General features: G+C 38.0%; 1 protein-coding gene and 1 pseudogene across 4 annotated transcripts; one reads left to right on the top strand and one right to left on the bottom strand.

Moving 5' to 3' along the window:
• SPOPL (speckle type BTB/POZ protein like) lies at positions 55,616 to 129,132 on the top strand. Of its 4 annotated transcripts, XM_021075289.1 has the most exons (12): positions 55,771 to 55,851; positions 106,315 to 106,450; positions 106,632 to 106,753; positions 107,027 to 107,178; positions 109,353 to 109,480; positions 111,358 to 111,454; positions 116,651 to 116,828; positions 116,909 to 116,964; positions 118,953 to 119,075; positions 121,154 to 121,296; positions 121,387 to 121,440; positions 124,947 to 129,005. In XM_021075289.1, the coding sequence occupies exons 4-12, from the start codon at positions 107,149 to 107,151 to the stop codon at positions 125,089 to 125,091; spliced, it is 954 nt and encodes a 317-aa protein (XP_020930948.1). In that variant the 5' UTR covers positions 55,771 to 55,851; positions 106,315 to 106,450; positions 106,632 to 106,753; positions 107,027 to 107,148; the 3' UTR covers positions 125,092 to 129,005. The 4 variants fall into 4 exon arrangements, with proteins under 4 accessions (XP_013839395.1, XP_001924723.1, XP_020930948.1 ...); XM_001924688.6 differs by lacking the exon at positions 111,358 to 111,454 and having other exon boundaries at positions 55,686 to 55,851; positions 124,947 to 129,132; XM_013983941.2 differs by lacking the exons at positions 111,358 to 111,454; positions 121,387 to 121,440 and having other exon boundaries at positions 55,616 to 55,851.
• On the bottom strand, positions 91,561 to 92,788 carry LOC102166074 (annotated as a pseudogene).

The raw sequence follows: 144,179 nt of genomic DNA, 5'->3' as shown, positions 1-144,179 counted from the left end.
GCTTTCTATGTGTCAGGCATTACAAAAAAGTATGAGAATTTATTATCTCTGTTTTGCTCAGTGCTATATCCACAGCACCTAGAATAGTGCCTTGAACATGTGAGGCATTCAACAAATATCAGTAGATGAAACCATCCTCACCAAAACTCTTTGAAGTAGGCAAACATGCACATATATATATAACATATATGTTGGATTACATATATGATTTTATATACACATGTAGGCATTTTGACTACAAAACTGTATATATGCATATGCACTTAACCATTGTGTTTTATGCTTACAAATGCTTTTTTCTTGCATAGTAATGCAGCTGTGACCAGAGATTTCATGTATTAGCTATTATATGCAAAGATTCTGCATCTGGAATTAGACTATAGCATTTTAAGAGTTCTGTCCACGGAGGTTGATTGTTGATTCCTATGACATACAAATAAGCCACCGATTCACTATCCTTAACAAAAAAATAATAATAATACATCTCTTACCTCTAACCCCTGCAAACCACCATTCCATTTCTTTTACTTTTCAGAGCAACTGCTCTTTTTTTTTTTTTTTTTTTTTTTTTTTTTTTTGTCTGTCTTGTCTTTTCTGGGTCTACACCCGTGGCAGGTTCCCAGGCTAGGGGTCTAATCAGAGCTGTAGCCACCAGCCTACACCAGAGCCACAGCAACATCAAATCTGAACCTCATCTGTCACCTACACCACAGCTCACGGCAATGCCGGATCCTTAACCCACTGAGCAAGGCCAGGGATCGAACCTGCAACCTCATGGTTCCTAGTCGGATTCATTAACATCTAAGCCATAACGGGAACTTCCGGAGCAATTCCTTTAGAGTTATCTACCTGGCTGTCTCCAATTTCTCTCCTTCTGTTATAATTTAAAACCACCTCATTTACTTTTTCTAAATCCCCATGAGAATTACTCTTGTCATCGTCAATGACTCTCACTGTTTGCATCCAATAGTCAATTCACAGTCTTACTTATCAGCCACATTGAACATGGATAATCCTCACTTCTCTTCTAACCACTTTCTTCATTTGCCCTCCAGGACACCAAGTCCTTTGGATTCCTCACACTTCCCTAAGCACCCTTCTCAGCCTCCAGTCCTCTTCCTCATCCTGAGCTCTTGATGGAGTGCCCTACAGCTCAGTCCCTGGTACTCAATTTATACACAATGCATTGTTGGTCTAATCCCTTCTCATGTCTTTAAACGCAATCTCTATAGAAGACTCTCAAACTTAAAATTCTTGCCCACAACTCTTTATCTAGATGTCAAACAGAAAACTTGGATGGACCTAGAGATAATCATACTAAATGAAGTTAGTCAGACAGTGAAAAACAAACATCATAAGATAGCCCTTATATGTGGAATCTAAAAAACAAATATAGGCGTTCCCATGGTGGCTCAGTGGAAACGAATCTGACTAACATCCATGAGGACCCAGGTTCAATCCCTGCTCTCGTTCAGTGGATTAAGGATCTGGTGTTGCCGTGAGCTGTGGCATAGGTCATAGATGAGGCTCAGATCTGGCATTGCTGTGCCTGTGGTATATGCCAGTGGCTACAGCTCTGATTCAACTCCTACCTTGGGAACCTCCATACGCCAGAGATGTTGCCCTAAAAAGACAAAAAAATAAAAAATAAAGACTAGATACAAATGAACTTATTTGCAGAACAGAAACAGAATCTCTCTTTGACAATCTTATGGTTACCAAAAAGGACAGGTCGGGGCGGGGTCGGGGGAGGAAGGGGGATGGACTGGGCATTTGAGAATGGCATATTCACTCTGAGGTATATGGAATGATTGGCCAATGGAAATCTGCTGGATAGCACAGGGAACTCTACCCAATATCTTGTGATAATCTACATGGGAAAAGAATCTGAAAGAGAATCTATGTGTACATGTATAACTGAATCACTTTGTAGTACAGCAGAAATGATCACAATATTGTAAATCAACTATACTTCAAACTTTTAGAAATAGGGGGGAAAAAAGGCCATTGAATGGCATACATGATGTGCACTCAAGTAACTGTACTCTTCAGCATTATTCCATCTGCCTAACTAGGAGGCAACTTGACGTTGACTGCAGAACTCGAGGAGTTTCAGAAAACTCGTGGTACTGGGTATCTCTAAACATGGAAGCTAAGTGTGGGGCTGAAAACAGATGACTGTACAGACAGACAATGGTTTTTGCCAACCTTGGAAGAGAAATAAAGGTTTTCGTGACGGCGACAGTGAGCCAGAAGGATACTGGACCGGAAGCCAGTGGGCATCAGAGAGAGCACAGGGGCCGCACCACTCCCCAGACTAAAAATGAGAAATATTCTTCCTTATGTAGCTCATCACTATTCCTATGAACATTTCAAAAACAATTTTTAGAATATTGGCACAGAAGAGTACAGACCTGGCTAAACAGCTTAGTCAAAAAAATTAATGAAAATGACAAGCCTGCATTCAAAGACGAACTATTTAATGACTAATTTTTTTAATTGGTTCTAGGCTGAGACCTTGTATAACAAGTTTCAGCCTGGAGAAAATTTTTTATGCTGCAGTTATGAACCTCCGATAATAGAAGATTTAATGGAATTTCAAATAGGACATTAATTGTACCATGCCAATATAATAACAAGAAGATTAAAATATGCCCAAACTAACAAGTTCAACACAGTTTAAGTACTTTGTTTGAAATTAAATGTTCCCGAGTATATATTTTGATATCAAATCTTGAAAAGTTAAATACTGAAACAGATAGCAAAAGCTTTTTGTGGCAAATTTCCATAAAATATGCCTGAATAGCTTACTCCAAATATATGAATTAAAAATTAGATGAGGTGTACATAAGTTGAGGATGAAATAGTTGTAGTGTGTGTATATTTATCATTTCTTATGGCTTTTTTTTTTTTTTGGCAGAACTTGAGGCATATGGAAGTTCCCAGGCTAGGGTTAGGGGTTGAATCAGAGCTGCAGCCAATGGCACAAGCCACAGCCACAGCAGCGCTGGATCAGAGGTGCATCTGTGACTTACACAAGACCTCACTGCAAAGCAGGATCCTTAATCTACTGATGACGACCAGGGATCAAACCCATATCCTCATGGATCCTAGTTGGGATTGCTAACTGCTGAGCCACAAAGGGAACTCGGTCTTTTTTTTCTTTTTAGGGCCACACCTGGGGCATATGGAGGTTCCCAAGCTAGGGGTCTAATTGGAGCTGTAGCTGCCAGCCTATGCCACAGCCACAGCAATGCCAGATCTGAGCCACATCTTCGACCTACAGCAATGCCGAACTCCTAATCCACTGAGTGAGGCCAGGGATCCAACCCACATCCTCATGGATACCAGTCGGGTTCGTACCCACTAAGCCACAACCAGAACTCTCATTTCTTATTTTTTCTGAAAGAAATGTTTGGGAATTGTGGCTTTTCAGGGTAAATTTTGAGATGTTTGTGACTTTTAATTTATTTCCCACAAAATGATATTACAAAACAGAAAAAGGATTGGATAAAGTGTTGTTGTTGAGTGTACTGAAGTCTAAACCTTTGGAAAAACAGAAGGCGTACAGAGGGGTTCATTCTGTAGAGAGAAAGGAAAGGATATGAGTGGTAATATCTACGGCATTGTTTTTCTTAGTGGGGTGCAGCAGTGTTGGAGGAACTTACAAATATTCCAGCTGTAGCTGGGGTTGGTATCAAAAAGACTCACTGGTAGGTTGGATGTGGGAGGTGGGAAGAGAGAGGAATTAAAGATAGCGAACAAGTTTCTGGTCTGAGTAAATGACAAAAAACGATGATGCTATTTCCTGAAAGCAGATGGGGGCAGGGCAAACAGGTTTGTGGGGTGTGGCATCACCAGTTCTGTTTGGGATTTCCTAAGTTGGAGAAGCTTTGTGAGTCATCCAACTGGTAAAGTCAAATGGGATGTTGAATATCCAAGTCCAGAGTCATCTCCACTCAGCAGCAGTGAGCACAGTGTCAGTCAGCATCACACATGCACAGAATGAGTGGCCACCCTGAAAAGTGCTGTGGTGGAGCAAGAAAAGTCAAGTAGGAAATCAGGGAAGTATAGGTTCTTTTTCCCCTCTTCCAGTATTTAGATATGGGATTCATTCTAACTCATAGAATGAAGTTAGAGTTCATAGTGGTACAACTCACAGTGGTGCAATCATTTATAATATACACTCCAAATTCAATATACTGGGGTCAAATTCCAGCTGTACCTCTTTTTAGCTGTAAAACTTTAGAAGAAGTATTTAATTATCTGTGCCTCATTCTTATCTATAAAAGAGGGATAATATAACCATTTCACCAGGTTGTTTTGAAAAATAAATTAATATGTTTGTACACACACCCACACACCATTTAATGTTGTACCTGGCATAAAAGTGCTATTTAAGTATTTGCTATTACTATTTTTATAAGGAGGATTACTCTACAATAATATTTCTCAAATTCTGTCTACTGACAAGATCTTTGTTTAAAATAGTATTATGCAAAAACCCAATATGTAAAAGAAGTAAAGACCAAATGGCTGTGACTGGCAGGTAGCACCTGCAGCCCCTCCGTACCACCCCAGCTGAGCACTTTTCCTTGCCTTTCCCACCACAGTATCCACTAAGGAAGATCTGTGGAACTTCTGAAAACCACCAAACTAGATCATCTTTAAAAAGTGAGAAAAATAAAGATGTTTTCAGACATAACAAGTAAAAAAGACTCCATCATCCAAAAATCCTCACTAAAAGAGCTCTGTGCTTTGGCAATAAGAAAAGTGAAGCGGGAAGGTCAGTCCATCTTACTGGAGTGATGCTTCTCTACTTATTTTGTTTCACACTGTATGGAGAGTCCTCCATGTATATCACAATCCTGGCCTTCCTCACCCCACCCCACCTCAGCTCATATTTCTCCACGGAAGAGTGAATTAACATGATTGGAAAATTTGAAAGAAGGTACTGGGCTTAAGTAGACCAGCCCCTTCTTCTTCCCATCTGCTTGGGACCTAGGCTGCCTGCAGGGAAGTATCCTATGGGGCACAAATGGACCAAGTACCCTCATCCAGGGCTGCCTATGACTTGGTTAGGATAAGTGTCTACTGGGGTGGCAGCTCTGGTAGAAGCCCATTTGTCCACCAATGGGATTTTTCTAACTTCAGCTCTATGGGTAACAAAGGTAATATTTTTGTCCCCAAATGCCTTACACTTCTGTCTGAGTCCTCCAATGATTCTGAACTTGGATGAGGAAGAAGTGTGCTATTTAGAAAACCTCCTTGGCCTTTAATAATGTGGGACAAAAGAAACAACAGTGAACTCAGACAGGATCAAATACACTGGCAAATTCCTGAAATAAGAAAGGTCCAGATGACAAAAACAAAATTTGTTTATCCTGACAAAGCAGTTGGATTTTATCCTACCAGGAGCCAAAGGCCATTAGAACACTTTCAATCAAAGGTGACATGACCAGATTAGTATTTTGATTATTTTCTTAAATAGGGTCAGTGTGGAAGGAAGAAGAGGGCACTGAAAAATAGGATCAAGTTAGAAAGAGAAGGTGGCATTTCCTGAAGGCCAAATTCACCTGCTTTATAACTTTGTCTAAAGCTGTCACAAATGGTGATGTCATGTTTTTCCAAACTATTGCCTAATTTTGAACAGCTGGTTGGCTGGCTCAGTAAGATTACATTAAGCCAAGCAATCAGATAAGCAAATCTTAAACTAAGTTTGAGGTCTTTATCACAGCATTTTGAAAGATGCTTTACAACCTTTCATTTAAGAATGAAGTAATGTTGTTTCTGTTCTGGCTTCCAAAGTTTAAATTTTCATAAAGTATCCATTATTTGACTTTTAATAGGGAAAATATTGAGAGTCACAAAGTGATGGCTTAAAATTTTGTGGCCATAAAATAGAACATTTGCTATTTACAAAATCAGCAAAGTATTAAATTTTGATATAAAACAGATGTATATTACATTGCTGCAGTTTTTTTCTCTCTGAGGATAATTTTTTTTTAGCAACGTCCAAGTAGGTAAGATGCCCAATGATACATTTAGCCATAAGCTGACCCTTGGTCCCTTACCTTTCTGAGTCTCCTATTTTTGTGCCATTCCTCTGAGCAAGATACTTTCATCAGATCCAAGGCAACTGTTTTTGATCCTGAGATAAAGTTACTGATCTCTGCCACAAACATGTATTATGTTCCATGATTGTCTAGCACTGTACCAAGAATTGGGTGTCCTGGAATAAGCAAGATAAGACAGAATTGATGTTTCCAAAGAACTTTCAGTCTCCTGGGTAAATCAAAAACATGAACAAACAGGAGTTCCTGTCATGGCACAGTGGAAACAAATACAACTAGGAACCATGAGGTTGCAGGTTCGATCCCTAGCCTTGCTCAATGGGTTAAGGATCCGGCGTTGCCATAAGCTGTAGTGTAGCTAACAGACTCAGCTCGGATCTGGCATTGCTGTGTTTGTGGCACAGGCTGGCAGCTGTAGCTCCAATTAGACCCCTAGGTTGGGAATCTTCATATGCTATAGGTGCGGCACTAAAAAGCAAAAAACAAACAAACAAAATGAACAACAACAGCAGTAATAATAACACCCCATTCTCATTTCCTAATGGTTCCCCCCTCCAACAGAAAATCCCCTGACTCTGTCCTCTCTACCTGATAAACTTTTCTGGGAAAACACAAGAAACAAGCTAAGATACTCACCTAGCTAGGCAAATCAGACAAATCAACTGGGACAATAAATGTCACCATCAGATTGCCCTAGCTCCAAGGGGGGTCAACCTGGGGACTTATGTTCTTCACCTGTTTCATTGTTATTGTTTGTTTAGGTGGGTTTTTTCCCCCAGTTGTTAAGTGCTCCCTTTCTTTATTGACTACATTCATCCCCCCTCAACAGGGTCCTCTTTTCCAAAGTACAGACCTAGTTATTTCCAAAGTCCAACAATTTCCCTCTCCGTTGCTTCCCTAAGAAACATAATATATTAATAAAGGAACTCTTTCAGCAACAGATCTCTTACCCAAAGTAGTTGAAACAAAGATTTGTCTAGATTTTTAACTGGGAAGTTCATACAATGAACCAAAATGATGCTCAAATTACGTTTCCAAGGGTTTGACTTTCTCTGTTTTGCTCTAGGCTGATTCTCCGACTCAAAGTGATAGTCAACAGTAGCTCTAAGACTGCATCATTATTATAGCTAATAATTTCATCTTATTCCCCCACTGCCTTCTATCCTCTTTTTCCTTTAAACTACAGCAAAAGTTCCAGGGAATGCTCACCAGAGAGGTGTTATGAAAAAACAAATGTATATTTACACACAACTCCTTTAACATTTTCTAAGGACTTTTTAATAATGGAGAACAAAACATTATCAAATTATAGTGGCAAAAAAACTGTGGAGCTTAATAATTTTTTTGGACTTCTTTCTGGAGTTTGTGGAAATATGAATGGATTTAAACCAGCTATTTCTTAGCTCCTTTCACTGACACATTTCTTGCCAGATCCAAGCTGCATCTGCGACCTACACCACAGTTCATGGTATTGTTTAGAAACATCTCACTCAACTCCTTTATTCGGGTTTTTGTCTCCACAATGATGCTCATGGGCTTTCCCAACTTCTTGGTCAGCATCCTTTCTTTCTAACTTATAAGGCCAGTATAAGAATGGAATTATGTAGCTGCTCGTTATCAATAAAAATTTTAAAGAGAGTCAATAAGATTTATTTTCTCAGAGAAATACTCTAAGTTGTCTCTAGAGCTAACATCTTCTGACTGCACATAGGAAAGTCAGCTAATTTAATTCCGTGATACTTGACCTGTTCTTCATGCCAACGGCCTTTAAAAGCGGTTGCTAAACACAAAGCTAGAAGGTCATCTTCTTAGGCTGGAACACAGCGAGCTGGTGCCAAGCTTTGAGAAACCCTCAAGAGGGAGGACAGAGTTCAAGCACTCTGAAGGAAAAATGCAGATTGCACACATTCCCCTCTGTTGATTTGGCCCCTTGCCCCTGTCATTTCCTCAGGCTACAGAAAAGTAGATATAATGTAAAATACTCAGCCCACCAGAAGGTGTGAGGAAAACAAATCTTCCTCACATGGTAGGAAGAAGACTTCAACACTGTGTCAATGGAGTATTACCTCAGCACAATCAAGATGAAAATAATAGCATGATAAGAATAAATATTTCACATGAAATAAAAAAGCCCCACTTAGAAGGAATTATGGCTTAAAATGAGAAGGAAATATCTCACAATTACTTCAGGCTACAGAAGGAATTTTTTTTTTTGGCACCCTAGGCACATGGAGGTTCCCAGGCTAGGGGAATGGAGCTACAGCTGCTGGCCTGTGACAGAGCCACAGCAATGCCAGATCCAAGCTGCATCTGTGACCTACACCACAGTTCATGGCAATGCCAGATCCTCCTTAACCCACTGAGCAAGGCCAGGGATTGAAACTTCATCCTCATGGATACAAACCACATCCTCATGGACACTAGTCGTTTCCGCTGCACTACGACAGGAACTCCAAACTCCAAAAGGTGAATTTTTTTTAATAGCTCAAAAACGAATCAATAAAGCAACCGTATGAGATGCAAAGGAAATTTGCCAATCTGAGAAAAATAAATGAGAATGGATTACATTGTTCTCTGGCTATAAAATTATTTGGCTTATTTTGCTTTCTTTAAATACAATAGAGCTGATGAACTCAGGAAATGAAGTGGACTCATTGTTTGAAGAGAGTCCCTAAAATGCTACCTATTTCCTGCTTTGAAGACTATGCCTTCCTTCAAATTTGGAAAGATCAAGGCTTCACAAAGACACTGGTGGAAACTTGGCAAATGCACACATGTGCATGCAGGTACACATAGGCATGTGTACATGTGTGTGCAAATGCACATGCATGCATACCCAACTGAGCACTTGTCTGTCTATACCTCAATGCAAAGAGACATAAACATAGAGTCTAAATCTTTGACATAGAGTTAAAATCTTTGTGATCCTTTAAGAAAGTAACATAAGTTGACAAGAACGTATATGGTTATTCTCATTGGCAAACCCCCCCACCTACAACTGTCACCATCACTATCCTCTGCCCCTCTCTGCCTTGCTCTGGTCCACAGAAAGCTGACCCCTGAGATCCAGTATCTTTGTTGGTTCCTTTTTATTTATCTTTGTCATTAGCTTCTCTCTAATATCTTAGATCTTTCTTCCTTTTTTCCTTTCTTCTTCTTTTTGCATTCATTATTATTTCTAGCCTTTTCTCTGTGAGAGCAATCCCAGAGCCTTTTTTCTTTACTTTGCTCTAGTTTGTTTATTTTGTCTCAATTTGGCCAAAATCAGTTTCTGTTGTTACAACACAGGATCATAACAGAAAATAGAATTCACCCATGCTTAAAATTTAGAGATAATTAAGAAAAGGATTACTGTTAGGGTGGGGACCAGGTTAAGAGAGAGAAAAAACAAACAAGGAGTAGTAAGATCCTAGATAGTAACAACTGCTTGAAGATGCTACCATCCCTGGTAACTTAATTTCTCTGCATTTCAGTTTCCCCTTCTGTAAACCTGGTTCACATTACTTGGGGTTGATTAAATGAGACAATAAAAATATAACTAACAGGAGTTCCTGTTGTGGCTCAGTGGTAATGAACCTGACTAGTATCCATGAGGACGTGGGTTCAATCCCTGGGTCTCATTCAGTGGGTTAAGGATCTGCTGTTGCCACGAGCCGCAGCGTGGGTGGCAGACAGGGCTCGGATTTGGCGTTGCTATGGCTGTGGTGTAGGCCAGCAGCTACAGCTCTGATTTGACCCCTACCCTGGGAACCTCCATATGCCATGGGTGTGGCCCTAAAAAGACAAAATATATATATACATATATATATATAAACTAACAGAAGTTCTAAGAGATAGTAGGTAGTGGATGGCTACTAAATTCCACCTGCCACACATCTGCTAAAGGTGTTTCTTGTTAAGAAGAAACTGCTTGCTTACTTCACAAAATTGGCTTTTGAATAAGCCTCACATTTTTGTACAGTTGTGATGAGTATTGTTTTAAATCTGCTTTTCAATGTTTTTGTTTATTTTGGTTCCCTATGCAAACTGTGTGATTCCTTAGATGCAGTGATTATTACTTTCTATTTCTTTTGTCATCTTTTATTTTGGGGAGCTTTTAATTTAAAGAATATTTCCCTTGAACTACTTGAAGGGTATCTCACTCTTTTCTAGCTTTATTGAGATATAACTGATATACAAGCACATCTCATTTCATTGTGCTTCACTTTGTTTTGATTCACAGATACTGCATTTTTTTACAAATTGAAGGTTTGTGAGAACCCTGTGCTGAGCAAGCCTATTGGCATAATTATTCCAACCGTATTTGCTCACTTTCTGTCTCTGTGTCACATTATGGTAATTCTCATAATGTTTCAAACTTTTTATTATTATTATATTTGTTATGGTGATCTGTGCTTAGTGATCTTTGAGGTTGCCACTGTAATTGTAATAGGATGCCATGAATTTCACTAATATAAGATGATGAATTTAATAAATGTTGTGTGTTCTGACTGCTCCAACAATCTACCATTACCCTCTCTCCTCTCTTCTAGCCTCCTTATTCCCGGATACATTATATTGAAATTAAGCCAGTTAATAAACACACAATGTACTGTAACTATTCAAGCAAAAAGAAGAGTCCCACATCTCTCACTTAAAATCAAAAGCTAGAAGTGATTAAGCTTAGTGAGAAGGCATGTCAAAAGCTGAGAGAGGCTGAAAGCTGGGCCTCTTGTACCAGTTAGCAAAGTTGTGAATGCACAGGAAAAGTTCTTGAAGGAAATTATACGTGCTACTCCAGTGAACACATAAATGATAAGAAAGTCAAACAGCCTCATTGCTGACATGGAAAAAATTTTAATGGTCTGGAGAGAAAATCAAACCAGCCACAACATACCCTTAATCCAAAGCCTAATCCAGAGCAAGGCCCTCTCTTCAATCATATGAAGACTGAGAGAGGTGAAGAAGCTACAGAAGAAAAGTCTGAAGCTAGAAGTTGGTTCATGAAGTTTGAGGTAAGAAGCCATCTCCAAATCATAAAAGTCCAAGGTGAAGCAGCAAGTGCTGCTGCAGAAGCTACAGCAAGTTATCTGGAAGATCTAGCTAAGGTAATTAATGCATTAATTAATTAATAATTTTACACTATGCAAAAGTCTTTCAATGTAGATGAAACAGGCTTCTATTGGAAGAAAATGTCATCCAGGACTTCTACAGCTGGAGAGGAGAAGTCAATGACTGGCTTCAAAGAAGAGGCTAACTCCTTATTAGGGGCTAATGCTCATTTACCATTCTGACAATCCTAGAGCCCTTAAGAATTATACTAAATCTACCCTGCCTGTGCTCTATAAATGGAACAGCAAAGCCTGGATGACAGACATCTGATTACAACATGGTTTACTGAATGCTTTAAGCCTACTTCTCAGAAGATTCCTTTTAAAGTATTACTGCTGGAGTTCCCACCGTGGCTCAGCGGGTTAAGAACCTGACACAGTGTCTGTGAGGATGTGGGTTCAATCCCTGGTCTTACTCAGTGGGTTAAGGATCCAGTGTTGCCACAGGCTGCTACATAAGCTGATGCATTAGCTGATGCATAAGTCCAGTGTTAGATCCTATGTCTGAGGTATGGGCCCCAGCTGCAGCTCCAATTCAACCCTAATCTGGAACTTTCATATGTCACAGGTGTGGCCATAAAAAAAGAAAAAATAAATAAAAATAAAATAAAATATTACTACTTATTGACAATGCACCAGGTCACCCAAGAGCTCTAATGGAAATATACAATGAGATTCATGTTGTTTTCATACCTGCTAACACAACATCCATTCTGCAGCCCATGGATCAAGGAGTAATTTCAACTTTCAAATCTTATTACCTAAGATAAACATTTTGTAAGGCTGTAGCTGCTATAGATGCTGATTCCTCTGATGGATCTGGGCAAAGTAAATTGAAAACCTACTGGAAAGGACTCACCATTCTAGTTGCCATGAAGAACATTCATGATTCATGGGAAGAGGTCAAAATATCAACATTAACAGGCGTTTGAAAGAAGTTGATTCTAACCCTCATAGATGACTTTGAGGGGCTCAAGATTTCAGTGGAGGAAGTCACTGCTGATGTGACAGAAATAAGAGAATGAGAACTAAAAGTGAAGCCTGGAGATGTGACTGAATTGCTGCATCTCGTAAAACTTGAGCAGATGAGGCCTTCTTCTTAAATATGAGCAAAGAAAGTGGTTTCTCAAGATGGAATCTACTCCTGGTGAAGATACCTCAAAGACCACTGAAATGACAACATAGGATTTAGAATATTATGTAAATTTAGTTGACTCCAATTTGAAAGAATTTCTACTGTGAGTAAAATGCTATCAAACAGCACTACATGCAACAGAGAAATTTTTTAGGAAACGAAGAGTCAATCAAAGTAGCACATTTCATTGTTGTTTTAAGAAGCTGCCATAGCCACCCCAACCTTCAGCAACTACCACTTTGATCAGTCAGCAGGCAAAACACCAAGGCAAGACCCTCCATCAGCAAAAAGATTACAAATTTTGAAGGCTTAGGCGATGGTTAGCATTTTTAGCAATAGAGTATTTTTTTTAATTAAGGTATACACATTGCTTTTTTAGACAATGATATTGCACAATTAATAGACTAAAATTGTGTACACTTAACTTTTATATGTACTGAGAAGCCAAAGAAATGGTGTAATTAACTTTATTGAAATAGTCACTTTATTGTTGTGGCCTGGAACAAAACCCACAATATTTTCTCTGAGATATGCCCGTATAACATGGAGTAAGTTTAAGGTATATAATGTGATAATGTGATATATGTATATATTACAAAATGATTACCACTAATATTAGTTAACACATTCTTCACCCCACATAATTGCCGTTTTGTTGTTGTTGCAGTGAGAATATTAAAGCTCTTCTCTTACTGCAACTTTCAAGTACACAATAGAATATTGATAACTAAAGTCATCATGTTGTATATTAGAGCTCCAGAATTTTGTTCATCTTATAATTGAAAGTTTGTACCCTTTGATCAACACCTCCCAATTTTCCTTACCCCTCAACTTCTGCCAACCACCACTTTACTCTCTGTTTTTATGAGTGCTATGTTTTTAGATTCCACATATAAGTGAGGTTATACAGTATTTGTTTTTCTCTGACTTATTCCATGTAGCATAATGGGAGAACATCTTCTTTGATCTTCATACAATCTTGTGAGATAGATAAAGAAACTTTACTGTTAGGAGAACTACAACCATGAAAGATGAAATAAATATCAAAGGTCACCCAACAACAGAGGCAAAACTAAGCCCCAAATCTCAGTCCTCCCACGCCTCAGATCTTTGGACCAAAACACCTTTTTCTAGATTCTCCTGAACCTCTTGAGGAATCTGTGTTGACATTCCAGAATTGTATTATTGCCAATCTTATACAAGCTTTTGACATTCCCTTGAAGAAAATTCATGGTAGTTAATAGAACTTAGTTAAGTCCTTTCTCCAGATACTAAGTACAAACTTGTTACGTGATTAGTATGTGCATAGCATTGGGCAACAGAATTAAAAGAATTTTCTCTTTTCCCTTGACAAAAATAGGGCTTGCAATTTCACTAGTGAACTGGAGAGAGTACCTAAAGGAGCTCCTTAGAATACACCGGTATTCTGCTTTGAGTCCAGCAACTCCCCTGAATTAGGAAAGATCAAGTTCTCCTAAAGATGCTGATAGAATCTGGGTATTTGTATATGTGTCTCTCATACCAACATATATTCATGCAAGCACACACACATACACACTAATGGAAAGAAGTAAATTATTCATACTATATACTAATATGAAGTATTAAATTTTGTGTAATCCTTTAGAAGGACTACACGGATTGAGGAGTACAAGTTCCTGTGCATCAATCAGGGATCTTTAGTTGCAACAACAAAGTCCAGCTCTGGAAGACATGAATAATAATAAAAAGGACTTAATAGAAGGCTATAGGGTGACTCACAGACCAAAGGAATAAGTGCAGAAGTATGCTTGGCAAGGAGCTGCAGTGATACAGGTAGCAAGAACCAGGTGTGGGGAACCAGTCAGGGGTTTTACCAGGTTCATTCTGGGGATGAATCGGCTCTATCTTTTCTTTTTTTCATTCATTCTTTCTTTTTTTTCTTTTTAGGGCTGCACTTGTGGCATATGAAAGTTCCCAGGCTAGGGGTCGAATCAGAGTTGCAGCTGTCAGCCTATGCCACAGCCACAGCAATGCCAGATCCGAGTCATGTCTGCAACCCACACCACAGCTCAAGGCAATGCTGGATCCTTAACCCATTGAGTGAGGCCAGGCATCGAACCCACATCCTCATGGATCCTAGTCAGGTTCATTAACCTCTGAGCCAGAAAAGGAACTCCTCTGTTTTTCTCTATCACTCTTTAAGAGCCAAATCTTGGGAGGGAATACTTTTTTTGGCTTTTTGCCTTTTCTAGGGGGAAGGAATACTTGATTGGCTCATGGACTTATCCCTTAACCAGCTGAGGGTGGGCATCATGGTTGACAGTTAACAAGACTGCAAACATTGAATAAGAAGTAATTCCAAAAGGGAAACCATAGTGCTATAATCAAAAGGGCTGTGCTAAAAATAAAATGAAACTCTAAAATACCAAATGTCTTTTTTATTTATTTTTAATCAAAGCATCCATGGCAAATGGATGTCCCCAGGCCAGGGATCGAATCCAAGCTGCAGCTGTGACCTATGCCACAGCTTCAGCAATGCCTGATCCTTTAACCCACTGCACGGGGCTGGGGATTGAACCTGAGCCTCTTCAGTGACCTGAGCTGCTGCAGATTCTTAACCCACTGAGCCACAGCGGGAATTCTGAATGTCTTACTTTTCTTTTTTCTTTCTTTCTTTTTTTTTTTTTTTTTCGGTCTTTTTGGGGGCCATACCAGCAGCATATGGAGGTTCCCAGGCTAGGGGCTGAATCAGAGCCACAGCAATGCCAGATCTGAACTGCATCTGCAACCTACACCATAGCTCATGGCAATGCTGATCCTTAACACACTGAGTGAGGCCAGGGATCAAACTCGAGTCCTCATGGATATCAGTCAGGTTTGTTTACCGCTGAGCCATGACAGAAACTACCTTGAATGTCTTATTTAGAGTATTGGAGTATTGGAGTTCCCGTCGTGGCTCAGTGGTTAACGAATCCAACTAGGAACCATGAGGTTGCGGGTTCAATCCTTGGCCTTGCTCAGTGGATTAAGGATCTGGCGTTGCCGTGAGCTGTGGTGTAAGCCAGTGGCTATGGCTCCAATTCAACTCCTAGCCTGGGAACCTCCATATGCCGCAAGGGAGCGGCCCTAGAAAAGGCAAAAAGACAACAACAACAACAACAACAACAACAAAAATAGATTTACTGTATTTCCCAGGGGAAAAACTTGCCTCAGGTAAAGCCAATGAATTAAGCTAATTTAAGATTATCCCATTTAATCACTACAGAGACTTATTCTAGGAAGTCTTTAGTAACTCACAGTTAGGTGAGGTTTTGTATTATTCTTAGAATGTTACTTATAGTTACCTGTTTTATTGTTATTAAACCTGTTATTTAAAAACATAGGCAATAAAATACAGTTCACTCTAAACTCCACTTTTTTTCATCACACAATTACATTAGAAAACAAGAAGCCTTCTGCTACAATGAGATAATACAACCCCTAGGTGTTCAAAGACACATGGCAAACAATGCCTGAAATGGGAATGTTATCTTACAGTAAAATATGCCTACCTCTGAGGGTTTTGTTTTACCACTGCTAATGTGCTTTTAGAATTATGACAGAGATGTACCTATAGGAATGCCATTGACTGACAAATCATTACATACAGAACAGCCAGAGGGGAAAAAATGACACTAAGAATTCAAAACAAGACAGTGAGTGCATTTTGAAATGAATTTTGAAAGGCATATTACATGCAAATTAAAACCTTCTTTTTTGAAAACTGCCATAACTGTTTTCCTTGATTGTAATGAGGCATTTGGTAGAATTAAGTATTTGATATCTATAAATCATTTAAAACAGAGAATGAAGAGCTGAGGTTATTGGTGTGTGATGAGTTGCCTCTGAACTTACTCAGGGAATGAGGTTTTAAAGATGTGATTCTGTGAGTTCTCCACGGAACAGGACACAGTTTTTCATAAGGGAAGATAAGCATTCTGTCTGAACTGAGAGTTTTAGAATGCAGAGAACTTATAATTAAAGAGAGAGCTTAGAAATCATACAGAACAAATCCTTCACATAACAGTTTCTCCTTTCATTCATGTGCTTTATGTCTTGCTCAAAGTTATCAGCAGTCCTAGTCATACCAACTCTGATTCACTCTTGTATTACCCCCAGTAAGAAACATCTACTAGAATATCCGGAAAGGGCTTCAAACTGCTCTACCTCACCAGGAAGTCCCTGGGGTGAAGAATGTAGAGAAAGATCATGATGAAAATATGGGCTAGTTCTCTGTATTTAAGTACATTAAAAACATTCAAGAGTTCCTGTTGTGGCTCAGCAGAAACAAATCTGACCAGTATCCATGAGGATGCAGGCTCAATCTCTGGCCTCGCTCAGTGGGTTAAGGATCCAGTGTTGCCATGAACTGTAGTACAGGTCACAGACATGGCTTGGATTTGGAACTCCTGTGGCTGTGGCATAGGCTGGCGGCTACAGCTCCATTTCGACCCCTAGCCTGAGAATCTCCATATGCCACAGATGCAGCCCTAAAATAAAAAATAAAAATAAAAATAAAAATAAAGGAAAAACACTCGAAGAATCTGCGAGTTGTTAGGAACCAAGAAGTTACCTCTTTATACATTTCCTGCTTTGTTTTTTAAAAGTAATGTATGGTGGCTTTAGATATCAACTAACGAAATCTTTTTACCTTTAATTTTATTGAAATATAATTCATTTACTATATTGTATTAATTTCTATTATACATTAAAGTGACTCAGTTATACATATATATATATTCTCCTTCATATTCTTTTCCATTATGGTTTATTACTGGATATTGAGTATATTTCCCTGTGCTATAAAGTAGGACCTTGTTGTTTATCCATCCTATATATACTGGTTTGCACCTGCTAAATCCAAATTCCCAGTCCTTCCCTACTCCATTCTCCTATGCCACAAGTCTTGGTAACCACAAATCTGTTCTCTATGTCTGTGAGTCTGTTCCTATTTCATAAATACGTTCAATTGTGTCATATTTTAGATTGCACATATTAATGGTATGGTATTTGCCTTTCTTTTTCTGACTTACTTCAGTTAGGATGATAATTTCTAGGTCCATCTGTGTAGCGCAAATGGCATTATTTTATTCTTTTATACAGCTGAGTAATGTTCCATTTTTTATATATACACCATACCATATCTTCTTTATCCAGATATGATATCCAATGTCATCTGTTGATAGACATTTAGGTTGCTTTCATGTCTTGGCTACTGTAAATGGTGTGGCTATGAACACAGAGGTGTACCTTTCAAATTATAGTTTTGTCCAGATGTATGCCCAGGAGTGGGGTTGCTGGATCATACGGCAACTCTGATTTTAGATTTTTGAGGACCTTCATACTGTTTTCCACAGTGTCTGCGCTAATTTACATTCCCATCAACAGTACAAGGTTTCCTTTTCTCCACACCCTCTCCAACATTTATTACTTATAGACTTTTTAATGATGGCCATTCTGACCAGTGTCAGGTGGTACCTCATTATAGTTTTCATTTGCATTTCTCCAGTAATTAGCAATGATGAGCATCTTTTCATGTGTGCTTCTTTGGAGAAATGTCCATATAGGCCTTCTGCCCATTTTTTGATTGGGTTGTTTCCTTTTTTTATTGAATCATATGAGCTATTTGTATATTTTGGAAATTAAGATCCTATTGGTTGCAGCATTTGCAAATATTTTCTCCCAATCCATAGGCTCTCTTTTCATTTTGGTTATGGTTTCCTTTGCTTTGCAAAATCTTGTAAGTCTGATTAGGTCTTATTTGTTTATTTTTGTTTTTATTCCTATGCCTTGGAAGACTAACCCAAGAAAACATTGTGTGACTTATCTCCAATAATGTTTTGCCTTTGTTCTCTTCTAGGAGTTTTATGCTGTCATGTCTTATATTTACATCTTTTAAGTCATTTTGAATTTATTTTTGTGTATGGTGTGAAGGTTTGTTCTAACTTCTCTGATTTACATGCAGCTCTCCAACTTCTCCAATTCCACTTGCTAAAGAAACTCTTTTCCTCATTGTATATTCTTTTCTTTTTGTTTTTCTTTTTTGGTCATCCTGCAGCATATGGAGTTCCAGGGCAAGGGATCAGATCTGAGCCTAAGTTATCACCTACACAACAGCTGTCACAATGCTAGCATTAACTCACTGTGCCAGGCCAGGGATTGAACCTGTGTCTATGCAGCAGCAGGATGCTGATCCCATTATACTACAGCTATAACTCCTATATATTTTGCTTAAAATTTTTTTTATTAAAGTACAGTTGATTTACAATATTATTTCAATTTCTGCTGTATAGCAAAGTGACTCAGTCATACATATACATAAATTCATTTTTTAAATATTATTTTCCATCATGGTTTATCCCTGGATATAATTCCCTATGCTATACAATAGAACCTTACTATCTATCCAATCTAAATATAATAGTTTGCATCTACTAATCCCAAACTCCCAGTCCATCCATTCCCTCTCCCCTTCCCCTTGGCAACCACAAGTCTATACTCTATGTCTGTGAGTCTCTTTCTGTTTCATAGATAGCTTCATTTGTGCCATATTTTAGATTCCACATATAAGTGATGCCATACAGTATTTGTCTTTCTCTTCCTGATTTACCTCACTTACTATGATAACCTCTAGTAGCACCCATGTTGCTGCAAATAGCCTTATTTCATTCTTCTTTATAGCTGAGTAGTATCCTACTGTATATATGTACTACATCTTCTAAATCCATTGATCTGTCAATGAACATTTTGTTTTGTTTCTATGTCCTTGCTATTGTGAATAGTACTGCTATGAACACAGAGGTGCCTGTATCTTTCTGAATTATAGTTATGTCCAGATATATACCCAGGAGTGGGATTGCTTTCTTTTTTTTTTTTTTTGTCTTTTGTCTTTTTGTTGTTGTTGTTGTTGCTATTTCTTGGGCCGCTCCTGCGGCATATGGAGGTTCCCAGGCTAGGGGTCCAATCGGAGCTGTAGCCACCGGCCTACGCCAGAGCCACAGCAACGCGGGATCCAAGCCGCGTCTGCAACCTACACCACAGCTCACGGCAACGCCGGATCGTTAACCCACTGAGGAAGGGCAGGGACCGAACCCGCAACCTCATGGTTCCTAGTCGGATTCGTTAACCACTGCGCCACGACGGGAACTCCAGGATTGCTAGATGATATGGTAGTTCTATGTTTAGTTTTCTGAGACTTCATACTATTTTCTTGGTGGTTATAACCATTTACATTTCCACTAACAGCATAGGAGAGTTCTCTTTTTTCCACTCCCTCTCCAGCATTTGTTATTCATAGATTTTTTAATGATGGCCATTCTGACCAGTGTAATGTGGTAAGTAACCCATTGCAGTTTTGGTTTGCATTTCTCTAATAATTAGTGATGTTGAGCATCTTTTCATGTGCCTATTGGCCATCTGCATGTCTTCTTTAGAGAAATGTCTATTTAGGTCTTCTGCCCATTTTTAAATTTGGTTGTTCATTTTTTTCGTTCTTGAGTTGTATAAGTTGTTTCTATATAAATATATATATATTTTAGGGCCACACCCGCAGCATATGGAGGTTCCCAAGATAGGGGTCTAATCGGAGTTATTGCTGCCAGCCTATGCCACAGCAATATAGGATCCGAGCTTCATCTGAGGCCTACACCACAGCTCGCGGCAACGCCTTATCCTCAACCCACTGAGCAAGGCCAGGGATCAAACCCGCAACCTCATGGTTCCTAGTCAGATTCCTTTCCACTGCGCCACAACAGGAACTCCTATTTCTCTATTTTGAAGATGAAGATGAAGTCCTTGTCACTCGCCTCATTTGCAACTATTTTCTCCCATTCTGTATGTTGTCTTTTCATTGTTTTGTTTTGTTTTGTTTTTCATGGTTTCCTTTGCTGTGTTAAAGCTTGTAAGTTTGATTAGGTATCATTTGTTTATTTTTATTTTTATTGCCTTGGGAGACTGACATAATAAAACATTTGTTTGGTTTGTGTCAGAGAATGTTTTGCCTATATTCTCTTCCAGGAGGTTTATGGTGTCATGTATTATGTTTAAGTCTTTAAGCCATTTTGAGTTTATTTTTGTGCATAGTGTGACGGTGTGTTCTAGTTTCATTGATTTACATGCAGTTGTCCAGTTTTCCCAGAACCACTGCTAAAGAGACTATCTTTTTCCCATTTTATATTCTTGCCTCCTTTGTTGAATATTAATCGTAGGTGTGTGGGTTTATTTCTGGGCTCTATATTCTGTTCCATTGATCTATATGTCTGTTCTTGTGCCAATATTATGCTATTTTGATTACTATAGCTTTGTAGTACTGTCTAAGTTTGGGAAGGTTATGACTCCTGCTTTGTTCTTTTTCCTTAGGATTGCTTTGTCAATTCTGGGTCTTTCACGGTTCCATATAAATTTTAGGATTATTTCTAAATGTCATGGTAATTTAATAGGAATCTGTAGATTGCTTTGGACAGTATGGCAATTTTAACAATATGAATTCTTCTAATCCAAGAGCATGAGATATTTTTCCATTACTTTGAGTTATCTTCAATTTCCTTTATTAATGTTTGGTAGTTCTCAGCATGTAAGTCTTCTACCTCCTTTGTGAGGTTAATTCCTAAGTATTTTTTGATGCAATTTTGAAACGGATTATTTATTAACATTCCCTTTCTGATATTTCACTTTTAGTGTAAAGAAATACAACCAATTTCTTCATGTTAATCTTGTATCCTGCTACCTTGCTGAATTCTTTTATCAGTTCTAGTAAGTTTTGCATGGAGTCTTTAGGCTTTTCTATATATAGTATCATGTCATCTGAATATAATGACAATTTCACCACTCCCCTACCAACTTAAATACCTTTTATTTCTTCTTCTTGTCTGATTTCTGTGGCTAGGACTTCAAATACTATGTTAAAGAGAAGTGGCGAGAGTGGCATCCTTTCTTATTCCAGATTTTAGCAAGAAGGCTTTCAGCTTTTCACCACTGAGTAGTATATTGGCCGTGGGTGTGTCATAGATAGATTTAATTATGCTGAAATATTTTTCCTCTATACTCTCTTTTATAAGAGTTTTTTCTTTATCATGAATGGATGTTGAATTTTATCTAATGCTTTTTCTGCACCTATTGAAATGATCATGTGGTTTTTGTCTTTTTCAGCTAGCAAAATTATATTTTCAGTGAAAAAGTACACACCATCTCAAACTGATGTTTTCTTTTTTATTTCAATGACAAAACCCACATGTATTCACGTGCCACTTTCCCATGACTTAATAAATCTAGTTATCAGTAAAACCTGCCTTTTTTGGGCTCACATCTTGTTTTCCATAATATTCATTTTGTTTGACTTAATACAATCCACTTTGAGGGTTTCTTTCAAGATAATAATCTATCCATAAACTTTCCACTAACATACAAATTCTTCTTGAATCAAAAAGACTAGCAGAATCATTCACCTACTGTTAAAAGTAAGTGCCTCTTCTGAGCCTGAATCAACATAAGAACCACCTACTATGCAAATTCAAAAGCTCCACTCCAAATTGAATGAATCTTAATCTTTGAAGATAAAATCAGAGAAGCTATATTTTAAATAAGTTCCTTCTGATTCTTATATACACTTAAATGTGAGATCCAGTGCCTGGGAAGTATCAATTGCAGATGTGGATTCAATCACCCTTTAAACTCAAAGAAAACCTCGTTTTACAAGGAAAAAAGTCATCTGAAAGCTCTTTAGTCGCACAAAGTACTAGATATACATGGGTGTAGGAATCCAGTACTTAGTACCTACCCAGTCTGTTGGGGGCTAATTGTTCAAAAGGTTGTAGTCTGTGTGGAGAATGCATGAAAATAATGAGGGGCAAGATAGCATCAGATCTGAGTACTTGGGGGTGAAGACAGCCCTGTGAAATATTGTGTTCATCTTTTCTCATGAATAGGAACAAGATCCCACACATCTGAAATTTAAGGCAAGCTTTTTTTTTTTTTTTAAGGACTATACCTGAGGCATATGGAAGTTTCCCAGGCTAGGAGTCGAATCAGAGTTACAGCCTCTGGCCTACACCACAGCCACAGCAACTCGGGATCCCAGCTGCGTCTGAAAATTACACCACAGCCCACAGCAACACCTGATCTTTAACCCACTGAGCAAGGCCAGGGATCAAACCTGTATCCTCATGGATACTAGTCAGATTCATTTCCGCTGAGCCACGACAGGAACTCCCAAGGCAAGCTTGTTTTATAATAAACTTTGGATCCTTGAGATACCTTTGTATGAATGAGATGGCTTTATAAAATGATGGCTTTGGTAGCCCACATTAGATTAAACCAATCAGATTAGCTTTAAACCACTATCCCAGTAAGTATGAATGAATGTATGATATAGGGACATCAGAAGACTGAGTTCTAGACCAAAACACTGAATTTATCAGAGAGCTTAATCCTTGGAGCGCTCTTCTTTCTCCATCTGCATTCATTCTCTTGGCATTCTCATGCCTTTAAATATCATCAATACTGTGATTACTGCTCAATCGTCTGGTCCAATCTCCTATCTAAATTTTCAATTTGTATTTAACTGTCCACTTGACATCACTGCTTGGATATCTAGTAGACGTCTCAAAGAGGAATTTCTAAAACTAAATTCTTCATCTCCCCTCCAAACCTGCTCCTCTTGCAACCTTTGACATCTTAGTTAAATGCAACTCTATCATTCCAATTGCTCAGGCTAAAAACCTTAGAATCATCTTTAATTTTTCTCTTTTTCACCCTAAATCCAATCCTTCAATAAATTCCCTTGGCTCCACCTTCAAAATATATGCACAATTCAATCTCTTTTGACCAAATCTACCACTCCCACATGGTCTGAGCCACCATATTCTCCTGTCTGAAATATTGCAACAACCGGTTTCCATGGTTCTACCCTAGACCCATTCTAATCAATTCTCAACACAAGAATTCTAGAGTGATCCACTTAAAACTAGACCCAAAGATATCACTTCACTGCTCAAAATCATATCCCATCTCACTCATCTGGAGTAAAAACCAAAGTTCTTGCCATGGGCCTAGACATAGATCTGTTTCCCCAATACCTCTGAGACTTCATTTCCACTACTCAGTACCCTACTCACTGGGCCCCAGACACCTGGCTCTGGTCTCCAGATATCATCACACTCCTGCCTCCAGGCTTCATACAGACTTTTCCACATCCTCTCATTACTTACTTGTTCACTTCCTTTAGGTTATTGCTCAAAAACATCACCTTGTTGCTCAATATCTTCCTGATGACCCCATTCTAAATGTGCCCAGTACTCCTAGAACTCCTTACTCTCCCTTCCTGATGCTATAGTTTGAATGTTTGTGTCCTCCCTTCTTCACCAATCCCCAAGTTCAAATGTTGAAATTTTAATGTTCAATGTGATGGTATTAGGACGAGAAGCTCAGGAGGTGCTTCTTAGGTCATGAGGGTGAAGCCCTCACCAATGGGATTAATGCTATTGTAAAAAAAGATCCCACAGGAGTTTCTGTTGTAGCTCAGCAGGTTGAGAATATGACTAGTATCCATGAGGATGCAGGTTCAATCCCTGGCCTTGTACAGGGGGGTAAGGATATGGCATTGCTGCAAGCTGTGGCATCAATCATAGATGCAGCTCAGATTTGGCATTGCTATGTCTGTGGCATAAGCTGGCAGCTATAGCTCCGATTCAACCCCTAGCCTGGGAACTTCCATATGCCACAGGTAAGGCCCTAAAAAGTTAAAAAAAAAAAAAAAAAAAATTCCACAGAGCTGTCCTAGCCTCTTCTAGCATGTGTGGAGGACACAGTAAGAGGGAGCTGACTATGAACTAGGAAGAGGGACTTCACTAGAATGCAACCATACTGTTATTTTGAATTGGACTTCCCGCCTCCAGAATGTAAGAAATACATTTCTGTTATTTTTAAGCTACCTAGTCTATGGTATTTTGTCATAGAAGCCCAAACAGACTAAGACATCTGCTTTATTTTTCTTTCATTTGTTACCCAATTTAATATACTCTAGAATTTAGTTTTTTTTAATTCATGGTTTGCCTTCCTCCACTAGGATATAAACACTATTGAAACAGTAATTTTGGTCTTTGTTTTTTTCCTACTGCTGTATTTCCAGTAGGAAAATAGGTTTTCAAATAAATGTTTTCTGAGTGAATCAGTTAATTCAGAAGACTGCCCAGCTCCATGGCCCTGATAAAACAGGTCACTTAAGTTCACATCCTCTATACTCATTTGTAAAATGTGATTCATGATCCTTATTAAGATCCTTCCCATGCTCTAAAATTAAAGTCATGATCACAGATCCATAGATATGGCAGAAAGCCCAATGAAGCTCTGGTACAGAGTCTCACTATTTGAACATTGTTGGAAAACCAAGCTGGAGTGGCTGTGAGAAAGGCACCCAGTGGTACCATGATAAAGACACTTTCAACATAACTTGCTGTCAAGGTGGATCTGACATTGCACTATCCCAATCTCAAAGAATCATAAAGAAAATTCATCTGGTGGCTTTTTACATCTTTTAGCTACTTTTGGCAATCCAGGCAGTATTCACTGCCTCCACCCAGCATGGTTTTGTAAATGCTAGCCACAGTTCAGAGTTTCTAAGGATGACATACCTAATTAAAATGAGATTTCTGGTGGGAATAGCTTTCAGAGAGTAATGATGTGATTAGACAATATTTAGCCAAAAATATCTGAGACTAGAGGTCAGGGGAACTAAACCCTAAATCTAGTACCATCACTATCTGGTGATTTCAGTGAAGCCACCTAACCTTTATGCCTCAGTTACCTCATTTGTCAAAGAGGGATTTCCCATCTCTCAGGATAGTTACAGAAATTGCAGCAGATAATCAATACATCTTGATTATCTATTTGAGTATCTAAGTACTTTTTTTTTTTTTTTTTTTTGCCACACCTGCAGCATATGGACGTTCCCAAGCTAGGGATCAGATCTGGGCCACAACTGCAACCTATGCCACAGCTGCAGCAACACTAGATCCTAAACCCACTGTGCCAGGCCAGGGATGAAAACTGCAACACCACAGAGACAACACAGGATCCTTAACCCACTGTGGCCACAGTGGGAACCTCTAAAAGTACTTTTCAAGTTTATAAATACCCTACACCTACATAGTTGAGGAAATGTTTTACCCTTTTAAAGCACTAACAATGTGTTAAGTGCCAAAAATGACAGAGAATTAAATGAGATCTTTGCTCCATAAAACTATGAGACGCAATCCTATAGGCTCAAAATTTCAACCTAACAGGATATGACATGCACACTGGGAGACAGCCCAGGGAAGAGGCTGTTGATCGAGTTGAAAAGTCAGGCATATGCAATTACAAGGTTGAATTCAATTGAATTCATGAGTTCAGGGTAGATATTTATGGATCATCATGGGGATCCGGAGAAACCTGACATTCTGGGTGGGTAGTAGGAGATGATTCTCTTGAGGAAGGAGATGTTATCAAAGACAAAGTCACTTCCAACTCAAGAATTGGATGCTTTACAAGTTGTACAGCTCAACTATTTAACGGGCTCTAGCATTTGCTGCGTGCAGAAACTGAATTTGGTTGCCTTGAGACCGCAGTGGATATTCTGAGTGCTACACTCGGTAGCAGCACAGCTGTAATAAGGACAGACTGCAATCGGGACCCTTATCTCTGGCCCCATAGATACTGACAAAAATCCATGTTTTATTCTTCCAGGACCCAGCTCAAAAGTCATTGCTGATCAAACAAAGCACACATCCCCTCTGGCACTGAACTTGATTCTGCAGAGTCAGTATGGAGATCCTGGCAAGCAAGAGACTCATTTTTCTAAGCCATGGACAGTCCCTGGAAGCAAATCTAACCCTAGTACAATGTTCCAAGAAGAAAAGTGAGAAATTTTTAGAGACGGGAGGAAGGGAAGATATAAGAATAACCTTAACAAGATCCTTGGAGGGGAGAGCCCATACTGGATTAAAGTTTATATGCCCTATAACAGCTATGCATCACCTAAGTAAGTGCCTATAAAAACTAACTACATATGTTAATTAATGAAAAGATGAAAACCTAGTTAAGATAGGCTAAGTATCTATGATTGTATTCATTTGGTTGCAGAATCAAAACATTCAGCCTTTAGAATCACCAAGCCTGGCTCATTACCCCATGGACATACAACTGTCATTTCTGAAAGCCATCCATGTGGCACAGCCACCAAATTGAAGCACCAATCCAAAGAAGCAAATGTGTGCTCTATACTATGCCTGGTCAGATTTGACTAAGGTTAGATAGGTTAGAACCTAACAGATAGGTTCTACAAAGGAAATATTATTGCCATTGTCACTGAAACACAAATCTACTTTTGGAAGACAAATGGCTTATAAACACACCAATTGAAAAACAAAATGAATTTCAGCCTGAAATTCATTTTGTTTTTCAATTGGTGTGTTTATAAGCAAGAAGAGATTCTTCTTTTTTTAATTTAAATTTAATTTTTCTATCTTTATTGAGATATAATGGACAAAGAACATTGCGTAAATTCAAAGTGTACAATGGGATGATTTGATATTCATATATATTTGTGAAAAGATTACCACAGTAAGGTTAGACACATCCTTCACAACCCCTAATTAGCATTTTGTGTGTATATATGGTAAAGACACTTAAGATATATTCTTTTAGCAAATGTCAAATATACAGTACAGTATTGTTAATTGCAGTCACTACACTGCACATTAGATCTCCAGAATTTATTCATCATATAATTAATGTCTACTTCTACTCCTCTCTGCCAAACCTTTCAGCCTCTGAAGTTCTCATTCCTCTTTCACATCTTTGTTTTCAGTGTCTTCAATAACTTGTGCACAAGAACTTCTCTTATGTGATATGGACAGCTAATGCAATATGCAGGCTCTACAAATATGCTAACAAGTTAGCTTCTGACATGCCATATAAATTTTCCAACATATATCCAGCAATAATACATAATTATATTATATATTATGTTTATTATTAATTTTATCATAATCATATAACTATACCTATGCTGGATATAAAATAATCTTCTCTCAGTGACTCATAAAACACTTTAAGATCCTGGTGTGTCTCAATTATATCTGTGCTCTCAGCAAGCAAAACAACTGTGCCAAAGTGCTGGTGAGTAGAGCATTTTGTTTACTAAATTCCTGGTAAGCACAACTACATCTTTACTCCAAAACTATTTGGTGTATAGATGGCTCATATTAACGCTAGGCATTTTCTATCTACTTACTTATCGAGATTAGTTCTACTTAGTTCCCCAGATCAAACAAGATCAGGTGTGTTCTATCTAGTATATTTTAAAATATTTGTTTATGATTACATTCATTTGCACTCCAAGTGTTTTTCCTTCTTATGTTTTTATTTCAGATTCTCTCCAGGCCCCAAGATTTCATTTTCCATGGCAATTTCTTCCCCTGGATATTTATTTTAAGACTATATACAATGAGTCCTTCAAAAAGTTGGCTCACTGACTGGTGCCTACTGGCTGCATCTTATACAGCAAAAATAACCAACGTATTATTCAGAAAATAACCAAAGTATTCTTGGAAATAATATATATTTTTAAGGTTTTCCTAGCATGATCTGCAGAACTCTGGGCATCTACAGATGTACTATGCTGGCCACCAGGATATGAAGAAAAAGGTAAACTCACTTCTCTTTGTGCACCTCATACTCCTCAACTTGAGCTATGCTTTTCTTACCTGTTTTAGATATGGGAATTCCACATAAGGTTGTTTGTGAAATGAATTTCATAGACTAAAAATAATCTGACAGTAAGTAATATTGCCCGAACTACTGACTGACTGTGAATTTTTCATTTTGGTTGATCTAGTCACTTGTTGACAAAGCTACTATTGTGAAGTAGCACTGATGCTGACAAGTCCTTTCTTGGGTGTAGAAATATTTTTAAATTCTTACCAAGGATTCACTGCTGAATAAAGTTCATGTACTTCCAGTGCTTACTGTCCAAACTGTTATTATGTGCAATACTCAACTGAGCTTCCGTTCTATAATTCTAAAATCTAAGCAAGAAGGTAGTTGTTGCTTTGAATATTTGGATTAGAAATTATTGGAGGAGCATGTTCACAAGCAGTTTGACTTTTCTCCACAGTGGAGTAATTATCCCACGTTGCAGCTGGACTCAAGGGATTCCGAACGTAGTAATGAATTGTTGAAACCTTCCAAGAAATACAGGACCATATGTCTCAGGGACTTGGTTGGAGGCTGAAGCTATAGATAAGGACGTGGAAAAGGAATGTTAGTACTTCTAAAGCCAACTGGTTATGAATTGAAATTCACTGCTAATGTAAATGAAGCTGGAATGCTTTTCTCCCATGCTGTTTGGGGGGAATTTGTCATAGTAGTAGAAAATTGGAGGCTAAACTTTGTAATTTGCTTTCTAATGATTAAAGAACAGAATGTCTGTATTTTTAGACTTTTCATACCAGAAGTTCACATTTATATATGGCTTATGTTATCTGCCTGGCTACAATGAGAAACCCTCAAAAGCTTAGGCAAGATTGGAAAAAGGCCAAAATATGAGACTGAAAGTAATGAGAGTTAAAACACAGTAGATGAAAACAGTCATCTGTAGAAGTTTCATGTTTAAGAGATTTTTTTCTTTTTCCAAGGAGATCCAAACCTAGGCAAGATATAAAATGTACACGAGCACTAATTTAATCAATTATATCCATTTATTACCTCTAGAAAGGGTGGGATGTGTTTATAGAAGTGCAGTATTTCAAACTGAGGCTAAAAAAAGAGGAACCAAAAATAAAGATTCAAAACACTCTAAGAGATACTATATTTAAGTCACCTTAGATAAACTCTCATTGAATAAAGATGGATCAGCAAGCTTTTCTTACAGACTTTAGACAACTTTTAGACTTTCAACAAATAGAGAAAAGAAACATCTCTAATTAACTGACTTTAAGTTAAAAGAGATTATTCTAGATATACCAGGTGGGCCTGATTTAATCAGCAGAAAGGCTTTAGGAGCAGATCTGAGGTTTTCTGCAAGAAAAAAAGAATTCCTCCTGTGGACTCCAACTCAGCCTGTGTCTGAGACTTCAGGCCTACCTTTCCTGACAGCCTGCTCTATGGATCTTGGACTTGCCTAACCAGCTCCCACAATCACTTAAGCCAGTTCCTTAAAACAAATCCCTTTCCTACTGGTTCTATTTTTTTCTGGCTGAACCCTGACTGACATACTCCCACACAACCTTTCTCAGGCAACTAACAGAGAACGCACTTTATCCAAAAAAAAGTCAATAAAGAAAGAGGAAGACAAGGATCAAGTAAACAGGGAATTCGATTCAAGAGAGAGTTAAAGGGAATCCCAGGATGATAGTGACTAACCATTCCCAGGATAACAGCTATCTGTGGACCAGGTTGGACAGGATAGCTAACATCCCTAAGGGAAACTAAGGGATATAGTAGTTGCCCCTTATCCATATTTTCATTTTCCATGGTTTGCTACCCATGGTCAATTGCGGTCTGAAAATATTAAATGGAAAATTCCAGAAATAAATAAAGTTTTAAATCACATACCTTTCTGAGTGATGTGTTGAAATCTCGTACCATCCTGCCCAGGACTAGAATCATCCCTTTGTCCAGCACATCCTGGCCCTTAGTCTCTTAGCTACCATCTCAGTTATCAGAACGACTGTCACAGTACCACAGTGCTTGTGTTCAAGTCACTCTTATTTTACTTAATAACTGCCCAAAGCACAAGATTGGTGATTCAGGGGAGTTCCCGTTGTTGCTCAGCAGTTAACGAATGTGCCTAGCACCCATGAGGAGGCAGGTTTGATCCCTGGCCTCAGTCAGTGGGTTAAGGATCCAGCATTGCCTTGAGTTGTGGTCTAGATCGAAGACTTGGCTCAGATTCTGCGTTGCTGTGACTGTAGTGTAGGCCGGCAACTACAGCTCTGATTTGACCCCTAGCCTGGGAACTTCCATATGCTGCAGGTGTGGCCCTAAAAAAAAAAAAGAAACAAAACAAAACAAAAAACCCAACTAGTATCCATGAGGATGCGGGTTCGATGCCTGGCCTCACTCGGTTAAGGATCTAGGTGTTGCCACGAGCTGGGGTATAGGTCACAGACTTGGCTTGGATGCCACATTGCTATGACTGTGGCGTAGGCCGGCAGCTGTAGCTCTGATTCAATCCCTAGTCCAGGAACTTCCATATGTCACAGGTACAGCCCTAAAAAAGTCAAAAAAAAAAAAAAAAAAGGAGAATGGTGATTCAGATACACCAAAAGAGTGCTTCCTTTAAGAGAAAAGGTGAAACTTCTCAATACTTAAAGGAAAAACAAAATGTATGCTGAAGTTGCTAAGATCTATGGTAAGAACAAATCTTCCATCCATGAAACTGTGAAGAAAAAAACAATGTGCTAGTTTTGCACATTCGAAAAGTTATAGCCCATGTGTGATACATCCTTAGATAAGATGGAGAAGGCATTAAATTTGTACAATAAGATATTTTGAGGGACAGAGACCAATTCACATACCTTTTATTACAGTATATTGTTATAATTGTTTTACTTTATTATTAGTTATTATTGTTAATTTCATTGTACATAATTTATAAATTAAACTTTATCGTAGAAACATGAGAAAAAAAATATAGCAAATAGATGACCCTTGAACAACAAGGGTATAAAGTGCATAGGGCCACTTACACATGAATTTTTTTTCAGTAGTAAATCCAACAGTACTACACAATCCAAGGTTGATTGAATCTGCAGATTTGGAACCTCCAGTACAAAGGAAACATGGATAAATTGGAGCTGAAGATATGGAGAAATTATGGATACAGAGGGTGGGCAGACTATAAGTAATACTCAGAGTTTCTACTGGCTAAGAGTCAGCAGCCCTAACCCCTGTTGTTCAAGGGTCAACTGTGTATACGGTTTGGTACTATCCAGTTTCAGGCATCCACTGGGGTAACAGGGAATTACTGTCCTTGCAAGGTGAAAATCAGTAATATGTGTCAGATTAACAGATTAGCAGTTGAGAGGAATACAAAAGCCAGACTTTTTTTTTTTTTTTTTTTCATCTTCTTAGGGCCGTACCTGCGGCATATGGAGGTTCCCAGGCTAGGGGTCAAATCTGAGCTGTAGCTGCCAGCCTTCGCCACAGCAATGCCAGATCCAAACCCTGTCTGCAACCTACATCACAGCTCATGGCAACACCAGATCCTTAACCCACCGAGCAAGGCCAGGGATCGAATCCTTGTCCTTATGGATACCGGTTGGGTCCTTTAACCACTGAGCCATGACAGGAACTCCAGCCGTAATTATTCTTTCGACTGAAATTATTATCAATTTTGTGTTCTGTGTTCTGAAGAAAAGTCTAATCTCCATTACAAAAGAACAAGGTTAGAAAAAAAAAGTCTCAGCAGTGAATGCTTCTCTATGATTTGGTATAGAAAAAATGAAGGTTTCTAAATAGGGTTGAAGAAGTGATTTAGGAAAGACGCCAGGAAGGAAACGATTTCTAGGCGTCAAAAGAGAACTAAAACTTTTGTTGACAGAAAAATGCTTTCAGTAGATGAGAAGAAACTTGGTACTACTAAAGTTGCACTGTGGGGATTAAAACTCCAGTGCCAGAATAACCACTCTGATAGCTCTCAGCTGCTAGAGACTATAAAATAAAATCAACTTATTCAGCATCATGTTTTTTGTTAACCTGGGTCAAAGCTAAATTTAAAACAATTTTAGGTATAAATTGGGTTGTTAGGAGAAGGAATGCCTTCTGAAATTCTGGGGAGTGCAATAACTATCAAGTAATAGAATTATGAGAGTGATTTCTATTAGATTCAGGTAGATACAGGAAGGGCCATTTATTTATGTCATAGATCCAGAAGTGGTTGGATAGGTTATCAATAGTAAGGACAGTACCCTAGGGCCAACTGAGTAGTGGCTTCAAGGGTGTCAAAGGGCTTTAAGAGTACTTTCTTTCACATCAGCATCTGAGGATTCTAGAGAAAGTTGAAGATACAATGCCAAAATCTTTAGTGAGTTTATCTTAAAGTGATAAAAACAAATGCATTCCTATATGCACACAGGAGTAAATGCCATATATCATCAATTAGGCAGGCTAAGACATGAGGCATGCTAGTACCTTAGCTGAGATTGTGAAGAACAGGGCATGAGGGTACCAACCAGTCTTGAGCAGCTAGCTTCTGGGATAGCCAGGAAGGCAAATGTCCAAAAGCTAAAGGATATGGCAGCCTCAACACTAGGTAACTAAGGTCCCCATCAGTTAGGCAGAGAACAGCATCAAGAATCCATCTAATGTTGATTATAACTCTCTTCACAGCAAACCTCTTGCCAGAAGCTAGAGTCCACAGGGAAGAGGCTTGGTGTGAGGCAAACAGGTAGTGAGAGTCATAGCCAAGTAAGCTCCAGCTCAGGGACTATCTTCACTCTAGCAAGAAAAGCAGAGCAAAGTCATGATCTGAATTAATATGGTGGGGAACAGCGGGGGAAAAAAATCCTGCAACAAAATGTGCTCCAATCCAAAAGCTTCCTAAAGCCATGCCAATCACAAACCAGGAAGAATAGTTCTAGATTCTATCCATAGGTGGTGCTAACAAAACCTCTTTAACCTTCTGACCTGGTCAGGATGTGCTAAGGAACCGGCATCAGCCTGGTCCAGCATGAGAAGGATATTACTGACTCCAGCTGAGAGGAACTAGAGACAACAAAAGAGGGAAAAGATGAGATCATTAAGGACAACAGGTATATATATATATATATATATATATATATATATCTGTAGCTACATAAAATGAAATGACACTCGAGTTTCATTTCAAAGCTGTTATATCTGCTGAGAGTCCAAGGAACCCTTGTTAGTCCCAAATCAGAGATTTTAATGAATAGGGTTATAGGAGTTCTATACTGTATATTTCTAAGAACTCTGCTCCAAGCAGGCCAATGAAAAGAAACTTTGCACATTTACTCAGGCAGATACTCATTCAGAGTGATAACAAGAATTGTTGTTTTGATCTCAGTAATAGTTTATGAAGCTGACTGGAGAGTCATGGAAAGAATGATCAAAGCAAGGACAAAAATAATCCATACTTTCTTTTTCCAGTAGAGCCTAAAAAATCTTTTTTACCCACCTTTCATTATCTTTTGAAATAACTTGTAGGGAAATAAAAGCAGGTGTCTAGAGAAGTCATCAAGAAAAGCCACAAATCAAAAAGAGATTTGAAACAGATATGTTTTTAATGAACTGGCTGAAAGTTTTGGGTTATGTTCACCCTCTCCATCCCAACTGATCCCAGAGTGTTGATGGCTGGGTATTCTATCAATGAGCACTTTTCTAAATCTAAATGTGCTATAATTTTACTTCTCTTTAAGAAAGTGAATAAAAGTATGCTTCAGGGTACCAAAAAGGCTTTCCTCTGCAATCCAGTCACTTTAGTCCACAGATAAAGCCACCTGGATCTGGAAAACTTGGAATAAATTCCTTGCCCATCCTTCTATCATACTTGCAAGGAGAAATATGATGTCATTTCTTCTGAGAGCTGTCTGTATTCACAGAACATTCATTCATTCATTCAGCCAGTCATTGGCCTTTTTTCTTTCTTTCTTTCCCAGAGTCATAGTATTTAACAACAAAATTTATAAGATCTTTTGGTAGCTTGGGTATTTTTTACTTTACTTTTAAAAGGACAGATAATTTTTTTTCTATCTAGCTAGGGGTTTTGGATAGACATTATTTCTAGATAAACAGAACTCCACTCAAAATAGTCAAGTAATTTCTACAACTTTCAATTTTTTTTGGGGGGGTGGGTATTTTTAGGGCTGTACCTGAGGCATATGGAGGTTCCCAGGGTATGGGTCAAATCGGAGCTGTAGCTGCTGGCCTCCACCACAGCCACAGCAACACCAGAACCGAGCCTCGCCTGCGACCTACACCACAGCTCATGGCAATGTCTGATCCTTAATCCACTGAGCAAGGCCAGGGATCAAATCTGAGTCCTCATGGATGCTAGTCATGTTCGTTTGCGCTGAGCCACAGTAGGAACTCCTAACTTTCAATTCTTAAAATGGCGCTAATTTTAAGTCAACCAATGGTTTCAGGGTCAGAAGAGGCCAGAAGAGATGATCTTGCCTTATCCCCTGTTTCTTGGTGTTCTAACCACTAAGAAGTGATTATGTCCATGTCCTCATTTTATGGAGTGAAATTCCATGTTATGCTGGGGTCTCAATGCAAACTCAGCCTGAGAATCCAGAACAAATGCCTCTTGTGGAAGGCTTTGATCTACCACTAAACCATGCTGCTCCACTCCAGGAATAGTAGCCGATTTAAGTCATATTATTATAAACCAGGCCATAGATATTAACTTAGTAATTGAGTTCTGTGAAGTTTCCCAGTTAGATGACAATGATTCAAGAGGGTCTTCACAATAATAGCTTCATAATTAACACAAAACAAGGCTCTCTAGAATATTGTGAGCAATAAAATACATTTCTCCTTTTTTATATAAAGTGGTAGATGATAATAGGAGGCATTTTTGACAATTATTTTGATTTTCATACCAATGCATATAATCATAGAATTTATACATATCATAGCGACTATTTTCTGGTCTGAGACAAGATTCTAGAGTTAAGACCTGCAATCGAAGAAAGAAATAAAAAAACTGCTATACAGAAAGATGTGGTAGCACATGCTGATATAATATGGTAAGAAATTTGCTGTGAGCCCCTGTGTCCTTTGGTGGATGGATCTCTGGAATAAAAAAGGATATGGGAAACCTAGGATTAAACATTGCTAAATAGGAATGATGAGCTTTACACTATCCTACCCTTGCTCCAGAGAATGCCCTTACTCTCCAAGCTTAGCTCATTCAATACCCTAATTTTCCAAAGGAAGCAGATTACCATGCAATAAGCACCTAGAAGAGGGAAGTAGTATTTCCACAGATGGTCTCAAGAAGCTTGTGTAGTATCTCAAACCAGACTTTGAGAAATCCTCATAACCTGTGAAAAATGGTGACATGGAGAATACAGTTTACTATTAAAAATGCATCTTGTGGAGTTTCCATTGTGGCTCAGCCTGACAGGTAACCATGAGGATGTGGGTTCAATCCCTGGTCTCGCTCAGTGGCTTAAGGATCCGGCATTGCCATGAGCTGTGGTGTGTCTTGCAGATGTGGCTTAGACACCAAGTTGCTGTGGCTGTGGCAGAGGCCGGCAGCTGTAGCTCTGACTCAACCCTGAGCCCAGGAACTTCCATATGCCATAGGTGTGGCCCTAAAAAAGCAAAAACAACAACACAACACCAAATCTTAGCAGCTTAATAAAATCAAAACTTTCTTTTCTTGTTTACTGTAAGTCTATTGTGAGTCAAGGTAGCCCTTCCTGTTGTGGCTCAGTGGGTTAAGAACCCAACACAGTGTCTATGAGGATGCGCTTTAGATCCATGCTATTGCTCAGTGAGTTAAGAATCCAATGTTGCCACAAGCTGCAGCATAGGTTACAGGTGAGGCTCGGATCGGGTGTTGCTCTGGCTGTGGTGTAGTTCTGAAGCTACAGCTCCAATTTGACCCTGGCCCTGGAACTTTCATATGCCACAGGTAAGGCCCTAATAAGAAAAAACAATCAAACAAAAAAGGGAGCTTTTCAGGCAAATATCCCTCATACGGCGACTCAAGATACTGAGGCTGCTTTTACCATCTTCTAATGGTTTTCAGAGCATATCATTTTTACTTTCATCAAAATTATTTGAGTGAAGCATTCTTTAAGTGTTGTATGTTACTACCAACTGTAATTTTTATTCTAAGCTATAAGTATTTGTCATCTATTTTCACAGGATTTATACTTGCTACATTGGTTTTTAAGTGATACTTGAAAGGTATGTTTACATGATTATCTTCGCAAGGTCACACCCTCTCCACCCCCCACTCCTGCTAGAAAAACTACAGCTGTTTACATTATTGTGCCTCACCACCACCCCCCACCCCTCCCCGCTTAAAACATTAAAACAGCTCAGTCAATTGACTTATATAAGCATTTAAAACCAGCATTGATTTTGGCCATCTCAGTTTAACCATTTTCCCCAAACAGTATTTGTTAAAGTAACTTAGAAAATACCCTAATATATGAAAGACTTAACAGTATCTGAATATAAGACAGTATCTTTTTATTCTGTGGCATACTATTGGGTAAAATATTAAGTCTATTAAATTCTAGGCATCATGTTAAGTACTAAAGCAAAGATATAACACAGAGGCAAAGACAGACTTGAGAAGTGGAGGTGTGGCAATGGGTGCATGTGCCACCTGGACTCTGACTGGGAGAGGAAGTCTCTCTCAGGGGTGCTACACATGCTGAAAGCCAAGTGAGCTAGAGAGAGAACTATGTGAAGTTTAAAGAAAGGACATTCCTGGAGTTCCCGTCGTGGTGCAGTGGTTAACGAATCCAACTAGGAACCATGAGGTTGCGGGTTCGGTCCCTGCCCTTGCTCAGTGGGTTAACGATCCGGCGTTGCCGTGAGCTGTGGTGTAGGTTGCAGACGCGGCTCGGATCCTGCGTTGCTGTGGCTCTGGCGTAGGCCAGTGGCTAGCTATGGCTCCGATTGGACCCCTAGCCTGGGAACCTCCATATGCCGCGGGAGCGGCCCAAGAAACAGCAAAAAGACCAAAAAAAAAAAAAAAAAAAAGAAAGGACATTCCTGACAGCGTAAAGCACAAAGCATAAAAGCCATAAGGTATGAACAAATTCAGTTTGTTCAAGAGTCTGAAAGAAGGTCATTTTCTGGACAGAAAGCTGAAGATTAGTTGAGAGGAGTAGGTAAGGTGTGACTCATGCCAAGTCATATTGGCTGTGGAGTTTAGATTTAAGTGTGGTAGAAGTAGCCCTTGGGGTATTTTAGGGATGTAGTATGATCTCATTCCTGTTTGACAAAGTCCACTCTGTCTTGTACAGAGAGAAAAGTATCCAGGAAGGAGGAATAGAAGCAGTAATTCCCAAAAGGAAACAATGGTGCTAACCAGAAAGGAGGTAAGAACGTTGGAGTGCAAAAAGTAAAATGAAACAAAATAAAATACCAAGTGTGTTTTTTTTTTTTTTTTTAAACAGCCACACTTGCAGCCTATGGAAGTTGCCAGCCAGGGAATGAATCTGAGCTGCAGTTGTGACCTATGCCATAGCTGCGGTAACATCAGATCCTTTAACCCAATGTGCCAGGCCAAGCAACCCAAGAACTTCTGTAGCAACCCAAGATGCTCCAGTCAGATTCTTTTTTTTTTTTTTTTTTTTTTTAAGGGCTGCACCCGCAGCATATAGAGGTTCTCAGGCTAGGGGCAGAATCAGAGTTGTAGCCACTGGCCTACACCATAGCCATAGCAACACCAGATCCGAGCTCCACCTGCAACCTACATCACAGCTCACGGCAATGCCAGATCCTTTTCTCACTTTGCGAGGTCAGGGATCAAACCTTCATCCTCATGGATACTAGTCAAATTCGTTTCTGCTGAGCCACAACAGAACTCTTCTCCAGTCAAATTCTTAACCCACTGCACCACAGTGGGAATGCCTGAACAGAGAATGTTAACATGCAGTTTGCATATTTAAAAAATGAAGTAAATAAAAGAGTTCCCACTGCAGCTCAGCGGTTAACGAATCTGACTAGCATCCATGAGGACACAGGTTTGATCTCTGGCCTTGCTCAGTGGGTTAAGAAGCCAGCGTTGCCATGAGCTATGGTGTCGGTTGGAGACACGGCTCAGATCCTGCATTATTGTGGCAGAGGTGTAGGCCAGCAGCTACAGTTCAGATTCGATCCCTAGCCGGGGAACCTCCATATGCCTCGGGGGCAGCCCTAAAAAGCAAAAAATTAATTAATTAATTAATTAATAATTAAAAAAACAAAAAAGGCTTCTAAATATAGTTAAGCTGCTTAACTTCACTCCTAATAAGATACAAGAAAATTAAAATTACACTAAAATACTTGTTTAACGGAGTTCCCGTGTGGCTCAGTGGTTAACGAATCTGACTAGGAACCATGAGGTTGTGGATTCGATCCCTGTCCTTGCTCAGTGGGTTAAGGATCCAGTGTTGCCATGAGCTGTGGTGTAGGTTGCAGACTCGGCTTGCATCCCGCATTGCTGTGGCTTTGGCATAGGCTGGAGGCTACAGCTCCTATTTGACTCCTAGCCTGGGAATCTCCATATGACGTGGGAGCAGCCCAAGAAATGGCAAAAAGACCAAAAATATATATAAAATAAAATACTTGTTTAACTAGAAGATTATCAAAAAGCAAAATGATTAATAGAACATAGACTCGGGGAGGGTATGAGGAAATAGATACTCATTTAAATACTCATAACATTTCTGGTATGCAGGGAAATTAGTGGTGTTCTGTGTGATGGACAAGTTAGAGATGTCTATCAAAATTACAAATGTACTTATCCTTTGATCTTGCAATCCTGCTTATTTTAATTTATCCTACAGATAAACCTTCATTCTACATCCTTTTTTTTTTTTTTTTTTTTTTTTTTTTTTGGTCTTTTTGTCCTTTTAGGTCCGTACCCGTGGCATATGGAGGAGGTTAAAGGCTAGGGGTCTAATCAGAGCTATAGCTGCCAGCCTACGCCAGAGCCGCAGCAATGCCAGATCCAAGCCACATCTGTTATCTACACCACAGCTCGCAGCAACGCCGGATCCTTAACCCACTGAGTGAGGCCAGGGATCAAACCTGCAACCTCATGGTTCCTAGTTGGATTTGTTTCCACTGTGCCGTGACGGGAACTCTTACATCTTTATTTAACATATGCTGTCAGTGCTCTGCCCACATCCCTGAGCAGCCCTCAGTCAGTGACTCTCGGATGTTGGTATGTATTTACTTCCTCTTGCTCACCCTCAAGATGGAGTAATTGGGAGAAGAGTATTTTGCTTCTTAGATTTCCCCACTTTTAACTTCCTATGAGGTTAAGCTCTAGTTACCCACTGAAGTACCTGGCTTAACAGTGCACTATTGGTTGCCTCCTTTTCCCTGGGTCACCTTCCTATGTCTTTACTAATCTTTCTAGCACCTCCAAATAAACTGCTTACAGTCAATGTTTCTTTCTGGAGGAAACAAACTAAGAGTCCTCAGTCTCTTACCTGAATGTGCTTTCTAACTTTAAATTCCCAATGGGAGTGCTCTTGGCATTTAGGAAGGATAAGTAAGTCTATGTTGTACAGGCTTGCCCCTACCTTTGGGAATTTTTAACATCTCTCTTCCCTGGACACTAAATTTTCTTTCTTCATTTTTTAAAAATGTATTAAAATATAGTTGATTTACAAGATATGATAATTTCTGCTGTACGACAAAGTTATTCAGTTATACATATTCACACATCCATTCTTTTTCAGATTCTGGAATTTTTTTTTTTTTTTTTTGGCCTTCCCACAGTATATTGAGTTCCCAGCCAGGGATCATGTTTGAGCTCCAGTTATGACCTAAGCAGCTGCTGCAGCAATGCCAGATCCTTAACTCACTGTGCCAGGCCAGTGATAGAACCCTTGTCTCAGTGCTCCAAAACACCACCAATCCCATTGCACACAGCAGGAACTCCCAGATTCTTTTGCCATATAGATTATGGCAGAATATTGGGTAGAGTTCCCTGCAGGTCCCCCTCCTGGACACTAGGCACTCCAGTTACTAGTCACTGTGACAACTAAAAACTTAATCCATGATTTCCACATAAGGGAAAAGAGCTTCCCCATAGCCCTCACAAGAAGTACCAATTTCTTCTCTCATGTGCCTCTTACCACTGGGCCTGGCGGTGGGCTAAAAACCCCCCTACTGCTTTTCACTACTTCTAGATCCTTTTCTCTTGCTCCTTCCCCCAAACTCCAGCTTTGATTTCATTTCTTCCCACCATAATATGTACTGATTTCCTTTATCACAGGGGTATCCCTTGAAGACTCCTCGTAATTCCTTGAAGATCTTAGCCCTCACTCATCATCATTCAAGCCAACACTACTCTATCCTAATTCTTGGTGAGTGTAGTATTTACCATGGCTCCTCAGTTCCCTGACTTTCTCTCTTCTCTTTTCCGGTGACCTCATCTGTCCTTCAAAAGAGAACCTCAGAGCTTCCCACTATAACATCCACCTACTTCTTTGTTTCTGTGCCACATACAGCTTTCCTTTTTACTACAAAGGAACTGCCCCTGCGCCTATCTGGACCAACACATTCTCTAGCATCCTAACCCCATATTCTCTTGCCTACTCAAGGACATGGCTCGAGCAAATCACTTCTCTCACCTGTATCACCAATTTTTCCCTTTCCACTGGGTTATTACTTTCAACATTCAAGTACACTGCAATTCCACCCATCTTGAAATGTTAATATACTCACCTTGTTTTTACCCTACTTTACTGGCCACTTTGCCATAGCCTTCCTTGCTGGTTCTGCCTTATCCTCCTGACTTCTAACAATCGGAGGGCCCCAGGGCTCAGTTCACGGTCTTTTTCACTTCCTATGCTAGTGATTCCATCTAGTTTAATGGCTTTAAATGCCACACACATGAACAACTCCAGAAGTTATTTCTCCAGCCCTCTCCTCTGAATTCTAGACTCATATATCTAAAACCCTACTTGATATATCTACCTGGAAACCTGATAAATGCTCTTTAGTTTTTTAGGTTTTTTTTGACCACGCCCAGGGCATGTGGAAGTTCCCCGGCCAGAGATGAACTCAAACTGCAGTTGTGACCTGCCCCACAGCTGCAGTAAGCCCGATTCTTAACCAGCTGACAAGGTAACTTTCCCTGATAAATGCTTTTAACTGCAAATGTTCAAAGTCAAACTTCTTATCTTTTCTGATACAAAAACATTCCTTCAGTTGGGAAACGGCACACCCATTCTTCAGTTGCTCAGACCATACTCCTGGTATTGTTTGATTTCTCTCTCATGCTCTACATATACTTTATTAGCAAAATTTTTTGGCTTACCATTAAAATCATACCCCAAATTCAATCAGCACTTATATAGCTCCATTACCAACATTCCAGTCCAAACCATCGCTTTTTAAAAACTGTAGTAACAGCTTTCTAATTCAGTTTCTTATATTCATTTTTACCCTCCTAGAGTCTAATTTCAACACAGAAATCACAGTGATCTCTAGAGACTTCAGATCATGTTAGTATGTTGCTCAAAATCCTGCATTCATTTGGAGTAAATGTGAAAGTCCTTACAATGGCCCACAAGACCACATGGAATCTAATCCCCCTGGCACTATTCTACATGTCCCCTCTTTTATGTCTTAGAATAAATAACTGGAGAGTAGGATAGATTCAACATACATTTGGAGGTTAGAACTATTAAAACCTGCCAATGGATTGGATGTGTTAAGACCAGGGAAAGAGGAGTTCCCATCGTGGCGCAGTGATTAATGAATCCGACTAGGAGCCATGAGGTTGTGGGTTCGATCCTTGCCCTTGCTCAGTGGGTTAAGGATCTGGCATTGCCATGAGCAGTGGTGTAGGTTGCAGCTCAGATCCCACATTGCCGTGGCTGTGGGTAGGCCTGCGGCTACAGCTCCAATTACAGCCCTAGCCTTGGAACCTCCATATACCATGGAAGCAGCCCTAGAAAAGGCAAAAAGACCAAAAAAAAAAAAAGACAAGGGAAAGAGGAACAATTACACATGGTAAATGACTCCTTAGTTTTCAGTCTGAGCATTTGGGTACATAGTTTTCTGTTAACTTCCATAAGAAAGATAAGGGAAGAGTAGAATGGGCTTGATTTGTATATGGATGGGGTTATATGAATAGGTAAGAAACCTTTCATGTACATTTTAGGTTTTAGGTCCTACTACACATGTAAGTGAAGATTATGCATATGTAACTGGTTATACAAATCTGGTAAGAGAAAACTAAGTGTGATTTCATTGAGCAATAGAAACTAAAATGCTGTTTTGAAAAGGATGCAGTGGTAAACTATATTTGATGTGCTAAGAGTGAATAAAATCAGGTCAGAGGTTGACAATGAATTAGACAAATGTAGGTCATTGATGACCTTGGGAAGATTGAGTCAGTGGAGTTGTAGGATGAATGAAGGAAAGAATAAGGGGAGTTAAATGGAGGAGAGTTTATATAACCAATTTGACAGCAGGAAGGTAAGTTGGTTCTTTTCTGATTATAATCATTTTTTTTAATTACTCAATGAATTTTATTATATTTATAGTTGTACAACAATTAACACAACTCAATTTTATAGCATTTCCATCCCAAACCCCCTACTCATCCCCCCATGCCCCAATCTGTCTCATTTGGAAACCATAAGTTTTTCAAAGTCTGTGCGTCAGTATCGGTTCTGCAAAGAAGTTTATTGTATCCTTTTTTGAGATTCCACATGTGATAGCACATGATGTTGGTATCTCACTGTCTAACTTCACTTAGCATGATAATCTCTAGGTGTATCCATGTTGCTACAAATGCCATTATTTCCTACCTTTTAATGGCTGAGTAACATTCCATTGTGTATATGTACCACATCTTCTTGATCCACTCCTCCGTCCATGGACATTTAGGTTGTTTCCATGTCTTGGCTATTGTATATAGTGCTGCAATGAACACTGGAGTACATGTATCTTTTTGAGTCATGGTTTTCTGTGGATAGATGCCCAGGAATTGGATTGCTGGATCAAATGGTAATTCTATTTTTAGTTTTCTGAAGAATATCCATACTGCTTTCCACAGTGGTTGCATCAATTTACATTCCCACCAAGTGTGTAAGAGGGTTCCCTTTTCTCCATACCCTCTCCAGCATTTATGTTTGTAGACTTCTGGGTTTTTTGTTTGTTTGTTTGTTTTGTTTTGTTGTTTTGTCTTTTAAGGCTACATCCGTGGCTTATGGAGGTTCCCAGGCTGGGGTCTAATTGGAGCTGTAGCCACTGGCCTATGCCACAGCCACAGCAACATGGGATCGAGCTGTATCTGCAACCTACACCACAATTCACAGCAACGCCAGATTCTTAACCCAATGAGTAAGGCCAGGGATAGAACCAACATCCTCACGCATACTAGTCGAGTTCACTAACCACTGAGCCACCACAGGAACTCCCTGTCTGTAGACTTCTTGATGATGGCCATTCTGGCCAGTGTAATGTGGTACCTCATAGCAGTTTTGACTTACATTTCTCTAATAATTAGGGATGTTGAGCATCTTTTCATGTGCTTTTTGGCCATCTGTATGTCTTCTTCAGAGAATTAATTGTCTATTTAGATTTTCTGCCCATTTTTTGCCCATTTTTTCTGCTCATTTTTTGAGAGGTTTTTGGTTTTTTTTTTTTTTTTTTGGTATTGAGCTAGAGGAAGTGTTTGGCCTGTTTTCCTCTAAGTTTTATAGTATCTGGTCTTATATTTAGGTCTTTAATCCATTTTGAGTTTATTTCTGTGTATAGAGTTAGGAAGCATTCTAATTTCATTCTTTTACATGTGGCTGTCCAGTGATTATCACTTTTGAAACATCTTTATTGTGATATAATTAGCAAACCATAAATTTTAAATTGAATTATTCATCTTTTAATTTTTGAGTTGTAAAACTTCTTTATATATTCTGTACACAAGTTCCTTATAATTTGCAAATATTTTCTCCCATACTTTTATCTGTCTTTTCATTTTTTTTTTTTTTTTAAGGGCCACACCCTCAGCATATGGAAGTTCCCAGGCTAGGGGTCGAATCAGAGCAACAGCTGCTGACCTACGCCATAGCCATAGCAATGCAGGATCCTGACCATGTCTGCAACCTACGCCACAGCTCAAGGCATTGTCAGATCCTTAACCCACTGAGCGAGGCCAGGAATCAAATATGCAACTTCATGGATACTAGTCAGGTTCATTACTGTTGAGCCACAATGGGAACTCTTAAAAATATCTTTACTTCGCCATTGTTTCTGAAAGATATTTTAGAAGGACATATAATTCTAAGCTGACAAATTTTTTCCTTTCATTACTTTAAAGATGTTGCTCCACTGTTTTCATTTGGATTGTTTCCAATAAAAAAAAATCTCTTGTCACTCTTGTCTTTATTGCTTGTAGTAACATGTCTTTTATCTCTAGATACTTTTAGGTTCTTCTTCCTTATCCCTATTTTTTTGGGACAATTCTGTGATGATAGACCTAGGTGTAGTTTCCTTCATGTTTCTTGTGACTGAGTTTTATTGAGCTGCTTAGATGTGTAGCCTTATAGCTTTTATTAAGTTTAAGAACATATTTTCCCAAATATTTTCTTGTTCCTACCTTCTTTTCACCTGTGGGGACTCTAAGTTGAAGTCCATACATTAGGCTGCTTAAAGTTGTCCTGCAACTTACTGATGCTTTTTTAATTTTTTTGGATTCTTTTTCCTCCCTGTGTTTCATTTCGGATAGTTCCCATTGCTATGCTTTCAAATTCACTAATCTCATCCCCTGCTATATGTAACTTGCTGTTAATCCCATCTAGTGTATTTCTCATCTTGGATATTATACTTTTCATCTCTAGAATTATGATTGGGATTTTTTTTTCTTTTTAAGGCTGCACCCAAGGCATATGGAGGTTCCCAGGCTAGGGGTCTAATTGGAGCTACAGCTGTCAGCCTATGCCACTGCCACAGCCACAACAATGCAGGATCCAAGCTGCATCTGGGATCTACACCACAGCTCACAACAATGCCAGATCCTTAGCCCACTGAGCAAGGCCAGGAATCAAACCCACATCCTCATGGATACTAGTTGGGTTCATTAACCCCTGAGCCATGATAAGAACTCCTGGGATCTTTTTTTAATGTCTGTTTAACTTTTTGAATATGTAGACTATAGTTACGTTAATTGTTTTAATGTTCTTCTGTGCTAATAATATCTATCAATTTGGGGTCAGTTTTGATTTATTGGTTATTCTCCTCATTATGGTTGTAGTTTCCTATCTGTTTGTGTGCCTGGTTATCTTTGGTTACATGCACATTTTTTAGATTTTATTTTGTTGGGTGTTGGATACTTCTGAACTCTAGCAGAATTTCTAGAGCTTTGTTCACGAATAATAAGGTACTTGGAATCAGTTTGATCCCTTCAAGTTTTGCTTTAATGGTCTGTTTGACATACTGGAAGCAATTCTCAGTCTAGGGCTAATTTTTCTCCACTAACGAGGCAGTACCTCCTTGAATAATCTACACAGTGCCTTATGAGTTTTCCCAGCCTTGCGGGTGAGAACAGGCACTATTCCTGCCCATGTGTGTGCTCCAGCATGGGTTCTCTCTATTGCTTTCAGATGATTCTTTCCTGGGACCCATGCAGTTTTCTCATGGCACATAGTGATCAGAACTCTGCTGAGTATCTGACAGGGGTCCTTCTGCAAACTGCCACTGTTCCCTCTGTGCAGCTCTGTCCTCTTTGTCTCTTGTCCTATCAACTCTGTCTTCAACTCCTTGGACTCTCACCTCTGTTTCGTCAATCCATGGTCCTAACTGGGTTTTACCTCAGTTCCTTTTCCATAGGTCACGGCCAGAAAACTCTCTCAAATGAATACACTAGGGCAATGGTTGGTCTCATCTCATGTTTCCTTTCTTTCAAGAATCACTGTCATGGAGTTCCCTGTGGTTCAGTGGTAACAAACCTGACTAGTATTCATAAGGGCGTGAGTCCGATCCCTAGCCCTGCTCAGTGGGTTAAACGATCCAGTGTCGCTGTGAGCTGACATGGCTTGGATCTGGTGTTGCTGTGGCTGTGGTGTAGGCTGGCAGCTGCAGCTCTGATTGGACCCCTAGCCTGGGAACCTCCATATGCTGCAGGTGTGGCCCTAAAAAAAAAAAAAAAAAAATCACTTGTCATTCATTGCCTGATAGCCTGTGTCTTAAAAACCACTGTTTCATGTGTTTTGTCTGTTTTGGCTTTGTTTTCAGTGTTTGTTTTGTGTTTGTTTTAGTTGCTACAGGTGTGAGGGTAGATACAGTCCCTGCAACTCCATCTTGGCCATATAGCTTTTCTTAATCAGAGGCAGCAGGAAGGAATCTGAAATGGCCCGTCATCAATGTCTTTCCTTCCTTATTTATGATGAGAATGAGAAATGTGGCTCAGATCATTTCTATATATATTTACAGTTTTTTTGTTTATCACATCTCAAAAAACAGATTAGGCAAACACTGATCCTTCAAATGGATTCCTTCTCCAGACACAAGAGACTTCCACTGGGGAATATTCCTTTATAGTGTAGGATGCTAGCCCAAGCTTTGTTCTTGCAGTATGCAGATTCAAATGTGTGCTCAGGTGTCTGACAGATGAGAAGTTGCAGGTCCCAAGTAATATGTTATAAACTGGGGAAATGGCAGTAAACGTAGGCTGGGTCCAAAGTCATTCAAATTCAATAGTACGATGGCAAATAAGAGACTTTTCAGGCCCAGTTTAATGGCACTGTCTAATCCTAAATTCCCACCACTTATCTCAATTGTAAGACTTTTTATTGAATTATTCCATGAAAAAAAAAAAACCTTTAAGAACAACATATGGCATTAATAATTGTAGTGATACTATTATTGACGCTGATAAATCCTTCAAAGAGGGCCCACAGTCTCCCAAGAGGATTAACCAGGAGAATACAAAATCATAGATGAGGAAATGAATCTAATTCTCCCAAAGCAGTAAGTATCTTTTTTACCACTCTTGGAGCTGTGTGACCACAAAGCTTAGCAATGTATTTGTGTTAAGGATAGTACATCTTTTCTGTCTTCCCAGCAAAAGTAGCCCTATTGCTGCAACCTGTTTCTCCTGTTTTACATCTACTTCGGTCAATATTTTCTTAAGCTTGTAAGAAAGCTAAGTGATACAGTTGGATGTGGGAAACTGGTTTTAGAATATAAGCTAGAAGAGACAGTCTTTGGAGACCTGAGATCAATTCTTTTCATAGTAATAATTTTTGGATTTTTAAATAGCTACGGTATGGTTTCCAGTGTCCTAGAAATCCAATGGCAAATAAGAGTATCATATCAAGAATCATAAACATATGACAAATTATACAGATTAAGCTTATAAAATTCTAACTCCTGCTGTTACTCAAGCTAGTCTCTATAAGTACAGACCCAGAATATTTGAGTCATATAATGACTAAAATATATATTCCTACTAATACTCAATTTGAGTTTCCTTGCCTTAAAGGACATCAAAAGATATCAACGTATGATAGTCAGATATAAAGTATTAGTGTGTTTTTTAACACCTAGTAAAAATAACAAAAGATATTAATTGAATGAAGAAAGTCCATCTTGATTAGATTTAGTCTAACCACAATATTCAGCAGCAAGATTAGTCTCTCTAACATAAATACTAAGACACGTGACTGCTGTGATAATGATGACTGACTTTCACTGCAGGGTTTATGCATCTCTAAAACTGGTTATGTTTCATGACTGAACTGCATTTTTCAAAGTCCTTTTCCAAAATCTTCTTGAAAGCCAAACTCTTTTATTTTTTTAACAGCTTAAATTAAAAAGAGGTGATACTTTCCCAAGAAAGGTTTGGTTAGATGAGGGATTCTCAACCTGGAGGATTTTTTTTTTGTTTGTTTTGTTTTTTCCACTCCTCCTTTTCTCCCTGGGAAATTTTGCAATGTTTAGAGATGTTTTGTTTGTCAAAACTGAGGAGGAAGCATTACTGGCATCTAGCAAATAGAGGCAAGGATTCCACGAAACATTTTACAATGTATGAGCAGCCTCCTAGAACAAAGAACTATCTAGTCCCAAATGTCAATAGAACTGGGATTGAGAAATCCTGTGTTAGATGAAGGCTGTGGGATTCTAATACACTTCAGTATAAATTCCAACTGAGAAATACCTTTGTGCTAACTTTCAAAATTACATTTGTTTAAAAAAATAGTTTCATTTATTATTTTAAAATAAAAACTCCTTACATTTTATCATTTACAAAATCTTTTCCCTGTTTTCATCTCATTTGCTCTCCATAGCTCTGATGAAGAAGTCATCTTTTTCCCTGTTTTGATACCAAGGGCGCTGTTGCGCAGGGGGAAGAAGAGGCAAAGGGATTCAAGCAAGGTCACAGAGATTCAAATTCTTGATGGTCAATCTAGTGCTTACCTATAGCTGTGACACTCTTGTTAAGAACACTACATAAAAAGGGATTTAAAGTTTTTAAAAGCAAATTGTGCAGATATCATATGCTTTAAGGATGGAGGGTGGGAGAAGACTGGGCATGGTTTGGATATTATCAGAAATGGGAAGCAAGAATGGGAGGTAAAGAGCAAAAAGAACAATGACATTAGTCAAGTCACATGGAGAAGCACAGACAGATCCCTAATTCAAATGACGACTTCTCTGTGAAAAATCATTCCTTTCCGTATAAACAGGATAAGACCCTTATGAAAACATAAAATTGACAAATGTGCTGAGTCCAACCAGAAAAAAAGAAACCATACTCATTACTTCCAACAGATATTTGATGCAAGGAATACATTGCACAAGTGAGGGAAATACTAGGAATTCAGGCGTTGGCAACCGTATAGGAAGCCATTACACTTTTAAACAGGTCAGAGGGGGAGTTCCCATTGTGGTTTAGCAGGTTAAGAAACTGATTAGTATCCATGAAGATGCAGGTTCAATCCCTGGCTTCACTCAGTGGGTTAAAGGATCTGGTGTTGCCACGAGCTGCAGTGTAGATCTCAGATCCCCTGTCACTGTGGCTGTGGCACAGGCCAGCAGCTGCAGCTATTTGACCCCTTCTGGGAACTTCCATATGCTCCAGGTGTGGCCCTAAAAAAAAAAAAAACAAAAATTAAACAGGCCAGAGAGAGGAAGCAGTATTGCAGGGATGATTCAGCGGGAGGCTAGACTAGCAGGAGTTGGAGCCTGTGAGAAAACATAGTTGCTGCAGGGGACGGTGCCTAAGGCTGAAAATGAGGGGGAATAACACACTGACTTCGACCTTTCTCCTACCATCCTGGGTCTTGACAGTGCTTCCTATCAGCCTAACCCAGCAGGAAGCCAGCTGACACAGGAGCCTGAGAAACCGTCTGCAGGAGCTGATTGAGATGTGGAGCAAAGAGAAAAAGCAAAGGATGAATGGGAAGGCAAAGAGGTTCAGAATCACAGCATGTCCTGTGGGCATTATGCCAATGGCAGGGCACCACAAATTACTATAAGCCATTAAGTGAATATTCCAGGACCTAAATCATGTTTTCCTTCAAGTCAAGGAAAACATCTTAAGCCTATCCTGGACCAAACAAATAAATAAGTCAAACAAAACTCAAACTCAGAAGAGAAAAGGAATTTGACAAACAAAGCACCATAACGCTCTCTATAAATACAGAGACTTTATGGTTAAGTGATTACAACCGAGTGAAACAAAAAAAATTAGAACAAAAGAAAGAAAACAGCTTTAATAGGTATTCAGAAAGGAAGCTGGGGTTTTGTTACACCTGTTTTGCACACAGTAGGCTTCACATTCAAAACAGAAGCAAATTCTTGCTGAGCTCTTGACAATAAGAAAATAAAAACAATCATCACCTTTCCTCTCAAAAGTAGATTGCAGCAGAACACAATTTTTAAAAAGCTAGGCTAATTTTCTTTCTAGACAAAAAAAAAAAGAAGACTAAAGAAGCAATAATGCATTGCTGCAGGCTCTAGCTCTTAACTGGTTCACTGTGTGCACTAAATATTCATGTCAATTTTTATTTATTTATTTATTTATTTTGTCTTTTGAGGGCCACACCGGCGGCATATGGAGGTTCCCAGGCTAGGGATCTAATCAGAGCTGTAGCTGCCAGCCTGCGCCAGAACCACAGCAACTCAGGATCCGAGCCGCGTCTGCAACCTACACCACAGCTCATGGCAATGCGGGATCCTTAACCCACTGAGAGAGGCCAGGGATGGAATCCACAACCTCATGATTCCTAGTCGGATTCGTTAACCACTGAGCCACGATGGGAACTCCGCATAAGTCAATTTTAAGAAGTATATTGAAATTAGAGGATCACTAGTATAAAATCCATAAATCCTAGAAAGTAAAAGCCAAACTTCTAATAGCTATTTCAACTAAATAACACTTAATATTTAGAAGAGATATAATCTGAGGTAATCTGGGGACATTTTGGTTTCTTGCATATAAACTCAATCTGCAATAATGAGTAATCAGGAAAACCTCCAAAGTATAGCAGTGAGGCTGTATGTTTAACAGAGGCATACAGAGACAGCACCTTCTTTAGGGCCAGAAACACTCAAAACAGAGAAATGTGAGCAGGTACTAAAGCAGAAGAGCGTAAAATAGGATTTCTGGTAGCTATTCTGCTTCAGACACAAGTGGGTTCACTGGTCAGTCTTAGCAGACAGGGCAAGACTTAAACATCCAAAATGTGGTAGGGACATGTCTCAAGCAGCAGAGAGTGGAGTGGGGTGGGAGATGTCTGAGAGCTGGATCTAGCTGTAGATTTATAAGGGCTCAGTCTGAGAATATTGTCATATCTACAGGGTCAAGCAAACAAATGCCATGGTGGAAAGCTGCAGTTTCGGGGCAGAGGGGGCTTTGAGACAATACCCCAGGGCCCTCAGTGGTGGAAGAAATGCTATGAAAGGGAATCTAGGGGCTGGTGACACTGTGAAATCAGACTGGCCAGCTGGCATTGGGAATAGGAGGTGTGTCACGTGTAAGAAGCATGGGTAAAGGGTGAGTGACTAAAGTAGGAATCCAACAGAGAATCCCATTATTAAAAAGTGGGGGAAAAAATAAAAAATAAAAATAAAAATAAAATTAAAAATAAAAACTGGGGACAGGTTCCCATTGTGGTGCAGCAGAAATGAATCCGACTAGGAACCATGAGACTGTGGGCTCGATCCCTGGCCTCGCTCAGTGGGTTAAGGATACAGCGTTGCCATGAGCTGTAGTGTAGCTTGCAGACATGGCTTGGCTTCTGGGTTGCTGTGACTGTGGCGTAGGCCAGCAGCTGCAGCTTCGATTTGACTCCTAGCCTGGGAACTTCCATATGCCGCACCTGTGGCCCTAAAAAAATAACATAACACAAAATATAAAATAAAAACTGGAGAAGAGAAATTTAAGTGATGATGGGGTTGAGGGGAGAAGCCCTGAGATAGATCAAGTGTGGAAGGGCTTACTTCCCTCCCTCCCAGAGCCATTTTATTTATCCTTTTAAGGCTCAGGTTCTCACTATAGGCACAGTGCCCAGGGCCCATAAGCTTTTCCAGGTTTTATGAAATTGTTTGAGACCTAGAAAAGAAAACATCTTGGCTTTAAATACAAAGAAAACTGCAAAATGAAGTTAATATTTCAAAAAGGAAAAGTAGATGGATCTTTTATTTTGCATAACAAAGCATTGCATTTTTCATATAAGATACAGCTACATTTTACCAGCATTTCATAGTATGTGGGATGAGGCCTCTAAGACACCTATAGCATCCAGGGTTTATATGGCCCTTAAAGTGGCCCTTCTCTAGCCTGGAAAAGATCAGGTAGAAAAGGTCAAGGGTGCTAAAACCTTGGCAAAGATGGACAGGAAGGCGAAGGAAAAAAACAAATCATCTAGGCCAGAAATTCGGGGGGAGGGGGAGGGAGGCTTGCAAGGAGGCTGTCTGGACAGCCACAGAGCTTGGGCTTGACAGGGTGCTGGGAGGTGCAGGCGCAGTGTCCCTGGAGATGGCACAGTCTGGTTTCTAATTTTGGAAAGGGCCATACCAGGATTTCCAATCCAGCAGGCAGGTTGGCAGCAAAGGGCTCTGAATAGCAGAGAGAACCATCTGGAGGCAGGTGGCCACTCAGTGTTATGTAGGGGTATGAATGCAGATTTGGCAACAGCCAGACTGCAGGGCTTAGTTTCTAAAGCAGGGAGGAGGCAGAAAGGAAGGGAAGAGAACTCAGTGCTTCTAAAGGCTGCAGAGCAGGAAAAAGCAGCAAGGCAAAGAACATCAAGGCTTGGAGGTTCTAAGGCTCCTGGGTTCACCTAGCGTCCCATTGGCTGCAGGGCAGTCCCAGGAACATTGCTGGAGCTCACCCAATGGGCCCTCTAGGACTTCTAGATTGCTGGTCTGGGAGCAGGACCCAATTCTACATGCTTCCCTTGGAAAAGGAGTGCCTGGTCTTGGTGAAACAGGAGGTTGGAGGCAGGGCCCCTTTATAGTGTCCAGAGAAACAGCCATGGAACTGCCATTTCTTGAGTCAGGATCAGAAGGGAGTGGAGTGAAGTGACCCCAATTTTCCAGAAGGAGGCTGAAGAGGCAGGAACCCACCCAGTGGGCATTGCAGGGGCAGAGGATTAAGTAAACACCTATAGCCAGAAATTGCCCTGATAGGCAGTAGGGTGTATCTTTCTGGGAGGGGACTAAAGACCCAGAGACATTGTGGTAACTTAGCAGAGATAAAAGAGGAGACTAAGCAGCTGTGCCACTAGAGCCATTTGGGGCTGCTGCCGAGGCTGGTGACCCAGCTGGAGAGCACAGAGACGAACTCCAGGATTCTCCTGGGACTATCTCCAGGGTCCAGAATCAACCGCAACTTCTCAGGTTACCTGAAAAGCAGAGAAGGGGTAGGGCCAGGGCACTAGCAGAGGAGGGAGATCTTAGCTGGTCAAGCTGAAGAAGGGAGAGGTCATTGGGGACTACTAGATCATGGCAGCAGCAATGGTCTGGATTCTGGCAGAGTAAAAATATCTCCAACAACTGTAAGTGACCTTGGATGAGAATTCTCAGGGCTCGCCTGGAGTGATACTGTAGGTGCTTTGGATAATTTTGTAGGATAGAACATTTTTGTTGTTTTTCTCCTATTACGAGTAGAGGGTTTGCAAGTAGGGTGATCGAGATTTTTCCAAGATGATATATTGTGTAGGTAGAGGTATTACTATTTCTCATTCACTGGGCACTCCTGATCCAGAATCTAGGGAGTACTGATGTTTTAAGAGCCTCAAAAGTGTTTCAAATTTGGTTAGATTAATTTCTAGAAAATTTAACAGTATGCCAACTAGTGAACTGCCACTCAACCCTTACTCTTCACCTGGTGATAGAAGAACAACAAAAATCCTCTCTCCTATAGATCTCCTGACAAATTATCCAAAGAACCAAAGCATGAAATATACGAATGTGTTTGAAACAAGGGAACATCTAGAAATATTTGATATAATGTGGCTTGGGACATGAAAATCAGGGTGTCAATGAAGGACTTATAAGATCTTGTTCTCAAAGTTCTGGGTGGGTCCTGTTCTCAGTTTCTGGTCCTCATCTGTGTGCATTAAGCTCAGAAAATGGCTCTTCTGATCTTTACTAACTACCCACCTATTATCTACACAAAGTAGAACTTCCAAGGCACCCTCATCCGTTAAGGAATCCGAATGGTTTCCTATAGAAATTTGACAATGAGCAGCAAAATGAGTATAATAAAGTTTCTTTCCTGGCATCTAAGAAGTTGGTCAGTCATAGTGGCTAATGCCTTAAGCAATGCAAACCTGATATATGATCGGAAGCACACTATGCTTCACACCAATAATAAAACTGTTATTTTTTTCTATTTTTTGAAAGTCATTTACAGCAGCAATAAACTAAAACCTATTGCAGTAGTCTAGTTTTCCTAAAGGTATCTAGCAAGAAGGAAATCAAGTCAAGAAAAGAAGTTCTTTAGGGGATTGGTAATACAGCACCAAACTGTAATCCAAGTTTAAGACCACAGAGCCGTCTTTTACTTTGCCAAACTGCAATCTTTTTATTAGCATTATTTACAAGTCGTATTTACTAGTACTATTTACTTTTTTTTTTTTTTTTTTTTTTGGCTCTTTAGGGCTGCACCTGCAGCATATGGAGGTTCCCCAGGCTAGAGGTCAAATCAGAACCATAAGTGCGGGCCTATGCCACAGCCACAGCAACATGAGATCCAAGCAGAGTCTGTGACCTACACCAAAGCTCATAGCAATGCTGGATCCTTAACCCACCGAGCAAGGCCAGGGATCAAACCGGAGATCTCATGGACACTAGTCAGGTTCGTAACCACTGAGCCACGACAGGAACTGCTATTTACTATTATTTTATCAGTGGATAGTCACCTAACACTGCAAGGAAAAAAATGATATATCCTAACACAGTAAAGAGATCAAGCGTAGGGGAAAGACTCTTATGAGAATACTCCAACCAGCAATTTGACATCCTTGTGGTGGAAGTTTATCGAACCACTCCCCAGCTAGAAGTCAGTCAAGTACCACTCACTTCTTAACTCCCAACTGGAAATCTACTTAATTATAGCAATTTGATTCCTTCAACATATTACATTAGTGCCTAATAATGGCTGATTAGTAAAAGACAAGGCGTGAGTGAGTGATAAGGGGTTGACATAGCTAAAAGGTCTGGGCAAAAATTACATGTAATTTTCACCGTTTAACTGGTTTTTGTTTAACCGGGGTTTTGTTTTGGAGAACGTGAAATTCTGCACTAACATTTCCTCTCCCCACAATCCTCAACACGTCAAAGCTCACTTCTGCTTTTTAACTCTTGGCCTAAGGCAGCTCTGAACTCTGATCTTGCTGGTCTTACTTATCCTTTCTAAAAATCTGTCTGGCGTTGATTGTATTCCACGCACGTTTTTTGTGAATAAGACTGCCCATTTAGCACCGATGTCACCTTTCTCTGAACTCCAGGAGGCAGTCCCCTCATCTCTGAAGGCATTTGCTTAGACAGAGCTCTATTTACCAACTCACAGCCTCAGGATGCCGCCAAATCTGTGCTTCGTAAGCATCCTCAGAAGCCCTTCGGCGGACCTCTCCCCTCCCTAGTCCGAGACTGCAGGCTCATCTCCTCCAACCGAAAACCGTTCGACCGTGGCACTTCATTAGTCTACCAGACTATATACTGCTGTTTTTGTTTTAGCAGTTTATACAGTTCTTGGCTCAGCACAAGTTAAACCTTGGCTTTCTAACTTGGTACGGCCCTAAGGAAACCGTGCGCAGAAACGGCAGCCGCCCTCACCCGACCCGGATCAATTAGACCTGTTAAAAGGCGCTGTCACTGGGCTTTTTAGGTAAGGAAAGTTTTAAGCTAGGCCAAAGTTGGGGAGACGAGAGGAGCTCGCCCGACTGGGAGCCCAGGGCTCAGCGCAAACCGCGGCGACTACATTCAAAACCCGGCGGCGGATCCGGCCCGGCCCGGAAATGCCCGGCGCGGGAGGGAGGGAGGAAGAGCTTCGCCAGCCGACGCCGCCGCCGCGCGCACGCGCCCTCGCGGGCTGGGGCTGAGGCTGGAGTCGCAACTCGGAAGCTGGAGCCCGGACGGGCCCGGGGCGGGGGGGGCGGTGCGCGGGGGCGGGAGCGGCGGAGGCGGCCGCCCCTGGCGGCGGATTTGTTTATCCCGAGGAAGAAGTTTAGAAGCGGGAGACAGGGAGGAGGGCGGGCCGGGGAGAAGGGATGCGGTTCGGCGGAGGCGGCCGCCACAGGGACTCGCCGCCATCACCTCCGCCGCCTCTGCGGGAGAGGAGCCTCCGCCGGGACTGCCCGCCGCCGCCCCGCACGTCTGGGTAGGTGCCCCTCCCCCCTCCGGGGTCCCCGCCGCAGCCTTGGCCTCTTGCTACCCCTTGTTCCCCAGGACTCACCTGCACTGCAGCCTAGCGGCCTCCCCTTCCCTCATCTCGGCGCCCCCATCGCTCCGGGTCCAGGACCCCCGGTCCTGAGGCGTACCTCACGCTCCCGTCTCTCAGCCTCACCCCCGCCCCCGGACCTACCAAACCTCGCGAGTCTCTACTTCCCCTGGGAATCACCCCCCCATTTATTTCCCAGCTTCCGCGTACCTGGGTCCCCCCGACTTTCCCCCCACAAGCCCTGCCTCCTTTCCTTTCCCAGTCTCCCCCCTTTATACCTGTAGACCTCCACGCCCGCCCCTTTATACCACGTCTCTTCCCACCCGGGGCACTGCCCAAAGCGAGAAACTGCCCCCCCACCCCCTATTCTTTTCCATACCTCTTGTCCCAAACGTCCACCGTCGAAACTATCCATCTTAGCCCATTTTAGGATGAATCCTCTGCCCTCCAGCCAGACCACTCGGTACCTCCACCCCAGTGGTCATGCCCTTAACCTCCCTACCTCCAGGCGCACGTTGCTGTCTCATAAATTCTCTCTCACCAGGGACATCAAGCTAACTCTGGTTCAGGGTCCAAGTCCTGACTTCCCCCTTTTCTACTCTCTTTTGCTAGCCTTATCCCTTCACTACTCCTCTTCAATCTATGCAGTTGTGTATTGAATCACAGACAGGGATGGGCATGGTAGAATTTTCTCCCTCAAAGCAGTAGATCCAGTAGAAATAGGATTCACCTTCTGCTTATCCCAACTTTTGGCTTCTTTCTCTGTGAATAGTGTCATTCAGCCATACTTTTGATGATTTGTCTGTATTTGAATACTCCTGGCCTAGATTGTTTCATGATAATATTCATCTTACCAGTTTTTCCTTGTAGCTGAATCTCCTGTTTCTTACACTAGAAACTTAAGTAATAAAAGATTCATACCTTGGGAAATTATATTTCTCTTGCCATAACGATCAAGCTGGACTATTTCAAATTATCATTGTGTTATTCTTGAGAGAACTGGTGCCCTTTGGTTAAAAGTTCAGACTTGTAGCCTAACTGCCAGGATCTAAACCCCTGCCTTTCCATCTACCAGCTCTGGCCTTGGGCAAGTTATTTAATCTTAATCTCTCTGTGCCTCAGTACTGTTACAGCTGTAGAATGGGGATAGTGATGTACTCCATAAGATGGTGGCGATAATTGCATAACTTAAGGCAGGTAAAATACAGCAGTGCCAGGTACATGGTAAGAGTTCAATAAATGTTCTCTATCATCATCTCTTAGCTTGCTTTAGTGTGGCTATTGGTAGATTAATTTTGAGGGAGGAAGGTGGAAATGGAAAGCTATCTTTTTGTGCTTTTTTATTTAACACCCTTTGTGATTTAGCTATGATTTGTATTTTATTACTGTATAAATTAATTCCTTTTGATGTAAAAAGTACAGAGTTTTAGCTCCCTATTTTAAGGTGAAGTTAACCAGGCTACAAGCAGGTCAGGACTATTTTCAGGTACCTGTTTAAAAGTATAAAAATTTTATCTTTGTTTTGAGAATAACTGACATTGAATTATGTAGCAGATTTATCATAGTGAAAAATAAAGATTTTACCAATAAGAATTTTAGTACTACAATTAAATATGCAAAACTGGTTGGATACTTCACTCCTACCTGTCCTTTATTTTGGAAGGCAGCTATGCTCACCACTATACCACCAACACACACAGTGTCCTTTATTTTAAATTGATTTAAGATAGAGCTTTGGCCTCATTCAGAAGACTGGTGGGTTTTCTCTTATTAACATGTTATGTCTTATTCACTTGACCATGCTTTGATGTTTCCCAGATTTTACTCTTTAAAATCCTGTCATATTTACTCAGTCTCCTGTACATTATTATTTTCTTGATATTTTTTTGAACAATTCACTTTAAAAAATCCAAAAAGGTACTGTTAACTTTAATGTTGTTATAAGCAGTAGAAGTTTGAAATCACAATTTTCTGTCCTAGTTACACATAAAAATGTGTGCATATAGAATTATCAAAAAAAACAGATGTTTGTCTGTGTATAGTTTAATATCTCTTTTTATGTCACCAATGGAATATACCTTAAACTTTGGGTAACATTGCCTTTGCTTATGCTAATCCCTGGCCTAGAATAACCTTTGCTCTTTCCCCTGCATATCCGAATTCTGCCTATCTTCTACCTCTTACTATTTCCACATAGGCCCTGCCAGCATTGGCTTTCCCACTGTCTGTATTCTGCATTTGGGGCTTTGAAAAGACTTTCACAGACTTCCCCAGTTCAAGAAAAATGACTCCCTCCTTTCAAATCATTTTTTCAAAGTTTGTAAAAAGGAGTGGAGTAAAATTGACGATTAGTGTCAATGCTGTGCTGAGCACTATCTTTTTTTGTTTTGTAAATATTCATTCTTCCCCAAAACATTTAATGAGCACCTACTTCATACACCTTAATGCTCTAAAGCATCCAAGGTATGTAATGAATTAACTACTCTCCTGAGCACCTAACTTATCCTTGAGAGGGAGAGAGAACTGAGGAAATGGTCACTTAACTCAGTTTCTGTAAGGTTTAAGTCTTTGAGAAAAGCTTCATCAGAGAACACAGACTCTGCTTTTTTTTTGTAATTTGTATTTAGAGTGGCACTGAAAAAGCACTGTGCCAGCCACAGTTTCAGATGGTTTATATGTATTAACTTGTTTAAACTTCACAACAGTCCTTTGACGACTCCATTTCACAAATGAGGAACCTGAGAAACAGATTACTTAACTTCCACAAAATCGCACAGCAATGCGAGCCAGGCAATAAGATTGTAGAGTCTATTACCCTTTGTTGCCTCTTAGACCATCCAACCTTCCAATTTTTTTTGTTACTTTAGACAAGATTCTTCACCTTTCTGAAAAATCTTTTTAAAAAAATTTTTTTTTAAAAAAGTCTTTCTTGGAGTTCCCGTTGTGGCTCAGTGTTAATGACCCCCGACTCATATCCATGAGGTTGCTGGTTCTATCCCCGGCCTGCTCAGTGGATTAAGGATCTGGCATTTCCCTGAGCTGCAGTGTAGGTCACAGGGTGGCTCATATCTGGCGTTGCTGTGACTATGGCATAGGCCTGTAGCTATAGCTCTGATTTGACGCCTATCCTGGGACCTTCCATATACTGCGGTTGTGGCCTTAAAAAGACAGGAAGAAAAACAAAACTCTCAACAGTGAAGTTTCCTTATCTTTTTAGGTTGTTTAGGGAAGCCAAGGAGATTTGACTTTTGTAAGGCACCTGTATACAGATTTACCCAAAGTCTCACATATGATTAGATATTGAAGACATTTGCATGCATTTCAGTGGTCCTGCTCACTGTTTTTGTTTTTTGGGTGGGCAGGGGTTGTTTTGTTTTGTTTTTAATTTAGGGCCTCTCCGTGGCGTATGGAGGTTCCCAAGCTGGGGGTCAAATGGGAGCTTTAGCTACTGGCCTACAACATAGCCACAGCAATACCAGATCCAAGCCACGTCTGTAACCTACACCGCAGCTCACGGCAATGCCAGATCCTTAACCCACTGAGTGGGGCCAGGGATCAAACCCACAACCTCCTGGATACTAGTTGGGTTTGTTACCCCTGAGCCACAACAAGAACTCTAGCTGCTCACTGTTTTTGTTTCCTAACTTAGATTTATTCACTTAGCAAGAGTTTATTGAACACCTGATGTGTGACAGGCACTGTGGTAGGCTCTGGTGACATGTTAGGAAAAGAATGTATCTGTATTCGTGGTGGTTAAAAAAAAAGAATCTTTATGCCGGTTAAGGAATAAAGAAACTCAGCAAATAAATACAAAAGTAATAATTACTGCCACAAAGGAAAATTATTATAAACAATGAAAGCCCACTAATGTATCAAGGAACATTTGTTTGAAGAAATGACTTTTGGACTGAAGCCTGAAGGATGAACTTGAGTTTCCTAAGTGATGCTGGCAATTTCAACGTTCTAGAATTAGAAAGTCCCATAGAGGCTAGACCTTAGCACATGAGGCTTGATGATGTGAAACAAGATAGGAGCAGATCACAGTGCAGCCAATCATTGCTAAGCATTTTGTACTTAATCCTAAGAACAGTGGGAAGCCACTGGAGACTCTTAAACAACTGAACAAGTTACTTCATTTTTTGCTTTAAAAACATCGCTTGGCTGCTCTTTAGAGGCCAGAGTGGAGGGCAAGTGTTAAGGCAGGGAGACCAGTTAGGCCAGTGCTACCTAAACTTATCTGTGGTGAAAGACCTGTTTTGTTTTGTTTTTTACTTTCTAGTTTGTGCTTATCATTTAGTATCATACAGTAAAATGGATGTGGCGGTGTCTGTCAGTTTGCTATAAAAATTTCTAAATGTTCACTCTTACTTTCTATATTTACCTTGTCTCATATCAATAGCAATATTTCATGGATCATTATTGGTCCACAGGTCACACTTTGAATAGAATTGAATTCAGCTATTATAGTAATTCAGGCAAGAGATGATTGAGTCTCTGTCCAGATTGGCAGTGATAGAGATAAAGTAGCTGGATTTGACAATCATTGGGGAATTAAAGTTGATAGGATCTGGTAATGGATTAGGTTTGGGGATCTGGGAGAGAAGACTGATTTCCTTTTAACATACAGAATGCTGGAGGAGGAGCAGTTTTTTGTTAGTTTCTGGAACTTGGGAGTATTGATCATAATTCATTTGGGAAAAAAAGCAGTTTATAGCTGATAATGGATGTCTTCATGTGGAAGGAGAGGTATGAGATTGTCTAAGAGAGTGTAGAGAGAGAAGATAAAGGAATGTGGTCTCCTATGACTCCTCAGCATTTAACATTGAGAAAAAGAAATGGAGCAAAGGAGATAAGGTGTAGCCAGAGGTTAGAGGAAATTTTCCTTAGCATCACTGAAGCCAGGGCAGTACACAGAAAGAGGTAGTGGCAGTCAATTGTTTTGAATGAAGCTGAGAAAATAATTAAGTTGGAAACTAAAAGGTATATATTGTGTTTAGCAACATGGAGAAAGGAAATTTTTATATGTCTCTTTAGTCAGTTCATCCATAAATTATTTGACAGTGAATTTTGTCTTAATCTGCCAAAGCAGCAATCCTAAATTTAGGGGAAAATTGTATCTGTGGCATGAGCCATCATCTTCCTTCCTGAACTCAGACCCATGTTTCTGTTTATCACCATCTGATTCTGTAAGCCTCTCAAGCTCATTCATTCAGAATGTATTCAAATAGAATATGTCTTTTAAGTACTATCAGGCATTGAATACTAGACTTTTGAGGATGGAATTAGACCACAAAAACTAGAGGCAATAGACAAGTAAATATTGTTTAGTGTGATTAGTGCTGTCATAGCAATTTATTCAGGTTGCCTTGTATGCACAGAGAAGGGGACAGAGAAGGGGACCGTAGGGAAGGCTTTCTAAAGAAAGTTAGTGTTGGGCAGAGTGAAAGACAAGTGGAGAGACAGAGAGGATGGTGCAGTGGTAGAGGAGTTTATTTTGAAAGTCTGCAAAGCCAAGGGATTGTGGCTATAGCATATAGGTGATAGGTTAAAGAGGCTGGCCATACCATTCAAAAGTTTTTCTCTTGAACTTGTACCTTTTTGTTTGCTGTTTTAATTAATATCACCACCCAATAAGTTGCCAAACATGGAGATATTGTCTGATGTCTTCAAGATGTAAAGATTTTCTTTATTGTGGTATTTGTCATCTAAGGTGGTGTTCAGTTTTTGCTGGTTGTATTTTACTTGTACTTATAGAATCATTAGTTTAACTTAAATATTTTAGTTATGCTTTAATGATTTTTTTGATGGGAGAAAATTTAAATGTACAACTTTTTCTCAGATTTAGAGAACTAAAAATTAAGGCCTTGGGAAGAATTGCTAAGAGTTTATTTCTAAACATCTGATATACGGTCAATGACGGTACTTTGGGGCTCAGTGGAATAACAGTCTCCTCGTACCTTAAATGCTATTTTAGATAGTTGTCTAAATGCCTCTAGACATAAATCTTGCACCACAGTAGAGCACAGTTCATATTTAGGGGTTACTTTCTGAAGAATACTGCAGTTGGCAAAACCATAATTGAAAAGATTAAGGTCTCATAGGAAATAGTGTATTAGAAGGGAAAATGATGTTAAAATGGATTTTAAAAACATAGTAAATAAAGGTTCTAGAAGACATCTGCTTTAAAATAACAGGAGGGTGATCTCTCTAGAACTTTAGCTTCTAAAAATACCTTCCAGAGTTTTTGTAGAAACATTTTATTCTGATCTGCTAAGGCAGTCTTCCTTAACATTTTACATTAAGAAAATTGTAACTTTAAAAATTTATTTATTTTTGTCTTTTTTTTTTTTTTTAGGGCTGCACCCGCAGCATATGGAGGGGTCGTATCAGAGCCGTAGCTGCTGGCCTCTTCCAGAGCCACAGCAACGCCAGAGCCGAGCCCCCTAGCCACGTCTGCGACGGACGTCACAGCTCACTGCAACACCAGATCTTTAAGCCACTGAGCCAGGCCAGGGATCAAACCCGCAAACTCATGGTTCCTAGTCGGATTCGTTAACCACTGAGGCACGATGGGAACTCCTAAAAATTTATTTTTATTAGTTCTTACTGGCTTTTGCTCTTCTCCCTAGTTTTTAGTTTTTAAAATCTTACTGAATTCTTGCATGACAGCTATATGCTTTTCATATGTTATTATGGTTTTTCAGGTACACTCTCCCAGACCTTTTATATATATAGCCTTCAGACTTGCATACAAGTTCTAAAGGGGGACAGGACAATTATTAGCATTAAATTCTGAATTGTATTATATAACTATATGAAATAGAACTTGGCATATGTAAAAAAGAGCAGAATTAAAAAAAAAATTTATCCACAGATATAAAATTGTATTGCCTCAAACTGTGTTTGAGATAGTTGTTTATACATTTGAAGTGAAAGTAATATAGGGATAAAAATAACAGCAACAAAAAGAAAGGTTTCTTCAATCTGATAATAGGTAATACAAGATCAGAAAGGTGATAGTGTAACTGAAAAGTAGTAAGATGCTTTTAAAATATTAATTTTTCCATATGCTACAGGTGTGGCCATTAAAAAATACTTTTTTTTTTTTTTTTTTTTTTTTTTTTTTTTTAGGACTGCACCTGCAGCATATGTAAGTTCTCAGGCTAGGGGTCAAATCAGAGCACAGCCTCCAACCTTACACCACAGCCATAGCAATGGGTGATCTAAGCCTCATCTGCAGCCTATACCACAGCTCATGGGAGCTCCAGATCCTTAACCCACTGAGCAAAGCCAGGTATGGAACTGCATCCTCATGGATAATAGTCAGGTTCATTAACCCCTGACCCATGATGGGAGCTCCTTCTTTTTTTTTAATTTAATTTTATTGGAGTAGAGTTGGCTTATATAAAATGTTATTTGAGATTTGTTGGAGTTCCCGTCGTGGCTCAGTGGTTAACAAATCCGACTAGGAACCATGAGGTTGCAGGTTTGATCCCTGGCCTTGCTCAGTGGATTAAGGATCTGGTGTTGCTGTGAGCTGTGGTGTAGGTTGCAGACACAACTTGGATCCATAGGTGCTGTGGCTCTGGCATAGGCCAGCAGCTCTTCTACCCTTAACCTGGGAATCTCCATATGCCAAGGTTGCAGCCCTAGAAAAGACGAAAAGGTTTGTTAATGAAGATGCCATTGTTTGCTGTCTGCTTGTGTTTTCTGAAGCAAATTTCACAGTTTTTCCTTGTGAAAATGCCTTCTTTGTACCTCCTTTCTCATCAAAATTAAGTGATTTTTAAGGTAAAGTGTGCAGTTGGTTTTTTCAGTTAAATTTGGATAGTTTTTTTGTGCTTTAATGGGAATTTCCTCCAAAAGCAAGTTTTCATCCTTTAAGACAAAAGCAAACCAAAAAATTGAATATTGATTCATCCTGAAATTATCAAGGCAAGTATTGACACAGGAGTATTTAAATGAATTGAGTTGTATTTAATTAAAATTTTTTGGTTTCAGCTTAGTTCAAACATTTGTTAACCAGGTATTCAGCATGGTGGTTAAGTTTAACATGTCCTGTTTTATTAGAAAAGCTCAAATAGAGCATGGGCACACACCAATCAGACTTGGTCATTTCTGATTTATTTAAAGTGTATTTTTTTTTAAGTGAAGATACATTTCCATGTGAGCCTTTTAGCAGTGGCATTTGAGAAATGCTTTGAATCAAATGCTATTTGAAAGGTATCTTGATTTATGCTTTACTGTTAATAATTTTTATCTTCTCAGGTGTCTCACTTTCACTGCTGTTTTGTCTCTCTGCCTCACCTGCCACCCAGAGTCTCTTGTTTCTTCATCAAACTGTATCAAGAAATCAGTATTTTTCCCTAGCAGAATAGAACCAGGATAAGTTAAACATGAGTCTGAGAAACTGACAACTTACTGCAGTGTAAACTTACCTTTACATGGAATTTCCTCATAGGTCATTTTAGTTATAGAAAAGAAATAGCCTTTTTAAAGCACTTTTTTTTTTAATACAGAGCTTCATGAGATGCTTATATATTTTGGAGATAAATCCCTTGTTGGTTGCTTCATTTGCAAATATTTTCTCCCATTCTTTGGGTTTTCTTTGTTTTGTTTATGGTTTCCTTTGCTGTGCAGAAACTTTAAAGTCTAACTAGGTTCCATTGTTTATTTTTATTTCATTACTCTAGGAGGTGGATCTGAAAAGATGTCACTGCCATTCTGTCAAAGAGTGTTTTGCCTATGTTTTTCTCTAAGAGTTTTACCTGGCCTTACATTTAGGACTTTAATTCATTTTTAGTTTATTTTTGTGTATGGTGTTATAGAATGTTCTAATTTCATTCTTTTACATGTGGCTGTCCAGTTTCCCCAGCACCACTTTTTGAAGAGATTCTCTTTTCTCCATTATATAGTCTTACCTCCTTTGTCATAGATTAGTTGACCATAGGTACATGGGTTTATCTCTGGCTTTCTGTCCTATTCCATTGATCTGTATTACTGTTTTGGGGCTGGTACCATACTGTTTTGATGAATGTAGCTTTGTAATATATCTGAAGTTAGGGAGCCTGATTTCCTCCAGCTCCATTTTTCTCTCTCAAAATTGCTTTGGCTATTTGGGGTCTGTGTTTCCATACAAATTTTAAAATTTTTTGTTCTAGTTCTGTGAAAAAGGCCATTGGTAATTTGATAGGGATTGCATTGACTCTGTAGACTGCCTTGGATTAGTGTAGCCATTTTGACAATATTGATTCTTCCAATCCAAGAACATGGTATATCTTTCTGTGTCATCTTCACTTTCTTTCTTTAGCATCTTATAATTTTCAGAGTACAGATCTTTTGCCTCCTTAGATATGTTTATTCCTATTTTTTTTTGATGTGATGGTAAATGGGATTGTTTCCTTAATTTCTCTTTCTGATCTTTTGTTAGTGTATAGAAATACAAGAGATTTTTGTGTATTAATTTTGTATCCTGCAGCTTTACCAAATCCACTGATGAGCTCTAGTAGTTTTCTGATAGCATCTTTAGGATTATCTGTGTATGGTATCATATCTGCAAACAGTGACAGTTAAACAACTCATGCAGCTCTATGTCAAAAAACAAACAACCCAATCAAAAAATAGGCAGAAGATCTAAATAGACATTTCTCCAAAGAAGACAGATGGCCAAAAAGCATATGAAAAGATGCTGAACATCACTAATTACTAGAGAAATGCAAATCAAAACTGCAATGAGATACCACCTCACACCATTCAGAACAGCCATCATCAAAAAGTCTACAAACAGTAAAAGCTGGAGAGGGTGTGGAGAAAAAGGAACCCTCCTACACTGTTGGTGGGAATGTAAATTGGTACAACCACTATGGGAAACAGTATGGAGGTTCCTCAAAAAACTGAATATAGAATAACATGATCCAGCTTTTCCACTAATGGGCACATATCCAGAGAAAACCGTAATTTGAAAAGATATATGCACCCCAGTGTTCATTGTGGCACTATTTATTATAGCCAAGACATGGAAACATGGAAGCAACCTAAATGGCCATTGACAGAGGAATAGATAAAGAAGGGGTGATGCATATATACAATGGAATAGTTGTACTCAGCCATAAAAAGTGAAATAATGCCATTTGCAGGAGTTCCCATTCTGGTGCAGTAGGATCCAGCTATGTGTCTATAGCTCCAGGACACAGGTTCAGTCCCCAGCCCAGCACAGTGGGTTAAAGGATTTAGCATTGCCTCCACTGTGGTGTAGGTCACAACTGCATCTCCAATCTGAGGTAACTCCATATGCCACAAGGCAGCCAGAAAAGGAAAAATAGAAAAGAAAAGAATAATGCCATTTGCAGCAACATGGAGATAGACATAGAGATTATACTAAGTGAAGTAAGTTAGACAAAGACAAATAATATCATATGGTATTATTTATATGCAGAATCTAATAAAATGGTACAAATGAATTTATTTATAAAATAGAAACAGACTCACAGATCTCTAAATCAAACATATGGTTGCCAAAGGGGCAACGTGGGGAGAGGGATAAATTCAGAGTTTGGGATTAACATATACACACCACAATTTATAAAATAGATAACTACTGTATAGCACAAGAAACTCTACTCAATATTCTGTAGTAACCTATATGGGAAAATAATCTGAAAAAGAATGAATGTATGTATATGTATAACTGTATTACTCTGCTGTATACCTGAAACTAACTCAACATTGTAAATCCACTATAAATTAAAAAAAAAAAAATTAATGTAAGCACTTGTATCACACTTGTCAAGTACTTTAGATATTTTACCTCATTGACTTGTTATCACTAACCCATTAGATATAGGTCATGCCATACGCTTTTTAATCATGATTTTAATCAAGCTTTTTTCTGTTGATTATCAGATGCACCATTATTTTATGTACTCCAGAGAGAGAGAGAACACTGTCAATTATAATTGTAAAGTACTGTCAATTTCAGACATGTTAAAATATGAAAAAGAATGAATGTCAGAATTTATTAAATGTGCCATTAGTGGTGCTTTATTTTACAGTTATCCCCCAAGGTCCTCAATAACTAACCTCTGAACATCAAGTGAAGTCTAGATAAAAAAAAAAAATTTATTTATTTATTTTTTTTTTTTTTGCCTTTTTAGGCATATGGAGTTTCCCAGGCTAGGGGTCAAATCGGAACTGCAGCCATCGGCGTACACCGCAGTCACAGCAACGCAGGATCCAAGCTGCTTCTGCAACCTACACCACAACCCAGGGCAATGCAGGATCCTTAACCCACTGAGTGGGGCCAGGGATCAAACCTGTGTCCTCATGAACACTAGACAAATTCATTTCTGCTGGGTCACGATGGGAAATTTAATTTTGCTTTCCTTCAGAGATCTCTAGGCAGTATAGCATAGAGGTTAAAAGTGTATCCAGTCTGCTTTTTTTTTTTAATAGCTTTGTGAGTTTAGGCAAGTTACTTAGCATCTCTGCCTCAGTGTCCTTTTCTGTAAAATGGAAATAATAGTGCCTAACTTGTAAGAGCTATTGTAAGAATCAAATGAGATATTTCTATTTGGAATAGTGCTTTCCACTTAAAATGCTTTGTGTAAATATTGGTTAATTAAAAACAGTGATGCTATTTCTGATCTAAGATATATAAGTAGGTGATGTGCTTGTAAAGAAGGGTAAAGGAACCTTATCACATAGGCTTGTTGATATTTTGTGCACACAATGGAGATTGAAATATTTTGTTAATTTGTCTTTTTAAGTTTAATGTAAGGTTGCAGTCTTGATCATTTTCATATCTAAATTGATGTCTAAATTCATAAAAATAATACCCTTTGTATAAAGGTTCAGCTGAAACTTTCTTTTATTTCTGTTGTTTTGTTTTCTGTTTTTTGAGGACCGCACCTGCAGCATATGAAGGTTCTCAGGCTAGGGGTCTAATTGGAGCTGTAGCCAAGGACCTAAGCCAGAGCCACAGCAACACCATATCCGAGCCACGTCTGCGACCTACATCACAGCTCACGGCAGTGCCAGATCCTTAACCCACTGAGCAAAGCCGTGGATCGAACCTGCAACCTCATGGTTCCTAGTCAGATTCATTTCTGCTGCGCCATGACGGGAACTCCGCTTTCTTTTCTTTCTGTTATGACATATTTCGTCAGAATATTGATGTGCTATGATGGATGTCTTAAAAATAACCCGTGATATACTTATGATTCCTGTCAACTTCTTAAGGAACTTATTCAGAAATATTTTTAAAGGATTTCAATATTAAAGAACCATGTTTAAATTTTAGTTAAAACATCCGACTTCCACATAGAGGAAAAGTAGTATAGTTTTTTGTTTCTATTTTAATGGTTTTGATGTGAACATGATTTTGTTGCTTCATTTGATTTTAAAATCTTATCATTTACCCTGATATAAAATTAGGTTAAGGCCTTTGAACTTCTTGACTTTTCCCCATTCCTATTTTTGCCTTATTTTTATTCTATTCTTTTTGTTTTGAGCTCACATCATTCGTTTACTCCATAAATTGACCAACTATTAAATGGCGGGTTCTCTGTTTACAGTGATGAATTAAAAATGGTCCTTGACAGAAAGACTCACTATTTGAGATTTATAAATAATGTCTAGTCATTGAGTGCTTAGACACAGTGCTGAAAACTTGATACACACACTCTTTTTGTTTTAATTCCCATAACTACCTTGCTAGGGTAAGTCATTATTTTGTAAATGCTTCTACTAAATAAATAGCAGAGAAAAGTGAACTTGACATATGGAAGGATGAAGATCTGCAAATGGACAGGGTAATGATGGAGAGGGAGAGCTTTGATGTTAAAATTCTTATCAAATTAGTGTTTTCTCCTAAAAAGGATTTAACTCTTCTTACATTGTTTTTTTTTTTTGTCTTTTTGCCATTTCTTGAGCCGCTCCCGTGGCATATGGAGGTTCCCAGGCTAGGGGTCAAATCGGAGCTATAGCCGCCGCCCTATGCCAGAGCCACAGCAACGGGGGATCCGAGCCACGTCTGCAGCCTACACCACAGGTCAGGGCACTGTCAGATCCTTAACCCACTGAGCAAGGCCAGGGATTGAACCCACAACCTCATGGTTCCTAGTCAGATTCGTTAACTGCTGAGCCACAACGGGAACTCCTCTTCTTACATTTTTTTACCTTAATGGAGCCTTTTTTGCTTTAATATAAAAATGTATTAGATTAGCATGAGGGAAGATTTTAAAGTGTTCTGTCCCAATTTTAAGGTGGAGGGGACATGGCACTGGGAATAGGATATTATTAGGCATCAAAGTTGCTGTTTTATTTATTAAATATTTATTTACTTTTTTATTTTACGTAAACTTAAATATAACACACATTTGAGAGACATGTATGTAACATTTAACATCGTATGGCATCAACACCCTTGTGTCTGGCTTCTTACCCTAAACATCAATTTTTATGTGATCTATCTGTATATATACACACATATGTATATATGCCATAATTTACCCATTCTGCTGTTGATGAAATATAGTTGTTTCCAGTTTTGAGTCACAATGAATAGTGCCCCTACAGAATATTCTTGTACATATATCTTTTGCTGCACATGTGCACATATTGCTGTACAGTATCTATCTTGTAGAATTTTTGGACCATGGTGTGTGCTTTTGTTCAGTTTTAGTATATGTTACCCAGTGTTTTCCAAAAAGGTTGTACCAATTTATAGTCTTTTCGGTAGTAAGAATTTTATTTGTCCCACATACTCTGGAACATTTGCTTAATATTGTTTTATTTATTTAGCTGTTCTCATGGAGTTCCTATAGTGGCTCAGCAGAAAGAAATCTGATTAGTATACATGAGGATGCGGGTTCGATTTCTGCTTGGCCTCGCTCAGTGGGTTAAGGATCCATCATTGCCATGAGCTGTGGTATAAGTCGCAGACTCGACTTGGATCCCACGTTGCTATGACTGTGGCATAGGCCAGCAGCTACAGCTCCAATGTGACTCCTAGCCTAGGAACCTCCATATGCCACAGGTGCGTCCCTAAAAACACAAAAAAAAATCATATTGCTAGTTTTTGAAAATGAACATGATTCCTTTCTTCACTCGTACCTACATACCCCTCCCATGTACACACCAAGAGAAAGTAGAATAAAGACATGATTATTTTCATAAAACCCATCAAATGATTATGGTTGCCTTGTCAGTTGATAAGATGCAGAATACAAAGAAAATATAATTTAAGGAAAATGACTTTTGTGACTGTTAGAGCTTCGCTACATAGTTTACTGACTTTCTGACAACTAGTGTGTTTTGGTCTAACTATTGCTAAACCTGGGAAATGTTTTAAGGTTTTGCAAGCTGGTGAAAAGTTTTGTGGGCCCTTTTGTTAAGTCCATAGCATGGCCCAGAGCTCTAATTATATAATGCTGGAACTCACTTGCTCTTACATGACTGTCTACACAGATTGTAGGTTATGTTCATTCATTGTTTTGTTAGGTTTTGGTACTCCTTAAATAAGGGAAATGTAGCTTACACAGCAAAGCTTACTTAGTTTTCAGAACTTGAAAGTTGAGCAGATGTTACCATATACCCATAGCATGTTATGTCTTGCTTTATACTTAGCTTCTTGTTATTTATGGAGTTTTCCTTCTGTCGCAGAAGAAAACGTTGCTAACGTGTATTTTTTTTATTATTGAATTGTATAGTGAATACCAAAGATGTGGAAAATATTTCTGCCTGTGTATCTTTTTCAGGGTTAGGATTGTGGTTAATCTCTTCTCATTCCCCAGTGAATGTAGATCATGTTAGAATCTTATGGAGGGAAGTACCATTCCTGTACCTCTTGGGAATCATAATTGGTTGTTGATTTCTTCTATTAAGACACACATACAGGAGTTCTAATTGTGGCACAGTCGGTTAAGAATCCGGCTTTGTCCCTGTAGTGACACAGGTTCAATCCCCTGCCTGGCACCGTAGGTTAAGGTTCCAGTATTGCTGCAGCTGTTGTGAAGGTCACAGCTACAGTTTGGATTTTATCCCTGCCCCACACCCGTATGCCAGGGGTATGGCCAAAAACAAACAGAAGAAAACCCCACACATAGACTCATAACTGTAGGTAAGCCCATAGTTTTCCCTTTTTAACATTGTCTTATGCCTTTTTAGAACTAGTATTTTTGTATCTGACTTACTTCTTACTGCTACAAAGTACTTTTCTTGGATCGCACAGCTGTTAAATATTTGTGCTCTACATATTCATAACTAGTTACTGACTATTGCTAGTCATAAGAATCTTGGAATTGTTAGCTCATCTTCAGAAGAGCTGAGATGGCATTCATGTACCTAGTGTTCCCGTAAGGTATGAGTACAACTCAGTTTATTTTGCAGAGCATTTCTTGGAGAGATAGGGCTGGTAAGTAGATGGCAATAGCCTGCTTTTGTTTAGTCCAGTTTGACCATTTGTTACATCATTTCAGAAAAGACTAGTTTAAAAATCCAGGGTCTCCTAACACATTACTTTTCATGGATCATTTTGCTTCATTTCTTTTTCTTTCAATTTCTTTCTTTCTTTCTTTTTTTTCCTAGGACCACACCCAGAGCTTCCCAGGCTAGGGGTCGAATCAGAGCTGTAGCAGCCCACCACAGCCACAGCCACAGCCACAGCAATGCCAGATCTGAGCCACATCTGCGACGTACACCACAGCTCACGGCAACGCCAGATCCTTAACCCACTGATCGAGGCCAGGGATTGAACCCGAAACCTCATGGTTCCTAGTCGGATTCGTTAACCACTGAGCCACAACAGGAACTCCTTTCTCTTTCTTTTATTCTTTTTTTCTTCCTATAAACTAAGCACCTGTGTGAAATATTTTTGATTAAGAAAATGTTTTTCTTTGAGGATGATTAAGCCATTTTAATGGTTATGGACACATAGGATGTAATGATACATATAGATTCCCTACTACCCTTTATCCTAAGACATGCAATTGTGCCCATTTTTCCCCCTAGATTTTATAATTTAGTGGTCCCAAAAGAGGTAGATCCTCTTACCTTTTTCAAGGATGATGATTTTTCCTGCTTTTGTCTAGGATAGTAGTAGTTTATGTCTTTTGTCCCAGTATCTTGTCCAATTTAACATTTGTAATGGCTGTTTAATTTTTAATGAAATACCATTGTTAATAGTTACATTAAAATAAGCCTTAGTGGGTTTGGTAGAATTTTTATTTCCCATTACTACCATGGTCTAGTCTAGTGATAGGTAAGGTACATGTGTAATAATAAGTTCTGTCTCTAATAGGTTGTAAAATCTGAAAGGAATCTAAGTACACCTTTTTTCCTAACTCTTCTCAGATAAAATATAATCAGTACCTTCCTTTAATGATAATATGGAAGTGGGAATATCAATGATTGGAGGTAAGCTGGGTCATAAATGATTAGGGGCAACCAACTCCTTTTGGTCTCAGGTGATGATAGAGGTAGATTTGATGCCTCTGCCCTTTTGACCACTTTGTGTACCAGCCTGTACCATTGTTCACACAGCTTACAATATTCATGAAGTCAAAAGGATGGCAGTAAGTGGTGTCAGTGGGAAATTGTAGGTTATGTAAGCTGAAATAGTGGCTGAGCAGTAGTCCTGCCAAAGAATGAGTAAGCAGCACTATTTAATAAAGCTTTGTGTGATGTTCTGTGATCCCTACTTTCCGTTATAGTAGCCACTAGCCACTTGTGTCTGTTGAGCACTTAAAATGAATCTGGTATAAGTGAGGAGCTAAATTTCTAGTTTAATTATTTCATTTGGTAAGACTTATTTTGCAGCTAACACTTTTGAAATCAATTAGTTAAAAACGGAAGTAGTTTGTAATGAAAGCATACCTTAAGAAGCTACTATGCAGCTTCTTTAAAAGATTTTCTATACCATTGCTCAGCAACCCAATAACAGAGCAGACAGTAGGTGTTTAGATTGACGTAGAATGGAGGATTTACAGCATTGTTATGATAAAAGAACAAAGGAGTGATGCCTTAAACTGCTTGCTAGGGACATCTTGAAGTGATGCATCATGGGATTTGAGTTTGATAATGAAGGAGATGAAGCCGTAAAGGGGTAAAGAGTAAGAAGAATGAGAATGGTGTTCTCTTGTGGCACAGCTGGTTTAGGATCCAGCATTGTCACTGCAGAGGCTTGGATCGATGCTATGGCATATGTTCAGTCCCTGGCCTGGGAATTTCCATATGCCACAGGCATGGCCAAAAAAAGAATGGGAAGGACTCAATGAAGTGCTGGTAATAAGAGATACTGGGGGATTTAAATTAATGACAGAGTAGGAATAAGTTATTAAAATGTACTCAAGTTTATTTCATAGTTGGTCAAGCTATCCAAGAAGATAAGTGAAATGTTATTTAAGTTTCCAAGTCAGAATCTTTGGAAAAGATTGCTAAAATGTTAAGTAGGTGAGATCATTCACAAAGATTAAAGGCTTTGCTGCTGGTATGTCTGAAGTCCACTGGAGTGCAGTCATCCAGGGTGATGGCAGGAGGAGTGAAGAAGACAGTGGTTGAACTCCTCCATAAAGGAGCCTAACTGGAAGAGAGTGAATAGGTGATAGCAAGGGAGAAGAGTATATAGAGAATTTTGTTAACAGTGGACTAATGCAGTTGCCATACAGTTTTTTAATTAGGTTGGAAAAGTGGTCTGGAAACAATAGCAATAAGTCAGAATTCTTCAACTATATACAACTTCTTGTTCTAGATCCTTCACAGATGTAAGAAAAGAATATGATTTTAGCAACTCTACTTTATCTGCTTTATTGGTTTTTTGCCTTTCTGACCTTATCTTTGTTTCTCTTTGCTTGACCTATTTAAATACTTAATAAATGTTTGTTCAAGTAAATGCTAGACAGATGTGAAATTGTTCCAGTGTCCTGGAATTCTAGAACAGAGAACATAATTTAGACACTTTTAAAAAAGTGATTTGAAAACTAGTAAAAGGAACTGTTACTTTAATACAGTTGTATTTTTAGGTATGATATTAATTACCCCAATTTTAATTAGATATGTTTGTCTTTGAAAGTAATATAGGAAATGAATTATAACTTTTTATATAAATTATGGATGGTAGTTTCTTAATAAGCTATTTAAAGGTAATTAGGACACTTGGGCTATTCTTGATTTTTAGAAGTTGACAATTGCAGAATTGGTGAATATTTTTCAAATCTTTGAACAGTTATTATACCTCTAATCTCTGACAACTGGTTACTCTGTTCCCTTTCATTGGAGCTTTAGGCTCTTGAGGAAGGAACTATAGTGGATTAATTTTGGGCAGTATGGGTAAAGAAGTCTTAAGTAATTGAAGCTTTTTTTTTTTTTTTTTTTTTTTTTTGCCTTTTCTAGGGCCGCACCTGCGGCATATGGAGGTTCCCAGGCTAGGGGTCTAATTGGGGCTGTAGCCGCCGGCCTACACCACAGCCCCAGCAATGCCAGATCCTTAATCTGCTGAGCAAGGCCAGGGATCAAACCCACAACCTTATGGTTCCTAGTTGGATTCGTTAACCACTGAGCCACGATGGGAATTCCAATTGAAGCATTTTTTACCGTAATTAAATAAGCAAGAGGAGAAATATGAAAGCAAAAGACTCCATTTTGATTTTGTTAAAAAAATATGGAGGCCAAAGCATTAATCAAATGTTTACTTATATTTTTCCTAAAATAAAAAAGACGAGGGGGAGTATAGGAGAAGAGAGAATATAGCTTTTATTTTGGAGGAATGTTACTGTGAGTGGATCCAGAATTGGCAGCTAACTGTACAGAAACTACTGTAAATACTTTATAGACCTTATCTCTTTTAATACTTACTGTAATTTTTCTCAGTGAAGAATTACACCCTTTCTGAAGATAAGAAAGTTAAGGGCCAGAAAGAGAAGGCTACTTATTCAAAGGTTATTAAACCTTAAAAAAAGTTTTTTTTTTTAATTTCCATTGTTTCATACACAGATCTTATGGTGTATTTCAGTGAGTTTAAACAGATAAGTTCTATGTAACAACAGCCCAATCAATATATAGATCATTTCCATTACTCCGGAAAGTTATTTTGAAGGTTACACAGTTCCTAAGAGATATCTTTGAACATCAGTCTTTACACAACTATACCTTCACATACTTGCATTAGAAGAGAGATGGAAGCTGCTAGAGATAAGCAATGTGAGAGTGATAGAGTTCATAGCTCATGTAATAGCTGATGAAGAGCCAAGTGGTAAAGGTTGAAAAAGCAAAAATAAAACCTCAAAAACATATTTAGGCAAATTTATCTCTGTTCTCATGAGATTATTACTGTTTTGTAAACTAGTTCTATTTTTGAGTTTCATTTTGATACTCATACACATTAAATTAATTTATTGAGTGCTTTCTATGTACCAGACACTATACTAGATGTCTTTGATACATTTTCATTCAATACACCAGTCATTTGAGATAATTACCATTTATTATTCTTATTTTACTCATCTGTTAATTGAGATAACTTCCTTCTCTGAGTTGAAAAAGTGTTACTATAATTTATAGAGCTTGAATTTATAAATTAGAGTATAAATTTATAAATTTTATGAAGATTTTACCTGGAGGACCTCTGAGATTTAGTTCAAATTAGGAGGTCAAGGGCTGTCTTTATCGCATCCTTCCTTGTTTCCAAAGGGCTTAGCTCAGCATAGATCCCCAAAAAATACCGAGAGATCAGTGAATTAGAGAATAAAGAGAATAAAGGAACATATGAATAATTTAAAAAAAAGAACAACAGGAGGGGTTTTGCCACTTCGCCATAGTGAATAGACTCCTGACTGCTAGTCTTGCCACTTTTTGGTTAACCACCGTTTGCATATTAATCATAATTTAAAATTCTTGCTTCATGGGGTTTAATGACACCTATCTTTTTTCTTCTTTTTTGAGGGGGCACACTCACAGCATATGGAGGTTCCCAGGCTATGGTCCAATTGGAGCTACAGCTGATGGCCTACACCAGGGCCGCAGCAACTCAGGATCCGAGCTCTGACTACACCACAGATCACTGCAACGCTGTATCCCTTAACCTTAGGAAGGCCAGGAATCAAACCTGCATCATCATGGATACTAGTTAGGTTCTTTCTTCCCCTGAGCCACAACTGGAACTCTGACAACTCTTTAAATAAGGCTGATTTTTTTTTAATCCCAATATTGTCCTTAAAAGATTTCTAGAAATAGCCTCCTTTTAAAAATCGAAATATTTACTTAATATATTTTAAAAGGATATGGCTATTAATATAGATGTACACATGCTTATAATTTTCTTATTGTGCTTTATGTATGTTACTATGTAAGTGATAGGAAAACAGTTGAACTTGTAGCAACTAGTATGGCATATAAATCTAGTTGTTTTTAAATGATTTTTTAAAATGGTTGCCAGAGATCCAGAGTGTCCTTAATATGTCATGCTTTAGGAAAAGCAGGGTATGAAGTGATCTGTAGTTGTTGTTTTTTTTTGTTTCTCTTATGCCTCATGGTAGCCAAAGTAGTAAGTAGACTAAGGTAATTGCAAGTATTTGCTCAACCTGTGTGTGTGTGTATTAAACTAAGACCCTGTGTAATTACATCCCCATCAGCCATGACCCCTGAGTGCCTATCCTCTCCTCCAACCTGTCCCACCTCTTTTGGCTTTCCCTTTCTGTAGGAATATGTATAGTCAGGAAGAAGGAATGGTCTTCCCACACCTAACCAGCCTTTTTTATTTTTGACAGTTGAGAACGTTTCCATTGCTGTATCCTTTATCGCCCCCTGTTCTGCCCCCTAGGGTTTTCACTAGGACCTGTGTCTAGATGTGCCGCCACTGGGTCAGATCACTCTCCTGAGAGTCACAACTACCTTCAAAGAAGCGACTTTCTCTCCATGTTATATGCATTTTAGTGAACTTTAGTAAACTTGAGATAAACTGGTTTTAAGTGATTGGAACTACAAGATTGCTTTTCTCTTTTTGTGTCTAGTTTTAAGTTAATTTCCTTAGACCATTTAATTTAGCCCCCCTCTTTTTAAAAAATCAACACTTAAACATTGTGCTAGGCTTTGCATTATAGAAATGAATAAAACACTGAAAAACCTTCATAGAAAACACAGATTGGGTAAAATCACCACTGTGCATGTAAAATTCAGTAGTAAAAGCAGTAGCTGGAGGATAGAGGTGGTAGGAGAATTTAATATGAGCTAACTGTGGCAGTCAGTAGTAACCAGTTTCCGTTTTCTAAATGAGCATACTGTGTTATGTACTACTCCCCCCATCCCTGCTTGTAATACTTTTTAAAAATAGAAGTTGTAATTATATTGAGATTCATACTACATAAAAGTAAAAAGAATAGGAAATCACCTTCCCACTCCCAGTTCCACTTCCCATTGTAAATTATACCTGGTTTTAGTTTGTGTTTTTTGTTTGTTTGTTTGTTTTTAGCTCTTTAGGGCTGTATCTGCAGCACATGGAGGTTCCCAGGCTAGGGGTTGAATCAGAGCTACAGCCGCTGGCCTATGCCACAGCCGCCACAGCAATGCAGGATCTGAGCCGTGTCTGCGACCTACACCACAGCTCACAGCAACGCCGGATCCTTAACCCACTGAGCAATGCCAGGGATTGAACCCACAACCTCATGGTTCCTAGTCGGATTCGTTTCTACTGCGCTATGACGGGAACTCCTGTTTTGGGTTCTAAGTGGTTTCGATTAATATTCTTTTTTATTTATTAGTTCTACCTACTTCTATAACGTTCCTTTCTTCACTTCCTCGGTCTCCTAATTCATTTTTAGTGTTATATCATCAAGGTGTTTGCATTTTGTTTTGTAACAGTGATGTCTTTTTGCTTTATTTACATAACAATTCTAAAAATTTTAAACCAGGAAATATTTAAAATGCGATTATATAAAAACACTGTGGGACAAAGTAGAATAGCCTCACAGAGAATGAAATATAAGCCTATGTACATAAAAAACTACCAACCAAAAATTTTCTTACTGTCAAATTTTAGTAGATTCTCTTAGGTTTTCTTAGAGTTTCCTTCTCTTCTGAGACTTGTTCAGTTCTGTTGCTTTTCAATCCCATGGATTTTTTTCTTTAGATTTCATTAGAGCTGTGGTCTTCAAAATGAAGCATCTAGTTAAAGGGGTTTCACAAGATATTTTGGGGGGGTGTCAATATATTACAAATTAGATAATTTTATCTGATGTTTATTTTGATATGCTTTATAGTGTACATAATAGTAGTGTAATAATGTTAGTTTATAAATAAACATACATGTCAAGAGTATAAGCCTTTTTATTTTTACTTATAAAGGCGTGCCATGTAAAATAGTTTGCAGCTCATTTGGTTCCTTGGGTAATTTTCAGTGTAGAATAGCAAACTTTTCAGTTTGCTATATGAAAATGTCTAGGCCCAGGTACACTCCCTATAAGCATTCAGATTTAAGTGTGACTGGTTCCTTTTTAGATAACATGAGAAGTGATAGGGTTTTCTTTTCTTTTCTTTGTGTGTATGTGTGTGGAACTCAAGTTTTACCAGGATGTATCTAGGTATAGATCTTTTTTCAGTAAGCATTCTTGGAACTTAGTGAGGCCTTTCTGGGAACTTGTGTCTTTCTTCAGATCATGGAAATAATCAGTGTTTTTCCCTTTATATATCTCTGTTACTTCTGTTTTTATCCCCTTCAAGGGTACCTATTGGATCTTTTCATTCTGACCTTCAGGTCCCCAAGTTCTTTGGGTTTTAATTTGTCGCTTCAAAAATAGACTTTATCTTTGGTTTTACATTTATTATAACTGTTTTGTTGTTTACCTTCCCATTGGATTTATTTTTTTTTCAGAAGAACATTTATTTATTCATTATTTCTACAGACAACAAAATTAAAGATAGTAACATACTAAGTAATGCATTTTTATCATTGCATATTTCTTTTTATTTTTTAATGTGAATTTTTTTATTACTCAATGAATTTATTACATTTATACTTGTACAATGATCATCACAACCCAATTTTATAGCATTTCCATGTCACAACCTCAGCGCATCCCCCACCCCCGAACTGTCTCCTTTGGAAACCATGAGTTTTTCAAAGTCTGTGAGTCAGTATCTGTTCTGCAAAGAAGTTCATTCTGTCCTTTTTTCAGATTCCACATATCAGTGACGGCATTTGATGTTGGTGTCTCATGGTATGACTGACTTCACTTAGCATGGTAATTTCTAGGTCCATCCATGTTGCTAAAAATGCCGGTATTTTGTTCATTTTAATGGCTATTATTCCATTGTGTATATGTACCACATCTTCTTTAGCCACTCCTCTGTCCATGAACATTTAGGTTGTTCCCCATGTCTTGCCTATTGAAAACAGTGCTGCAGTGAACGTTGTAGTACATGTGTCTTTGCATGTCATGGTTTTCTCTGGGTAGGTGCCCAGGAGTGGGGTTGCTGGATCAAATGGTAGTTCTATGTTTAGTGTTCTGAGGCATCTCCATTCTGTTGCACCACTTTACAATCCCACCAACAGTGTGTAATTGGGTTCCTTTTTCTCCACACCCTCTCCAGAACTTATTGATTGTAGACTTTTTGATGATGGCCATTCTGGCTGGTATAAGGTGGTACCTGAGAGTGGTTCTGATTTGCATTTCTCTAATGATGAGTGATGTTGAACATCTTTTCATGTGTTTTTTGGCCATCTGTATGTCTTCTTTGAAGAACTGTCTGTTTAGATCTTCTGCCCATTTTTTGATAGGCTTGTTTGTTTTTTTGGTATTGAGCAGTAGGAGGTGTTTATAAATTTTGGAGATTAATCCCTTGTCAGTTATTCACTTGCAAAGATTTTCTCCCATTCTGTGGGTTGTCTTTTTGTTTTGTTTAGGGTTTCCTTGGCTGTGCAGAAACTTTGAAGTTTGATTAGGTCCCATTTGTTTACTTTTGTTTTTATTGTCAATACTCTAAGAGGTGGATCTGAGAAGATGTTGCTGTCGTTTATGTCAGAGAGTGTTTGTCCTATGTTTTCCTCTAAGAGTTTTATAGTGTCTGGTCTGATATCTAGGTCTTTAATCCATTTGGAGTTTCTTTTTGTGTATGGTGTTAGAGAGTGTTCTAATTTCATTCTTTTCCATGTGGCTGTCCAGTTTTCCAAGCACCACTTATCAAACAGGCTGTCTTTTCTCCTTTGTATATCCTTACCTCCTTTGTCATAGATTAGTTGGCTGTAGGTGCATGGGTTGAATTCTGGGCTTTCTATCCTGTTCCACTGATCTTTCTATTTATCTTTGTGCCAGTACCATACGGTTTTGGTGACTGTTGCTTTGTTGTATGAAGTCCGGGAGCCTGATTCCTCCAGCTCCATTTTTCTTTTCCAAGATATCTGGCTATTCTGGGTCTTTTGTGCTTCCAAACAAACTTGAAAATATTTTGTTCAAGTTCTGTGAAAAATGTCCTTGGTAATTTGATAGGGATTGCATTGAATCTATAGAGTGCATTGGGTAGTAGAGTCATTTCGATCATATTGACTCTTCCAATCCAAGAACATGGTATGTCTTTCCATCTATTTGTGTCATGTTTGATTTCTTTGATCAGTGTCTTATAGTTTTCTGAGTACAGGTCTTTTGTCTCTTTGGGTAGGTTTACTCCTAGGTATTTAGTTCTTTTGGATGCGATGGTAAACAGGATTGCTTCCCTCATTTCTCTTTTTGCTCTTTCATTGTTGGTGTATAGAAATGCCGTTGATTTCTGTGTGTTAATTCTGTGTGTTAACTTTGCCAAATTCATTGATGAGCTCTAACAGTTTTCTGGTAGAGTCTTTAGGATTTTCTAGGTATAGTATCATGTCATCTGCAAAGAGTGATAGTTTTACTTCTTCCTTCCCAATTTGGCTTCCTTTTATCTCTTTTACTTCTCTGATTGCTGTGGCTAGGACTTCCAAAACTATGTTGGATAGTAGTGGGGAGAGCAGACATCCTTGTTTTGTTCCTGATCTCACCTCGAATTCTTTCAGCTTTTCACCATTGAGAATGATGTTAGCTCTGGGTTTGTCACAGATGGCCTTTATTATGTTGAGGTAGGTTCCCTCTGTGCCCACTTTCTGAAGGATTTTTATCAGAAATGGGTGTTGGATTTTGTCAAAGGTTTTTTTCTGCATCTATTGAAAGGATGATATGGTTTTTATTCTTCAGTTTGTTAATGTGGTGTATCACACTGATGGATTTGCAGGTATTGAAGACCCCTTGCATCCCTGGGATAAATCCCACTTGATCATCATGTACAATCATTTTAATGTATTGTTGGATGCAGTTTGCTAGTATTTTGTTGAGGATTTTGTCTATGTTCATCAGTGAAATTGGCCTGTGGTTTTCTTTTTTGTGGTATCTTTGTCTGGTTTTTGTATCAGGGTGATGGTGGCCTCATAGAATGAGTTTGGGAGTATCTTTTCCTCTGCAATTTTTTGAAATAGTTTCAGAAGGATAGGAATTAGCTCTTCTCTAAATGTTTGATAGAATTTGCCTGTGAAGCCATCTGGGCCTGGACTTTTGTTGGAAGTTTTTTAATCACAGTTTCAATTTCAGTACTTGTGATTGGTCCATTTATCTTTTCTGTTTCATCTTGGTTTAGTCTTGGAAGATTGTGCCTTTCTAAGAATTTGTCCATTTCTTCTTGGTTTTCCATTTTATTGGCATATAGTTGCATATAGTAGTCTCTGATGATCCTTTGTATTTCTGTGATGTCTGTTGTTACTTCTCCTTTTTCATTTCTAATTTTACTGATTTGAGTCTTCTCTCTTTTTTCCTTGACAAGCCTGGCTAAGGGTTTATCCATTTTGTTGATCTTTTCAAAGAACCAGCTTTTCGTTTATTTGATCTTTTCTATGGTTTTCTTTGTTTCTACTTCATTGATTTCTGCTCTGATCTTTATTTCTTTCCTTCTACTAACTTTAGGTCTTGTCTGTTCTTCTCTCTCGAGCTGCTTTAGATGTAAAGTTACCTTGTTTATTTGAGCTTTTTCTTATTTCCTGAGGTGGGCTTGTATTGCTATAAACTTTCCTCTTAGAACAGCATTTGCTGCATCCTATGGATTTTGAAGTGTCATATCTTTGTTGTCATTTGCTTCTAGGTATTTTTTAATTTCCTCTTTAATTTCTTCACTGATCCATTGGTTGTTTAGTAGTATGTTGTTTAGTCTCCATGTGTTTGTGTTTTTTTGCACTTTTTCTCTTGTTGTTGATTTCCAGTCGGATAGCATTGTGTTCAGAAAAGATTCTTGATATGATTTCAATTTTCTTAAAGTTACCAAGGTTGGATTTGTAGCCCAGGATGTGATCCATCTTAGAGAATGTTCCATGTGCACTTGAGAAGAATGTGTACTCTGTTGCTTTTGGATGGAATGTCATATAAATATCTATTATGTCCATCTGGTCTAATGCTTCATTCAGGGCCTGTGTTTTCTTACTGATTTTCTGTCTGGACGATCTGTCCATTGCTGTAAGTGAGGTGTTAAAGTCCCCCACTATAATTGTGTAGTTGTTGATTTCTCCTTTTAAGGTTGTTAGCAGTTGCCTTATATATTGTGGTGAACCTATGTTGTGTGTGTAGAAGATGCTCTATCTTCTTCTTGGATTGATCCTTTGATTATTATGTAGTTACCTTACTTGTCCCTTAAAATATTCTTCATTTTAAAGTCTATTTTGTCTGATATGAGTATTGCTACTCCAGCTTTCCTTTGATCCCCATTTGCATGAAATATTTTCTTCCATCCTCTCACTTTCAATTTGTATGTGTCCCTAGAAGTGAAGTGGGTCTCTTGAAGAAAGCATATATATGGGTCTTATTTTTGTATCCATTCAGCCAGTTTATGTATTTTGGTTGCGTGGTTTAGTCCATTAACATTTAAGGTAATTATTGATAGGATGTTCTTATTGCTGGTTTATTAATTACTTTGGATTTATTTTTGTTGCTCTTTTTTCTTCCCTTTTATTGTTCTTTCCTCTTCTGGTTTGATGACTATGTTTAGTGTTGTATTTTAGTTGATTTTTCTTATTTGTTTGTGTATTGATTGTAGATTTTTGGTTTGCAGTTACTCTGAAGTTTTGATGCAAGAGTCTATATATATCTGAGATTGTTTTAAGTTGTTGGTCTCTTAATTGCAAGTGCATCTCCAATGTCCTGCATTTGTACCCTCCTCTTCTCATGATTTCTGATTTTGGTGGCATAATTGCGTGTGGATGATTTCGTATCTTTACTGTATATATACCTTTACTGGTGAGCCTTGTCATTTGTGGTATTTCTTTTTCCTCTTGCTGCCTTTTCTTTTCTGTCTAGAAAAGTTCCTTTAGTATTTGTTGTAAAGCTGGTTTAGCATTGCTGAATTCTCTTAGCTTTTGCTTCTCTGAGAAGCTTTTGATTTCTCCTTTAAATCTGAATGAGAGCCTTGCTGGGTCAAGTAATCTTGGTTGGAGGTTTTTTCCTTTCATCGTGTGAAGTATATCATTCCACTCCCTTCTGGCCTGCAGAATTTCTGCTGAAAAATCTGCCAATAACCTTATTGGGGTCCCCTTGTATGTTATTTGTTTCTTTTCCCTAGCTGCTTTCAAGATTTTCTTTTTGCCTTTAATTTTGGTCAGTTTGATTAATATGTGTCTCAGTGTATTTCTCCTTGGGTTTATTTTAATGGTACTCGTTGTGCTTCCTGGATTTGAGTGAGTGGTTCCTTTCCCGTGTTAGGGACATTTTCAGCTATTATCTCTTGGAATATTTTTTCTCTCCCCTTCTTTCTCTCTTCTCCTTCTGGCACCCCTATAATATGGATGTTGGTGTGTTTAACTTTGTCCCAGAGTTCTCTGAAACTCTATTTGTTTTCAATCTTTTTTCTCTTTTCTGTTCCTCATCTGTGATTTCCACTAATCTGTCCTCCACCTTGCTTATTCGTTCTTCTGCCTCCTGTATTCTGTTGTTAGCTGCTTCTAGTGAATTTTTTATTTCAGTTATTGTATTTTGCATCTCTTCTTGTTTAAGTTTTATATCTTGTATCTCTTTGACCAGTGTTTCCTCTAAGTTATCCATCTTTGCCTCCAGCTTATTTCCAATGTCTTCCATCCTCTTCAGCATCAACAGTCTAAAGTCTTTTTCCTGGAGGCTGACAATCTCCTGATCACTTAGCTGATTTTGTGGGGTTTTTCCTTTCTCCCTCATCTGAGTTATAGTTCTCTGTCTTTTCATTTTTATAGGTTTTTGGTGTGGTGACCTTTTTACAGATAATAGAGTCATAGCCTCTCTTACTTCTAGTGTCTGCCCCCCTTGTGGCTGAAGTCTGTATGGGGGCTTGCTGTAGGCTTCCTGATGGGAGGGGCTGATGCCTTCCCACTGGTAGGTAGAGCTGATTCCAATCCCTCTGGTGGGTGGGGCTTTGTCTCTGTATGGCATTAGAGGTTACTATGTGCTTGGGGATTCTTTAGGCAGCCTGTTTACTGAAGGGTGGGGCTGTGATCCCACTTAGATTGTTGTTTGGCCTGGGGCTTCTCAGCACTGACTGATGCGTGGGGCCAGGTTTTCCCAAAATGGCCACCTCCAGAGAAAGGCACAGGTGCTGAATACTTCCAAGAGCTTTGCTTCCAATGTCCTTCCCCCACACAAGCCACATTCACCCCTGTTTTCCCAGGATGTCCTCTAAGAACTGCAGTCAGGTTTGACCCACATTCCTATGGAGACTTTGCATTGCCCTGGGACCCAGTGCATGTGAAAGTCCATGTGTGCCTTTGAAGAATGGGATCTCTGTTTCCCCCAGTCCTGTGGAGCTCCTGTGCACAAGCCCCACTGGCCTTCAATACCAGATGCTTCAGGGGCTCTTTCTCCCAGTGGGAGTTTGATGTAGGGCTCAGAACTCTCACTCCTGTAGGTGAGTTTCTGTGAACCAGTTACTTTCCAGTCCATGGGGCTTCAGGGGCTTCAGGGCTCTTTCTCCCATGGGAGTTTGATGTGGGGCTCAGAACTCTCACTCTTGTAGGTGAGTCCCTGTGAACCAGTTACTTTCCAGTCCATGGGGCTTCCCACCTGCGAGGTATGGGGTTGTTGATATTGTGTAATCACCCCTCCTGCCTATTGATGTGACCTCCTCTTTGTCTTTTGGGGTAGGATATTTTTTTTAAGATTTCTGGTCCATTTGGTTGAAGATTGCTCAGCTTTTAGTTATGAATGTTGTTTTTAGGAAAGAAGTTGAGCTCCAGTCCTTGTACTCAGTCATCTTAATCCCATCTCCCTATTGGATTTATTTTATCATTTATGTTTTTAATTCACAAGAATTCTTATTTCCTGACACTTTTTCAAAGCAGGTTATTCTTGTTTTATTTAAGTGTGCTATTCTATCCCCAAGTTGACTCCATTTTAACCAGGGTTATTTTGTTTTATATTTTTCCCAAATGTCTGTTGTGATTTTCTCCTTTAGTTTCCTTGCTAATTTCTTCCTATCTAATTGATTTCTCTGCTAATATGTTCCCATTTATCTTCGTTGAATTTCTCAAAATTTTTGACCTGCCGATATCATCCTTTATTTTTCATCCCTATTATAACTTCATTCTTTTGTAAAAATTTGTTGTCATCTCATTGGTTTGTTGGGAAATACAAGAGACAGATGTATGCACTTACTTCACTGCTTTGATTATGTACTATTTTCGCAGTTCCATCTTGGGTTAAAAATATGATCCATGCATCTAGAAGTTAGAAAATTGATAGAAGACCATGTGTCTGTCACATGAGTTTCGAAGACAGTATGAGTCCCCTTTGTCCTGGGTGGTTGTTTTTGTTTCTATTACTAACATGCTGGTAAGATCATCTTTAAGAATTTAGTATAAGCTTAGGCTTGAATCCAGGCAGGCTGGCAGGCATTGCCAGATTTTAGCATTATATTCTTGGGCAGATTACATAGCCTTTTGCACTCTACTTGCCTGTAACATTGACAGAGGTAGATATTGCCCTCCTCAGTTATTTTGGGCCTTAAATTAGGCAAATTCTTAGCCTGGAGTATAGAATGCCTTTACAGAATATTTATTCTTGTTATTATTAGATTGCTTCTATTTAGAAAAAAGTTACGCATTTTAGGTAGCCCTTTCCTTGTGGGACAGATCAGTATCTGCTAAGCTGTCATGAAGTGGATGATTATAAAATGAGTTTTCACTGTGATTCTTTGTAATGCTGGTAATGCATTGGCAGAGAAAAATCCCTCTATTTTATTATTGTTGTTGTCTTTTTAAGGCCTCACCTATGGCATATGGAGGTTACCTGGGTAGGGATCGAATTGGAGCTGTACCTGCTGGCCTATGCCACAGCCACAACAACACTGGATCCGAGCCACATCTGCAACCTACACCACAGTTCACGGCAATGCCAGATCCTTAACCCAGTGAGCAAGGCCAAGGATTGAACCTGCGTCCTCATGGATGCTAGTCAGATTGCTTTCTGCTGAGCCATGGCAAGAGCTCCAAAAATCCCTGTTAAATGAGTTGAAAACTTTGAATGAGGAAGTTATTTTGTTGGCTTGGTGGAATCAGTAGCAAGCATACCTGCAGGGGTTTGGCTGCTAGAGATTCTTGTTCCCATTTTTTTTTTTAAGGGCCGCAGGTGTGGCATATGGAAGTTTCTAGGCTAGGGGTCAAATCAGAGCTACAGCTACCAGGCTACACCACAGCAACACCAGATCTGAACTTTGTCTGTGACCTACACCGCACCTCACAGCAACACCAGATCCTTAACCCAGTGAACAAGGCCAGGGATCAAACCTACGTCCTCATGGATACTAGTGAGATTCATTTCTGCTGAGCCACAACAGGAACTCCTCTTGTTCCCATTTAGTAAGCACTTCCTGGAATAGTAGTAGTAGGGTTCTTTACATGATTGGGCTTATAGGAAGCTAGTAAATGACACTAATCCCATTGTATTTTTCTGTGTGTGTACTTCTGTAGAGCTATAATAAATATGTATGTTTTTATAGTCTTCTTGAATATGTTTATAATTCTACTTCTTCTCCCACCCCCAAACTCTTAAATTGTCCAAGTGCCTCTTACATGAATCCCTTTGATCATTGACTTAAATCTTTTTTCTAATCTATAAATCTGGATATCATCTATAGTCCCTCAAAACCTTGCCACTTATACCTCTGCTATTCTCACTTCTTATAAGTTAGTTTTACCTGTTTAAAATTTTGTATAGATGGAATTCATACAGCATGTCTGGCTTTTTAGCTTAACTTATGAAATTTATACATGTTGCATGTTGTAGAAGACTATTCACTCGTTGTATAGTATTCCACTATATGAATGTTCACAGTTTATCCATTCTGTCACTTATTTAACATTTGGGTAGTTTTCACGTTTAGTCAGCCAAAGTGTTTTTTCCCTTTGTTTTTATATTTGTATCTAGAGCCCATCTATGAACAGTCTTGCACACATCTTTTGATGAACATATGAATGTAAAGTATTGGCTGTATGCTCAGGAGTGAAATTGATGAGTTTCAAAGTATTCAGTTGTTTAGCTTTGATAGATATTGCAACAGTTTTCCAGAGGAGCTAGACTAATTTTTACTTTCACTATCAGTGTAATTTTAGAGATTAATTTCTCTGCATCTGCCAGCACATAGTGTATTGTCCTTTTAAGGTTTTTTTTTAGCTTTTTATGCTGTATTTAAGTCTTTGGCCAATTTTTCTGTTCAGTTGCCTGCATTTTTTAATAGTAGTTTGTAGGAATTCTCTATATATTGTGGATATAAGTCCTATATCAGATATGTGTACTGCAGATACCTTTTTATACACTGCATCCTGCTTAAGAAATATTTGCCTGCCCCAAAGTTATAAAGATGTCCTCCCATTACCACCCACCAAAGCTTTATTCCATTGCTTTCATGTTTATATCTGAAGTACATCAGGAGTTGATCATTGTATGTGATGTGAGGTAGGAGTCAAGATTTTATTTTTCTGTATGACTATCCATTTGACCCAGGACCATAAAAACCATACTTTCTATACTGCTTTTTATTATACTTTTGTCATAAATGAGCTGGCTGAATATGTATGTGTCTATTTCTGGACTCTCTTACTTTCTTCCATGATCAGTTTCTCTAATTTTTTTTCATTAGTACCACTGTCTTAATTTCCATAGCAGTATTTAAAGTCTTGATATTTTATACTTATTTTTTTATACTTAAGTCTTGATATTTTATACTTGGTGTACTTATAATCATTTAGCTCTGTTGTTCTTCAAGAATGTTTTGGGTGGGAGTTCCCATTGTGGCTCAGCAGAAACAAACTGGACTAGTATCCATGAGGATACAGGTTCAATCTCTGGCCCTGGTCAGTGGGTTAAGAATCCAGCATTGCCATGAGCTGTGGTGTAGGTCACAGATCTGGCATTGCTGTGGCTGTGGTATAGGCTGGCAGCTGCAGCTCCACTTAAACCCCTAGCCTGGGAACTTGCATATGCTGCAGGTGCAGCCCTAAATAGCAAAATAACAGAATATTTTGAGTATTCTTGATCCTTTCTCATATCCATATAAATTTTAGAATTCATCTTCAATTTCCACACAAAGCACTTTTGGGATTTTAGTAGTGGTTACCTTGAATTTATGTATTAATCTGGGGAGAATTCTTTGTAAGATTTATTTTATATTTCATGAACTGTAGCCTATTTCTCTTTACTTTCAATACCATTTTGTAGTTTTCCATGTAGAGTTTATAAGTGTCTTTCATTAGATTTATTTCTAGGAAAAGTGGATTTTTAGATTATATTATAAATGGTATCTTTTTAATTTTTTAACTTTCTAATCATTGCTAGCATATAGAAATACATTAGATTTTTGTATGTTGACTTTGTATATAGCATACTGTTGGTTATATAATTCTATTAGTTTCTACACAGTCATGGTGTTATCTGGGAATAGTGATAATTTTCTTTCTTCTTTTCGATTTCTTATGTCTTTAATTTTTCCTACCTTAAGGTACTGGCTGGGACTTCAGGTGAAATGTTGAATGAAAAGAACTGATCTTTCTTGTCTTTTTGTCAAGTCTAGTCTCATCTCACCCGGAACTCTGTACAGATATGCACATGTGTTTTAAGACACTGTAAAACTAGGGAAGTTCTCTTTTATTTGCAGTTTGTTAAAGAGCTTTTATCCCAAATGGGTATTAAATTTTATCAGATGCCTTTTCTGCATCTATCAAGGTAATCTCTTTGCCACTATTTTAGTTTAATAGGATAAACTAATAAATTCTGATGTTGATCACCCTTGTATTATTCACAACCTCATTGGTTGTGAAATAAACTTTTTATACAATCCTAGGTTTGACTACTATTAGTTTGCTTAGCATTTTTACGTGTATGTTCACAAGAGAGACTTTTCTATATTTTTCTTTCTTGTAATGTGCTTGACAGGTTTTGGTACAAAAGTTGCACTTGTTCCAGAGTTCCCGTCATGGCTCAGTGGTTAAGGAATCTAACTAGGAACCATGAGGTTGCGGGTTCAATCCCTGGCCTTGCTCAGTGGGTTAAGGATCCGGCGTTGCCGTGAGCTGTGGTGTAGGTTTCAGACTTGTCTTGGATCCTTTGTTGTTGTGGCTTTGGCATAGGCCTGCGGCTACAGCTCCGATTAGACCCCCTAGCCTAGGAACCTCCATATGCCTCGGGATCAGCCCTAGAAAAGGCAAAAAGACAAAAAAAAAAAAGTTACGCTTGTTTCATCAAATAAGAAGCCATCTGTATAAATTTTCCTTGTGGGAGGGTTTTTAATAGTTAAATTTTAATAAAAATAGGACTATTTATGATTTTCATATTTGTGTCAGTTTTAGAAAGTGATGCGTTTTAAGTAATTTTCTCATTTTATTCAAATTTTCAATTAAGTTGGTTAAACATTTTCATGATAGCCTCATTATCTTTTAAGGCATCATTTTTGGTGTTGTAAAATTGTGTCCTCTCTCTTTTCCATTGATTAGTCTAACTGAATCAATTTTATTAATTTTTTGAAGAACCACCTTTTGGCTTTGTATTTTCTCTGTTGTTCATTTTTTCCCTAGTCATTGGTTTCTGCTGCTTATACCTATATTATTTCTTCTACTTTTGCTGGGTTTGACTTATTTTTTCTTAGCTTCTTTTAGATGGAAGATTTGTCATTTAATAAATGTCTTCTATTCCCTTGAAAATAACTTACATTCTTTTGCTGTGGAACACTAGATCTTGCCTCTTGTCTCCCCCCCCACCTTCCTTCCTCCCTTTCTCTTTCCACCCCTCTCTCCCTCCCTCCCCCCCATCATATGGGTGTGTGGGGGGGATATGTGTGTGTGTGTGTGTGTGTGTATATATATATATATGTGTGTGTGTGTGTGTGTGTGTGTGTGTGTGTATATATATATATTTTTTTTTTTTTTTTTTTTTTCTTTAGGACTTTGGGTGTGTTAGATGGAATTTCCCAGGCCAGGGATCAAATTGGAGCTACTGTTGCTGGCCTACTCCACAACCACAGCAACACGGATCTGATCCACATCTGTGACCCTACACCACAGCTCATGGCAACACCTGATCCTTAACCCACTGAGCAGGACCAGGGATTGAATTGGCATCCTCAGGGATACTAGTCAGGTTCATTTCCACTGAGCCACTGTGGGATCTCCTCTTTTATTGACCTCTTAAAAAAGACTTCTATTCCTATCTTTTTTCTGTTAAGCTTACATATTAAGTTTTTAATTTCAGGGCTGGTTTATTTATTTATTTATTTTTGTTCTAGAGTTTCCACTTGATCCTTTGTTAAGGACTTATATTCTTTTTTCTTTCTCTTTTTCCTTTTTTTTTTTTTTTTTTTCAATTAGGGCCACAGACACTGCATGTGCAGCATATGGAAGTTCCCAGGCTAGGGGTCGAATCGGAGCTACAGCTGCCAGCCTATGCCACAGCTACAGCAACGCAGGATCTGAGCTAAGTCTGTGACCTCCACACAGCTCATGGCAACACCATATCCTTAACCCACTGTGCGGGGCCAGGGATTGAACCCACAACCTCATGGTTCCTAGTCAGATTTGTTTCCACTGTGCCATGACCGGAACTCCCAAGGTCTTATATTCTTTTTTTTTTTTAATTGTACAGACAGTTTTATTAAAATGGTATTTTACAGAGAGATTGAAACATAACCTGCAAGTCAAGAAATTATTAAGTAAATGAAAAAGTGTGGCGAAAAATGTTGTGTTCCAGGTGCAAACAAACCAACCTTTTTCTCTAAGAATGAACATGTGATCACAGTACAATACTGAGTTATTTTAAAAAGGAAACTAATAACAATGTGCATGAAAGTTACTGTACACAAAAGGAGACAAAGTGTAATTTTTACCTTCTATCACATATGTCCCTATAAAATAAGGGTTGAGGCTAAGTTCTCTCCAGATAGACAGTTAAAAAACTGAACAGATTAATTACCTAGAGCGAAGTTTCAGCTATTTCTCCCTGGCTTCTGAGTCTGATCCATTCTCAGGGTTTTTTTTGTTTATTTGTTTGTTTTGGTCTTTTTAGGGCCACACGCATGTGGAAGTTTCCAGACTAGGGGTCAAGTTGGAGAACAACTGCCAGCCTATGCCACAGCCACAGCAACCCAGGATCTGAGCCACGTCTTTGACCTACACTGAGGCTCACAGCAACACTGGATCCTTTACCCATTGAGAAGGGTCAGGGATCAAACCCGTGTCCTCATGAATACTACTCAGGTTCGTTACTGCTGACCCTCAGTGGGAACTCCTCTCAAGGGTTTTAAGCCCATGAGAAACTGGCTACATCATCAGGTTATAAGTGGATATTAAAGCAACTTACTTACCGCCATCTTAAGGCATTCAGGATTGTCTTGAATAAGCGGTTCAGCTTGTACTGTTTTGCTTAAGTTCTTTGATATAAGAGGAAACCTGACTTTGGTAAGGATGTCAACCGTAAATGGCTGGCGATTAGGTTCATCATATTTCAACCACGCAATGGCAGCATCATAAACCTGGTCTTCTGCTCTCACAGTCGGTGTCCTGGTTGAGGAGATGTGTAACTCGTTTGACATCAAGCTGTAGAAATTCATCAGTTTTTTAAACTTCAGTAAAATGTTGATGAATAAAGTCATCTGCAGTTGCTTTCAATTCAGGAGAGTCTAGACACTGCTAGTACACTTACACCAGGACAGTTTGAAGCATTGACTTGTTCTTTCAAAAAATCAACACACATTTTCTTCACAGGTTCAATCTGGTACTTGTTTGCTGCATCTAACAGAGACGGAACATTGTTGCTATTCACAGAAATTCTAGCAGTATAGGCAAATTCCACAAGTTGTTCAGTAATGTCAAGTTCAGCATCTTTGAGTTCTACTTCAAAGGACTTTGATTCAAGCATGTTAGTTGTAAACATTAGGTTAAAAAAAATGACTGGCTTAAGCAAGGACAACACAATGAGCAGGTATCTTTCTTTCCTGGACCTTAAAGATCACATCACAATGTTTTCTGTTTTTGCATATTATTCATGACGTCCATGAAGCCTGCCAACAATTTAGCTTTCTCTTGTGTGGCAAGTTTCTTCTCAGTCTTCTTGCTGCTTTTCTCCACCCCGGATGCTGCCATCCTCCATCAGCGCGGTTTACACCCGGGGCTCACTGGGTCGGGCAAGAGGTTGCATGCTTCTGGCACACTGAGGCTTCTCTTTACCTACCCCAGGCTGAAGCCAGGACTGCAGCTGCCACGCCGTGCTCCAGGACAAGGGGCCAGCAGCAGTGTGGCCCCTGTGGTAGGACAAGGCCCAGTGACTCACAGGGAGGTGATGTCCCAAGGACTTATATTCTTGATAAAACTTCATCTATTTTTTCGCCATATTTTCCTTTCTACTACATATTGTTAATATACAACATATTAATCACAATTATTTTAAAGTTTCTGCCTGTTGATTTCTGAATGCCTGAAGGTTCTGTGAGTCTGGGTCTGTGCCTGGTTTTGGTTTTGATTTTTCCTCCTAGTTTTCAGTCATATTCCTCTGTCTTTTGGCAGCCTGGCAATTGTTTATTGACTACTAGCCATTATGAAAATTGTAAAGGTTGCACATGATATCATCTTTCATGAAAGGTTCATCGTTTCCTCTCTTAGATATAAAGCAGAGGGGCTGATAACTTTGAGTTAGTTGGAGACTGTAGTGAATCAAGACTGAATTAAGGCTGTTTGTATATACGGTTTATTCTTCTCATACAGCCTAGCTTCCCAGGCCTTCCAACTAAAGACCTGATGTTTTCACTTGGGCCCCTCTCTCTGGCAGATCCTAAACTCTAATCCTTGTCTTCTTAGCGGTATGAGATAATCTGAAAACTTTGCTGTACTTTTGGGAAGCTTCTTGGCTTCCTGCTCCATGCACATCAGCATTCCACAGAAGTCTTGAAGGACATTTTTCATCAGGATCTTAGCCTCTCAGGTACCTATTTTTATCTTCTACCCCGTGAGGCCGACAGAATCTTTGCTGATATTTCTGCCTCTTGGCAGCAGCCCTCAGCTTGGGCAAAGCCTGGATTCTCACTCTGTGTTGTGGCTAGAATCAGCATATGCTCTTAGAAGAAAGTGTCTGTAGTCCATCAGCTTACCATTAGATTATTCATTCTTCTTCGGAGTCTTGGGACCCTCTGTCCTGGTTGCTTGAGTAGCTCTGGATGGCTTTTAAACAGATATTTTATTTTTACCCAGATTTTTCTACTTCATAGTAGAATTTAGTTTATCTGCCAGCTATTTCATCATACTCAGAAGCAGAAGACCCCATGATAGCCTCTAAGTACTTTCTGTATACGTTAATTATTTTGTAAATTACCACCCTTACCACCACTGCCCAAATGATTTACCTTCAGATATCACCTGTGAAGTTTTCCTTGTTGTGTATCTATTCTAATAATCACATTGTGGTAAGCAGAAGCACAGATATATAGATATAGATATTGTACTAAGCATAAATACAGATAAATTTTACATATATATATATGAAGTTTCATGTTATCCATTCACCAACCATAGGGAAATGAGGTGTTCTAATCTTTAAATAGACAAAGTAAAGGCCCAGTGTCTATAACATTATGGAATTTGACAAAAACAGTGATTCATTCACATTGGTCTTAGTATATAACCCTTGCTGTTAAAAATCTGTGCTGTAGTTCGTGGTCTTCCTATAATTTGTTTGCTTCCTTTAGCATCCAGCTCAGAGACCATCTTCAGGACATCCTACCTGTCCTGAAAGTGCTTCATTATTACTCTGTACATTCTTATATCATATGACTATATTGAAAGTAACCTAGCATGTATCTCTCTCTCCACCTACACAAAGCAGGGACTATATGTTATTTATCTTTGTAGTGCTTCAAGTTCCATTATGTGCATAATATATCTAAGCACATAATAAATGCTTATTGCATTTCCATGAAGTCATCACATGCGTAATTTAAATAGATTTAAGGAATTTATGATATACATATTGTTATTATTTTATCACCTTTATTCTTCCTGATAGGTTTTAGCAAAACTTTTGAACATTATATATTGTTACATATTAACTCATTTCCTTTGATTTAATACTTATAGTCTATATATATTGACCTCAGACAGTGTTTTCAGTTACAACTTCATAAAGCGGTTTCAATAACTTTTAGGATAAATATGGTAGTATTTCACAGTTACAAAGTGATTTACATTTTTGTTAGTTGAAGAATTAAATAAACAATGCAGTGATTAACATCACAGTTGATTAAGATAGCTTCTAGAAGACTTGAGCTGTTTACAGATGACAGTTCAAAAGAGGTATCTCATACACATGCTAGTTACATTTTATACCTGGATAGAATTTTTATATTTTTCAGACAGAGTGATTTTTTTTTTACCTGAACTTTGTTAAATAATTTATATATTCCATTTGTCTTAAAGCTTGGTAAGCTAAGGCTGCTATACAGTTATTGAAAATTACTCTCTTGAGAATTGTTAAAAATAAACTGTATGGTACTTTATTCTGTAATAGTGAGTAATTTAATCTCAGTGGTTATAGAAGAAACTTTATAATTACTTCCATTACCTTGGGGTTTGTTTGTTTGTTTGTGCTTTTTAGGGCTGCACCTGCAGCATATGGGCATATGGAAGTTCCCAGGCTAGGGGTCAAATCAGAGGTACAGCTGCCGGCCTACACCACAGCCACAACAATGCCAGATCTGAACTGCATCTGAGACCTACGCTACAGCTCATAGCAATGCCAGATCTGAGCTGCATCTGAGACCTACGCTACAGCTCATGGCAATGCCAGATCCCCAACTCACTGAGCAAGGCCAGGGATAGAACCCATATCTGATGGATACTAGTTGTGTTCATAGCCTGCTGAGCCACAACAAGAACTCCTTGAATTTCTTCACTTAACCATATTTTGAGGTTCATCCATGTTGAAGCATATATCAATATTTCTTTGTTTTTATGGCTATATAATCATTTTGTTTATCCATTATCAGTTGATGGTCATTGGATTATCAGCCAATAATCTTATGTCTTGTCGTGAGTAGTATTGTTATGAACATTCATGTACAAGTTTTTATTTGAACACTTGTTATTATTTTGGATGTATACTTAGGAATGGAATTACTTTTTTGAGGAACTGCCAAATTTTCCAGTAGCTGACCCATTTTTCATTTCTACCAGCAATGGAGTTCCCATCATGGCGCAGTGGTTAACAAATCTGACTAGGAACCAAGAGGTTGCGGGTTCAATCCCTGGCCTTGCTCAGTGGGTTAAGGATCCGGCGTTCCCATGAGCTGTGGTGTAGGTTGCAGACACGGCTCAGATCCCGCGTTGCTGCGGCTCTGACGTAGGCAGGTGGCTGCAGCTCCGATTGGCCCCCTAGCCTGGGAACCTCCACATGCCGCAGGAGCGGTCGTAAGAAAAAGGCAAAAAGACAAAAAAAAAAAAAATTTTTTTCTTCCATATTCTCTCCAGTGCTGGTAATTTTCTATTTTTTAATTATAGCTGTCCTAGTGACTAGTTTTTCCATGTCTCTGGCTTTCATCATTTTTTAACTATGATGCATCTATGGATCTCTTTGTGTACATCCTACTTGGAGTTAGTTGGGCTTTCTAAATGTGTGTATAGTAGTATTCTTGAATAAATTTGGGAAATGTTCAGTCATTATTTCTTAGGATATGTTTCTTCTCCATTTTATCTTTTTTACTTTTAGTCCTCCCATTATATGTTTGTCAATGTGCTTAACTTAATAAGGTCCCACATTTCTCTGACGCTCTCTTCATTTTTTTTCTTTTATCTATGGGTTGTGTAATCTCTGTTGATCTCTCAACAAGTTGAGTAATTCTACTAGTTCATAAATATGTATATTAGAGCATGGCCCCTTTTGTCATTTTTCTACTTCAGTTATATGCTTTTCACTTCAAGGTTGCTTTAAAAAAATTGTTTTGCCTCTTTATTGGTATGTTGTTTTTATTTCTGCAAGTTGTTTTTGCTTTTATTTATTTTTTTCTACTATATAGCATGGTGACCCAGTTACACATGTAGAAAAGTAGAAAATCTTGGAGCTGATGTCTCCCAGTGCATATTATTGTTAACTTGCTTGTTTGTTTAGTGACTGGCTGGTTATTTTAGTAGAGTCCATTTTCCTGTCTTTCCATTGCCCCAGTCTTTATCCCCAGTGCATGTGCACAGCCTCTGATGTTGCTCCTTTAGGGCCATAGCCCTGGGTTTTCACAGTTAACGCTGAGATGACAGTAGTATTGGCAGGGCTCTTCTTAACTATCTTCCTGACAACTTCAAAATGTTATGATCCACCAATCTATGCTAGTTGCTTCATAATTTTTAGTGATGCCTTCAGGTATTAATTGCTTCACCCGCCAAAGTAATCAAAGTTAGGAATAGTGGCCTAAATCACTGCTCGAGATTTGTTCTAACTGTAGGAAGGCTCCTCTTGGCTGTTTCCTGTCCTCTGGCAAACAAACCAGCTTACAGGTTATTTTTTTATGTCCATAGATTCCTTCAGTCTCCTCTCAATTACCTTTCACCAGGACTTCTACTGTTTTTTGGAATACCTTTGCTCAAGTGAATCACTGTTTCTCTGGAAGAGATTTGGAGCTGTTTTATGGCCCCCTTCTGCCCACAGGCAGTATCTCCAAGTCAGATCTCTTGAGTATGGAGTAAGTGCAGTGGTGTATTTCTTTCCCAGTCATATCTCTACTCTAATACCTAAATACTTGGTGGGATGGGGAGAGCAGGAGAAGAGGAACAGTATCCTCAGTTCTTCTTGGCTTGGCTCTCCCAGTGTGAAACACCCTCTTTCCAAGTTAAAACAAGAGCAATCAGTGCCACAGCAGCACTACAGCCAAGGTAGAGCCTACATCCCTCCAGTTGGGGGCTGCAGAGAAGAAAAGAGCCCCCTCCTCCCATCTCCTGCCCACATTCACTTGAGAACTTAGCTTTAGCAATAGGATGGGAAATATTGACGTAAATACATGGAGCCAAAAAATTACTTCTCTGTTTTATAGAGATAGGCTTTCTTTTGGAGCCATGCTTGAGTGCTTAGCTAGGTCATTTACAGCTCTGCCTTAGTCTTCACTTTCTGCTTGTGTGGCATCTAAAGATCAGCCACAGTTGATAGTTTAGGATGTTCTCACATATTTTCCAAGCATATGTTTAGCCCCGGGTATACACATGGCCTTCTAACTTGTACTATATATGTGAAAAGTTTTTAAAACCTTTCCCCACAGGTATCTTTTTTTTTTTTTAGATAGAATTTAAAAATGTATTATTTTCATTTAAAAATTTTATTTTATATATATATTTTTTAATTTTTTATTACTCAAAGGAATTTATCACATCTGTAGTTGTATAATGATCATAACAATCTGATTTCACAGGATTTCCATCCCACAGCCCAGGCACATCCCCCCACCCCCCACCTTTTTTTTTTTTTTTTTTTTTTTTTTTTTTTTTTTTTTTTTTTTATCTTTTTGCTATTTCTTTGGCCGCTCCCGCAGCATATGGAGGTTCCCAGGCTAGGGGTTGAATCAGAGCTGTAGCCACTGGCCTAAGCCAGAGCCACAGCAACGCAGGATCCGAGCCGTGTCTGCAACCTACACCACAGCTCACGGCAACGCAGGATCCTTAACCCACTGAGCAAGGGCAGGGACCGAACCCACAACCTCATGGTTCCTAGTCGGATTCGTTAACCACTGCGCCACGACGGGAACTCCCTTTTTTTTTTTTTTTTAATTGTTATTTCCCCCTATGGAGAACAGTATGGAGGTACCTTAGAAATCTATACATAGAACTACCATATGACCCAGCAATCCCACTCTTGGGCATATATCCACACACTCCTTAAAAAAGAAACATGCACCTGCATGTTCATTGCAGCACTATTCACAATAGTCAAGACATGGAAACAACCCAAATGTCCATCAACAGATGATTGGATTAGGAAGATGTGGTATATATACATAATGGAATACTACTCAGCCATAAAAAAGAACAAAATAATGGCATTTGCAGCAACGTGGGTGGAACTAGAGACTCCCACAGGTATCTTTTTCAGCTTCTTTCTCCTCAGGCTTTCCTATCTGGCTATTGGTTGTCCCAGCGTTTACCCCTGTACCAGACAGGTATAATAATACATTTACCTTTAAATGGTTTTGTCAAATGCTGCCAGTCAGAATGCTGCTTTTACCCTGGGGAAGCTCCAAGGCAGGTGAAACAAAGACAAGCCCCTTAAGCTGATAATTCAGGGAACTTACCAGCCTGGACAAAGCACACATCACAGTTCTTTTGAATAAGTCCATATAGCTTCCAGTGTACCAGCAACCTGCACTGGGAATGTGGGCTGATGTCTTCACAGCTACTGCTCTACTGGGGAGGGGGGGTGATAAGTGAGTGTGTTAAAGTACCACTACTCTTTCTCACTGAAATTCAGCAACTGCATTCTTTATTAAGCATTCCCTGGGTTGTGAGTTTGAGGTTGGGGTTTTTTGTTTTTTTTTCCCATTCCAGAGTTCCAGATAAGTTGATACTAACAGGTGTTGCCAGTTTATTCACTCATATTGTGGAGGGATGGAGTTTGGGAGTTTTCCACTTCGCCATTTTTAGTGAGGTCTGTGTGCATATACTTGACTACATCTATAAAATTCTGTCTATATCATTTAGGAATTCACAGATACACAATATGAATGTGAAAAAAATTCATTGCTATGATAGTAAACTTAGGATGCAGATAGCTTCTGTTGGGAAGAAAAGATTTGATATTGGGAAGACGATTGTTTGACATGATTATACACATTCTGAATATTTGAAATTCTTGAGGATGAATTTTGTATCTGAATGTATCTGTGACATGACGTGGTAGAACATTAATTCTGGCGCTCAAACATTTTGTTAAAGTAGAAAATTACCAGAAGTTCCCATTGTGGTTCAGTAAGTAAAGAACCTGACTAGTATCCACGAGGACACAGGTTCGATCCTTTGCCTCGCTCAGCGGGTTAAGTATTCAACATTGCTGTGAGCTGTGGTGTAGGTTACAGACTTTCTTGGATCTGGTGTTGCTGTGGTATAGGCTGGCAGCTACAGTTTGACCCCTAATCCAGGAACTTCCATATGCTGCAAATTTCGCCCTAAAAAAAGCAAGAAAAAAAGGAAGGAAAGAAGGAAGGAGGGTGGGAAGGAAGGGAGAGAGAGAGGAAGAGAAGGAAAAAAGGCAGGCAAGCGGGCAGGTGGGCAGAAGAAAGGGAAAACTACCTATGTGTTTATTCCAGTAACATCTTGCTCTTTTAAAAATAAAACTAGATGGAGTTCCTGTTGTGGCTCAGCAGTAACAAACCTAAATAGTATCCATGAGGACACAGGTTCGATCCCTGGCCTCCCTCAGTAGGCTAAAGGATCCAGCATTGCTGTGAGCTGTAGTTTAGGTCGCAGATATGGTTTGGATCCTATGTTGCTGTGGCCATGGTTTAGGCCTGCAGCTACAAGTCCAATTTGAGCCCTAGCCTGGGAACCTTCATATGCCACAGGTGCAGCCCTAAAAAGATTAAATAAATAAAACTAGAAAATATCACACTTGAAAAAAATTTTAAAGCATAGTTAGAATATGAATAAAACCTTTATTTGTTACATTTTGTAGACTGATTATATAAAGTCATTCTCTATATTTTATTTTCGTTGTGCTCTCTTTCTGCAACTGTTTTTTGTAGAAACAAGGATGGGAAATCCTGAATGTTCTTTTTTTTTTTTTTTTTTTTTCTTTTAAAAGAAATAACACTGGAAATAACACTGAAGTGGACATTAGGAGATCTTTGTCCTTCTAATATTTATCTAACAGTGTAAATGTGGACAGTTTATTTTACTTGTCTAGTCTGTTTCTTTCATCTTGGTCCTCATCTATAAAATAAGAGCTGGGCCAGATAGGTAAGGGCTGTTTCAGCTCTATGATAAGAGCAGCAGCATGAAAGAGTATAGACTTTGGAGCTAGGCAAATTTATGTTCAGCCAGTTTTCGGTTACTTGTAGTCTAAAGCTTTCTAACCTGTCTAATCATTTTTTTGTGGTTAAGATGGAGTTATTAACACCCATCTCATAGAGTTGAGGAAGAATAAATAAGGTACATAATGTCTTCTAAGTGTGCACAAATGCAGTCTGCTCACCAGCATTCTTCATACCCCCATCACATAACTACATCATTTGAAGGAGTAGTTGGAAAAAAGACAGAAATCTTTGTGAGTTTTTATTTAGTTCACTTACATATGTGGATTAAGTTGTGAGTTATACTTGAGCAAAGTAAAAACTCTTATAGAGGCATTAAAGAACTTTCTCTTCTTTACTCTATAGATCCTTTTTTTTTTTTTTTTCTTTCAAAGGCCATACTTGTGGCATATAGAAGTTCCTGGACTAGGAGTCAAATCAAGCTGCAGCTGCTGGCCTGTGTCACAGCCATGACAAAGCCAGATCCTTAACTCACTAAGCAAGGCCAGGGATTGAACCATCATCCTCACAGACACTATGTCAGGTTCTTAACCTCCTGAGCCACAACAGGAACTCCCAGATTTTGTAAACTTTTTTATTTACTTATATACTGTATTAGTACTAAATTAACATCTTACAGAAACTTAAATATTGAAGATTATGTTTAAACGTTTTCTTTTTTCTTGGGTTTTTTTGTTTGTTTTTTTTTGTTGTTGTTGTTTTTGTTTTTGTTTTGCTTTTTAGGACTGCACCTGAGCACATGGAGGTTCCCAGGTTGGGGGGTCGAATCGGAGCTGCAGCTGCCGACCTACGCCACAGCCACATCTGTGACCTACACCACAGCTCACGGCAATGCTGAATCCTTAACACACTGAGTGAGGCCAGGGATCAAACCCACATCCTCATGGATACTAGCCGGGTTCATTACCACTGAGCCATGATGGGAACTCCCTAAAAGTTTTCTTTGACTTTCCATCTTCTTTGACCTAACATGTCTCAATCTCTTTTTCTTGGAAAATAGCATTCGCTAAAACTTCATGTCTCTGTGTTACATTTTGGTAGTTCTTAAAATATTTCAAACATTTTCATTTGTTACAGTGATCTGTGATTGGTGATCTTTGTTACGGTTACAAAAAAATTGTGATTCTCTGCAGGCTCAGGTGATAGTTACTTTTTTTTAGCAATGAAGTATCTTTTAGTTAAGGTATGTATTTTTTTAGACAATGCCTTTGCACATTTAATCCACTACGTCATAGTGTCAACATAATTTTATATACATTGAGAAACCAAAAATTTCATATGACTCACTTTTTTGTGTGCATGATATTTGCTTTATTTGTGGTGGTCTGGAACTGGACTCTCAATAATATCTTGAGGTATGCCTGTATATGCTATTGCAAATGAGGTCCTTTTAGATATACTTTGTTTAATTTTTTAATTTAAACATGTCTTGAATACTTTCCCTATCGTTAAGAAAATTGAATGCACTCTTAATGGTTCCTTAGTTCTGTGTATATAAAAATGTAACAAAAACATACTGTGCTTATACTTAATTATGTTTCTCCACAGTTGTCCCAAGATGAATGTCTAGCATGTATCTGACAAAAACTTTCCTTTGATACTAATTGTAAAATTGTCTTAAAAGATAGGACTTGCCAGTAGAATAATATTTGCATCTCTCCAGTTTTCCTGGCTATAGGAATTGACGGTTTAAAAAAATCTTTGACAGTAATGTAGATGAAAATGGTATGGATTCTTTTTATGTTTCATTGATTATAAATGAGGTTGAACTTTTCCACATTTTAGCACTTCTCCTGCAGGTTGCTTCTTCATCCTACTGCCTTTTTCTAAATTTTTTGGAAACCATTCTTATTTGCCAGAAAACATTTAATTGGTTCTCATGGACATCAAATAACAATATCAGCGTGTTTATACTTATAAAATTAGTAGCTTATTTATTAACATAATTTCCTTTCCTTTTTTTGCCAGAAATTTCACCATAAAAAAATGAGAAGGGAGGTTATAAAACAACTTTACAATTTATATGTATTCTCAAAGAAATGTGAGAGTACTTTATCCTTAAACTCTCAACTATTTTTTGTATTATTACTAGTATGCTAGGTTAAAAAATGGCTTCGTGGAGTTCCCATTGTGACAGTGGAAGCAAATCTGACTAGTATCCTTGTGGATGAGGTTCGATCTGTGGCCTTGCTTAGTGAGTTGGAGATCTGGCATTGCCATGAGCTGTGATGTAGATTTCAGACGCAGTTCAGATCCCACATTGGTGCAGCTGTGGTATAGACTGACAGCTGCAGCTCCAATTTGACCCCTAGCCTGGGAACTTCCATATGCCATGGGTGTGACCCTAAAAGTTAAAAAAAGGGGGGGGGGCTTCTTAATTTAATTTTAATTTATATTACTCTAAAAAGTTCTTTTTTGGTGAATTATTTGTATTCTTTTTCTTTCTAATTTTTAGGAATTCTTTATATATTAGGGAAATTCCTATGTGCTTTATGCATTGCAAATGCTTTTCTTGGTTTATTGTTTTCAAAATTGGTCATGATGGCTTATTTTATTAGCCTGCTTCAGAATACTAGCCTGGCCTAGTATTGCCTAGGACAGGGCCATTTCACATATTCCTAATGGGTAAGTCAATAATCGTTGCCCTTTTGGTACATATATTAGCTGTGAATTTGCTTAAGAGAAATATCCAGAGTTCCCTCATGGCTCAGTGGGTGAAGGATCTGGCACTGTCACTTCCATGGCTATGGTTATTGTTGTGGTATGGGCTCAGTCCCTGGCCTGGGAGCTTCACATGCCACAGGCACAGCCCTTCCCCCCCCCCCAAAAAAAGAGAGAAAAGTATCCAACTCATATTTCTGTTCCTATTTCCACCTTCAGCCCAGTAGATAGCAGTGGTGGTTTTACTAGCCTGGGGCAGCTTTGCTGCCAGATCAGTTGGACTTGATTTGGGGCCAGGAAGAAGTTGAGGGAACTTGTGGCTTTGTCAGCTAAAAGTAGCAAACTTGGTTCGAAAGAACAAGAACAGCTATGATAACCAGGCAAAAAAAGTTGAGAATAAAATCCAAACAGGTATCATCAGCTACACAATATGGGGGAGACAGATACTGTAAGTCCTGGCAAATTTCATTTTACAGAACAACCACCCATAGAAAAATAAATCAGAATCCAGAATTGCTACAGTTGCTACATTAACTAAAATGTCCAGCTTTCAGCCAGATATTAGGAGATATGTAAATAGATAGGAAATTACAATACATATTCAGGGGGAAAAAAAAGCAGAAGCCAGACATAAAACTACATATTGTGCAAAGTTATTTACATGAAACTTCTAGATAAAGTATAACTATGGAAAGCAGATTACTGGCTGCCTAAATTGGTGGTTGGGAGGGACCTTTCAGGATGCTGGATGTACTCTAAAATGATATTGATGCATGTACAACTGTATAATTCACTAAGAATCATTGATCTGTACATTTAAGTGAATGAATTTTGTGGTATATAAGTTATACCTCAATAAAGCTGTTAAATATGGAGGGGAAACCAACATCTTTAAAATGACAGTATTCTATCAGTGATCTCAGCTTGCTGTTGTGACTACCTCTTTGCTGTTTTGTTTTCAAACATAAGTAACCGTTTGTGGTTTATAAAAATAATTGAAGATAACAACTGGAGGTACTTAAGAGCAGTACCTAATTTTTAGGTAGAAGTGAATAACTCTTGTTAAAGTGACAGTGTACTTTAAATTGTGTATTCACTTTTCTTTGAGTCACTCTTACTTTAGTCATTTATCTCCTTTATTCTTTCTTGCTTAATAAAGGAACATCCCCTCTTTTTCACCTCTCCTTTAATGCTAATTATGACTGTCAAGTGCTCCTAGTAGAACATTCCCAATGCTATCATCCTGACTTTCTTCCCTGGCTACTTTGCATATTCCCCAGTTCATTGTGTTGTGCTGCAAGTATATCATATGATAGAAACTCTTGTATGTGAGGAACCTACGTAAATACATTTGGGTCAGTGTATTAGTATAGATATCACTACTGAAATCTTATAAGAATTAAAAACGTGATATTGTATAGAATCCTTGTCTACAGCCCCTTTCCCCTTAGAACTGTGGAAAATGTCCTGTTTTCTGTACATATTTAACAATGAGGAGGAAAATGGGGCTATCTTGAATTTTGTTCCTTTAGTGGAACATGATACTTAGAACTTTTTTTCTTATTTTGAATTTCACATAACTGTAACTCAGTGGTGATTTCTTATTTTGATTCATTATTTATAGTGCAAATTTTTTTTGTTTGTTTTGTTTTTGTTTAGGGTCACATCCATGGCATATGGAAGTTCCCAGGCTAGGGGTAAAATCAGAACTGCAGGTGCTGGCCTACACTACAGCCACAGCAACACCAAGCTGGAGCCACATCTTTGACCTACACCACAGCTCACAGCAATGCCGGATCCTTATCCCACTGAGCAAGGCCAGGAATTGAGCCTACGAGTTGGGTTCATTAGCCACTGAGCCATGATGGGAACTCTCATAGTGCAAATTTTTAATGTGCTTATTCATTTCTTGTTTCACATTTTTCATACCTTTTTGTAGGTCTTTTTGTTTTTATATATCTTTCAGGTAGCTTTCCTCAATTTTTGTTTTCTTATTTCATATTATTGTTTCATTGGGTATAGATACAGAGCAAATATTTTCTTCTGCATTTTGAATGAAATCCTTCCCTTTTTTCCTGTAGTATTTTCTTTTTATGAGACTCATGTGATTTTCTTTCCTTATTCATAAAATGAAAAAAAAATTAGTTCTCCAGACTTGAGTCTTTTTATTGGAATGTAATCTTGAAACATCCCCACCCACACCCCTCCAAAGTATACTACTTACATAGCTCTTTTGGATTTTACCTCTTTTTTAATAGACTTTTTTCCCAAGTGCAAAGTACCATCTAGTCGTTAATGTCCTGGCCAGGTTATGATGACTGATTATGTGTCCAAATGGATGTAGTTCAAGAACAGCTAATTGGAGGAAATTTTATGGTATGGTACATATTATCTGATAGGGAATACTCCAAAATAAGAACAGTCTTATCAGAGAACCTTCTTGAAATAGGGGTAGATTTCTGTGGAATGTAATTATTTAGCATTGCCTGTTAGGTCCCATTCTGTGTTTTTAGTTGGTCAAACTTTGGGGTCTGACAGATGAGTGACTAATATTGTAGTTCCCAGGGCTGTTCTAACTTTGTAACCCTTGTGGTTTTCATAAATAAGACAATGAAGAGATGAAAGAAGGTGAATTCGATAGTACATTTCCCTGTCATTTTGATTTTATGTTTACGGTCTTACTATGCTGTTTTTTATTTGTGATAATTTTGAAAAGTATGCCTTTGTAAAGTAACATCTGTAAGTATTGATTTCATATAGATTTCAAGTATCATATGGCATAAAGACATGATTTTATTTATTTTAAAAAATTAATAAAATAATCATAGTTCCCATTGTGGCCCAGAGGTTTTGGACCCAGCTAGTATCCATGAAGATGTGAGTTCAATCCCTAGCCTCTCTCACTGGGTTAAATAACCAGCGTTGCTGAGCTGTGGTGTAGGTCACAGACAACAGCTCAGATCCCACATTGCTGTGGCTGTTGTGTAGGCAAGCCAGCTGCAGCTCCGATTTGACCCCTAGCCTTGAAACTTCCATGTGCCACAGGTGCAACCCTAAAGAAAAAAAAGAAAAAAAAATATTAAAAATAATGAAATCCTCACATTTCCTCATAATCTGGTTTGGGAAAGTAATTGTTTTATGACTCTTTAAATACTTCCCTCTTGATTGAGTCGGTTAAACTTTGGGAATAGTAAATTAAACTTTCTTTCTTTGTAGTAAAGTCTCATCTGTATGGGATATTGCATAAATCTTAGAAGACTGCAATAAAGTGGCAATGTCTCGGGAACCCACCCCACCTCTCTCTGGAGATATGTCTACTGGTCCTATAGCAGAAAGCTGGTGTTATACACAGGTACGTGCTGTTAGAAATGCCTTATTTTATGTCACTTAAAAATTTTATGGTACTCAGAGTATTGTGAAGAACTTTGGAATTGTTATTAGAACTGTTAGAAGAGTGGGTCATAGGCTGTTTAACATGACAATTAAGGAACATAAAAATCATCATGGTAAAAGTGCTTTTCTCAATATTTTAGGTTAAAGTAGTAAAATTTTCCTACATGTGGACCATTAATAACTTCAGTTTTTGTCGAGAGGAAATGGGTGAAGTGTTAAAAAGTTCAACATTCTCATCTAGCCCAAGTGACAAAATGAAATGGTAAGAGTTTCGTTTGTTTTGGCTATTCATTTTTGATGTTATCATCAGCTGCTTCACAGTTATGCTATTGTTTCTGAATGGATTTTAGTCTAATATATTATATAGATTACATAAGCTCCTGATAGTACAGAGAATTATAAAGAACTGTGGGGAGACATTGAGGGGAACATCGTTCAATTATATAGATTGTTTAACAAATGATTTCAGTATTGCCTCTCTCTTGAATGTTTAAAGTATTATGTTCCTCCATGTGAGTCTGTTGTTTTATTTTAGGTGCCTGAGGGTAAATCCAAAGGGATTAGATGATGAAAGTAAAGACTACTTGTCCTTATATTTGCTTTTAGTCAGCTGTCCAAAAAGTGAAGTTCGAGCAAAATTCAAATTTTCCCTTCTGAATGCTAAAAGGGAAGAAACAAAAGCAATGGGTAAGTGAATTCCAAATGATTTGAGCAAGTCTCTAACTATGTGCTGTGACTTCTGCACTTTTACCTAGGAAAATTTAGGGTTTTTTCCCCCCTAAAATATGGTTAATCCAAAACATCTTATTTAGGCTGTTAATTTTATTTTATTTATTTATTTATTGTCTTTTTTGTCTTTTCTAGGGCTGCTCCCATGGCATATGGAGGTCCCCAGGCTAGGGGTCTAATCGGAGCTGTAGCCACTGGCCTACACCACAGCCATAGCAATGCGGGATCCGAGCCTCATCTTCGACCTACACCACAGCTCGCGGCAACGCTGGTTACTTAACCCACTGAGCAAGGTCAGGGATCGAACCCGCAACCTCATGGTTCCTAGTCGGATTCGTTAACCACTGTGCCACAACGGAAACTCCAGGCTGTTAATTTTAAATACCAATATAGAATTATAGTTGTTTTACTAAGTCTTAGACTTCATAAGGCATGCAAATCATATTAAAATTTGCATTTTTCATGTCCTAAAGTAACATTTACTTTTCACTTCTAAAAATAGCTACTGTTAGGACAAGGTGTCTGTTTCAGTGCCTGGCACATAGAATAAGTGTTCAGGAAATATTTCTTTTTCTCCTTTGCCATTTTTGCCAGGTAATAAAATCTGAAGAACAGTGTAAAGGTGTTTGAATGTCCTAATACTTTGTCACTCGAATTTTTTTTCGAGCAGTAGACTTAACACTGAAAGGAAATCAGTTTTTCTTAGTCTCAGAATCTATTAATTCAGTTCTAGCTTCTGAATTACAGGCAGCTGAAACATACAGCCGACTGAAACCATGTAACCTGGTACTTCCTAAGAACTTTGTAGGAAATGTACTGTGTACAGAGTAGAAAAATACATCGTGAACTGCCACGTTAAATTTTAAGTGATTGCTAGAAGTAAATGACAAAATCAAGTACATCGTTACCAAAAAACCCTCCAAAAATACATTTAAATATCTTATTGCTGAGTAATACATAGTTTCACATGTATTTTCACATTGTTTGACATTTAAGATATGGGAGTGTCTTAGTTCAGGTTGCTGTAACAAAGTAACAGAATGGGTGACTTATTAACAACTGACATTTATTTTTCATAAGTCTGGAGGCTGGGAATCCAAGATTAGGGTAGCAGGCAGCATGGTCAGATTCTGGTGAAGACTTACAGACCACCAGCATTTCCCTGTGTCTTCACATGGTGAAAAGGGCTAGGGATCTTGTGGGGTCTCTTTTATAAGAGCACAAATTCTATTTATGAGGATTTCTACCTTCATGACCTCATCTAAGCCCAATCACTGGCTCTTAATACCATCACATTGGGGACAGGGCTTCAGCATAAAAATTTTAAGGGAATACAAATATTCAGTCCATTACATGGAGTGTTTCCATTAGAATTATTACTTGTTTTCTACCTCCAGCTTGTGTATATAGCAGATAGTGAATATTTTCAGTTAAGTATCTGGTTTACATCATAATAAACAGTTGTTAGCCAGTATGTTAGGCATTTGAAACATTTATTAAATCTTTTTTTTAACTAATGGTACTAAAACCCCTCTTCTGGACTTTTATGAAAATTGTTTTTAGAGGTGAGGGGATTATGTCTAAAGACCTAGGAATGATAAGGGGCTTTATGTAGCTTTTTCACCAATTAATAGATTTTTCTCTAGTTCAGTAAAACTTAAATCAGTGGGATGGTTATCCCAGTAAAGCTTACAACATGTCCTGGTGATTTAGAGCATCCATTTTTAAAGAGAGAAGCAGGAAATTATAGGTATGTTTCTAATTCGGTTCTAACGTTTAATGAGAAATAGTATTCCTCTGTCAGTGTATTTTGATTCTACTTCTTTATTGAAGGGCTTAGATTGTTTGAAAGATCTCTTCCGTCTCTTTGAGATTTGATCTGGCTTTTCTTAGATATCTTGGAATCTGAAAGTAAGCTTATTAATGATGGCCAAAATTTTAGTAGTGCTGTGAAATGATCTGGTTTTACCAAATGTAACTCTTAGGACATTTTATTTATGAACACACATGTCTCTAATTTTTATGATGGAGGTATTGGCCAAGTCTTACTTTTATACATTCATTTAACTGTGTTATCATTAATAAAATGTTTCTTGGATACTTGTTTTATTTAAACTTCTGTTTTCCACCAGAAAGCCAAAGAGCATATCGATTTGTACAAGGGAAGGACTGGGGTTTTAAAAAATTCATTCGAAGGGATTTTTTGCTTGATGAAGCTAATGGTCTTTTACCAGATGACAAGCTTACATTATTTTGTGAGGTGAGTACAATTTTTATTTCAAGGAATTCAGTGGTCAGTTTTATTTTAGTGATGAAGCAAAAATACACAGAATAATATTAAAATTAAGTAACCGGTGTAATTGGTAAAGTTTCATTGTTAAGTGTCTTACCAGTAGAAGCTGACTAGATTTTCATGGAAATCAATGTTGTAGCCCAGCCTGAAAAAAATATTGTCATATCTTTAGCTATAAATTGTATTTACAGTTATACTAGTACATAGTAAATACTTCTTTCTTAGGAAGATTGTGACTGGATCTAGATTTATATGAAAATTGCTAAATATCATCTTCATGCTGAGTAATTCTGAACAGATGGTCAATTTTTGTCATATTCAGATTGATGATATTAAATATTATTAGGAGTTTGTCAATTTTAATCCATACTTCAACAGTAGTGAAAGTGCCTGAAAAGATTGAGAAAGTTTTTGTTCATTTAAGCAGTTGGGTTCATTTAGTCAAATAGATGTTAGCATTGTTAGCATTATAAGCAACGCCATCTCAAATTTTTAAGATATGTCCATGTCTGTTGACGAACTTATAAGATATAATCATATGCATAAAATATCATCTTTGAAAGTTACCAGCATCGCCCCTTCCAATAATTTATACTTGTGATTGGTCATAATTTGAGGCTTGAATTTGCTTCTGTCATTGTTATCATCATGTAGCTTTATCTATACAAATTGTTGAGATGATCGTGTAACCTCAACATATTTCAATAGATTATTATAGATGTATGTGTCTTGGAAGCACAATAACATCCTTAACTGCTGCTAAGTTAGCTTTAATCTTTTTATAGAAAATGTGTAAAATTACTTGGCAAGATTACAGACTAATTGTATGTCATTATGCTGTGCCAGAAAAATAATTGAAATGTGGCCCCAGAGACTACATGGTGCAAATATACTGCATCTTATTTCTACCTAGACAAATTAAAAGAACTGCATGATGAATTTGTTATGAATACAATTATTTGGTTGATAAAATGCATATCATCAGTGTCTTAAGCAGGGCTTATCATTAAATAATTTGATAAAAATTTATACTAAAGCATTTGTTGCCAATAGATATTCTAAATAGTGTTGAAGTAGTTATAGATTATATTATTTAAGCATTCTTAATTTTGCACTTATCTTATGTTTCAGCATATTATTTTTTTAAATTACATAATCTTAAAATTCAAAAGACCTTAAAGTCAGGAATAAATGTTGAAATTTAATAAGATTGGCATTTAAGGAGACTTTTTTTCTTTTGACTGTTAATGAGACAAATTATATTGACCAATCTTTGCATTCCTACTGTGTGTGAACCATGTGGCTGTCCGTGATCTGTTTCTTTTAATGCAAGAAAAGCATTTTGAGTTACTTTAAAATAAATAAATAAACAACCTTAAAAGCTGTGTAATCAAATAAAAGGAAAAAAAAACCTACTGCAGCTAAAAAAGTCTTTTCTGTGAATAAACATTTTAAGAAAATATTTTTATTTTTAGAATTGAAATTTTGTTTACTTAGTATATTCCCTTAAGTATGTTTTATTGGAACCTAGCCAAACAAGAAATTCAGAATAAAGGCTGAACTTAAGAATTTTTTTATACGTGTTGCTGAAGTATACCTTTTATCCACATGCTAAATTATATATGCTAATGACCTCCTAAAAGTAGAACTCACCGTGACATACATTTTAAGTTGTCACTGATCAGATTCAGTTTTGGATTTTGTAATATGTATCTTTATTGATGTAGACATTTATACTCTGGGCACTGTATTTAACTTAGTTGGGCAAAAAGTGCTTTGACAAACATTCCTCGTGCCCTCCACCATTTCTTCCATACCTCTCATTGATGCCCTTCCTTCTACAGCATCTCCAGCACTGCTTGCAGAAGAGGAGGAAGCATTGCACTGCCCTACCTAAAGAACTGCCTCCTCCCCCTCCCCTGCAAGTGGTGCTGTAGACAGGTAAGGCAGTTTGGTGCTACCCTTTCAAGTTTCAGACTATGAATCAAGTAGTCAGAGGTGGAAGTTCCTGGCACTTTTCCCAAAGTGATGCAGAAAACAGGAATTGTAGAAAAAGTAGGAAAAACAGAAAATTGGTTAGATTAATTTTATCCTTTGGAATCCAACCGATTTTATTAATCTTACAGTCTGTAGACCCATGCTATTCTATAGTATATAAAAGAATATATATACACAGATGGAATATAGGTAATGAGTTTTTCATAAACTTAATTTGTTTGGAGGAGCATACCTTTTTTTCCTCCTATTTTTCTGTTGCCAAGTTAGCCTTTCTATTTTAAAATACTTGTGATAAAGGATCAAAGTTGGGTTTTACTCTCTAAAATGACAGAATGAAAAAACTGACAACCGTATTTCTACCTGAAAAGTGATACCCAACTATGAAAGTCAGAAAGTCTAAGACCCACTATTCTAGAAGATGATACGAAATTGGACTATTAGAAGTTGCTCACTTTGGAGTTAGTTTGAGGGATGATTATGTAGTTGCTTAGAGCAGCAAAATTTGTAGTACTGTGTACCTTTGTAAATTCCTAGCTTTCAGAGTTAGTTTAGAGAATTGAGATTTTTAAAAATTTGAACTAATAGTCATCTTAATTCCACACTAGAAGAGACCCAGATTTCCCAGGCAGTCACAGCTGATTAAAGCCTGCACAGTTCATATTTAGTCTAAATTATATTCTCAAAGTTGGGCCAAAAGCAAATTTGAAAAAGAGATGTCAAATGAGTTTGAGGTTTTACTTTGTAGCGCATGTTGGTTTTGAGTATTGGGAAATTGCCTTTTTATTTTGAAAGAACAAGTTTAACTTGAGAAAAGAATTCAGCCTTTTTTCTGAATTTTTTACTCTAGGTTCCATTTAGTAAGAATGTTTATTACCTTTACTTGAATATGTACTAGAAAAAACTAAAATTTTATCAGTTAATTATAGATATCAAGGAAATAATCATCAGAATTCATTGTATATAATTTTTAATTAGATCATTAATTTCTGCTCTGTAAATAGTCCCTTGAATACTCTTTTCGGACTATGAAGTGTTAACTATGTCTTCCTTAAAATTTTGTGGTTGCAGTGATAGTACTACGTAGATGTGTATACCAATAATATAAATTCTTCTGAATTATGATTATGTATACAAAGTACAAATACAACAGCATCAATATCTATATAATCCAATAATGGCTTTATTTTTTTATCCTTACTTTTATCACCTGATTTTTTGCCAAATTTTTACATTAAATACATTGTTTTGAGTTAGGATAATTAAATAGTAAATAGAATTTAAGAAATCCTTTCCTAAATTTAAATATATGGTCACATTTTTAACTCCACAGCATACTTAATGCAAGTAATTAAACTGTTCAGTTTGATCTAGTTTCTGCTCTTTAGAAATTTCAAAGCACTACTGACATGAACAAGTAAATACTATCTTTGTGTTTTAAAAAACTGACCCCTAACTAAACTCTTAATATTAATGACAGTACTTTTGATTTATATGTTATTAAGTTATAGTGTATGGTGTAGCAGCAATCAGGTAAGGATTAGTGAGGCTTTTTTTCTGTTTTGTAATTTTGAAATTTTAGAAACAAACTTAAATAATAAAAAACTTAATAGAAGAATCTATTGGTAGATTTATTTATGTGTGCAATATCTTGGGTCCTATATTCAGAAAAACATCTTACAAGATTATTGGGAAAAATCCCTTCAGAATCATAACTGCATTTAAAATTAGTAGATTTTTAAAAATATCCAAAGAAAGGGAGTTCTCTGATGGCCTAGCGGGTTGAGGCTCCTGCGTTCTCACCACTGTGGCTCTGGTTGCTGCTGTGAGGCATAGGTTCAATCCCTGACCCAGGAATTCCCACATACTGCCTTTGTGGCAAAAAAGAAAAAAAAATACAAAAAAAAAAAAAAAAAAAAAAAAAAACCCAAGAGAGGACCTGAAATAAACATTGCAACTCTCATTTAAAAAAAAAAAAAGAGAAAAGAAAAAAAAAGAAACAAAGAAATACAGTGAATACAGTGTAATACAAAGAATGCTACAATAAATAAATAGGAATCTGGGGGAGCTCCCACCATGGCACAGTGAGTTAAGGATCCCACTGCAGTGGCTCTGGTCACTGTGGAGGCATGGGCTCCATCCCAGGCCTGGCACAGTAGGTTAATGGATCCCATCTTGAGAATTCCTGCTGTGGCACAACAGGGTGGGGGGCATCTCTGCAGCACCAGACACAGATTCAGTCCCTGGCCAGCCCTGTGGATTAAAGATCCAGTGTTGCTACAGCTGTACCATAGATCAGATCTATGGCTTGGATCTGACCCTGGACTGGTAACTCCATATGCTGGAGGGTAGCCCCTCCCAAAACAAATATGGGGTTTGGTTTGTTTTGTTTTGCTTTTTAGGGCTGCACCTGAGGCATGTGGAAGTTCCCAGGCTAGGAGTCAAATCGGAACTTCAGCTGCCATCCTATTCCACAGCCACAACAACGTCATATCCAAGCCACGTCTGCAACCTACACCATAGCTCATGGCAACACCAGATCCTTAACGCACCGAGCAAGGCCAGGGATAGAATCCGCATCCTTGTGTTCATAACCCGCTGAGCCACAACCAGAACTCCTAGTTATCTTTTCTTGATCTCACTTTTTCAAATCATTTTATAAAATAGGATGATTGGATTAGTTTTTTTTTTCTGTGACATACAATTCCAAAAACTCAGTAAAGTTGGAAAAACAGAGTGATTAATAAAAACATCCTCAGAAAATTAAGTTTTTCTCTAGAAGTGTCCATTTATTCATATGATATGGATGTTATTAAATCTGGCTGAATGAGGACTAAGGAGATTTCATATTCTCCAAACATTTTATATTGAACCACTATTAGCTGGTTACTAGGTTGTTTCAGTTTATCCATTTTTCATTTATAATTTCTATATAGTTTATAGTTTACTGTATGTCTTTATTTATACTACTTTTATTTAACAAAAGTCTTATGAAATGTCTTTTGAATGAATATAGTCATCTATTGCTGCATAAAAAATAACCACAAAACATAATAGCTTAAAACAGTAAAGAAGTTCCCATTGTGGCTCAATGGTTAACGAATCCGACTAGGAACCATGAGGTTGCGGCTTCAATCCCTGGCCTTGCTCAGTGGGTTAAGGATCTGGCATTGCCATGAGCTGTGGTGTAGGTTGCAGATGCGGCTCGGATCCTGCGTTGCTGTGGCTGTGGTATAGGCCAGCAGCTACAGCTCCAATTAGACCCCTACCCTGGGAACCTCCATATGCCGAGGGAGCGGCTCAAGAAGTGGCAAAAAGACCAAAAAAAAAAAAAAAAGTAGATAACTAATATAACACTTTTTGTGACAAATCGTTCATTTACTCTGAAACATTTGCTTTACCAGTTGAGGTAGTTCCTTAAGTTTATTAAATGTAATTTGAAATTTCCAATAATAGTATTTTCCTTGTCTTAAAATTGATGTGCCAGCCTTAATATTTTAAGATTCAATTCAGTATATAGTCATCTTTTGTCTTTTTTTTTTTTTTTTTTTAAGGGCCGCACCCGCAGCATATAGAGGTTCCCAGGCTAGGGGTCGAATCAGAGCTGTAGCCTCTGGCCTACACCACAGCTACAGCAACACAGAATCCAAGTTGCATCTGTGACCTACACTACAACTCACAGCAATACCAGATTCTGAATCCACTCAACGAGGCCAGGGATCAAACCTGTGACGTCATGTATTTTAGTCAGATTCATTTTCTCTGAGCCACAATGGGAACTCCATTTTTTTTGGTCTTTTTTTCAGGGGGTGGGTATGTAGTCATCTTTAATGAGGTATAGTTTAATCCATATTATATTGGATTCCATATAACAGCAGTGTTGCAATTATACCAACTTTTATTATTAATTATTTCCAAAGTAAATAAAAGGTCTACAAATTGAACAAAATTATATTTATATTTTTCTTTTTTTATAAAGTATTTCCATGAACATTAGTAAGTACATTGGTTTTGTGAGAATTCTTATACTTTAAATTTTAAATCAATATTGTCAGATATGTAAATCAATTTTGTTAGCATTGAAACATGTAGGGACAACACTTAAAATACTTCCAAAATTGCATAGTGTAGGCTGTATTTTTTTTTTTTTTTTCTAATTTTTTAGGGCCCACACCTGCGGCATATGGAGGTTCCCAGGGTAGGGGTCGAATCGGAGCTATAGCGGCCGGCCTACACCACAGCCACAGCAACGCAGGATCCGAGCCGCATCTGCAACCTACAACACAGCTCACAGCAAGGCCGGATCCTTAACCCACTGAGCAAGGCCAGGGATTGAAGCTGCAACCTCATGGTTCCTAGTCGGATTCGTTAACCACTGCGCCATGACAGGAACTCCTTAAATTTCTTTCTCCTTACAAATATCTTCTTTGTTTGAATTTGTCATCATATTATGACTTTTTGTTGTTGAGAAATAGTTTGATTTTTTTTTTTTTTTTGTCTGTGCCTGCCTCATTAGAAAATTCCTGGGCCAGGGATTGAACCCACAGCACAGCAGTGACAGCACCAGAACTTTAATTTGCTGAGCAACCAGGGAACTCTGAGAAATAGTTTTTATGATTACTTTAATGACCAACCATTCCAGCAAGTCAGTAAGCCATTTATTTACATAAAACGTTGCTTTGAAATGATCTAGTTTGTTTTAGGAGTTCTCTTGTGGCACCACGGGTTGTCACTGCAGCAGCTTAGGTCACTGCTGTGGTGTAGGTACAGTCCCTGGCCAGGATCTTCCACATGCCATGAATACAGCCAAAATTAAATTTTTTTAAATGACACAGTTTGTTTCATTTTTTTCTATATTATTTCCCTCCTTTAAATTATGTCCTGGAGTTCTCTGCTGGCTCAGTGGGTTAAGGATTTGATATCGTCCAGGGTTGATCCCTAGCCCTGGAACTTCCACAGGCCATGAGCTCAGCCAGAAAAAGAAAACTAAATTGTGTCCTTAAATTCAGTTCCCAGGTACCCTTTTTTACCAGGAGTACAATAATCACATGATTTTAATAAGAAATTAAAGGTTAGACTAAGTAGCTAATTATTGGTATTAATTTATGAAAGTGTTTTTTCTTGCTCTCCTTTTTTTATTAGGTGAGTGTGGTCCAAGATTCAGTAAATATATCAGGACATACTAATACAAATACTTTGAAGGTGCCTGAATGTCGACTAGCAGAAGATTTAGGTAATCTCTGGGAAAACACAAGATTTACAGATTGCAGTTTTTTCGTGAGAGGACAAGAATTTAAAGCTCATAAATCTGTACTTGCAGGTACTTTCTACTTTTGGGTAACCTACTATGTTTCTTTCATAAATTTGTGCATTAAATAATGATGCTTAATCTTGTTACAGCTCGATCCCCAGTTTTTAATGCAATGTTTGAACATGAAATGGAAGAAAGCAAAAAGGTAAACATAGTTTAAAGGGCTAATATTTAATTTGTATAAATGTAGAATAGTGGAATGTATATTTTAAAAGTAATGGTGCATGTTCTTACTATGATTTTAGAAAGAAAGATGGGGAAATGTGTTCTATAGTAGAAAAGAAGAGATAGCTTAATGTGGGTGAATATCCCAAATAACAGCTATTTTGACACCCTTCTGGTAGCAAAATAAATGGGTAGTTTTTATCTAGAGGGTAGCTATACAAAAAGATGTTCTAGTCCATAATTATTTGAGAGTTCTCCAGTTAAGATGTCTATTCTTTGTTTCTAGACTTTATGAGTTGATTTTGGGATTTGTCTTCTAGGACAAAAATAATGCCTACATTGTTTTTACCACTATTATAAGGGGATATTTATTAGATTTAATAAAGGACATAAATCATGTCACTATTAGTATACATTAAGTGTAATCCAGGTATTGATTACCTATTTGGTTTTCCTACATATTTCTCTTGGACCTGTCATTTTGAAATGAAGTCAGATTAAAGACCAGAGGTGGCTTTTTGCTGGTTGCATTCCATGTGAGCCTTACTGCTCCAAATGGGTAACTCCTGAGTTGATTTATGTGACTCAGCTTTATTCTCCCTGTAGAACCTAGAGGCTACAACAAGAATAACTGCTTTCTTTCCTTTGATTGTTAGTCTGGGCCAGTAGTATGATCAGTCTTGTGATCAATGATGTCAGATGTTATTGTTAGCAAAGGATCAAAAAATTTAGGTATTGTTTAGCATTAGATATTTAGATATTCATCAATCTCAAGAGAGAAACCAAATACAAAGATACAGGAGTAAAAATGCAAGTAGTCTTCTTTGGACTTGAGTATGTCTCAAGCAAAGAGGTAAGGTGCAGTAGATAATATCACATGCCATTTTTTAGAAGAGTTCTGAGAGAGTAAGCTCTGTTATGATCTCAAATACCTGACCCTATCTTTACTTAAAGCTGGGACTAGAACTATTGGTTATAGGGTCTTAGGCATTGTATTATGACCTAAATTTTTTCAACAAAGAAAAAATTAATTACCATCTTCCTCTAAGAGAGAGATCAGAAACTGAATATAGATGCATTTTGTTTGGCTTTACAGGGTTTGTGGTTTGGTGTTTTTTGTTTGTTTGTTTTTGTTTTTTTGTTTTGTGTTTTGTCTTTTTTCTTTTTAGGGCTGTACCCACGGCATATGGAGGTTCCCAGGCTAGGGGTTGAATTGGAGCTACAGCTGCCGGCCTATTCCAGAGCCATAGCAATGCCAGATCTGAGGCGAGTCTGCAACCTACAGCACAGCTCACAGCAACGCCGGATCCTTAACCCACTGAGCAAGGCCAGGGATCGAACCTGCAACCTCATGGTTCCTAGTCGGATTCATTTCTGCTGGGCCACAACAGGAACTCTGGGTTTTTGTTTTTGTTTGAACTCTTGTTAATTGAGAAATTGGGGTTTATATTCCTACATGGTAGTGCTTGACTAAGTGTGCTTCTTCTTAAGACTTGCCTGTTTCACTTTGCCTGCTTAGCTTACTGAAGATTTGCCTACCTCAATTTTAAAATAAACTTTAGGAGTTCCAGTCTTGGTGCAGCAGAAACAAATCTGACTAGGGACCATGAGGTTGCGGGTTCGATTCCTGGCCTCACTCAGTGGGTTAAGGATCCGGCGTTGCTGTGAGTTGTGGTGTAGGTTGCAGACGCGGCAGATTGGATCTGGCATTGCTGTGGCTGTGGCGTAGGCCGGCAGCAACAGCTCCAATTAGACTCCTAGCCTGGGAACCTCCATATGCCACAGGTGCGGCCCTAAAGAGACAGAAAAGACAAAAAATTAAAAAATAAAATAAACTTTAATGTATATTTGAGTTGTACAGTACATGAGTACTGATTTGGGGCTTTTAAATTACTGTCATAGTTTGGCTTTGGTTTATTTGTGTATGTATTCTTTAAATATAACTCTTTTGTGTTGTTTTTATACCAGAATCGAGTGGAAATAAATGATGTAGACCCTGAGGTTTTTAAAGAAATGATGAGATTCATTTACACAGGGAAAGCACCAAACCTTGACAAAATGGCTGACAATTTGTTGGCAGCTGCAGACAAAGTAAGTAATTAGGTCTTAAAGAGCTGAAAAATGTCCCAAGCTTGATGTATCTAGAAAACTATCCTCAAATGAAAACCCCCAATAATTTGAAATATTGAAATAATTTATCCTATTTATGGAGAGCTCTTGAGAGTATTAAATAACACACAATAGGATAATATGGAAATGAAATTTTTTTTTTAATCAGTAAGACATGAAAATATCTTGGGCCAATTTAGAGTATATAGAAGAAAGGGGAGATTAACTGTAGACTCAATAGTTTTGAGCGTATTTTTATTCTGTTTTATGAAAACACACAGAGCATATATAATTTATTGCAATTTTCAGATAGACTCAAGGTAAAGTGCATGACCTTTAAATTTTAAAATGCCCTTATAATAGCATCAAAAATATTAAATATATAGCTGTAAGTCTGACAAAAGATGTTCAAAACCTGTATATTGAAAGTTATACTGCCAAGAGAAATTCAAGTAGATCTAAATAAATGGAGAGAGAAATCTTGTTCATGGGCTAGAAATCTTAACATTGTTAAAATTTCAATTCTCATTTGATGAGTAGAACCAACATATGCCTACCAAAATCCTAGCATGAGGTTTTTTTGTTTTCTTTTTTTTAGGGGGGAGGAGGGTTGACAAGCTGATTTGAAAATTTATAAGGACCTGAAGTAGTCAAGTAATTTTGAAAAAAAAAAATAATCAAAGTGGGGAACTCATAAAACATCAGTATTTAAGACACTGTTGCATTGATGACAAGAGACAGACAACTCTAAAATAGTACAGAAATAGACTGTCACATGTATGAATTTTTGATAAAAGTGCAAACAAAGACAATTCAATGGAGAAAGGATATAGTCTTTTCAATAAATGGTGCTGGAGGACTTGAATACCCTATGCCCAAAAAAATGAACAGTGATTGAACTCATTTGAAAAAAAACTGTGTACGTGAACTTCACACCATATACAGAAGTAGCACAAAATGGTTTATTATAAAGCTAAAAGTCTAAAACTTCTAGAAGAAGACATACGAGGAAGTCTTCATGATCTTATATTAGGCAGAGACTTCTTAGCTATGACACCAAAAACATAATACATAAAAGGAAAAATGATAAATTGGATTTCAGTGAAATTTAAAACTTCTTTTCTTCAAAAGACACAGGAGACTAAAAAGAACAGCCACGGACTGGGAGAAAATATTTGCAAAGCATATATTTGATGAACAGCTTTTATCTAGAATATATCTGATAAAGGACTAATATTCAGACTATATAAAGAACTCTCAAAACTCAGTTATAAGTAAACAATGTTATTTCTAAAAATAAAAATATTTGCACAGACACTTCCTAAAATAATTCCATAAAGTATATCAAAAGGTGTTTAACATCATTAGTTATTCAGTTTATTAATATAAATTGATCGTTCCACTTATAGAAGACTCCTGAAAATACAGACTGTAGCAGTAGAAAACAAAGGTGTTGCCTGAGGTGGTCTGAGAAAGAAGGATTACAAAAAGGGTAGAAGGAAACTTTGGGGAAAATGAATATGTTTGCTATCTTGATTTAATGGTGGTTATGTGACTATACAAACTTATCGAAGTATAAGTTAAATGTGTTCAGTTTATTGTATGTCAGTTATAACTCAGTTTGTCAGGATGTTCTGATAACATATATACTAATAACTAAGTTTTTAATGGTTATGAATATGATTTGTTTAGCCTTATTCTTCAAGATTAAGTAGCCTTATTCTTCAAGATTGAGTAGTGACAGCCTAAGATTAATTATGCATTGTACTGGGTGGTGTTTAAAATAGTGGAACAGAGAAATATATTAAGAGTATTGAATAATAAGTTACCTTTAAAAAATAAAACTGCTTTTCACAAAAAGAAATTTCCTAAAAAAATTAGTCTTTCTCTTGAATGCATTAATTCATGCTTTCTTTATGTTTAAAATAATTTAAAGACTTTTAAAGTACCCTCAAAGTGTAATGTGGTTTAACTTCATTTTCTAAGTTACAAATTTTATGTATTTAAAAAACTTGGTAGTTTGAGTAAATGTTTAATGTTTATACTTTTCTTTTGGATAGTATGCACTGGAACGGCTGAAAGTCATGTGTGAAGAAGCTTTGTGTAGTAACCTCTCAGTAGAAAATGTTGCTGATACCCTTGTCCTTGCAGATTTGCACAGTGCAGAACAGTTGAAAGCACAAGCCATAGACTTTATTAATAGGTAAGCTATGCTTGTATTTCAGTGGGCATGACACCTTCAACAATTTTTCTACCGGACTTTTTCTTAAGTGTGTTTAAATCTTCAATGCAGGTGCAGTGTACTTCGACAGCTTGGGTGTAAAGATGGGAAAAACTGGAACAGCAAGTAAGATAACATCAGTTTCTGACTTAAAGTTGATCTGCATACATGAAATTAAGTGTTTGCATAGCCTTTTTTTCATCTATAATAAGTATGAATCCAGATATTAACTTACATTAAGCAAACTGCCAGTTTAAAAAATAATAATTTGACTACTTAGTGGATTCTTGAGGCTATGCTCCCTTGTAGATCAGCTTCTAATGTGAACTGGAACGGACAGTCTAATTTCTCAAGCACATGTGTTCATGTAGTATATAGCTAGCTGAGTCCAAGTATTTCAGTGGCTACTTGAGATCCTATCCCTGCCCCTTGAGAAAGCATTTCTAAAACTCTGGGAAATATCCATTTTATCCTATGAGGAATGTACCTAGATTTGCCTAGAAAGTCTTTACATTCAAATGCTACCCACTGCTTCTTAGGGTAGCCAAGTACCTTGCATTACATGCTATATTAGGTTAATTGCCTAGCATTTCAGAAATGGTACAATTTGATCTTTCCTTTCCCTGGTAAAACTACACGGAGTGGGGTAGTTTTGACATTTTTCTGAGCCTGCACCTTCAGAATGTGACATAACTATTAGAACTTAGTCCCTTCTTTTTTCTTATTCACTCATGTTTAGAGTGACTTGTTCACTTGTCACAATTACCCAAAATCAAAAAGAGGAGTCAGTAGGTTGAAGAGTTTGCCTCTGCTTTTGATTATTTTTTCTCTGTAAATCTTTAAATTCTATTTTTGCAAATTATCAAAAGTTGCTATAAGAAAGTGGTGGGGGGAAACACTGTTAGAGACAAGAAAATGAATATTTGACTTATTTCCCTTTGCCTTCATCTGTTTTGAGAGGTATGAATGTGGTTAACTAAATTTTTAACAGTTCGTGAATTCTGCTTTCTGAAAGTAAATATTAGTGACTAAGATATTAGTCATTCTGTATATTTGTCAGTATGTGATAATATGTTATCATCATGGTATGTGGTCCTAAGAAAAAAATCAAATGACAGTTTTGTAATTCTTTGTCCTTAGCCATTTTTAAGCTCTAGTTTTATTCTATTAAGAAAATATTTACATTGTATAACTTTTTGATTGACAAAAAATATAAGCTTATTTTATATCCCCTAAAGAAGCTGTGTTATATGTAGGGCCCTTCAAGAGACATTTGTTGAATAAATGAAAATGTCAGGTATGTTAAGAAGTTATCTATGTGATTCTAAACAACTAGTTAAAATTATAAACATATTGGTAATTTGATGTCAGGCAAATTTTTTAAAAATTGTTATTAGCTACCATTTGGTTGAGCAAACATTTATCTAGCATCTATTGTGTTTCAAGTACCATGCTAGAGTGCTGCATATAAAAACAATTATGAGGGAAAATCCTTGTTCTTTGGAAATTTATCTGATGAAAGAAACTGATCCATAAATATATCATTTTATTATAATATGGTAAGTAAGGTGATAAAGAAGTTTATGTATGTTCAGGACACTTGACTAAGGCTGTAGGTTTAGGAAGAAGGTAACTGAACTGAGTCATAAAACATGAAAAGGAACTAGCCACAGCTAAGAAGAAAATGGCATTGCAGACAGATAGGATAGAATCAAAGTATAAAAGCATAAAGCAGTATTTGGTCATTCATTTGATAAATATTTATTTTTATTATATGGCAAATTACCAAGGCACTGTGCTTAGTGCAAAGAATAAAACGATGAATGTGACAGATGTTTTTCCTGGCTTCATGGAGTTTATGATTTAGCAGGAGATAGATAGGAATTAAACAGTAGTTGAAATAAAATGTAGTAACAGGTAAGGTAGTGCGTATCCATTTAACCATATAGCAAAGGGACCCAGCCTAATTTAGGGTTCTTTTAAAATATTGTTGTATAAATGAAGACCTGAAACATTAGTTGGAGTTTCTCTGATGAAGAAGAAGGAAGAGGGAGTTCCTGTTGTGGCGCAGCAGAAATGAATCCAACTAGTAACCATGAGGATGAGCTTTTGATCCCCGGCCTTGCTCAGTGGGTTAAGGATGCCGTGAACTGTTGTGTAGGTTACAGACATGGCTCAGATCCCAAGTTGCTATGGCTGTGGCATAGGCCAGCAGCTGCAGCGCTGATTTAACCCCAGCCTGGAAACTTACATATGCCATGGGTGCGGCCCTAAAAAAAAAAGAGGCAAGAGATGGGAAAGTATATCCCAGGAAAAGGCAATAAGGTTTGCAAAGTTTTGGTGATGAGAACAAAAATAGAGAATTGGGATAGGGGTGAGGAGTTCTGTGAGAAGCTGGAAAAAGAAGGCAGACATCTGTTCACAGAAGGTCACTAAGTAATGTTGGAGCTTTCAGACCTATTCAAAGAGTAACAGACATCCGGTGAAAGGTTTTGATGTAAGTAGGGTAGGGCATGATCAGGTGTATGTTTTTAGCACTCTCTCCGGTTGCAGGGTGGCGAATAGATTGGGGGGAAGTTGAGGTGGTGGTGGTAGTTGAACAAGGTTATAAGTAGGTTGGCCACCAGTTGGAAAGTTACTGGAGTAGTTCAGGCACAAGATGTAGGGTAAAATTAGACCTGGTGTCAGTGAGGCTAGCAGGAAAAAATATTTTGAATGGTCAGTCTATAATATTTGGATATTATTCGGATGGTGAGTGGGTACAAAAGAGAGAAGACAGCAGACAAGGAAGGATACTTGTATACTGGCAAACAGTAGAAGAAGACATGTTGTGTTACTAAGGCAGCCTGGAAGCTGGTTTGAGAGGAACAAGATAAGGGAGTGAAGACAGATTAGCAGATGGTTGTGATAATTCAAATGTGAGATGATGTGGGCCTTAACTAGGAATTCAGGATACCTTTGGAATTAAAATAGGGCTTTGATGATTGATTAGAACAATGACTCCCAGCTGTTTGACTTTAATCACTGGATGACAGTGAAAGCATTAGCTGATTAGAAATAAGGAAGGAGGAATTTGGGGCTTGGGAAAAGACGTTGGGTTCTTATCTGACAGTCCCAAGTTTATGGGTCTCCAAGCACATCCAAATAAAAGAGAACAGTGGTTGGGAACAAACCTTGTAGAAAGGCCTGAGATTTAGCAAATCAAGTGTTTATCATCATTGAATATATTACTGTTGCCAAGAGTGGATGAGTTAAGATGAGTAATGAATGTTAAGGGAGAAGAGTAAGGGCAAAACTTGGAAACTGAGAGAAAATCTGCCAGTAAGAGCCAGGGAGAAGAGCTCTTGAAAGAGTGGGTACAGAAATGGCAACAATGAGAGTAGAGCTGCGGAGACAATTGTCACACACCTCAGGAGAGTAGAGCTGCCAGAAAAATTGAATAGTTTTAGTTGCAACAGAAAATATCAGGTAAAGATATTTTAATGAACTCAAAATTGTTTGAATACATAGAGAGGCAGACAGAGTGTTCCACAATGTTTTGAAATCTGTAAATTTTAAAACAAAATTTGACTGTGCAACAACCCATTTTGAAAAGCACTCTTTAGTAAACATCTCTTCATTTTATTTTTCAGCCAAGCAGCGGACATAATGGAAACATCAGGGTGGAAGTCCATGATTCAGTCTCACCCTCATTTGGTAGCAGAAGCCTTCCGAGCGCTAGCATCTGCACAGTGTCCACAGTTTGGTATTCCACGAAAACGGCTAAAACAGTCTTGAAATCTTCCACGAACTGTAGAAAAATGGAATTGACTTTTACTCCTCCAGGTCCAGAAGGATTCTAGTACACAAACCATAAGCAAGAGTTGTTTCTGTTGTCTTGTCCACAGAACAGAAGCTGAAAAAGCATATTGCTTGCATTTCAGGTGGATAATTTATGGTTTATTCTTCAGCTTTAAATTAGACTGATTATACTCTAATTCACTTCAAGGCCTTAAATTATCTTCAATGACTTCTCTTGTTCATATAATTACTTTAATTTTTTTATTGTGCCTTGTCATTGTGACCAAGGCTATGCAGGATTGCACTAGCTCCATAATGCAGTAATATCAATAACTGAAGATACTTAGTTTCAAAAAGATCTTCCATTAGTTTGAGAAAGGCAAATGAATTTTTTAGGGTTTGTCCTATGCTATCTTTTAGGGTTTAAAACAAGGTTCTCCTTATAAAAGCACTTGTATTGGAGATTACTGTAATGTCTCCAGTCTAAGTTCTATAAATACAGGAGAACCTGCTTACCTTCAAGGTAAGTTATGGCAATACACTGCTTCAATTCTAACTTATTTTTCATTTCAGGGGGCAAATATGCAATGAGTTGGCCCAAATTTTTAGTAAAATTTGTGATGTTTATATGTTAACTGTCCAACTACTAAGAGAAGCATAACAAACCTTTGCTTGTGTTTCTTTGTGAGTTTATCCAAGTTTACAATGATTAAGACTGATTTCAGTAAGAAGAAAGCATGTTTTATGCTGAATTAATTTCTTTAAATTTATAGTGACATACATTTATATGAAGAATTCTGTACATGTTAAAAGTAAGGATGACCAAATGTAAATTTAATGGGTGGGCCAATTAAGATATATATGCACTTTTAATGTGTAACTTTTGTATGCTGAATGGTACTTTTTTTTTTTTTTGCTTTTGAGGAAATTAATAAGGTATAATTAACTGTCTTAACTTTGGAAAAAAATTTTTTAAGACAGATGGAGGCAACTGGGGTGTTTGTGATAACAGATAAGAACGATTTTCTTCATTATAGTTAAGTTGGTTTGGATTTCAGATATTCATTATTGAATTAACTCCTGTTTTATCATACTTTGGAGAAGGCACCTGAACAGTAGATGAATCCTGGCCAGTCTGTACTCCTAACAACAATGAACTGGTATTATTTGCAGACAAAAGGAGAGAACCCTTAGAAATATGTCAGATTACACTCTAAAACCTATTTTCATCCCTAGCTTTCTCCTTTCTGTCTCAGTTACTATACCAACATTATGGATGATGTTGAAATTCTGCATAATGTGAACAGGATAAACTATTTATAAACTGCTTTTCATGGGCCAGTTCTTTATTATAAATGAATTTTAGCTTTAAACACATAGACATCTTCAGTTTTTGATAGCTCTGTTCACAGCAGAGGTCTGTTCTGGTGCAGTGTCCTGGAGAAAGCAGGAGCAATCAGTGTCAAATCACTGCATTTTTTTTTTTTTTTTTTTTTTGTTAATCAGTGGCAGTATGCTTCTTGGGCAAGATTTATGTATGACCACAAAGGGAAAAGGTGTCACTGGAAAAGAAAAAAATGCATATACCTCTGTATTTGCATATATAATGTTATTTCCAGATAATTGGAAAACTCCCCTTAAGGTAGAAGAAAGATTCTTCCACGTGAATGGACTCCATCCTATGTAAGAGTATTATAGGGAGCAGAAATTACTTCTTTAACTTCATTATAAGATTGAGCCCTTTAAATTTACAATGTACAATTTAAAAACACATGCACATACACACACACTTCAAGAATTTAAGATTTTTGCCAAGGGAGTTCCCCGGTGGTCTAGTGGTTAGGATTTGGCACTTTCACCACTGCTGCCCAGGTTCAACCCCTTGTCTAGGAACAGAGATCCCACATCAAGCCACTGCATGCCATGGCAAAAAAAAAAAAATTGCCAGTGTTTATAAGAAAACAAGGCTATTTTATTCCTCAGGCTATAGAATTTTATTGTCATGTATCAAAAAAGTACTGGTGTATCCATTTTTATCACATGCACACAGGCACATTGTGAATTAATTCACTGCTTGAATCTACATTTCTAACCATAGTGACTTCAGTAATAACACATAATGAACATTTCAACTTACCCTTATTTACTTAGTGTTTTTGCAGATCTGAAGGGTTTTATTATAAAGTTTGTTTTTTTTTTTTTTTTTAGTTTTAGTAGCACATTTTGTACCAAAAATGTCAAACACTGTGCTGTAAGAAGATCCACATTTGTAGAAATGTCCACTTCTCAGATAATATAATGCCTATTATACTAACAGAATCATATGATCGTTGATTTATTTTTTTATTTATTATGTATATTTTTGGTATTGTGGGTTCTTGAGGCAGTGATACAAAATGTTAATGTATTCTGCATGAGTGCTCTAATAGCCTTTTTTCTTTCATTTTTAAACTACACACATTATTTTCAGTAGGCACAGACTTTGTCCAGAGCAATGTTGCCTTTTGAACTATAAGCCTGCTCCTGTTTCCCTTTTGTCGCCTAAACAGAGCTTTTTCTTAGAAAAGTAGTAACTGGTTTTAAATGTTGAGTATTATAAAAGTAACCATTGGAAAGCTGTTCTTTAGATTGAGATACAGAAACACTATATTTGTGCCTTTTTCATTTTTAATTTTATCTTGTATCGATACTTGGAGCACAAATATGAAGGTGCCATAACATTATGGCCTGCCATTGTTACCTCCTTGAATACTCATGTGTCATTGTCTTGAAATAGTAATTGGAGATCCTTGCATGTATTACGTGGTATTTTGGGGGTGTGCGTGTGTGTGTGTGTGTGTGTGTGTGTAAGTGTATGTGTGTTCACGTACTTATATTCACTTGGACTTGTGTGTGATATGTTCAAAAGAGTGAATTTCTTAAAATAGGACTCAGTTAAATGTTGAAAGTTTAGATTAGTTGAAATGTATTCCATTTAAATGTGCTTTTGGGGGGGTAAATTGAGAGGAAATTATAATTCTCAAAAATGTGACCAATTTACTGCATGATGAAATGTGAAAACAGTGCCTTTTTAGGACATCAGTTTTAAAATTAAGTTTTAAAATATTAACGAAGATCTTTTAAAAGGTGTCATGAACATTCTTGGTTTATTTTTAAACTAGACCTAAGTTAGAGCTTAAATTGCCAAAAGTATAATGACTAATTTATTTCCCCGTTTAAGTTTTGCACAAATTCAGAACCTAAGCAGAATTCTTTATGAAGTTGTAGATCATAGATGCTACCAAGTGTTACTAAAAGAGAACACTAGGGACTTTGGTAAGTTGTTTTGTTAAAATCCAAGTCAACAATCTTTTCTCAAAGCCAAGTCTACTTAAAGAGGTGAGTTATTCTGAGTTGGATGTTCATGCTCTTTCATGGATAAAGTAAAAATATTCAGTGTATTCTTGCAGAACAAGGTGGATGGGTGGATTTTAGTGTTTTCAGATTACAAAGACAGCACTTTCAGCACACTTAAGAGTATTTTGCAAACCTCTTTTATACAGATTATGAGCTCTACTTTGTTTAAATGTTAAATGAAATGATGTAAATTTTAGGTCCAGCTGAACAAATATTGAGTGCCTACCATGCAAGACTTCCTCTTCACTAGGAATGAAATCACCACACCGTGTCTTCTGTTTGCAATATGTGAACTTTGTGTTTGAAAAGGAATTCTTATATTTAAACCTTTTTCTGTTGTTGAGAGTTTATCATTGTATACTGTAACCCAGTTAATTTTCTTTCAGTTTTTTAGAATGAAGATATAACTTAAGTGAGTCCCAATTTTGAAAATAAAATTCTGCTGGAATTATTTAAAAATTAGTTCTGGGGGAAATTAATTTTCAAGATTAAAATGTGTAAAGACTTATATTGAACTTTTCAGCCTCATTTTTAATCAGCTGATGTCAATGATGAGATACATACTTTGTATCTTGTTGCTGAAAATATTTTTTGCATTTCAGCACGTTGAGTTAAAATAAAGTTGTTACTACTTATTCAGAATTAGTTGCTTTGTGTTTATTCGAAAAGTATGAAAAATTCTTTTTCAACTTACTATGATGCTCTACAGAAACAGCCATGTGTTTGATACAATAACTTGCAGCATTATGCATAATCATCTTTTCTACATAGGAAGCTACTGGGGTTTTTTCTTTGAAACCTACTAAAGACTTATTCCTTAACTCTGAGATACTACATGTACATGCACTTTAATATATGCATATCAATATCAATAACATAGCAGTATTGAATGGCTTATGCTAATTTTATATAATTTAATGTAGCACTTAAAAGAGCACCTTTCCTGGAGTTCCTGTCCTGGCACAGCAGAAACGAATCTGACTAGGAACCATGAGGTTTCAGGTTCAATCCCTGGTCTCACTCAGTGGGTTAAGGATCCAGCATCGCCTGCTGTGAGCTGTGGTGTAGGCTGGCAGCTATAGCTCCAATTAGACCCCTAGCCTGGGAACCTCCATATGCTGCAGATGCAGCCCAACAAAAGACAAATAAATAAGTAAATAAAAGATCACCTTTCCCTGGTCCTCCTACCCTTTTTTTTTTCTTTTTACAGCCGAATCTGTGGCATATGGAAGTTCCTGGTTTAGGGGTTGAATCAGAACTGCAGCTGTAGGCCTACACCATAGCCACAACAATGCCAGATCCAACCAGCATCTATGTGTGTGACCTGTGCTGCAGCTTGTGGCAACACTATACTAAATCCTTAACCCACTGAGCGAGGCCAGGGATCGAACCCACAACCTCATGGTTACTGTCACAGATTCGTTTCCGCTGAGCCACAAAGAGAACTTCCTCCTACCCTTTCTTAATTTCAGGCTGATCGTTTGCTGCTATCAAAAAGCAAATTTGAGGTAGTGTATTCCTGGACCAGTTTAGTAACAATAACATAACTAGTGCTTTAAAATTATGGCCACAGTGCCAGAAATGCACAATGAAAACCTTCAGTGTACCCAACACACACATACACACTGAATTATCCTTAAAAGAATAAAAGAAGTGTTGAAATACTTAAAATATTACCTATACAATTACAGTAGGCTAGGAGAAATGGTCATATTCTAAACTAAATGAACTTCATGTAAACCTCTGCCTTACTCAGCAGCAGCCAGCATCCTTAATACTTTTGTTTTAAAACTTAGGATACTGTGTTTCTGCTGCTCTCAGAATCATTTGTTTCTAAGAGAAGGCCAAGACTGGCATTTGCTTTGCTCATTATTTTTAAATAGAGGACATTGGTAGAAATCTTTCACATCATATATTGTTGTGGACTTCTTCTGTACCAGGGAAGTTTGCATGCATCTGCAGAGGATAGTAGCAAAAAAGTTCATCCTTCCCGTTATGAGTACTTCCTTTCCACCTCTCCCTCTGTCTCTTCACTTCAACTCATAATTCCTCTGTAAAGGATTCCAGTGTATGCCTGGTCCAGCCTGTGACATCAGAACCAAACAATTCCTATGGTATCTAATCTTAAACCCCTTTTTGTCCAAATTCAAACCAGGCCTTACGAGATAAATGCAAAGGAAAAAATGTTGGAGTTTAGCAATAACAATCTCAGTGCCTGCACACACCCACACAAAAAGGCAACTTCTATCCTGAGGACTGTGATATTACTGCCATAGTAATAATAGTGGAAGGTTTTTAGCATGCATAGTTTATAAAGTGCCCACAAAATGTGCTCTTATGAAATATGTCATTATGAAATTGGACAAAAAATGAGGAAAAATGAAAGTGGTAGGCAATTGAAAAAGTAGTGAAATTAGATGCATTAAACTTGATAAAAATCAGAAATGATAAAGCAGAAATTTGAAGATTCAGAAATATTCCCAGATCACAAGCACAGGGATAGAGAGATGAAAATAAAGATGATTCCATTTAATTTTTATCAACAATTAGTTTAATGGACTGCCAGGCATGGTGCTGAACTTGTTTATACTGACAAGTTATAAATGGCGCATGTCTTTGAGAAGTCTATATTATTGAAGAAAGCACAATTATATAATACAAGCATGTGAACTGTGATAGGAAAACAAAAAGGACACCTAATCCGGAGTGGGGGTAGAGAGCCTCCCTGAGGAAGTGATGTGAATTTTAAATTGAATGGAAGTTAGGCAGCTAAGGGGTGGTAGCTTTCAACCCCAATGGATTGTGTGTTGGCCAAGGTTTATATGGAACATACAGGAATAAAAATGAGTATGGCTATATCCCAGTGAGTAAAGGGAAGAGAAGTGTCATGTTGTAAACCAGTTAGCGAAGATCATGATTTTTTTGTAAAGATCTTATTAGAGGAGACGAACCTAACCTATGATTTTAAGTCGCGCTTTGTCATGATCAAGAATCTATCAATCTTGGGAGTTCCCATCGTGGCACAGTGGAAACAGATCCGACTAGTATCCATGAGGATGCGGGTTCAATCCCTGGCCTTGCTCAGTGGGTCAAGGATTCAGTGTTGCCGTGAGCTCTGGTATAGGTCGCAGACGTGGCTTGGATCTGGCATGGCTGTGGCTGTGGCTGTGGCGTAGGCCAGCAACTGTAGCTCCTGGGAACTTCCAGAGCTGCATCTGTGACCCTAAAAACCAAAAAAAAAAAAAAAAAAGAAGAAGAAGAAAGAAAAGTCTATCAGTCTTCAAATGGACTGGAGGGGAGCTAGAGGAGAGGGGACATCCTCTTAAAAAGTGAGCGACACTAGTGTTTTCTGCTAGGCTAGGGGCCCTGGGATGGAGACAAAAAATTGAGAGATACTTAAAAACATACCTGAGGGAAATGTAAGAACACAGTAAAAGTATGTAATACTCAAACTTAGGAGAATCTGGCACATTGGAGTCTTGATCTGATCCATTTCTCCTGGGCTTTAAGGTTTTAGGCTGAAGGGAGAAATGCTTTCTTTAATCATAATTATATGATTGAACCCTTATTCTAAGATGCTGTGATGGTAAAACAAATGCAAATACAGGCCTTTACTCATGCACTTTGGTCATAGATCTGTAGAGAAACAGTCATGGATCAATAATTATCAGTCTTGCTGGATGAATGAAAAACAAACTTTTGGAGTTCCTGTCATGGCTCAGCAGTAATGAATCCGACTAGCATCCATGAGGACTCAGGTTCGATCCCTGGCTTCATGCAGTGGGTTAAAGATCTGGCATTGCTGTGAGCTGTGGTGTAGTTTGCAGATGTGGCTCAGATCTGGTGTTGCTGTGGCTATAGTGTAGACTGGCTGCTACAGCTCTGATTTGATCCCTAGCCTGGGAACTTCCATATGCCATGGGTACAGCCCTAAAAAGAACAAAAAAAAAAAGGCTTTTTAGGGCTTTTCCAGCTGTATATGGAAGTTCTCAGGTTAGGGGTCAAATTGGAGTTGCAGCTGCAGGCCTATACCACAGCCACAGCAATGAGGGATCCAAACCTCATCTTCAACCTACACCACAGCTCAAGGCAACAAGGGATCCCGACCCACTGAGAACTAACTTAGCAAGGCCAGGGATCAAACCTACATTCAAATGTCAGATTCGCTTCTGCTGAGCCACAAAGGGAACTCCCAAACTTTTGACTTAGTTGATTTTCTCTGTTATTAGTCCATTTCCTACTTCATTGATGTCCTCTCTTACCTTTATTACTTATTCATCCTCTCTTTGTTTAAGGTAGAAACTTAGATTTTTTATTCTTACATTTTTCTTATTTTCTAGTAATCATGTAAAGTTACTGATTTTTCTCTAAACACTGCCTTAATTACATCTTAAAAATTTTTTGTATTTTGTATGTTCATTATCACTTGTTCAAATATTTTCTAATATCCCTAGTGATTTATTCTTTGGCCTATGGGCTTACTTCATATATTTGGGGTGGGGGGTATAGGTATTTTCTGTTGATTTCTAGCAAATCTATGTGGTCAGAAAATACACTCCATATGATTTCAGTAAATTGGCATTTATTGATACCTCTTTCATAGCACAGAATGTGATCTATCTTAATGAAGGTTCCATATGCATTTGAAAAGAATGTATTTTCTGCAGTTGTTGAGTACTATGTGCTATAAATGACATATTAGGGCATGATGATTGGTAATGTTCAAGCCTTCTATATGTTCACCAGTTTTTGTCTACCTATTTTCTAGCAATTCTTTTATCTTCATAAAATATCTTTATCTCTAGTAATACTATTCCTTTGAGGTCACTTTGATGACTAGTATTTTCACATCAGCTTTCTTACATGGTTTTCAACCTTTATCTTTTCCATTTTTTTACTTTCAGACTGCCTCTGTCTTGTAAATAGCATATCGGTAGATCTTGCTTTTGTTCCATTGTGAAGATCTCTGCAGTTTACTTGGAGTTTTTAGTCCATTTCCAATTAATGTGATTATTGATATGTTTGAGTTTAACTCTTCCATCTTGATATCTGATATTTATCTCATCCATTTGTTTCTCTTTTCTTCCTTGCTGGCTTTCTCTTAAGGGAATCGCATGTTTTAATATTTCATTTTACCTTCTATATTCAGATCTTCTATACCTTTACTAATTTTTGTTTCTTTTTTTTATTCAGTAGGTAAACATTCTGAGAGAGGGATATTCATCTCCATATTACCAACCATAATAGTACATTTATTTCTCCTTTCACTTCTGTCAGTGTTACTTCTTGTATTTGAAGTTTCTTTTCATTAGATGCACATACACTTAGGATATTTATGTTTTTCTAATGATTTAATCTTTTTATCATAATAAAAGTCCTCTTTATCTCTGATGATACTCTTTGTCTTGGAGTCTACCTTAGTAATATTAATATAGCCACACCAGCTATTTAAAGCTTATAATTAGCATGTTGCTTGTATTTCCCCCATCACTTTCATCCTATTTGTGTTTATATCTAAAGTGATTTTCTGTAGACAACATATAGTTTCATCTTACTTTTTTATTTAGTCTAGTAAGTTATGCCTTTTAATTGGTGTTTGTCAACTAAAAATTACATGTTACATTATGTAATCACTGATATGTTTGAATTTACATCTACTTCCTTTACTTCTTTTCTGTATTTTTCTTCCTTTTTTTTTTGTTCCTCTGTTGCTTCTTTTCTGCTCTTCTTGTAGTTTTTTTTTAATGTTTTTAATATTTATTTCCTTTGTTTACTTTTAAAGCTATACTTCTTTGCATTTTAGTAGTTGTTTTAGACTTACAATACATATCCTTAACCCATCACAGTCTACTTATAATTAATGTTGCATTATTTCGTGTAAGCTCTACAAAAGTACAACCATTTAACTTCGTTTATTGCTTCCGCCATCTTTTGTAGCAGTCTTATCATATATTTTATTTCTACATACATTATAAGCCCTATAATATCATGTTGTAGTTCTTATTCTAGACAGTATATTTTAAAGAAATTGAAAGAAGGAAAATATTTTCTATTTAGCCTCATATTTACTATTTCAGTGCTCTTTACTTATTATAGATCTGAGTTTCCATCTACTGTTTTTGCACTTATTTAGAGAGTTCTGGAGAGAGTTTGTGGATAAGTTAACGATTGATAACTAGAAAACTAAGTAAATACACAAACAAAAATATTTGTCAGCTCTGGGAAACTAAGAGTTCTACAGAAAGGAAATGCAATCAGATCATATTACGTGGCTCAACTGGGAATAGTGTTTTTACACTGAATATTGCCATAACCACAAACTCTGATTCTATGCAAACTCTGATTTTAAGCCCTTAATCTTTCTTAGTGGGAAATTGATAATGTCTAGACAGTGAAAGAATGCTCAATCCAAGCCATATGATCAGAACTTGGGTCTGCCAGCCAGCTGTAGTTTCCTGCCCTCAGCACACACAGATTTAATTCAATAATGGGATCAGTATCACTGCGGTGGAATCCTCTAGTGCTTACCAATTGTGTGTTTAGGGCAAAGTACTTAAACTCTGAGGTTTTTGCCCCACTTTTTAAAATGTTAATAACTCTGTTACCTTATAGGAATGTTGTGAGGATCGAATGATGGAGTAGGTATGAATGCAGCTCTCACAATGACACATGTGCAGGCACATACTTCGCTCCAGAGCGCAGTAGCTCTCATTACCACCGCAGGATCAATCAGTAGCTCAAATATCAACTCATCTAAGTTTAAGGAAACTTGCTTTTTTAGAGAATCATTTGGAGTTCCTGTCATGGCTCAGCAGAAACGAATCTGACTAGCATCCATGAAGTTCGATCCCTGGCCTTGCTCAGTGGGTTAAGGATCCAGAGTTGCCATGAGCTGTGGTGTATGTAGGTCACAGACATGGCTCGGATCTGGCATGGCTGTGGCTGTGGCCATGGCATAGGCCAGCAGCTGTAGCTCCGATTACACCCCTAGCCTGGGAACTTCCATATGCCATGGGTGTGGCCCTAAAAAGACCAAAAAAAAAAAAAATTTAACTTTTCAATTCGACAATGGGCCATTAGTTTAAGGTTCTGATGTGGGAAATGTGAAAACAAAATGGAGAAAGATGAGGCTAATATGGAAATTTAGGAAAATGGAGAGCTGGAGGTTGGAAACCAAAAGAAGAGTGTGAGAGCAATTGCGGAACAAAGATGCTAAGGTCCTAACTGGGGTTGATGGCCATTTCCAAACTGTCCTCATGTGGCCAGTGCGTAAATATTGGTTTACCAAGGAGTTAATAAAGCTTCTGCTTCAAAGCCCTCAGTTGCCCAGATGAGTTCCTTCCAAGGCTCTGGGACAGATTTTGCTAATGCAATTGCATATTCTTGTGTTTTCATATTTGCAAAATAAGATGTTTTGACTGCAATTGGTTAAGACTGTTGCCTCTTTCACTTCAACTTTCTAACACTCTCCCCTTGGTGGTGAGGGTGTGGGAGGTGGGGAGTATTGAAGTGACTCTAGGCATTTTAAGGCTCCAAGGAAACAAGTTTGGAAAACACTAAATTCTGTGGTACCTATGAAGGATCACAGACATCCCTATACAGTTAATTATTGCTAGCTGTCTGGTGTGGAAATGACTTCCAGGAATAATCCTACTACCCATCATCCCAATTTCCTGAAACAATGTAGAAGAAAGTACAGGGCCAGGTGCTGCATTGTGATACAAACATATCCTTCTACAACTGGCATTGAAGTAATATGGGTGATAAAGGAGAAACAGTATTTGAAATGTATGGAGTCACATAGCCTGTGAAAAATTCTTCCAACCCTCAACGTGTAAATTTTCAAGAGGTGAATTGAGTTCTCATTAATATCTAGGAAAAAAGCAGAAGTTGTGATCTGTGAGAACATAGGACTTTATACCACAACCATTCTTTCTTGATGGGATGTGTGTAAAATGTATCAAAATATCTGTATAGGGCACAAAACCTGTAGCAGTATTACAGATTTGGTACAACTGAGTATGAAATCATGTTTTATGTATTTCAACATAGCGCATCTCATTACCAACAAGTTGTGAGGCTGAACTTTTTAGGGAAATCTATCAGTATATTTTTTTCTTTTTAGGGCTGAGCCCATAGCATATGGAAGTTCCCAGGCTAGGAGTCAAATTGGAGCTGCAGCTGCCGGCCTACACCACAGCTCACAGCAACGCCAGATCCTTAACCCATTTAACAAGGCCAGGGATCTAACCCGAATCCTTCTGGATAATGGTCGGGTTTGTTACTACTGAGCCACAATGGGAACTCCTAAAAACTATTAGTATTGTAACACAAATTTCACCAGCCATATTTCAGACTGAATTATGTTTCTGTCACTTCTTTAGAGCTATTAGAAAAGTTTCAATATGAAAAAGTGTTCAAAAGTTATGCAAATTGTAGGAAAAAGAGTAGGATAGTATGTTAGGCAATTCACTAATAAAAATGTTTCTATTGATTCCGTGATGTCTATATCAGGATTTTAAGTGTGATTTATTGTGATTTCTCATTCAAATTATTCACTTTCCTAACATATTTTGCAATAATTAATTGTTGTTTTTTTTCCTAAAGTGCCCTCTCCCCACAAATTGTGTAAACTTCAAACCTCACAAAACCTGACACCACCCTAGACAGATAAGTAGTACAGGACAGAACAGTTTTTCTGTTCACTCCTGATATTAGTTCACTCCTGATGCCACTGAGAGCTTCCAGTTAATCACTAAACTCAAATGAATCATTCCACAGATGGGGATACTCTCAGAAATTGACTTTTCTTTTAGTACCTAGCTACGGACTCTTAATTCTCCGTAATGAATCAGCTGCCTCCTAGAGCAGATGTTGGCCAAAACCTTTGGGTACCCTTGTGCTTAATGACTTTCTCTATCTAGTTAGCATGAGACCTTCAAGGCTTCTTTTTTCCTTCCAGCAGTATGGGGCAGTCTGGACACAGGACCTTGCGATACCAAAGAAAAGTTGTAATGTTCCCTTTGTTATTGCTCTAAGGAAAAGATTTATCCTAATTTCTCTCTTCCCTTTTTTCTTTCTTTTTTTTTTTTTTTTTCCAATTGAGGGAAAACCTAGGAAATCCTCTCTAAGTCTTACAAATCCAAAACTGGGTGTGAATTGTTTCTGAGATAAAAACCAGCTACTCTTTGTTACAGTGATTACAAATGAAATATTGATATTGTGGATATTCACAATGTAATTCAAATACAAATTGCTATTAAGAATTTGTTCACCTCACTGTTACTAACCTTCAAAAATTTCTGTAAACTTCTATAGTCCTTGTCATTAATTACTTATCAAAAATTGAAACTAAGAAACAAACTATGTTTCCACTGTGATCTTTTTTTTCTCGGAATTGTAAAGAGCAAACCAGCCCAATACGCTCATTTACAGTAGGATCACTTAAGGAGCAGTTGTCATCCTAGCTCATGTAGTTTCCTGTGATCCTCTTCAGAGTTTTAAGGTTATCAATCTCTGATGTCCTAGAAGCAAATCCCTAGGTATTTCCATAGGAGAAAAATTACCTTTTTTTTTTTTTTTTTTTGGTCTTTTTAGGGCCACACCCGCAGCATATGGAGTTTCCCAGTCTGGGAGTTGAATGGGAGCTGTAGCTGCCAGCCTACACCACAGCCACAGCAATGCCACATCTGAGCTACATCTGTGACCTACACCACAGCTCATGGCAACGCCGGATCCTTAACCCACTGAGCAAGGCCAGGGATCGAATCCACAACCTCATGGTTCCTAATCGGATTTGTTTCCTTTGCGCCATGACGGGAATTCCCGAAAAATGACTTTTAATACCACAGATAGTAAAGAAAAAGGAGGTGGACAAGATCAGATCAATTTGAGGAAGAACTGATTATTTTAAAAGTATCCTTTAACTTTATTGAGGCTGAACCAATGGATTTTTTAAATAAGAAGATTTGTGCTTTAGTTTCTCAAAAAAATCATGTTAAACCAACCTCCTGAACTAGAAGCCATGGGACTAAAAAACCAGCAGAGCAAATGGATGAAGCTGAATGTTTTGCTAATCTGTAAATTCAACACAGCTCATATGGTCCATATTCCTTCCTCCTGGATCAGACATCTGCATGTTTGTGTTTTCCAGTCAGGCAGCATTTTATTCCTTCCTTTCCTTCCCAAAATATTTCTTTTCTTTTTTTTTTTTTTTTTTTTTTTTTTTTTTTTTGTCTTTTGTCTTTTTTTGTTGTTGTTGTTGTTATTGTTGCTATTTTTTGGGCCGCTCCCGCGGCATATGGAGGTTCCCAGGCTAGGGGTTGAATCGGAGCTGTAGCCACCGGCCTACGCCAGAGCCACAGCAACGCGGGATCCGAGCCGCGTCTGCAACCTACACCACAGCTCACGGCAACGCCGGATGGTTAACCCACTGAGCAAGGGCAAGGACCGAACCCGCAACCTCATGGTTCTTAGTCAGATTCGTTAACCACTGCGCCACGACGGGAACTCCCCAAAATATTTCTTGATTTTCAGATTTGTAGAAAGGGCTTAAAGTGATGGCTATATTTATTCCTTTTGTAACTCTTGGAGTGATAACACATATCTCTGACTCTTTTCTACATGTTAAGTTTAGTGATTTCCCATCTTCTTGGTCAATATTTGTACCTCTTAGGGTTTTGAGTTTGCTTTATGAAAAGGATACTGAGAATTTCTTCCCTAAATTGTCTCAGGTTAAGTGACTTAGAGCCTTCAAACCTGTCTCTTTTAATTGGTCCTTCCCGCCTCCTTTTCTCTCCACTCCTCTGTCCTTTCTTCTTCTCCCTGGCCCCTTCCCCTTGATCTCATTGCTGTTCAGGAAAAACTGGGAGAGAGAGAAATTATTCATGGGCTCTCATCCTGTCTGCTGGGACCGGAAGGAGACTCTGTCCACCTGAACAGGTGACTACGATGACATCAGGCAGAAGACAGCTTCTGCGTAGAGACCACTTGAGTCTTAAATGCTGAATCATAACCAATGGTGAGATCAGAACCTCACAATAAGGAAAGAAGACTTGCAAGCCACCAATGCCCAGTGAGGGATGGTCAGTTTAGGGAGGGAAATGTTTCTCAGAATTGTGAAATGGAGATGTATCTCTCTGCTTTGGAGAGAGCTGCCACCCCAATCCTGCATAAGACAGCATTTTGAGAGCATATTCACTCATGGTACAAAATACCTTGAAAACTCCTAAATTAGATCATATGTCTCTCCAGCCCCCTAAACCTGAAGTCCAGCTTGCATTTTTATTTGTTTCATCCACATTCCTTACTTGGTTCTCAAGGTTCTTCCTTCATTGTTTGTCTAGTACATCTTCCTGTTTTTTTTGGAGCCACCCGGAACCACTGCAACATCTTCACAGGTCCCAATGACACCAAAAATGTTGTGTTTATTGATTCTGATTGAACAATACTCAGTGGCCTCCAGTACCTCTTATGTGACTATCTGAACTCAAGGCTTAATTTATCAGGGTATAACCCACTACTGTTTAGGTCTTCTATTTGCCCTAGATAGGAAAAATAACCAGTTCTGCCAGCTACAATTATTTTTATATTATAACCTTTTAGAAGGAAATTTAGTACTATAGGGATTTTTAAATATACACAAAAATTAAGAAGAAAAAAGCAAGAGAAAACATGACCACCATTAAATGTCAATACATTTTTGAGATTCCAGGTAGTAAAGGCAAAAAGAAAAGGCTGGTGAATAAACATTATCCAATAGAAGGAAACATACCAATTCCTCAGATGACATCTTTCTGAATGTTGATTTCTTAATGCAATTGATCAGATTTTAACGTTCCAATGATACTGGCTTCTCCCATGTTCTTCAACACTTTCACATATATTCAAAATCTGTAAAATGATAACAACAGTATACCTATTAGAAATCACCATTTCCATTTTTGTAGGTGAGAATAGTTAAATATTGCCGATTTCTTGTGGGATAACCCCATGCCTCGTGGGGTCAAGATTAGTAAAAAAAGGCAAAATTATTCTCACTCTTATCTCCATCTAAACTGAATGGTCCTTGTAATGATTTATTGTGTCTCCTTCCAGAATATCTTTGCATCAAAGTAAGCAAATAAAAAACACACATTTTTTTCTGTCCTTGCAAAAAAAGTATACCATATTCACTAAGGGCCTTGCTTTTTTAAAAAACGTAATATACTTTATGTGTCAATAGATTCCCATCCCCCTTGCCCTTCCTTTTTCAAAACAAGCATGTAAGTTTCTTCTTATAAAAATGTAGTATGACTTATTTCATCAGCCCTGATTGATACACTTTTCAAGTTGATATTTTTAAGATGACTATGATATCATCAGGCAAATCTTTCACTGTCATACACAGTGTTGTAATGGATAATGCTGATGTTATGTCCTATGTGTGCAGATGTATGATTAAGATACATTCTCAGGGCAGAGCTTCCGTGCATCTCTCACAAGTGTCCTATCCTAATAAATCTATTTCTTGCAAAAAAAAAAAAAATGCATTCTCAAAAATGAAGTTCCTGAATCAAGTGGTAAATATATTTACACTTCTGTCAGTTACAGTCATGTTGCCTCCACAGTTTTGCTCCAGCCCGTGGATGAAAGTGCCATTTCCCTATAGCCTTGCCAATAGGATACATTGTTAAATTGTTGGCATTTTTGCAAATATGAGGAAAGACGTGTTTTAGTGTGGTCTTGAATTACTATGACTAAAGCTTAGAATTTTTCTGTTTGGGGGCTTTTCTTTTTTTGCTTTTTCTTTTTTTTTTTTTTTTTTTTTTTTTTGCTTTGTAGGGCCATATGTGCGGCATATGGAGGTTCCCTGGATAGGGGTCAAACGTGAGCTGCAGCTCCCGGCCTACACCACAGCCACTGCAAAGCCAAATATTTAACCCAATGATGGAGGCCAGGGATCAGACCTGCATCCTCATGGATACTAGTTGGGGTCTTTACTACTGAGCCTCAACAGGAACTCCAAAAACTTAGAAATTTTTTATTTAAGAAAAAATTTTCCCCTGAAGAGCCTAATTATCTCTCTTTTTTCCCTTTAATGTTAAGTTGTAGATCTTAATCTTATCACTTTTATAGAAGCCCTTTATATATTGGGAAAATTAGCACTATACTTCTAATATAAATTGTAAATAAATACTTCTCCCATTTACTTATATTTTGGCTTTGCTTGTATTTTTGTTTTTTACTGAGTAGAAATTTTTTATTTTTATGGAAGTGAATGTAACCATTTATCCATCTTTTCTTTTTAATAAGTTCTAGATTGTGAATTAGGAAGGACTTACTGGGAGTTCCCCTTGTGGCTCAGTGGTAACAAACCCGACTAGTATCCATGAGGCTACTGGTTCGATCCCTGGCCTTGCTCAGTGGGTTAAGGATTCAGTCCCTAGCCTGGGAACGTCCATAAACCGCAGGTACGGCACTTTAAAAAACAAAAACAAAAAAAGGACTCACTACAAGTTTGCAAAGGATGTTGCTGTAGTTTTCCTCTAGTAACTTTATATATTTTTTAGCATTGAATTATTTGATTCATACAAAATTTATCATAGAATTTAAGATGTAAACCAACACTTTTAAGTGATTATCTAGCTTTTCCAAATCACCTATTGAAAAGCCCATGTTGTTCCCATTCATTGCAAATGCCACCGTTATGTAGATCTATCTCTGGAGATTTATCTTGTTCCCTTGTCTATTCTTGCACCTATACCTCACCGATTTCATTATGAAGAATTTATTATCTGTTTTATTTTTTTTTTCTTTTCTTTTTATGGCCACACCTGTGACATACGGAAGCTCCCCAGGCCAGAGACTGAATCCAGTCTGCAGCTGCTCCTGCAGTAACACCAGAGCCTTAACCCACTGAACTGCCAGACAAGGATGGCACCCACACTTCTGCAATGACCAGAGCCACTGCAGTCAGATGCTTAACCCACAGCACCACAAGAGGAGCTCCTTTATTATCTGTGTTAACATCTGATTGTTCTAGATAGACCCTTTTCAATGTTTCTCATTTTCTGACTTTCTGAGCTATTTTTCTTGGTTATTTTCCCATATAAACTTTAGAATCACCCTTGAAAAAAAAATTTTTAAGTATCCTGTTAGCACTTTTGAGATTATAATACATTTCTAAATGAATTTAGGAAGAACTGACATCTTATTATTTTTCCCCCTAGAAATTATATCTTTTTGTTGTTGTTGCAATTAGAAATGGGATTTTTTTTTTCTTCCATTACATTTTGTAACTTGTTTCTGGTACATATGAAATCCATTGATTTGTGTATATTAATTTTCTACCCTGCTACCTTATTGAATTTTCTTACTGTGTGCATGAGGTGGTTTTCAAGTTAATTTTATTTTCCAAGTATATAATTGTATCATCTGCAAATAGTGATGGTTGTGTCTCCTCCTTCTCATTTTACACAAACAATATATGAATATATTATCAATGAAAAAAATTCAAACAATACAGAAATATTTTGGATTACAAACAAGAATCCTTCCTAATTTCCCCCGCCACCTATCTTTCCCAAATGTAAACGCTGTTGATTTAAAGCTCTTTCTGCATGTTTCTGTAGTTATATTTAGGTTTCTTTTTTTTCTATTTTCATACTTGGAATATATTTTACTATCCTTTTGTATAGTTTTCTTTAAGAAAATGTTTTTGGAAACAATTGCAAGCTTAGAAATTCCAAGTACAGAAAAAAGAATTTATTCTCCCATATCATATCCATAACCCTGAATACTTTAGTGTAAGTTTCCTACATCAGGGATATTATCCAATAAAATCATTGAAAGCAGGTAATCAACATCAGTACCTTAAACCCATTTAAACTGACACCACTTTCTCATTTTGCCAATTGTCTTGGGGTAATGTTTTTCATGATAAAAGGATCCAGTTGAGCATTGCATATTGCATTTAGTTGTAATAATGCCTTGAGTCCTCTCCAGTCTTTCCTTGAGTTTTGTGAACTTTAGCGTTTTGAAGATTACTGACCAGTTATCTGGTAAAATGTCCTTCAATTTGAGTTGGTTGGATTTTTTTTCTTCTTCCTCTCATGGTTAAATTCAGACTACATGCAGGAATACATTGGAAGGAGTATCAGAGAAGGGAATCTGTGTTCCTCTCCTTGTATCATATCTGGTGTCACATTACTTCCATTTGTCCACTACTGATTATATACACCTTGATCATTTCATTTAGGTACTGTCTGCTGGGTTCTTCCAATGAGGTGTAACTTCCTTTCCTTTCCTTTTCTTTTCTTTTCTTTTTTTTTTTAGCATGAGGAAGTTCCTGGGCCAGAGATCAAACCTGAGCCACAGCAGTGTGACAAAGCCAGATCCTTAACCCCCTAAGCCACCAGGGAACCTCGGGATGTAACTTTTAAAAATATTTTTTGTAATCAATAAGCATTTTTGCAGGAGTTACCTTGAAACATGTATGTATCCCACACTTCATGAAACTTTTTTACTTGCTTGGTTACGTATTTATTTATATCTGTATGAATATGATTTTCTGTTTGATTCACCAGGTTATAATCTACTGCTATCATTATTTGTTTTGATAATCATATTGTCCCTGAGGAGTTCCCATCGCGGCGCAGTGGTTAACAAATCTGACTAGGAACCATGAGGTTTCCGGTTTGATCCCTGGC

Source organism: Sus scrofa, chromosome 15 (assembly GCF_000003025.6).
Source record: "Sus scrofa isolate TJ Tabasco breed Duroc chromosome 15, Sscrofa11.1, whole genome shotgun sequence".
In the NCBI taxonomy this organism is placed as follows: domain Eukaryota; kingdom Metazoa; phylum Chordata; class Mammalia; order Artiodactyla; family Suidae; genus Sus; species Sus scrofa.
The sequence above is the reverse complement of the archived record's forward strand: the minus strand, read 5'-3'. Positions and strand labels throughout refer to the sequence as shown.

Coding starts and splice junctions, on each gene's coding strand:
- SPOPL (XM_001924688.6), top strand. CDS start 106,373: ATGTCTCGGGAACCCACCCCACCTCTCTCTGGAGATATGTCTACTGGT. Junction 106,451..106,631: donor AAAGCTGGTGTTATACACAG/GTACGTGCTGTT, acceptor TCAATATTTTAG/GTTAAAGTAGTAAAATTTTC. Junction 109,481..116,650: donor AGCTTACATTATTTTGTGAG/GTGAGTACAATT, acceptor TTTTTTTATTAG/GTGAGTGTGGTCCAAGATTC.